This window comes from Phoenix dactylifera, unplaced genomic scaffold (genome assembly GCF_009389715.1).
Source record: "Phoenix dactylifera cultivar Barhee BC4 unplaced genomic scaffold, palm_55x_up_171113_PBpolish2nd_filt_p 000626F, whole genome shotgun sequence".
Classification (NCBI taxonomy): Eukaryota; Viridiplantae; Streptophyta; class Magnoliopsida; order Arecales; family Arecaceae; genus Phoenix; species Phoenix dactylifera.
Genome location: NW_024068019.1, coordinates 62,929 through 206,309, shown reverse-complemented (window position 1 = coordinate 206,309; position 143,381 = coordinate 62,929). Strand labels below are relative to the sequence as shown.

The 143,381-nt window shown below is 39.3% G+C and overlaps 11 protein-coding genes and 1 non-coding gene across 20 annotated transcripts in view; 4 read left to right on the top strand and 8 right to left on the bottom strand.

Annotated features, from left to right (window-relative positions):
• The window catches only part of LOC103697117 (zinc finger protein ZAT10-like), a 1,891-nt gene extending 1,214 nt beyond the window's left edge, over positions 1 to 677 (bottom strand). The window contains exon 1 of the mRNA XM_008778911.4: positions 1 to 677. This exon is cut by the window's left edge and continues 220 nt beyond it. Within this exon, the coding sequence (XP_008777133.2) occupies positions 1 to 668 (668 nt within the window). The 5' untranslated portion in view covers positions 669 to 677.
• Positions 678 to 30,133: 29,456 nt separating this feature from the next.
• On the top strand, positions 30,134 to 50,317 carry LOC103718583. 5 transcript variants are annotated; one of them, XM_008807474.4, is made up of 10 exons: positions 30,134 to 30,340; positions 30,949 to 31,029; positions 35,267 to 35,384; positions 35,500 to 35,594; positions 39,898 to 39,969; positions 41,391 to 41,705; positions 41,833 to 41,941; positions 46,083 to 46,266; positions 46,937 to 47,024; positions 49,264 to 50,317. In XM_008807474.4, exons 1-9 carry the CDS (start codon positions 30,317 to 30,319, stop codon positions 47,022 to 47,024), a joined length of 1,086 nt encoding a protein of 361 aa, XP_008805696.1. In that variant the 5' UTR covers positions 30,134 to 30,316; the 3' UTR covers positions 49,264 to 50,317. The 5 variants fall into 5 exon arrangements, with proteins under 5 accessions (XP_008805696.1, XP_008805695.1, XP_038975743.1 ...); XM_008807473.4 differs by lacking the exon at positions 49,264 to 50,317 and adding an exon at positions 48,514 to 48,791; XM_039119815.1 differs by lacking the exon at positions 49,264 to 50,317 and having other exon boundaries at positions 39,882 to 39,969; positions 46,937 to 47,356.
• A 1,454-nt stretch (positions 50,318 to 51,771) lies between these two features.
• LOC103718593 (transcription factor bHLH84) lies at positions 51,772 to 55,508 on the top strand. Its single transcript, XM_008807484.3, has 5 exons — positions 51,772 to 54,308; positions 54,409 to 54,666; positions 54,782 to 54,847; positions 54,946 to 55,011; positions 55,147 to 55,508. Exons 1-5 carry the CDS (start codon positions 53,679 to 53,681, stop codon positions 55,240 to 55,242), a joined length of 1,116 nt encoding a protein of 371 aa, XP_008805706.2. The 5' UTR covers positions 51,772 to 53,678; the 3' UTR covers positions 55,243 to 55,508.
• On the bottom strand, positions 52,825 to 52,928 carry LOC113463492. The gene has a single exon (XR_003387804.1). It is a non-coding gene; the product is annotated as a U6 spliceosomal RNA (small nuclear RNA).
• Positions 55,509 to 56,845: 1,337 nt separating the features above from the next.
• LOC103718582 (vacuolar-sorting receptor 3-like) lies at positions 56,846 to 70,682 on the bottom strand. Its single transcript, XM_008807471.4, has 12 exons — positions 70,065 to 70,682; positions 61,663 to 62,355; positions 61,292 to 61,380; positions 61,067 to 61,136; positions 60,916 to 60,999; positions 60,732 to 60,808; positions 60,576 to 60,657; positions 58,905 to 58,987; positions 58,703 to 58,769; positions 58,234 to 58,362; positions 58,040 to 58,149; positions 56,846 to 57,369 (listed from the first exon to the last, which is right to left on the bottom strand). Exons 1-12 carry the CDS (start codon positions 70,378 to 70,380, stop codon positions 57,268 to 57,270), a joined length of 1,902 nt encoding a protein of 633 aa, XP_008805693.1. The 5' UTR covers positions 70,381 to 70,682; the 3' UTR covers positions 56,846 to 57,267.
• Positions 70,683 to 72,294: 1,612 nt separating this feature from the next.
• Positions 72,295 to 77,305, bottom strand: LOC103718592 (pentatricopeptide repeat-containing protein At1g25360-like). 2 transcript variants are annotated; one of them, XM_017845576.3, is made up of 3 exons: positions 74,518 to 77,305; positions 74,135 to 74,245; positions 72,295 to 72,998 (listed from the first exon to the last, which is right to left on the bottom strand). In XM_017845576.3, the coding sequence occupies exon 1, from the start codon at positions 77,279 to 77,281 to the stop codon at positions 74,843 to 74,845; it is 2,439 nt and encodes an 812-aa protein (XP_017701065.2). In that variant the 5' UTR covers positions 77,282 to 77,305; the 3' UTR covers positions 72,295 to 72,998; positions 74,135 to 74,245; positions 74,518 to 74,842. The 2 variants fall into 2 exon arrangements, with proteins under 2 accessions (XP_017701065.2, XP_008805705.2); XM_008807483.4 differs by having other exon boundaries at positions 72,295 to 72,899.
• A 1,951-nt stretch (positions 77,306 to 79,256) lies between these two features.
• LOC103718581 (activating signal cointegrator 1 complex subunit 2) lies at positions 79,257 to 90,479 on the top strand. The gene is made up of 9 exons (XM_008807470.4): positions 79,257 to 79,675; positions 79,867 to 80,026; positions 80,219 to 80,280; positions 80,396 to 80,490; positions 84,030 to 84,143; positions 87,005 to 87,070; positions 87,167 to 87,264; positions 87,382 to 87,818; positions 89,025 to 90,479. The coding sequence occupies exons 1-9, from the start codon at positions 79,300 to 79,302 to the stop codon at positions 90,101 to 90,103; spliced, it is 2,487 nt and encodes an 828-aa protein (XP_008805692.2). The 5' UTR covers positions 79,257 to 79,299; the 3' UTR covers positions 90,104 to 90,479.
• Positions 90,480 to 94,278: 3,799 nt separating this feature from the next.
• LOC103718579 (syntaxin-61-like) lies at positions 94,279 to 105,284 on the top strand. 4 transcript variants are annotated; one of them, XM_026809074.2, is made up of 8 exons: positions 94,279 to 94,570; positions 95,559 to 95,633; positions 98,670 to 98,786; positions 99,074 to 99,187; positions 99,434 to 99,633; positions 100,286 to 100,376; positions 104,487 to 104,552; positions 104,974 to 105,060. In XM_026809074.2, the coding sequence occupies exons 2-8, from the start codon at positions 95,577 to 95,579 to the stop codon at positions 105,016 to 105,018; spliced, it is 690 nt and encodes a 229-aa protein (XP_026664875.2). In that variant the 5' UTR covers positions 94,279 to 94,570; positions 95,559 to 95,576; the 3' UTR covers positions 105,019 to 105,060. The 4 variants fall into 4 exon arrangements, 3 of the variants coding, with proteins under 3 accessions (XP_026664875.2, XP_008805690.2, XP_008805691.2); XM_008807468.4 differs by having other exon boundaries at positions 94,298 to 94,570; positions 105,047 to 105,284; XM_008807469.4 differs by having other exon boundaries at positions 94,306 to 94,570; positions 98,673 to 98,786; positions 105,047 to 105,284.
• A 3,169-nt stretch (positions 105,285 to 108,453) lies between these two features.
• On the bottom strand, positions 108,454 to 121,285 carry LOC103718578 (formin-like protein 8). The gene is made up of 4 exons (XM_008807467.4): positions 119,835 to 121,285; positions 119,524 to 119,723; positions 110,122 to 110,363; positions 108,454 to 109,684 (listed from the first exon to the last, which is right to left on the bottom strand). The coding sequence occupies exons 1-4, from the start codon at positions 121,157 to 121,159 to the stop codon at positions 108,908 to 108,910; spliced, it is 2,544 nt and encodes an 847-aa protein (XP_008805689.3). The 5' UTR covers positions 121,160 to 121,285; the 3' UTR covers positions 108,454 to 108,907.
• A 12,417-nt stretch (positions 121,286 to 133,702) lies between these two features.
• LOC103718577 lies at positions 133,703 to 134,430 on the bottom strand. The gene has a single exon (XM_008807466.4). It carries the CDS (start codon positions 134,345 to 134,347, stop codon positions 133,922 to 133,924), a length of 426 nt encoding a protein of 141 aa, XP_008805688.2. The 5' UTR covers positions 134,348 to 134,430; the 3' UTR covers positions 133,703 to 133,921.
• A 3,954-nt stretch (positions 134,431 to 138,384) lies between these two features.
• On the bottom strand, positions 138,385 to 139,068 carry LOC103718576. Its single transcript, XM_008807465.3, has one exon. The coding sequence runs from the start codon at positions 139,006 to 139,008 to the stop codon at positions 138,583 to 138,585; it is 426 nt and encodes a 141-aa protein (XP_008805687.1). The 5' UTR covers positions 139,009 to 139,068; the 3' UTR covers positions 138,385 to 138,582.
• A 4,302-nt stretch (positions 139,069 to 143,370) lies between these two features.
• Positions 143,371 to 143,381, bottom strand: part of LOC103718575 — a 650-nt gene continuing 639 nt past the window's right edge. Inside the window, exon 1 of the mRNA XM_008807464.4 lies at positions 143,371 to 143,381. This exon is cut by the window's right edge and continues 639 nt beyond it. The gene's annotated coding sequence lies outside the window, so the exon portion shown is untranslated.

Below are 143,381 nucleotides of genomic sequence, written 5' to 3'. Positions count from 1 at the left end.
GCGCCGCCGTCGTAGTGGCATCTCTTGTGGCCCCCCAGAGCCTGCCCCGTCGGGAACGTCTTGTGGCACACCGAGCACTCGTGCACCCTCCCCACGCCTCCTGACGACGAGACTGAGCCGCTGGAGACCACCTCCTCTCCTCCTCCGCTGCTGCCGCCGGCAGAGGAGGGGGTAGCGGGCTTCCGGTGGCTGGCCTTGTGGCCTCCGAGAGCCTGGTAGGACCTGAAGGCCTTGCCGCAGACCGAGCACTTGAAATCCTGCCTCGCCTCCGCCGCCGACGGCGGCGGCGGAGGAGAAGGGGACGGGAGGCGGTGACCGGGCCCACCTTCACCGCGGGCCAGCATCATGAGGCAGAGGGCCAGGTACTCCTCTTCGGTCGGGCGGTGATCGAACAAGCGGTGACGCTTCGACCGCTTCCGCTTCGCGCACGTTTCGAGCTGAGGCGGCGGTGCCACCTCCTCCGACGTCGCCTCACTCACACTTGACTTCGACACCAAAGCCGGCGCCGGCGCCGGCGTTACGGCCAGTGCTTCCAGAGCCATCGAGCTACAGATAACAGCGAGAATAAGAGCAAAAGAAGAGAAGGGATTGGAATCAGAGAGAGCTAAAGAGTGGAGAGCAAGGAGATGGTGTCGGGGTGGTCCAAATATATGGGTGGGGAGTGGCATCAAACTAGGGGGCTGGAGCAGGTTAAGCGGCGCAGGAACGCGTTAAGTGGTAGGACTACTGGTGGCCTCGTGGGTCAACACGAAATGTGGTGAGAGTGGACTCGTTCTTTGGTCAAAACAACACGAAACCGGCTCTCACGATGGATGGATCTTCTCGTGCCGTTAAATAGTCTTTGTGAATCGTTTTTCTTAAACAATGACGCATCAAAATGGACAACAGGGATCCGGAGTTAATTTAAAGAGAGGAGGCATCTCACTGGATGGAAGGTGGACGTAATATTGTACAATGGGAACACGTACTACACCTTAGTCTTCGCTGTTTCGTGGGAATCACTTCGAGTGGATGCCACGTATTTATCGTTTTCTTTTTACACGCCAATATTCCTCAAGCCGCCGAGATTTTTTTAAGCATGGGCCATGGGGCTCTACCGTGCAGCGTGTGACCACGTGCTGTAATTGTGCTGTTCGAGTTGTTGGGGGGCTGCTAATTCTCTTCCTCCGTCTTAGTTCAATGCATGTTTGGATCAATATTGTAAGTTCGCCAGAGTTCTGAAATACCTGTGAATGATGGAGGGTTTGTCGTCTATAATTTATAGCTGGAAGATTACTTGCATCTTGCATTTGGACTTCAAATAGTTTCTATAAGGAGCGTTTAAGCCACGTAATGCCATGGATTGCTGCCGACTAGGTTCATTAGTGCTGATGTCTAAATCCTATCCAACTATATTTTGATGATTTAAAGGCGCGAAGGGTGCAGGTCAAACTGTTCGGTCTGCAGTGTTGATGCTGTTCTTCTTTGAATGTTTTGCTTTCTACTGATTTGGCTGGTTGTACTCATGTTAGAGTAATTTAAATTATCGTTTTTACCAAAAAAAAAAAAAAAAGAAAAGAAAGAAAAGAAGAGGGCATATAACATGTCCGTATGGCATAAAGTATGACCACTATAGGGATACAAAAGAGCGGCATTTTAAGCCATTACTAAGACCTAAAGAGCAGCTCCTTTGTTTCTGTTTCAAAGCAAAGAACGTAAAGGTGGGAAACAAGAAACACTCGAGAAGAAAATTTTATAATTATTCTGTAATAAGAATTCTACAAATTTTAACTATGCTATTTCTCGTTGTACAAATCAACTTATGGAGGAGGTGCAGGCAATGGGTTTAGGCTTTGGCTTGAGTTTGACTACGTTTACATTCAAAAAAATGGCATCAGGCTCATGAGTGCGAGATTAGATTTGTTAATGAGCATTAATTAATTGCATCACGGCAGGGGCATCATTTTAGTAGCAAGAAATTTTATGAGGTTAACAAAATAATTTGGTTCGCTCACAGTATGTCTCCCTCTTCAAACGTGTAGCTGGATGGCACAGCCAGCAGACGTGCGTCTCTGGTGAAAGATAACGCTGCAATACTAGTTGGGTATTTTGTATACCGTGAAGAACAGAACAAGAAAGATATCGTCGACTTCAGCAGATTCTCATAGTGATGCAAAGATGAAGCATGTTACCTGCTGTAATCTCTCACTACAGAAAAAGTTGGATATCCTAACATTTACATGCCGACGCTAGGTAGAAGCATCGGTAATTTTAGCTCGAGCACCAAAATTTGCCAACACTTTAAAATAGTGTCAGCAGTGATGATAGAATGAGGAGGTTGGATAGCGTCGTGGGCCAAATGGGATGATTAGACAACGCATAAAAGAGTCATAAAAGTCCAACTGACCTCCGCCCACAACGACGCTTTCTCCAAAGCGTCGTCAGAGTCCAAATAAATCCCAGCCCCTACGACGCTTTCTCTAAAGCGTCGTCGGAGGCCATTTTGCACCCCCCCAACCAAATAAATCCCAACCCCTCTCTCCCGATCACTAACCCCTCCAGCCGCTCCGGTCCCAAATCCCTTCGAAGCGCATTGGCAGCAGCAGCCGCCTCTTCTCCTCCGACGGAACCCTCCTCCCCCTCCCAGCTGTCGTCCCCCCTCCACCCCCGCCTTTGTGGCTTCGACTCCTCGGCCACCGCCGACATCCTCCTCCTCCTCCAGCCAAACGACCCCGATTCCGTCCAGTTGCTCGACCTCCACCCCCACTCCATAGTGCTCCGCCGCTCCCGCTACTTCTCCGCCCTCCTCTCCGACCGATGGCACCACCCCGACCCCAGTGGAGACAGGATCCGACAGCTTTTCCTCAAGATCCCCCCCTCCGACGACCCCCACTCAGGGGCGGCCCAATACATTTGGGGGCCTAAGGCAAATCCAATGAATGAGGCCTCTTTTTTTTAATAATAAATTTTTTTAATAAATATAAAATATTTAAAAAAATGATATAGAAATAGATAGCTATCAAGTATACTATTTCAACAAAGATATATAAATTTAATAAAAATAGGTAAATAACTTTTTTAATTTAATATAATTTTTAAATGAAAGTAAATAAAAGTAATTGCTCGAAAAGAAGGGCCATGAAACTGATTAATTAACTAAAATAATGCTTGATAATAGTGTTTACCATGTCAAGCAAAAGCCGAATAGGAAATGGTTATCTCATGGCACTTCATTGTCAAGGTAATAAAAAAATTGAACATCTCTATAAGAGAAAGTAGGGGCATTATGGAAAATTCACTCCATCCAATAAATAAAAGTCCCATCCCACCATCTCCCCTTCAAGTGAGTACCCAAGCAGCAACTGCAACATCACAGCACAGCAGCCATTCAACTCCCTCTAGCTCCTTTTCTCTCTCTACCACCCAAGAGGGGAGAAGAAACCGAGAGGAGAAAATTAAAAGAATCTCCACCCTCCAAGAAGTCCATCTCCGATCCCCCTATCTTTCTTCCTGATGGCCCAGCTGGATCAGGAGTAATATGAGGGAAGGAAAACCAAGACCAAAACGAAAAAAAGAGAAGGGATGAAAGATAAGAGTGGAAGACGAAGGGGGGAAGACGAGAATGGAAGGAATGAGTGTTTGTATAGCTGCAGCATCTTCCGGTGGGGGCCTTCCCTGGGCCGGGGGCCTTAGGCGACCGCCTCAGTCGCCTAAGGCTCGAGCCGGCACTGCCCCCACTTCCCCCCATTCGACATCTACATCGCCATTCTCCCCCTCCTTCACACCTTCGGCTTCGCCGGCGCGATCCGCTCAGTAGCCGATGCCCTGGAGATGCTTATGGGGGCGCTGGAGCTCCTCTTCAATGACTGTGTCTGGCCCTGTGTCCGATTCCTCGAGGCCGTGCCATGGACCAAGGAGGAGAAGGGGTCCTCAGCGTGATCCCCTTCCTTCACGAAGAAGAATCCCGAGATCTCCTTGCTAGGGTTTCTTTGAGGGCAGCCGTCGGAGACTGGAATAGCACGTCAACTTCTTGCGAGGAGATGTTCTCCCATTAATTTCTTGCGAGGAAAGCTCTTCTCGACTAGATCTCGTGAGCCTTAAACTCTCCTCCCGATCTTATTTCATTTTGCCCCTTTTCGAAGATATCTTATGTTTGAGTGAAAATTTCTACGATGGCGGCGACGATGCATGCCAAGATCAATCGGAGGAAGCACAGTAAGCTAGGCATCATCAAAATCTAGAGAACTTCTCTTCCTCTTTATCGGCTACTCCTCATCAAAATCTACGATGGCCCCCTCCCCCGTCTCTTCCTCTTCTTCTTCCTCGCCTTCGGACGATCAGGGACCGCCCTAGAAAGCCATCCACGAGGCCTCTAGGGTTAGAGTTTTTAAATTATATTTTTTTGAAAAAAAATAATTATGACTGTGTCGGACTCTAAACTAGGCCGACACTTAAAAGCGTCAGCATAGCTTCAATTTTTGCCCGACACTTTCAAAAAGCGTTGGCAAAAAAACTTTCTACCTCCACCTATGCAACGCATTTGCGATGCTCTTGAAAGCGTCGGCGCCAAAATTACCGACGCTTCTGAGTGTTAATGCAGACTCTAAAAGGCATCGGAATAGACTATTTTTTTTGTAGTGTTTTCTTATTGTTACCATCCCATACATCCACATATCCATCGCAGCCTCCAGTGGGAAATGTTCACAAAAACCAAATATATATGAAGGTCAAAACTCTAAAGAAAGGAACTAAGGTTTTGCATACCCACAAAGAAGGGAATGCATGAGAGAGAGAGAGAGAGAGAGAGATTTTACATGAGATGGAATGCATGACTCGTTTGGTTTGTGGAAAGAGTTTTTCTCACCTGAATATTTTTCCTGAGAAGTTGATACTTCAGCTATATGATGCTTGAAAAATAGTTTTTACATATTTGGTTGATTACGGAAAAGTGACATATTCCAAAGTTTCTTATATTTGGTTGAGCATCTACTCTACTGAGAAAGTTATGTAAAATATCCATTATACCCTTATTAAAGAGAAATACCTTACTCCATTCAATCTAAAAGCTTAAAGACACTTTTAAAAAAAAATTACCCTAATTTCCAGCCAATGGGAATTTGATTTTCCTATATTCTACATGGATTTTTTTTTTATGAAATATGAAAATCTTATTCTCATTAAAAAAGCTACTTTGCCATCTTTCTCCTTATCATACTTTCTCCTCTTCTCTTCCTGTGAACCAAATGAGTCCACCATCGCATTGGGTGGATAAACACTAAACAGTGTCCTTCCCAGCTTTTGATATTTGGTGGCACTTGAATGCATATCTACATGACACATTATGCAGTTAAAGGTAATGAAAACTGTGAGGATCCGTGCAGGCGTGTATTTAGTCATACATCGGTTATTCGTTGGGTAGATCTTGGGTACTTATACAGGATCAAGGAACCCAAACAATACCTTCTGGCTAGCCATTTTGGGTGATGTCTAGACTTAGGCACTAGGCCGGGCCGCCCACGGCCCGGCACAAAGCGGGCCGTGCCTGGCACGGCCCGCTAGCTACAGTACCGGGCCGTGCCTGGCACGGCCCATTCAAGGGGGCCGTGCTGGGTCACGGGTTTCTGGCCCGCGGGCCGAGCCCGGCTGGCCCGCTTCGGGCCTGGGCCGGCACGGCCCGCTCTTGGCCCGCGGGCCAAGCACGGCACGGCCCGCGGGACTGGGCCGGGCCAGGCACGGCCCGTCTCCATTAAAATAAATGCTTCATAAATTTTTTTTAATAAATTAATAAATATTGAAAACTAAGGATTTATTAATATAAAGCCACCTTAATGGTGGGGGGTTTGGCATAGACCCCTACCAGTTTATTAATTTAAATCAAAATGGTACATGAAGGGAGGTTTGGACCTTGGTCTGACCTCCAGAATACAATAAGAAAGGAGAAAGAATAGAGATGACTCACTTTAACAATTAAAAAAATAAAAATGTACAATTATAAAAAATTAAGAAATCTTACTAATCATCAGTGATTCAGTGAATCAGTATTCACTCTTCAGTAGTGTTTGTATCATCATCATCAGAGGATGTTGTATTATGTCCACCTTTATCTTGAAGTCTTGCCTCAGCATCCAACCAATCTTTGAAGCAGAGAAGCATCTCAACCGTTTCGCCCGTCATCCTACTTCTCTTTTCGTCAAGAACACGCCGACCTGCACTAAAAGCGGATTCCGATGCTACCGTGGACATCGGCACAGCTAAAATATCGCGTGCAATTGCAGACATAACAGGATATTGATTTTTAACACTCTTCCACCAAGATAATACATCTAGACTCTCTATTTGATTTTCATCATATGCAGACTGAAGATCATTTCGTAAATAAAATTCTAGTTCACTACTTAAAGATGAAGAAGATGAAGATAAACTTGAAGCATGTGTGTGTTTTCTCTGTGCAATGAATGAAAAAATAGATGACGAACGAGAACTACTAGAAGAAGAAATAGAGCTTTGTACGGAGAATCTAGATCCACGAATTTTTTCATCATATATAGCATAAATATCATAAAGAAGTTGTTTTACCTCATTTTTAGCAGGTTCAGGATCTTGAATCATATTTTCACAGTATGCATCAAGTAAAATTAGCACGCCATTCAATTTAACTCTTGGATCAAATACAGCAGCTAAGTTATGCATAGGACATATCTTGTCCCAATACTCATTCCATTTAGATTCCATTTGGTCAATAATAGGCATTAAAACATCATCATATCTATGTTCTGCAAATTTTTGACTAATTATATATGCTTGTTGTAAAAATGAACATGAAGTTGGATAATAAATACCAGAAAGAACATTGGTAGCATTATAAAAACTAAGCAAAAAATCTTCCAAAATTTTTTCTTTATTCCAATCAGTTTCAGTCAATATAAAGCCTAATCCACGATCATTAATATATGCACTTAATAAGTTTTTATATGGGTATGCATCATGTATCATGCTATATGTTGAGTTCCAACGAGTAATTACATCAAGTTTAAATTTTTTAAAACATTTACTATGATTTATACATAGTTCCTTAAATTCTTGAAGTCTTGATCTTGAAGCATGAATAAAAGAAACTGTATTTCTAATTTTTGAAATCACATCTTGAATCATGCCCATGCCAGCTTGAACAGAAAGATTTAAGATATGACATGCACATCTAATATGCAATAAATTTCCATCTAACATGGGATGCAATGAGTCTTTTAATAATGTAACATCAGAATTATTATTAGATGCATTATCAAAAGTAATAGACATAATTTTATCATTAATATTATATGAACATGCAGTTTGATAAATGACATTTGAAATTTGTTGTCCAGAATGTGGAAAATCAAAAGCACGAAAAGCAAGAATACGTTTATTTAATTGCCAACCATTATCAATATAATGAGCAGTAATGGCAATAAAACAATTACTACCTACAGATACTGACCAAATATCAGAAGTTAATGAAATTTTTACATTTAAAGTAGAAAGTGTTTCAATTAAACTTTGTCTCATTGCTAAAAAGTTAGTCATAGCTACTCTTTTAAATGTACACCTACTAGTTCTTTTGTAAGCAGGTTTTAGGTTTAATTGAACATATTCTTCAAAATTAAAATATTCACATAAACTAAAAGGTAATTCATCCTTAACTATCCATTTTACAAGTGCTTTTCTTTGATTTTCTTGATTATATGCAAAATTACCTACAAGTAATCTCCCTTGTATATTAAGGATACTTTGAGTTTGAGCATGAGAATCATGCATCCTATGACTCTCTTGATGTCTTTTTAAATGCCCTGTTCCCCCACTACTACTACAACTATAAAGTTTGGCACATTTTTTACATTTAGCTTTCCAGACTCCATCAACCATAACTCTATCAAATTCATTCCATACAGCACTAGTCCTCTTACGAGAAGAGGTTTGATCTTCACTCGGTTCACTAGTTCTAGTGGAACTAGGAACATGGGGTTGGGAATTAGTTTCTTCTCCCTCAGAAACAGGAGGAATGCGAAAATGACTTTCCTCAAAAGATGACATATCTAAATTGATGAATTCAAAAAATAAAAACTAACCACAAGGAGGAATTGAGTAGAGGGTCGGAGGGCAGAGGCAGAGCTGAGATTCTGAACTTCCTCTTGTGCTCTCAACAGGAGTGACCTTCTCTTCTCAACAGGAACCTCCTCTTGTGTAGCACTTGAACACTTGCTAAATGCAAACTAAAAATTAAATTGCTAGAAGAGCACTTTAGAAGAGAGAAATAATAGTAGTAGAGAAGGAGAGAATAGTTGGTTTGGTGTGGTGAGAATGAGGGAGGAAAGGGGTATTTATAGAAGCCCAAAAAAAAAAATTTCCAAAATACCCCTCAATTTAGCCGTTTTTGGACTGTTGGGAGGGGCATTTTTGGAAAAATCCCAAAATAGCCGTTGGAAACGGCTATTTTTCTCCCCCCCTCTCCAGACGGGCCGTGCCTGGCACGGCCCGTTTGCGCCCGAGACGGGCCGTGCCAGGCACGGCCCGTCTCGTGCCGGGCCCGGCCCGCCAATAGACGGGCCTGGGGCCGGGCCGGGCTTCGGTTCTCTGCTGAGCGGGCCGTGCCCGGCATGGCCCGCTAACGAAGCGGGCCGGGCCAGGCACGGCCCGTTTAGACCTCTGGCCCGGTGGGCCTGGGCCGGGCCGGCCCGGCACGGCCCGATGCCCAAGTCTAGTGAGGTCCTGGGTTGTTGCAAATGGTATCAGAGCGGACCCGACCCATAACCTATGTGGACTAGGGGACACTGCAGCACAGATCCATTGGGGCTGACCACGGGCCAATCGTGGTGTTTGTGATTAGATTTGAATAGATTTGAATCCTTAGCCTGAAGAGGACGTCTGGGCTTGAACGGGGGGAGTATGTGAGAATCCGTGCAGGCGTGTGTTTAGTCCCATATCGGTTATTTACTGGGTAGATCTTGGGTACTTATACAGGATCAAGAAACTCAAATAATAACTTCCAGCTAGTTATTTTGGATGAGGTCCTGGGTTGTTACAAATGGTATCAGAGCGGACCCAGCCCATAACTTATATGGACTAGGAGACATTGCAGCACGGATCCATTAGGGTTGACCACAAATTGATCATGGTGTTTGTGATTAGATTTGAATGGATTTGAACCCTTAGCCTGACGAGGACATCAGGGCTTGAATGGGGGGAGTATGTGAGGATTCGTGTGGGCGTGTGTTTAGTCCCACATTGGTTATTCGTTGGGTAGATTTTGGGTACTTATACAGGATCAAGGAACCCAAACAATACCTTCCGGCTGGCCATTATGGGTGAGGTATATCTATACCCAAAAGGAGCTGAATTTGAGGCAATGGAGATGGTTAGAGCTATTAAAGGATTATGACCTAACTATTATCTATTCTTGTATTTTTTATTTATTATAATTTATTTATTATTTTTTATTTATTAATTACCATCCGGAAAAAGCAAATGTTGTGGCCAATGCTCTAAGCAGGAAATCTTCAAGTAAATTAGCGGCTCTGATCACCATGCAAAGAAACATTTTGTTGGACTTGGAGAGATATGAAATCGAAGTACGACTGCATGATCCTCAAGCACGACTTGCTAATCTTATGGTGCAGCCTATCCTGATTGAGAGGATTAAGTCATCTCAAAAAGAGGATTCAGAATTACAGAGGGTAAGGGGAACAGTAGAATCCGGTGTCCAAAGCGAATTTCATGCGCATGAGGATGGTTCCTTAAGATTTGGTAGCAGATTGTGCGTTCCTAAAGTTCCAGAATTAAGAAATGAAATTTTAGAGAAGGCTCATAGCTCGGTTTATACAATGCATCCAGGAGGCACAAAGATGTATCAGAATTTAAAGAAACATTTTTGGTGGAGTGGTATGAAAAAGGATATTGCTCAATTTGTAGCTCAGTGTCTAGTATATCAGCAGGTAAAAGCAGAACATCAGAGACCTGCGGGACCATTACAGTCTCTACTTATTTCTCAATGGAAGTGGGAGCATATCACCATGGACTTTGTGACTAGCTTGCCAAAAATCCAACGAGGTAATAACGCCGTGTGGGTAATTATTGCCCGGCTAACCAAATCAGCACACTTTTTGCCTTTCAGAGTTGGTTTCTCCTTAGAGAGATTGGCAGGTTTATATATAGAGCATATTGTGAAGTTGCATGGGGTCCCAATTACCATTGTGTTAGATAGAGACAGTAGATTTGTATCACAGTTTTGGAAGAGTCTTCATAAGGCTCTTGGAACCAAATTGAGCTTTAGCATAGCTTTCCACCCCCAAACCGATGGACAGTCAGAAAGAACCATCCAGATTTTGGAAGACATGTTGAGAGCCTGTGTCATGGATCTAGGAGGAGCGTGGGATGGCCACTTATCACTAATAGAGTTTGCCTACAATAATAGCTATCAAGCAAGTATACAAATGGCTCCTTTTGAGGCGTTGTATGGCCGAAAGTGCCGATCTCCTATTTGTTGGGATGACGTGGGCGAGAAAAAATTGTTAGGCCTAGAGTTAGTACAACAGACTGTTGATAAGGTGCAAGTGATCAGAGAACGACTTTGTACAGCTTAGAGTCGCCAGAAGAGTTATGCTGATAATAGAAGGAGAGAACTTGAATTTCAAATTGGAGATCATGTTTTCTTGAGAGTATCACCTACAAAAGATGTGATGAGATTTGGGGTTCGTGGCAAATTAAGCCCTAGGTATGTTGGTCCGTTTGAGATTTTGGACAAGGTTGGGGAGGTGGCGTATCGACTGGCTTTACCACCGATTTTATCTGGTGTGCACAATATTTTTCATATGTCAATGTTGAAGAAATATGTCCTAGATCCGAGTCATGTGGTAGCATATGAGCCATTACATCTTCAGGAGGATTTGACCTATGAGGAGTTTTCGGTACGAATTGTGGACAGAAAAGATCAGGTACTACGACACCGAACCATTCCTTTTGTAAAGGTATAATGGAATAATCATATAGAAAGGGAGGCTACTTGGGAGCTCGAAGAAGAGATGAAAGTCAAGTATCCGCAGCTTTTTAAAACCTCAGGTATGTCAATTTCGAGGACAAAATTTTCTTTTAGGGGGGAGAATGTAGAGGCCCAAGTTTGAGTTGGGCCGGCCTCTGAACAAGGGCGGCCCAGCACGTGAAAAGGGGGAGGGAGCCTTCCGGTTGACACGCCCTGCCTCCCCTGTTTCGAAAATGCCTCCCCTCCTCCCGAATCCACCAAAAAAGAGGGCTTGAGGGTGATAAAAACCCTAGCAAATCGGGTCGAGATCTCCTCCTCTCCCTAGGGCATCAACCGAGAGCCCTTCCACACACAAAAAAAAGGAAAAAAAAATAAGGGAGATTGGAGTTCTACCTTGCCGCAGGAGGGATCGGAGTGTTCGCCGTCGATCTGGTCGGGAGGATCTTGCCGGAGGCAAGGTGAGCATCCTCTCCTCCTTCTCCTTCGTCTTTGGCCGTTACTTCCTTGGGATATGACCGGAAAGTCGCCGGATTGAGAAGAACCGAACCTACCCTCGGCGGCTTGGTTCCTTCTTCCGTTCCGGCCGGCCGTCGCCGGGCGTGGCACCACCGGCACCGCCATAGGCCGACGACCAGGGGGCATCGCCGGCCGTGGGCCACCTGCTACCGAACCCCGTTCTTCCCTTTCCGTCGGGAAGAAGGAAGAAGAGTGTTGCCCAAGAAGACAACCCAAGAGGGGGGGTGAATTGGGTTTTAAGTGATTATTACAAATAAAAAGATAATGAGTAACTAATTAAACCTTATTGAAAGCGGATTAATTAGTTTGCTATATGTAGTGAATGAAGGGGATGGAGGAGACAATGAACCAATCACAAACACAAGAGATTTTATAGTGGTTCGGAGCTAACCCTTGCTCCTACGTCCACTCCCCAAGCTTCACTTGGGAGTTCACTATAATCCCTCGGATTACAGCCGGTTGTTTTACAAGCTCACAACCCAACTTGTTGTTTTACGAGATCACAACGAACTCGGTCGGTTTCCACAGGCTCACCGACTAGAACCATCCGATTGTTTTCCCGGGATCACAATCGAACCCTTACACCGTTGGTTTTACCCTCGGCTCACCAACCAACCTTAACACCCTTGATTCAATCCCCTGATTGAATCAAGTAAGAGAAACAATATGGAAAGAGTACAGGGATAGCTTCTTAAAAAGCAAATATGAAAAATATGATAAAGTAGAGTTAGAAGCCCTTAAACAGATTATGGAAGGGGAAGAAGAGGCTTCTCGAACTCTGAGACTCCTCTTTGAGTGTGATGAAGATTTGCTGTCAGAAGGAAAGCTTTGAATGCGAGGAAGGCGTTTTTAGGATGGAGTTCAATGCTCTTCTTCCTTCTTTCTCTTGTATTTACTCTTGAGAGGCTTTGGTAGGTGGAAATCACTTTTGCTTTGAATGGAATCTCTCACTTCTTGCCTATTACTGTTCACTCTGGCTATTTAAGCAATCCCCTTTGAAAACTAGCCGTTAGACACAACTTTAGAGCCGTTCTGCACAATCTGCAACTCCTGACAATGTGTCCGTTGGGATCGGAGTCGACTCGCTCGATCTGGAGTCGACTCGGCTGTTGCTGGAGTCGACTCATGCTTTACTGGAGACGACTCGCCCACTGTTCAGGATTTGAATAAAAGTGCTGTCCCGTTCTGGAGTCGACTCGGCCAAACTTGGAGTCGACTCACCAGTATCCGGAGATGACTCGGCCCTCTGGAGACGGCTCGTTCTCAGGATTTCAGAGATCTTTCTTTCATGTTTACTCCCTCGAGTCGACTCGGATTCTCTTGGAGTCGACTCGGCTCCTAGAGACCGAAAAACTGATCTTCTGTCTTTAAAGTTGAACTGCCTCGGAGTCGACCCGGATCGTCTTGGAGTCGACTCGGCTCTCAGAGCCCAAAAACTGATCTTCTGTCTTTGGAGTTGAACTGCCTCGGAGTCAACTCGAATCGTCGTGGAGTCGACTCGGCTCTCAGAGCCCGAAGTTGGTTCTCTGTCTTTTAGTCTTGCTTTCCTCTGAGATTCGACTCTTGCTTGTTTAGGAGTCGACTCCCCAACCGTTGGAGTTGACTCGAAATCTTCTGGAGTCGACTCGGTAACAGGATCCAGAAATCACTTCTCTGTCTTTCTGTCTGTTACTCCTTGGAGTCGACTCGGAACTATCAGAAGTCGACTCGGTAAGCATCGGAGTCGACTCGAATTCTTCAGGAGTCGACTCGGTGACAGGGTCTGAGATTCATCTTTCTGTCCTGCTGTCAGTTCTCAGTCGGAGTCGACTCTCAGTGTGCCGGAGTCGACTCGAGCCTGTGCCAGAACATCTAAAACACTTGGAGTCGACTCGAAATCCTCCGGAGTCGACTCGAGTTTCAGCCTTTGACTTAAGCTGATTTCCACATGCACTCAAAAGAGGATTCTTACAACTTTTGCCTGAGATACTGGATTGAATTCATTAGTATAACATAAAATATACTCAAATGCTTTGGTCTCATCAAAATCAAATTGGGGTATTATCAATCACTCCACAATCTTCCCCTTTTTGATGATGACAAAACATTGAGTATTTGATGAGAGAAATACCCATCTAAAAAGATGATTCAGAATAAAATTTTGAAATGAATTCAGATGTCTAGTTATTTTAATCTATCCAGAATTGAAAGGTATGAATCAGTAAATCCTGAAATTAAAGCTCCCCCTTTTATTTGGAATTATATAAGCCTTCATATCATGCAATCAATTGTTTGGCTTATATGTGTTAAATGAATTTGCATTCTTAAGATTTCAGATTCTCCCCCTCAACATATGCATTCAATTTTGTTTAGATTTTCTGAATTTTCTTTTAATGACTTGAATCTTTCTAGCTTAAATTCTTACTTTCAGAGGAAAAATCTGACAATTTGTTCTTGAGTATGATTCAACTAATCTCCGAATATCCTTTGAATAGATTCTGGAGATCACTCCTTGAGGAGCTCCAATCAGAGAGATAATGAGCCTCGAGGTATCGAATCCACTTAGAACAAATTACATTTTGCTTTAAGAATTTTTTTTGTGATTCCCTTTACATTTCAATTCATCATATTTTCTTCCCCTTTTTGTCATCATAGCAAAAAGGCGCAGAACACAGAAAAGTATTGCACAGTTTTGTAAGGAAATGTCTACTCATTGTTTGATGTTAATTTGAGTACAATTGTAAATACATTATAAAGTGTAAAAATAAATACATCATAAAGTAGAAAACAAAGCTACACTAGGGTTTCTTGGAGGATAAGGCTCCTGAACCTAGTCTTGTGTGTTTCAAGACCAAACTGAGCGCCTCTTGAATATTCCCTAGCTGAGCTATGATCTCCGAGGTGGCCCTAGTCTGGACTGTGGTAAACTCGATCACACTCTCCTGGAGGGTGTCCAGCTTGGAGATCAATGCACTGGCTAATCGCTCTGCACCCTGACTCTGACTGCCTAGCTCATGTCGGATGCCGTCTCGCATCTTCTTCGTGTCGTCCTTGACGTCACTCATGTTCCAATATTGAGCTTGAACTAGGCTTCGCACATTTGATATTTCCTCCTTTAGGTGTGCAGTCATCTCTGTCACGGCTGCCAAGGAGGGAACTAGCTCGGTGGAGGGAGCAGTCTGAGGACCTCGGAGCTCCCTCAGCAGGTCATCCCTCAGCTCCCTCACTATCTCCTGCCGCAACTCTCGGAGCGCTCAGAAGATATCCTAACCTCCAGGGGCTGCTGCTGACAAGGTGGGGCAGTGGAGGTGGAGGGCTCAGTATGGATAGGACCAGAGGTAGAAGGATAGGTGGGAAGATCTGTATAGTGCTCCTGGTCATGGTCAGGGCTAGGGGAGTGATGAGTGGTAGGGTCAGATGGTGTGGAAGTGGATGGTCTCCGTACCCAGACTCCCTCAACTCTATGAAAGCCCATACGATGGAGAGTCCCCTCACCAATGCGATCTGTGTGACGTAGTGAGCGAGAGGGTTCCCCCTCAGGAATAGGGACCTCTAACTCCCTAAAAATGAGAGTGAATAGCATACCGTAAGGGAGACTCAACCTAGGCTTATCTAGGGGTTCACAAATATATTTGTAGATGAGTTTAGGGAAGTTAATAGGAGTGTCCTGGAGTATGTGGAACATCAAGGCTAGGTCCCTCTCAGAGATAAAGTCGAATCGGCCAGTTTTTGGAAAGAGAGTCCTAGAAATGATACTGAGGAGGAGCCGCATTTCAGCTGAAAGCTGATTTGCAAACACTTCCTCTATAGGGGACTGAGGGGGTCTCTCTAATACTGTCGTAAGGGCCTCAGTCCTATCAAGGGGGTGACTGGGAAAGATCCCTTCTCGGGAGAGATGGAGGACTTGAGCAATGAAGTCCTCCGAGATGAATACAGGGACACCCGCTACGGTTCTCTGGATACCACCACTACCTCGGGCTACAGTCCCATAGAATTCCCTAACTAACCCCGGGTAAGTAGGGAGGTCTAAGGAACAGAATAACTCTAACCCTTGAGCCCTGAGACGATGCCCTAGGGTGAACCCTTCCCGGGAGAGGAAGTCAAAGTCGACTTTCCTCCCGGTGGAGACTGCCCTCCCGGCGCACGGACGCGAGGGAACCGGCCTAGGCGGGGAAGGAACCGGAGGTGGTGGCCTCGCGGGTTCGTTCCGAGCCTTTGACCGTCGCTCGGCGCCGCTCGCGGAGAGAGGTCTCTTCCGGTTTGGGACAACGGCTTTCTTAGGCATTTTTGACCTAAACACAGGGGAAGGACAAGAAAGATGGAAGAAAACTCGACGGAGATGACCTAAAATGGATCGGAGACGAGGTCGGAGACGGCTCTAGGACTTTTGAACAGTGACGGCTGAAAATAGAAGTGAAGAGAAAAACATTTCGCTTAGGGTTAAGAGTCGGATTTCTGACCTCGAGTCAACTTCGGTAAGTCGCGAGTCGACTCGACCTCGAGTCGACTCCCAAATATGCGCGAGTCGACTCGAACTCTGGCACATAACCAAAAATGTTTTTATTTCCGAGCCAAAAGAGAGAGTTATGAAACTATCTCAAATTTAAGAACTGGTTTGATGATCATAGATAAGAGGTCCTATGTCAAACATAAACTAATCATCAAAATCAACGAGTTAGAGGAGAGTATCACTAAAATGGATCAATCACTCCTAACCCTCTTCTAAGCACACAAAATCGATCTTCACTCAAAGGTTTTGTGAAGATATCAGCAAGTTGATCATCAGTACAAACAAATTGAAGTGTCACATCACCATTCAGAACATGATCTCTTATGAAGTGATGTCTTATCTCAATGTGTTTAGTTCTTGAATGTTGAATTGAATTTTTAGTTAGATTAATGGTACTTGTATTATCACAGTTAATGGAAATTTTATCTTGTTTAATGCCATAATCTTCAAGTTGTTGTTTAATCCACAAGATTTGAGCACAACAACTCCCGGCAGCTACATATTCGGCTTCAGCCGTAGATAGTGCCACCGAGTTTTGTTTCTTGCTAAACCAAGAGATTAAGTTTTCTCCTAAGAATTGACATGATCCGCTGGTGCTTTTTCTATCAAGTTTACAACCAGCGAAGTCTAAATCAGTATACCCTATTAAGCTTATGCTTGATTCTTTAGAGTACCATCACCCTATGTTTTTTGTTCCTATTAGGTATTTAAAGATTCTCTTAACAGCAATTAAATGTGATTCCTTAGGATTAGATTGATATCTAGCACACATGCATACACTAAACATGATATCAGGTCTACTTGCAGTAAGATATAATAAAGATCCTATCATACCTCTATACATCTTTTGATCTACTGATTTATCTGATTCATCTTTGTCTAGTTTGCATGATGAACTCATGGGTGTGCTGATTGACTTGTTTCCTTCCATATTAAACTTCTTAAGCATCTCCTTGATGTATTTTGCTTGACAGATAAAGATGCCTTCTTTAGATTGTTTGATTTGGAGCCCGAGAAAATAGTTCAGCTCTTCCATCATGCTCATTTCAAATTCACTCTGCATTAAGTCAGCAAATTCTTCGCAGAGGCGATTGTTAGTAGCACCGAAAATAATATCATCCACATAATCTAAACTACTAACATATCTTTATTTTTCTTCTTTAAAAATAGTGTTGTATCAACATTCCCTCTAGGGAATTCATGGTCTAATAGAAATTTGCTAAGTCTTTCATACCATGCTATAGGAGCTTGTTTCAGACCATAAAGTGCTTTGTTTAGTTTATAAACATGATTGGGGTATTGATGATTTTCAAAACCAGGAGGTTGTTCTACATACACCTCCTCATTAATATACCCATTCAAAAAGGCACTTTTTACATCCATTTGAAATAGTTTGAAGTCTTTAGAGCATGCAAATGCTATTAACAATCTAATTGCTTCAAGTCTAGCTACAGGAGCAAAAGTCTCATCAAAGTTTATACCTTCTTCTTGATTATAGCCCTTTGCTACTAGTCTAGCCTTGTTCCTAATCACGATTCCATTTTCATCAAGTTTATTTTTATATATCTATTTAGTTCCAATTATTGAGTATTCAGTGGGTCGATCAACTAAGTTCCATACTTTGTTTCTAGTAAATTGGTTAAGCTCTTCTTACATCGCATTTATCCAATTTACATCATTTTCAGCTTCTTCTATATTTTTAGGTTCAAAGTGTGAGACAAATGCTAGGTGATTATTTAAGTTCCTAAGCGATGCTCTAGTTCTAACAGGTTGAGATGGATCATCTAAAATTAATTCCTTAGGATGACCATGAGCATACCTCCAAACCTTAGTAAGTCCATGATCAACAATTACCTCTCGGCTTGCTGAAGTTTCTCCAATTTGCTTCGGTTCATCCTCTTGTAATGTCATCTCATCCAACTTTTTCTCAAGTATTTCTGCATCCTCATCAAGAGCTACTTTCTTGCTAGAAGAGATATCATTAGTATCATCAAAAACAACATGTATAGACTCTTCAATAATAAGGGTTCTTTTGTTAAAGACTCTATAAGCTTTACTTAATGTGGAATATCCCAAAAAGATACCTTTATCTGATTTAGAATCAAATTTACCTAAGTTATCTTTGTCATTATTATGAATGAAACACCTACATCCAAAAACATGAAAATAGTTTACTTTGGGCTTTCTATCTCTCCAAAGTTCATAAGGTGTTTTCTTTATAATTGGTCTCAATAGGACTCTATTTAATATATGACATGATGTATTAATGGCTTCTTCCCAAAAATACTTAGGGAGGTTACTTTCACACAACATGGTTCTAGCCATTTCCTCTAGGGTTCTATTCTTTCTTTTTACAACTCCATTTTGTTGTGGTGTCCTAGGTGCAAAGAAATTATGAGTTATTCCCTTTTTACTACAAAATTCATCAAATAGATGATTTTCAAATTCCATTCCATGATCACTCCTAATAGCTATAACTGAAGCATTTCTTGAATTAGTAACTTCCTTATAAAATTTCTTAAATACTGAAAATGCTTCATCTTTATGAGCTAAGAACATGACCCATGTGTATCTAGAAAAATCATCTATAATGACAAGGCCATACTTGTTTCCACCAAGACTTGGGGTTCTAGTTGGTCCAAATAGATCCATATGTAGTAGTTCAAGGGGTCTAGTAGTAGTGACACAATTTATGGATTTAAAAGAGCTCGTAGATTGTTTGCCATATTAACATACTTCACAAATTTTATTTTTCTCAAATTTTAGTTTTGGCAAACCTATTACAGAATCTCTTTTAACTAGTTTTGATATTGTATCCATACTTGCATGACCTAACCTACGATGCCATATCCAACTTGCATCATTAACCTTAGTATCACTAGCTACTAAGCAAGGATTATTTTTGGCAAGATCTTCAAGATCTACTACGTATATATTTTTACGTCTTATTCCTTTGAATACTAAGCTATTGTCAATTGAGTTGGTTATGATGCATAGGGTTGGCTTAAACAGATAATTGAGTTGGCCTTTTCCTCTTGTTCCTCATCTGATGATGATGATGATGAATCGGAGTCCGTCAAAGTGGAGACGAGGAATTTCTTTTTCTTATATTTGCTGCCCTTCTTCAGTAAGGGACAGTCAACTCTGAAATGTCCCGGCTTCTTGCATTCATAGCATCTGATTCCTTAATTTTTCCTTTCCTTACCTTTATCCTTGTTGTACGAACTTGAGGGACCTCTCCTCTGATGAAAGGACTTCTTCCGGTTGATGAATTTTCTGAATTTTCGCACGAGAAGAGCCTCATCATCGTCTTCCTCATTATCTTCTTCTTCGTTGCTGCTACTGCAAGATGGATCTTTGTTAGAAGAAGTAGATTTGAGGGCTATTACCTTTTTCTTATGAGAGGATTCTTCTTCGCTGTGTTGTTTCATCGTGAGCTCATGCGTCATGAGGGATCCAAGAAGCTCCTCAAGTGGCAGCTTGTTCAAGTCCTTGGCTTCTTGGATTGTCGTTACCTTGGCTTCCCATGACCTTGGTAAAGATCGAAGAATTTTCCTAACAAGGTCACTGTTAGCATAGCTTTTGCCAAGACTTTTTAAACCATTGACAATATCAGTAAATCTAGTAAACATGCAAGTGATAGTTTCATTAGAATCCATTTTAAATAATTCATACTTATGAACTAGCATGTTTATTTTAGATTTCTTGACTTGATTCGTGCCCTCGTGGGTCACCTCAAGTCTGTCCCATATCTCTTTAGCAGAATTTTAAGTAGAGACTCTATTGAATTCATTGCGGTCTAAGGCACAATAAAGCACATTCATTGCTTTGGCATTTAGTTGTGCCTTCCTTATATCATTGTCATCCCAATCTTTTTCAAGTTTGGGCATAGTAATACCATCTACAAAAATTGAAGGAATGAATGGTCCATTAACTATGGTGCTCCAAATCTCATAATCTTAAGCTTGGATAAATATCCTCATCCTAGCCTTCCAATAGGTGTAGTCGGTTCCATTGAAGAATGGAGGTCTATGGGTGGATTGCCCCTCAATAAGAGAAGATCCAAATGGGGTTGTCATTTTGATCTCTTACTCTTTTGATATAAGAGTTCCTGCTCTGATACCACTTGTTGCCCAAGAAGACAACCCAAGAGGGGGGGATGAATTGGGTTTTAAGTGATTATTACAAATAAAAAGATAATGAGTAACTAATTAAACCTTATTGCAAGCGGATTAATTAGTTTGCTATATGTAGTGAATGAAGGGGATGGAGGAGACAATGAACCAAACACAAACACAAGAGATTTTATAGTGGCTCGGAGCTAACCCTTGCTCCTACGTCCACTCCCCAAGCTTCACTTGGGAGTTCACTATAATTCCTCGGATTACAGCCGGTTGTTTTACAAGCTCACAACCCAACTTGTAGTTTTACGAGATCACAACGAACTCGGTCGGTTTTCACAGGCTCACCGACTAGAACCACCCGATTGTTTTTCCGGGATCACAATCGAACCCTTACACTGTTGGTTTTACCCTCGGCTCACCAACCAACCTTAACACCCTTGATTCAATCCCCTGATTGAATCAAGTAAGAAAAACAATATGGAAAGAGTACAGGGATAGCTTCTTAAAAAGCAAATATGAACAATATGAATAAAGTAGAGTTAGAAGCCCTCAAACAGATTTTGGAAGGGGAAGAAGGGGCTTCTCGAAGGGGAGCCTTGAATGCGAGGAAGGCGTTTTTAGGATGGAGTTCAATGCTCTTCTTCCTTCTTTCTCTTGTATTTACTCTTGAGAGGCTTTGGTAGGAGGAAATCACTTTTGCTTTGAATGGAATCTCTCACTTCTTGCCTATTACTGTTCACTCTGGCTATTTAAGCAATCCCCTTTGAAAACTAGCCGTTAGACACAACTTTAGAGCCGTTCTGCACAATCTGCAACTCCTGACAATGTGTCCGTTGGGATCGGAGTCGACTCGCTCGATCTGGAGTCGACTCGGCTGTTGCTGGAGTCGACTCATGCTTTACTAGAGACGACTCGCCCACTGTTCAGGATTTGAATAAAAGTGTTGTCCCGTTCTGAAGTCGACTCGGCCAAATTTGGAGTCGACTCGCCAGTATCCGGAGATGACTCGGCCCTCTGGAGACGACTCGTTCTCAGGATTCCAGAGATCTTGCTTTCAGGTTTACTCCCTCGAGTCGACTCGGATTCTCTTGGAGTCGACTCGGCTCCTAGAGACCGAAAAACTGATCTTCTGTCTTTAAAGTTGAACTGCCTCGGAGTCGACCCGGATCGTCTTGGAGTCGACTCGGCTCTCAGAGCCCAAAAACTGATCTTCTGTCTTTGGAGTTGAACTGCCTCGGAGTCAACTCGGATCGTCGTGGAGTCGACTCGGCTCTCAGAGCCCGAAGTTGGTTCTCTGTCTTTTAGTCTTGCTTTCCTCTGAGATTCGACTCTTGCTTGTTTAGGAATCGACTCCCCAACCGTTGGAGTCGACTCGAAATCTTCTGGAGTCGACTCGGTAACAGGGTCCAGAAACCACTTCTCTGTCTTTCTGTCTGTTACTCCTTGGAGTCGACTCGGAACTATCGGAAGTCGACTCGGTAAGCATCGGAGTCGACTCGGTAAGCATCAGGAGTCGACTCGGTGACAGGGTCTGAGATTCATCTTTCTGTCCTGCTGTCTGTTCTCAGTCGGAGTCGACTCTCAGTGTGCCGGAGTCGACTCGAGCCTGTGCCAGAACATCTAAAACACTTGGAGTCGACTCGAAATCCTCCGGAGTCGACTCGAGTTTCAGCCTTTGACTTAAGCTGATTTCCACATGCACTCAAAAGAGGATTCTTACAACTTTTGCCAGAGATAGTGGATTGAATTCATTAGTATAACATAAAATATACTCAAATGGTTTGGTCTCATCAAAATCAAATTGGGGTATTATCAATCACTCCACAAAGAGAGAAAGAGAAAGGGGCCTCCCATTCCCTTTCTCTTATTATATTTTTCTCTCTCTAGTTGGGTTCCGGGGAGTTCATTGCTTTGAGGACTCTACATAGTCTTGGAATGCTTGATTTTAGAGGACCCTTTAGAGGATTAAAAAGGGTTCTTGAATTATCACATATCTTGAGTAAATTTTAATGATGATTTGATTCTGTAGGGGAACAATCTATTGGACGAGAGGACGCTGAGCAAAGGCCTGCGCATTCCGGTTCATAGATCGTCGTGAGGGCGGGTGATTAGTTGTCTGAGTTTTTAATAAAGTGTAAGAATCCTTGCACGCCAATCCTACATGATAAAAATATTTTTGCATTATATATGTTTGATATGCTATGATCGAGACAAAGCAAAATAGTCTTATACTTAATTATATTTTGATCGTGTTGGCTTGTGATTGGTAGTATGATGGATGCATGTATGTGTATAACTTATACCTGCATAATTGAATTCATGAATGTGGTGGTATGGACTAACCATGTTATATTGATTGCCCTGTCACGGGCCAAAAATATGACCATGGTTAGTCTAGGCCGGATATAAGATGGAAAAAAAAATTGATGTGTATATGTGAATTGGTTAAATAAGTAGAGATTTTGGGCTTATCTCGTTAGTATTGATTGCCCCATCACAGGCTGGAAATGTGATATTATCGATTGCCCTGTTACAGGCTGAAAATGTGATACCATCGATTGCTCCATCACAGGCCGAAAATGTGATACTATTGATTGCCCCGTCACGGGCCGGAAACGTGATCGGGATGTAGCCCAAATTCGGAAAGATAATTGATCCGGATTAAGTTAACATAGGATGGAAAGAAAAAGCATTGAAAACAGTCATAATGATTTATAAGATATTATATACTATATCATTCTTGTGTGGCTGGACTTTCATTGATGTTTGATGTATAATTATGGACTTTCATTGATGTTTGATGTACATAATTATATTAATTATTTGAGTCTTTTGGAATCTGTTTATGATTTCATGAAATGTGCATCGATTTGTCGTGGTTTTCAAATTCATATTATTATTGTATTGGTATGGATGTGTAGGAATTCTTACTGGGCTGTAAAGCTCACCTCCTTTTCTTCTTTTTCTTTATCAGAGTTGCAGGATGCATAGATTTGGATGGGATGGGTGCAGAGTGCGAGTACCAGAGTCATTAGTTAGTTTGTTTGTTTATCCTTCTTTGATGTCGATGAACATTTAAAGATCTTATAATTGAACTAATTTGTTTATTTAGGCATGTCGGATTTGTCTATTTGAATTATTAAATTAATTATGGATTTATTGGAATTTTTGTTAATCATAGGCCTTGCATGATCTTTAGGGCACTGCTCTAGGGCTCATGCGGCCGGTCGCGTACTGGATCCGGGTGCTGGGTCGGGGCGTGACAGAAACAACATGAACTGCATCGAAGCGCTGAAATTCTTACAGCAAGCAAGCAAAGGCATGTCCAATGCCGCAAGCAATGAATTTGGCAACTTAGCATTGCTTGTGGGAATTCAAGAAGTTAGTTCCATTCTGTCGATGGCCTATTGAAGCCATGGACTACTTCTGCATGTTGACTAATGAAGAGGAAGTCATTACAAATTACAACCTACAACCTAATCTTTACTGATAACAAAGGACTAAACAAACAGGATTCATCACAAAAAAAAAAATGGAGAGAGAGGAAACTAGGAATTCTCAACACACAAGAAGTGCTCTCTAACCAAATGCGAGCTTTTTCTCTCAGACAGCTGATCTCATAACTCCAGCCTGAAGAATTACAATTGAGAGTGAATACAGTTTACATTGGATGCTTTATATCCGTATCATATGTTTTCACACGTGTGAGCATTTGGTCCAGATAGAGAGGGTTCTTGGTGTGCAGCTTTAAGTGAAGCCAGACAATCACATGAACAAATCAGTTTCGACCAAAAAATAGCACCTTCTTTAGAATTGAAATATGTTGGGAATATGATCTAAAATTTGTTGATGTAAAGGCAGCTCATATCTTCTGATGCAGATAAGTTCCTGTTTGTAGTATTCATGCAATAAAATTTAAGAAAAAGAATGTACTTCTTAGATTGACCAGCCTCAGATAAATCAAAGAACTCCATAGCTACCTGACCATCAACAGAGATAAAAGCAAAGCCTGAATCAAAGAGCAATCCTGGTTACAAAACATTAAGTAGAGCAATCAGATGAATGCATTATTTACAATATGTAGAATGTAATAGGATGACAGCAGGTGATGCTTGAAATGCCATATAAGAAAGTAACTAGTTGAAAAGTATTTGCCATGGCTGCCGGTTTTAGAGATGTGAATGTCAAATCTCATATGAAGTTCAAAAGACTGCCCGCACAATCTCTTCTATCATGCTTTCTGAACTAGTTCAAAGCCTCGGGTCAGATGGTTCCCTAATATGCTTCTTTCTGCCCTTCTGGAATTTGGTTCATGGTAACCTCCTCTTCCTCTTCCAACAGTTTTATGATAGCAATATTGATCTTGCTAGAATTAACTATGCAATTCTTTCCTCAATCCTTCAGAAAGAATCTACTAGAATATTAGATTTTTGGCCTATCAGTCTCATTCACAGCTGTGTCAAGGTAATCATTAACATTTTGGCTAATCAGTCACAACTTTTTATGAATGATTTTTGTTGTGGTATTTGGCCTGAGGGTGACCACGCCAGAGGAAGTCGAAAAGACACCGGCCGGGGACGGAGAAAGAGGGCCACCTTTGGTGCTCTGGGGTATCTCCGAGAAGACGCCGGCCGGGACGGAGAAAGAGGGCCACTACCTCTTGCACTCTGGGGTACCTGCACAAAGCCTTGACCGGAAATTCCGGCGAAGACCCTCCGATGGCTAAGTTAGTTGGACCTTCTTTTAGAGGTTTTCGAGAGCCTTTGATGGTCTCTTGTAGCTTAAAATAGCTTGTAATAGTTTGTAATAGCTTAAGAATGCTTGCAAAAGCTTACCGAGGGCATTTTCCTACCCTCTTTTTATAGGGTGAGGATGACGACCATTACCTGAAATCTCAGGCTGAGCTGTGATCAGCTGGCCAATAGCTGAAGATGGCGTGTGTTGGCAGGTGTGGCAGGGTATGGCCTTTGACAGGTGTGGCAAGGTATGGCCCTTGGCAGGTATGGTAGGGTATGGCCCTTGACAGCAAGCATGGCTGGGGCAGCAAGGTATAGTCCTTGGTTCGTATATCATCGCGTGACCAACAAGCAATGGTTCGTAGAAAGGAGCTGGCCAGGCTGGGATGTCCGGCCACATGTGCGGACGTGGGCGCACGCGCAGTTGCGGCTGCGGGCGAGATCGGGTAGGCTCGGAGGCCGCGGCATGTGCTTGGCGAGGTCGGCTCGGCCTTCAGCAGACTGAGATCGGCCTAGCCTCTGAATAAGGTCGGCTCGGCCTTCGAGGGGTCCGAGATCGGCCTGGCTCTTGGCAGGACCGAGGTCTGATCTGCTCTGCCGGAATTGGGTGGCTCCATGTTGAACGATCCATTTTGCCTCCCATCAATTTTATTGATCATGCTTGGATAGTTTATATTAAAAGAAGGCCAATAATGGATCATATTCTTTAGGTTTATGCTAATAAAATTTTGTATCACTCACGAAGGGCAGATAGAATTATCTGTAGGTTTGATTTCTCGAAAGCTTTTGCCAAAATTATTTCCAAGTATTTGCTTAAATTGCTTCTATTCAGGAATTTTACCTCAAGATGGATTAGTTGGCCAGAAAACAACCTTCTCTCATGCAAAATTATAATAAATGTTAATGTTAAGATTTTTTAATTGGATATTATTTAGATGAGATCTTAGGCAAGGTGATCGACTCTCTCCTTCTTTTGTTTATCGTTGCAGTTGATCTCCTTTGTAAAATACTTAAGAAAGCTGCAGCGGCCAATTACCATGGAAAACCATGGATCTTTGATGAAACCAGAATCTTGCAATATGCAGATGATACACTTTGTGTTTGGCCGAGCAAAGAAGGATCACATTGCTGCCTTGAAGATAATTCTTTGTAGCTGTAACTTGATCTCTTTGCTCTTTGTCAATTACCAGGAGAGTTCAATCTCCTCCATTGGACGAAAACATATAGACAGAGTGGATTGCACGAATTGGCTTAATTGCTCTTGTTCTCCTCTTCCACTCTGTTTGGCATAAGGCTTTTCTCGCCACCAGAGGATGGGCATGCCAGAAAACTTGTTTTGACAAGTTAATAGCAAAATGGATAGATAGGTATGTGGGCATGCCATCGGCATTAATATAATCGGAAAGAGGGTGATCAAAGGAAGCATACGAGGGCAACATGAGTCTATGTGCTTTGCCCTTCAAACACTTTCACCATTATCATGCCACCATTTGAGGAAGATAGATTGGGATGGATTGAAGTTTAAGCTATAGCAGGAAAATTCTAAGTTAACACTACTCCTAAGGTATTATAAAATAAATAATAAAATAAACACTAAGATAAAATAACATTCATTGATATCGATGATGAAGGGTTTGCTATTCTGAACATTACAATATAATATTTATAGGTGGCTCCTCATAACTAGTAAAATTGGTGTGGGCACTTGAGAGTATCATGTGTTCATTTTGATAGAGATGTTGAGCAGGGGCATAGAGGTGCTTACTTAGTTATGTGGCTGGCCTACTATGTATTTATTTGTATGTTCGAGGGAAGGATTTAGAAGGGCTAACTTTTGTGTGTGGTATGACGAGGAGTGTTGCACAATTGTTTGGGTCAAAAAAAAAACATTCACCCCATGACGGCTCAAAGAAGGCTTCGGCCCTGTTTGGGGGAGCTGTTAGTAGTAGAGCTTTTGGAAGTAGAGCTGTTTGAAGCAAAACGTTTATAAAGAGTTGTTTGCTGTTTGGTAACTACATTTCTAAAGTGCTGTGGCACTTTAACATATGTTTGGTAAACAAAATGAGAAAGTATTTTTATGTGACAAAATGACCATAAAGGACATTACCAGTATTATATAATAGATCATAATAAAATATAATATGTATGAATACATAAATATATGATATAGTATAATATTATGTAATGTAATATAATATTATTATAATATAGTACTATAACATTATGTATTATAGAATAATAATTTAATATAATATTAAATTATTTAACATAACATATCAATGTATTATGATATAATGTAATATAATTTTATATTTATAGTATAATACAATAATAAATATATAAAATATTATAATTATTAGTGTAAATTAATTTTTCATCATTCTAATGACCATTTATCTCTCTAACAAATAGAAAGAAAGGAAGAAGAATATTGGAGGGAAAGGGAGAAAGGAAGAGGCAGGATAAGAATTTTGGGGGAAAAAAGTGTGATTTAGATGGAGATATTTTGGTCCAAAAAACAGCTTTCCGACAAAGCTGAAAACAGTATTTTCGGAAAGCTCCAAATTGGAGCTTCTCTCCAAAAGCTGTTTTCAGCTTCCCGCAAAAGCTGAAACAGCTTTCCGAAAATTTTACCAAACACCATTTTTTATGTAAAAGTACTTTTGGAGGGCCAGAAAGTGCTTTTTGGCCCTCCAAAAGCTCCCCCAAATAGGGCCTTCCATTGGGTGAGCCATCTTTTCCTTTGGAACCTTCGTAGTTTCCCAACTCGTCTCATGAGAGCCTTGTGCTGCTTGGATCTAGGACTTAGGTTTCTCCATGTTGTCTCTCTGCATGCGCTACTAAGGCTGCAAATGGGTCAGGTTGACCCGTGACTCGATTCTACCTAACCCGCTTAGACCCGACCCGACCTGCTTTGGAGGACCCATGGGGCCGGGTCGAATTCTAAAATTAAACTCATTTCATTTTTCAGGTCTGGTTTGAGTTTACTAAATTCAGACCCGACCTAATCCAACTCGATCCATTTGAATTATAGGCAATTTTGAATTTCCAACCCTGGAGTTAGCACTAAGTTGATTGGCCGTATACATTCAAATTCGAACTAACCAAGTTAAAGTGTGAATTAGTTAAATGGATTGGTTAAGACCACTGGATGCTATATTTATTTTTTTGTGGTGAGCTTTCAGGTCTACTTTAGCAGCAGAAAACTGGTACTCGAAATGTCTTGGTAGTACCAACACACTACCAGTATTGGTATCACTGGTACTGTACCATCACTCGAAACCTTTGACATGAGGCATCTATTTGTCAGATAAATAAAGATTTAGAATGAAAATTAACAGAGAATAAGACACAAGAAAGGTCAACAAGAATAGGAATCTATAACTCTATTATATTAGAAAACTTTTGGATCTGACCGCAAAACCAAACATATAAATTTGTGAAATCATAATTTGTTGTTTCAAAATTTAAAAACACATCACAACTCACCTATCTTTATTCGCCTATAAAAGATGCTAACTAGCATAAGTTTTATTAATTAACCTGCTAGCTTTGAACATCATCAGTCAATCAGCAACCGATGTATAAAAGTTTCTTGAAAGCTTCTCTTAATATCTCCAAGATAGAAAAAGAGCTTTCTAATGCTAACAAGCATGAAATTTCATATATACTTGGATTTCTATATAGTAGTTGTTGTTGTCTCTCCCAGAAATTAATATGAGTCAAAATATTTTGTTATATTCCTACCGTCACTTTTTCAGTATTTTGCAACACTATAAAGGAGGTGAATAGGAGCTTGGTATGTTAACATAAATCCCAGCATTGAAGTTTTGGGACATGATATTCTAACCATTAGTACCTTCTAGTCCTAGGAAGAGGCTGAAGGCACCTTTTGAGAGGAAAAGTAGCTTGAGAAAAAAGAGAGGTGAAACAAAGAATGAAGAAAGGAAGACCCGAACTGAACCCAATCCGGATCTAAATTTTTTGGGTTAGGATCGAATTATATATGCATCCGACTAAACATGAATGACCCGTTGAGTCAGAAATTTTAGAATGAATTTGATTTGACTCGATCCGATTTTCTATTAGATTGGCTCTGGGTCCAACATTAGGATCCAAATAAGAAACCGAATTGGATCGGAGTTACTCACGATCCGATCCGATCCGATCCAACCTATTTGCACCCCAATATGCGCGGGGGCTTAGGTTGGGATGTAAATCCAACGGTCCGCAACGCACCATTCGGTTTTGGTACTCAAACCGGCAACTAAGCACTCACATCGCTGATGTTTGGCCGTTAGAGCGGCATGTACAGCTTACCAGGTTTGGTTGGCCAGAAATGGTCGTATTTTTGGTGATATCAGTCTGTCCCCGTGGTTTGTGATGGAGCGGGCTCGGGCGCAGGCAGCGGAGTTCCTCCATGTAGACTCAGACTTTGGACCTATGATAGCTCGGGACATCTGGGGCCCCCACTCTGCTTCGGCAGCTCCTCATGTGGTGTTTTTCACCTGGGAGCCCCCACCCCCGAGCTTCCTCAAGGTCAATTTTGATGCCTCAGTCCAGGATGGTGGCAGGAGGGGAGGTGCTGGGTTTGTCATCAGGGGCCCGGATTCCTGCTTGGTGGCAGCAGGAGGCTGTCAGATCTTCGACATCTCAGTTCCAGGGGCAAAGCTGCGGGCAGCTTGGATGGGGTTGCGATATGCGCGATCCGTTTTGCGGGCGAGCTCCATCATCCTGGAGGGAGACTCGGCCACTGTGATCAGTTGGGTCCGGAAGGGCCCGTATAGCGATAGGGCAGTTCACCCACTGCTCCGGGATATATGGTTGATGGTGAGGGAGGGGGTACTCTTTCGAGTTGGGCATGTATATCGGGAGGCCAATGGTGCGGCAGACTGGGTGGCGGCGTTTGCTGCGTGCCACTCAGGCGGCTCACTATGGGTCGGTGAGGGTGATTTACCTGGTCCTATCCGGGAGATTTTGTATGCTGACTCTTCTAGGTGCATTCGTACCCGAATAGTATGAATCATCGGTTTTAGCAAAAAAAAAAAAAAAAAAGCACTCACATCGCTCGAGAAACCACGGCCGTCCAATGAAAAACGAACGACCGTAGTTCCAAGCCCTCGACCCCCAACAAAACCATTTCGGCTGACACCAAACATGGGGACCACAGGTCTTACCCTCACGATCTCCAATCAACGGCTCCGGTTTCACCCTTTCGTTGCTTGAAAATCGACGCACCGATTGCCTTCGTTAATAAATAAACTTATTTTTAATGCTCTGTTTTTATCGCGAAATGCCACTCTCCTCTCTGAGTCCCTAACCTCTACTCTCCTCCTCAGATCTCTCTTCCTCTCTCTCTCTCCCAACCCTTCCTTCTCGAGTTAATATATATCTCCGGTCCCTGGTCGATTCCCTCAGCCCCAATTTTGGATTGCTCGTCTCGAGATCTTTGGTAGAAGCGATGGTTGTTTGCAAATGCCGCAAGGTATTCCCGATCCAATTCCTTTAGCTATCTTCTTCCCTACCTCTAGTATTAGATTCGATTTTAATTAAGCATTTTCTCATTCTGAAATTATTAATGGGTTGCGGAGAATTGGGAAAGAGATTTCGTTCATTCAAAGAAATCTATTACTATGCAGGGGTTGGATGAATTATGGCTGTTCTGTATTGAAATCGATGGTTTTGTTTTGTTGTAATCGTGATCAATTGGTTCGTTGTTGATTGGAAGCTGTTTTACTGGATTTGGTTCCAATTCTGTTTTCCAATGGTTGAAATCAGCCAGTTTTGTAAGAATTGATTTAGTTAGGGTGTCCATTCAGGTAATCTACAATGTGGTAGTCGTGTTTGAGAAAAGGATTAGTGGAGAAGTTTGGGTTTTTAGGGGATTTAGATTGGCTGGTTATTTATTTTTTCTCTGATAAAAGAGAAACCCATGGATCTGTGTAGTAACGTCTGGTATTACATACATGGTCCTTAATTTGAAGCATGGGATGATTAGTTGTGCTTAACGTTTTTCATAGTTTCATTTGATATCTGATCCTTTTTTTTTCTTATTGTTTTTTGGATCACTACAAGTGGAGTTTTTGGTTTCAGGCGACCAGGCTGTATTGCTTTGTTCATAAGGTGCCTGTTTGCGGGGAATGCATCTGTTTTCCAGAACACCAAATCTGTGTGGTAACCATCTGGACTTCTGTCATAATATGCTCATAGACACATTTTTTTTTATTCTAGTATATGATGATTGCAAGGGAAAAATGGTACATCTGGACTTATGGTTCATGAACAAAATCATCACACCCTGGATAATATTCAGCTACAAATGAAAAGTTGCCATTCCATATAAGATAATTATATTTATGAAAGTAATCAAGCATGTAAATTGGTCAGTTTACTCAACTCACTTGATTTACCATGATTTTATGGATGAAACATCATGAACAGGATGTTTGATGTCTGAATGTTGAAGCATGCAAATGTATTTTGCATGTCCCTGTTATTCTCTATATTGGTCAATACCGAATTTTCACAATGCATGTATCGTATGAGTTCTTTGTTCAAGTATAGCTGATGTCATTGTTTTATTTTTTATAAATCAGAATCAGACTAGTGCATTTGATATTTGTTTCTTCTCTTCTAATACTGTTATGTCAATACATTTATGATGGCTTTAAGAATGTTTGAGAAGGGAAAGCAAGTACAATATACAAAGAAAATGAAAAGATGATAACATAACAGATATAACTATAAGAGATTCCTATGCATTGCAGTTTCTAATTGTTAAACACCACTACTGCTAGGTAATGTTTCAACATTTTTTTTTTGTTGATTTTATCCATTCTACTGTATAACCAAAACTTTGATGGGAAGTGAATTTATGATGCTCTGTTCCTTTGTGTTTCCATGTTTCTGTGGTAGCATGCATTGCATGTGCCATACTCTAGTCTGCACTAACATAAATATTCTGGATGGTTGCTTCAAATTCAGAATAAGATCTAGTCATTAGTCTTCACATCTACAAGGTATCATGGAGCCATTATGAAGCGTCCTTTTAGTCATACTTACCTCCCACTACTGCCACCTGAGGTTATTGAGGTTGCATTCTTTATTCTTGATCAACGCACACTTGAAGCAGAGACTTTATTCTGGTCTTGTTCAAATAGTTATTCACAGCTAGTGCTGGAGCAAGTATTTTTTTTCTCATTTTCTTTTCTTTTGGTGGTAGGGGGGGCAATTACTACTGATAATCGAGAAACAAAGTTTCTATTTGAATTAGTTATCTCAAACCAACTAGAAGAACCCTGTTAGAAAAGTGTCCATACAGTATGACATGGAGTTGATTGACATAATGCTTGTTTTTTTTGTTTACATTTATAGAAAAATTGTACAAAATGCACATTTTACAAATATTATGATTATGTATTGAAGTGTATCCTCTTCAAAATTCATGATTATGGGTTTTAAACAGCTTCAGACTAATGCATGTAGCAGCCCGTCGTGGTATTAGAAGAAAAAAAAATTCGGTTTTTTGGATAAAATAAAGGCATCTTAGAAGCCTGAAAGGCACGAAAGCATTAAGGAGCATATTTCTAACCCATTATGGGGTTTGGAAGTGGGCATAGCAATACTTCAAAGTCCTTCAAAATCATTAAGCTCTGTACAGCACATAACATGCATAGGCAACTAGCCAACTGCCCACACTTTGTCATGCTCGAAACTTCTCTGTTCTAGTAACGAACGGAATACTTTTCTTCAAATTGTGAGTTATCTCTTGACCCATGTTTTCTGTTCTCTCTTTGATAGATTTCTCCCAGATATGGAATCATTTTTGCATAAGTGAAATCATTTTCTCATAAACCTACCCTACATATGCTTTAATGGAGGGTTCACAAGAGAAGCTATAATATCAAAAGGAAATTCGTGTTTTAATCCAATAGTTTGTTGCATCAATAGTGAACAGAAGACTCACTACAACAGCCCGGTTTCATCTCCCTTGTGCTTTTTAACTATTTTCTAGATGGGCATATTCTTTATGATTTTGATAGATGAAAAAACTTATATTCTTGTTTTGAAATTTTCACATTGGAGTAGTGCTAAAAGAAAGAAAAAGGATAGATGATAAATAAAATGAAACAAGAAAAAGGAAAAAGCCTTACCCAAGTTGTTGGAGAAACTATTTAGTATTATTTCTCCTCCTCCTCTTCTTCCTTAATCTCCTCTTTCTCCTTTTCTTCTCTTCCACTTGGATTTTCATAGGATCTAAGGTTGGCAACAAAAACCTTCTTGAGAATATAGTTTCGTACTCAAGAAGTTGGGATCCATGGAGTTAGATAATAGGAAAATAAGTGTACAAGTTCAATGTTTCTCACTAAACCCCAATAGAAGTGTTCAATTCAAAGTCGGTGGTACTTTTTCGAACTGTCTAGATTGAGGTGTACCAAGCCATACTGGAGGCCGGTCTGGACGGTTCTAGCCTTCAGATTAAGAAACCAGCAAGGGAGGGGGTGTGGGAGAAGGAAAGAGAAGAAAAGAGAGAGAGGGAGGAAGGAGGAAGGGGGGAGAGGCCGACGGAGTGCAAAAGAGGCGGAGGGAGTGGGGAGGAACGGCTTTCAAAGCCCTCTCTCCTCCGTGTTGCCGGAACACAGTTCGAAACAGGGACTTCGACCCCTTTTATATTTTTATGAATTTTTTAAAGAAAAGTCGGCAGCCACTTCCTCTCTCTCCCTCTCCCTCCCTCCCTTCCTCTCTCTTTTCCTCTCTTTCCTTCTCCCTCTCCCTCTCCCGCTGCCTCTCTCTCTTTGTTGCCCTCTCCCGCTGCCTCCCTCCCTCCCTTCCACTCTCCCTCCTTCCCTCTCTCTCTCTTTTCCTCTCTCTCCTTCTCCCTCTCCCCCTCCCTTGCCGGTTTCCAGTCGATTCATGCGGGAATGGCCCGACACGGTATCATACCATACTATATTACCAGCCTTTTGGCACAGGTGCCGGTTCCAGTACTGCGAATCTTGGCTCAATTGATCATAATCATGCCTCTAGGTATGGATGATGATTATTTACTCTTTTTTTTATTTTTCTTTGATCTAGTAAAAAGCAACTAACCTACAGGTAATGATGAATCCCATAATTATAAAGAGCAGTTTTATCATCTAACCTCATGAGGTGGAGGAAAGAAAAAACTGGGAGAGCACAAAAGGATTTGCCAAACCATAGTTGATATATGTTGAAGCATTTTGGGCTTGGGGGAATTCTAGAAGAGCTTGTGAATATAAGATATTTGGCATCCAACTAAAAAAGTTTAGAGTCAGATGTGTATCAAAATTAGATACATGTGAGACACTTGGGTTCTTATTAAGTTCTTTGGTTGCAGCTTCTAAAGATTGGTGGAGAGTTAGACTCTTCCAACAATGATTTTGACCCTCTGTTTTCATTGTTAGAAGTGAGTATTTGTTCTTTTAGAGGGGTGTAGATATTGAAATAGCTTTGCTAAATGTTTTTTCCTTATATCCTTAAGTTAATTGAGAAATTTGGGTGAGAAACTTGTATGTGAAAGCACCTTACCTTAATATACATTTTCTTTTATGAATAACAATTTTTTGAATATCTAAACAAACAATGTCTAAACATATAACTGTTTATATTTTGTTTATGTATAATTTAGTTAAATTACATATTATCCTATGATCCCGGTATCTCCTTTTTTTCCCCTCTTGCCAGTTTAAACACTTGGATATGCATCCGAATTATATTCTCATGTCGATATCCATGCCACACTGACCGATATGGCCATTTCAAAAAAAATTGTAGTAGTTCCCATTAACATTTTATACCAGTCCCATATTCAAGTGGGAACATTAGTCGTGCTACAAAAATGTTGATCCTAAGTTCCTTGTTCTTAACTACCATTGCCATTGAAAATCATTTCTTGCTCGAACTTACAAGTGCCTAAAATGCACCAATCAGCTTTATCCTTTGGAGGTAAATTATCTCATAAGCACCTTCTATTGATTATCATGATTATGTGAATATCTTGATACCAGCATCCAAGCATGACAACTTGATATTCCCCTTTCCCTTTTTGTAACTTTAAATTTTTCACCTTGCATCTTTTCACAGGATTTTGTTCATTCTCCTTATAATTAGTCAACTTTAAATTCCCCTTTCCCTTGCTTTTGTAATGATTAATTTTTTGCTTGCATCTTTTCCCAGGATGCTGTTCATTCTCTTTATTATTTGTATTGGCACATCATTATGCACGTGTAACATGTATAGATGCAACTTGGATATGTGTATAAACATATCTACAGTTACATATACATAAAACCGATGTGATAGTTTTGTTGCAGTGCAATAGCATAAAACAATTTCTTATTAGTGTTCTATGACTGGACAGGATCACACTTAGTTTTCTCGATCATTTTAGGTAAAAAAATACTCTGATTGGGTAATTGATGGAGAGTATGATTGGCCTCCTACATGCTCTTTCTGTAATGCTGCGCTTGAAGCTGGAAGTGATCAGACGACTCGATTGGGTTGTTTGCGTATGTCATACTTTACCTGTACATTTATATTTTTAGTTTTCTGGAAAGTTGTGTTACTACAAAATATTGACAAAATATTGTAAACCTAAAAAGCTTTCTCTTTTGCTCATCTCAGATCTTATGCACACAAAATGTTTGGTGTCTCATATCCAAAGCTATCCACCACAAACTATGCCAGCAGGATATGTCTGTCCTGCATGTTCTTCATCTGTAAGATGCACTGGGAGAATCTTTGCATAACTTTGTCTTGTTTGTACTACATTTTACTTTTCTCTTGGCTATTAGTAGTTCAATAGTATTTTTTTACAACTTGAATGGACAAAGTAAAAAAAGAAAGAAAATGCATTTTGTTCCACAATCCACACAATTTGAGCTTTTTTTGGTTGTTTTGGAGGCAGGGGGGGGGGGAGTGTGGGAGCAGGTAATAAGTTGGCTTATGTGGAAAATTCGGGTCAGCTGGTATAATGCTATATCATTACATCATTTGGGAATATCTTTTCTGAATTGGTATCCAAATGCCTGAAAACCTTAAACCATTGTTGAGATGTCTATTTTTAAGGTCAGCTATGTCTTACCTATACAGATCAAAACCTAAGATATACACTAGGTAAAATATAAGAAAAAGGACAGAAAATGCTCTGTCATAAAATATTAAAAATTAGAAAAAGAGCTATAGAAACTTTATAGGTTTACAAGCATTTCCTCATAAGGTTCAATGTACTACTAAAATTCTTATTTGTTTTAGTTGATTCAAAAATTAAATAAGGAGGACAATTTTTTAATCCAAATTTATTATGAGGTAGAAAACTTGGTAGCAAAACTGTAAACATGCCACAGGTAATGAATACAGTATTCATCATATATATATTATCTTTTAATAATAGTATTATGCACAGGTATCAGTGTGGTATAATTTGTTGACACGTTTCATTTTTGTTTGCCAACATTTGTTGAAATGTGAGTATAAGATTAGCTACTGCCAAAGGCTTTTGCATCACCATATTTGCTTCCCTTAGGGCTTGAAGTCATCAGATTTGCTTGCTGTATCCCCACTATTAATTGAGAAATTATATACACCATCTAATAGAGCCATTATCATGATGACCAAGAGCATCATCGTCGTCGTCATTATTGTCTTCTCCTTGTTTCTAAATTTGTTTATGGCGAGGTTTTATGTTTCAGGTGAAATCTATCCGTTCAGCTGAAACTGATCTGAGACCGAACCAAAATTGACCCCCAGTTCCAGGTTTTGGTTAGTTTTGGCCAAACTGACCATTTTTGGTCCCAAAAGTATATGCTTTTCTTTAAGTTTTCTTTTGGCGTTCATATCATATTGGAGCCATTTACTTGTTACTTGAATATAAATGTTTTTTATTTAGAACTTTCAATGTCTTTTTCTTGAATAAAATTAAGGTATAGATAATAAACATGACAGTTTTGCGCTGAGATCTTTGTAAAAGAAAAGCCCTTATTATCATCACTTTAAAGACTAATGTAAACAACTAATACAATTCACCTCATAGGAGTAACATCCTTTTTTATACAAAAATAAATAAAAAATTTTATAACCGTAGCCTTTTTATTTTATAGCCACTTAACCATGAAATAATGAGTAAGGCTGCCTAAATTTAATATATATGTTAGTTATACTGAAAAACGAAAAGTAGTAGGCACTAAAATGCTTAACAATGCCAATAGAATGAATTTTTGACCAATTCATGTTCAAGAAGGGAATTATATACATTCTATATACATAGTAGAAAATACTAGTACCTAAACGAATTTCACTTATATGCAATATTAACTTAAGCCTCAAATTGTTAAAAGTACACATTTAAAGAATATATGGAGCAAAACATATTCTAAAATGTTATCCAATAGCTTTTCCTGTCATCTTTATTTTCTTCTCCTTTTCATTTTTGTGTTTTTTTTTGGGGGGGGGGGGGGGGGGGGGCTAAATCTCTAAAACTTGGAGTGAAACTTCCGACACCACCAAAATTGCCGAAACTAAAACTCCACAAGCCTAATTGAAATCGAAAATGAAACTGAGTTTTCAAACCTTGGTCTATGGTTGTTACCAAGACTCTGCCTACTTGCAGTCCATCTCCAATATTGGGATCAAGTGCCACTATTCTACCATTAGCACAGCATTGCTATCACACCATTATCAATATTTTCCTTACGTTGTGATTCTTTGACATTTTACTTATGTAATCCAAGTTGACTATTCCTTGACCTGATACTTCAACACTCATCTTCATGTTCTTAGCTTCACTAGACCTACACCAAGTGTCTTATTTGTTAATAATCGATATTGTTCGAGTATTCATTATCTTGTCCATTTAAAAGTAGGTGCTTCTTCATTGCTAGTCCGGTCATCTACAGGGATATGTTTCCCAAGATGAAAATTGGGCCAATGGGCTTCTTGATAATACACAGCAGTTTACAACAGGTTCACAACTAATGTCATGTGGACAATGTGATGCATTGATTTTAAAAAATTTAAACACAGATAGCCAGCTAAAAATACTACCCTTATTTGTTCTGGTCCTGATGTTAGGGTCTCTACACTATGATAGTTACAGGGTAGGCTGCTCGGCCTTGAGTTTCTCCAGGAATCCTTCTCCTCCAAGTTTCATTATTGACAAGCATAGGCATCACAATACTAGATACTATTATTCTAACTAGTGTCAGCCTAGGCTTAGGCAGCACAGGGAGGGACCTGTTTAGATTTCTATTCTGGACTGGGTTGGGGTATTTGGTGTGTTAGGCCGATGGATTCTGACCCCTTTTTTCTTTTGGTGCTCAAATGCCTTAGTTACAGCTTACAAGTTTCACTAAAATTTGATTCTATGTTTCTATTTTTTCATTAAGCATTTATCATTTCACTTTTGGTAGAGTTGCTTGTTGTTCTTGGTAACTAGGATTATTGTTCATTTCTCTTATCAATTAATGCTATTGGAATTTTTGAATACTTAGAGGTCAACATGTCACAATACACTTAACTAGATCCTTAAATAAATGTAAAAAATGTTTCCCTTTTACCTAGTTTTGGTCAAATTTATTTTGATAGTTCCTAAAGTTTGTAGTTATATTCCCCTTTTAATATGATCCTCCTAGGCATCCACTTATGAGCCACGTTTTCTCTAGGCACTATGCAGGTTCCATGGCTGCCCAGATACTACAACCACCTTTTAAAACATTATTAAATTGAACTCATCCTCATTGTTGCTATCATTTTGTTGAAGCTGCTGTTCCTATCACAGAACAGTTTTTGCTTGTTATCCATCAACTTTTCATTTATGGCATCCCATTTTTCATTCCGCTTCATCTGCTTTTATCTGCGAACATGATACTTGATCTTTTATCTGATTTTAGGATGAATACTGGGACTTGAATTCAGTTATCTGTTGCTTTCATCTAAGTGATTTTTAGGCTAGTGGCCAGCATACATCCTTGTCACAATTATTTGTACTAACGGTCATAGGTTGGATTGTCCTTAATACATGTGCAATTTGCCTTCCATGTCATACCTTATCGTGATGATGGACCATATGACGTACAAGTTATTTTTTGGAAAAATAGAAAAGACTTATGTAATCAGTAGAAAGCAAAACTTATGTATTCTTGTATTCAAGTTATGCCATATCGTACCGAATCGAGCGGTACAGAACGTATCATACCAGTTTGGTATCCTATGTGGTACGGGGGGGGTACCAACATTTGATACGCTAAACCGGCCCCCGTACTGAGCGTATCGACACAGTAACCGGGTGGCACCTATATGAGGCTGGGTACCAAGATGGGGCGTACGTTGCTTGTATTTGAGAGAGCAAATATGAACAGGTATTATTTGAAAGAGATGCACATGAGCCAAAATACTAGTTTTACATATGCATATCATGACTAGCTTCATTAGATTATATTCTTATCTATAAAAATAAAAAAAAAAATTAAGGACATGGTTTATGGATTAGCTGAAGATGAAGTTGATTAATGAGAATGCTTGATGTACGTCCTTTTATTCTGTATGTTAATGGGAACATTTATAGTATTGATACCATACGTTTATCATTATCATGCCTCTACTCTTGAGTATACCCTTCAAAGTTTAAACCCTTGTCTTTTTCCACTAAGTTTTGTATATCATGTAATTTTGAACCCTTCTAGTAATTCCTTGTCTGCACTATACTTAAAATTGTCACATTTGAAATAAACATTAGAAGATTTTGTTTTAGAAACTTAGAATTATTATCATATGACTGGAAAATGATGTACTCAAAAGCACTAGGTGTCTTATGATATTTTTTCCTTAGTATATACATCTTGAGTTGAGGATGGAAACCTTTGCCAACTCCTTTGACCATTTGGAGGGAAGAATGCTTTTTACAGCAGAGTATAATATTGATCCCTTTCAACTGTCAACTATGAAATTATTCTACTTTTATATAAGTCTGTCCTGAAAATCAATGCATGAATTTGTCTGATATCAAGTAGCACTTTGTTGTTGCAGATATGGCCTCCTACAAGCATTAAAGATACAGGATCTCGCCTCTACTCAAAACTCAAGGAAGCAATAATCCAGGTAAGACCATTATAATCGTCTTTCTTTAGTTATCAGTATATTACTGTTTTCTTTCTCTACCGTTACTTTATCTTACAAAATCTCATGACTGTATTTCTAACTTTACAAACTTTTCCCCATCTATATGTGTTGGCTTCATAATCTGTTGATTCCACTCATCAACATAGGCGATCATTGATTAAATAATATATGCTAGTTGACATCAGTAAATGAGTATACTCTTTAATGACATGATACATTCAGCTTACTAGTGGCTATCTATGCATAATGGCATATAATTGTCCTAGTTTTTCTTTTCTTTTAATAATTCTCGCCAGTTGACGGCTGGCTAGTAGTGGCAGTGAAATTATATTGTTTATTTCCAGACATGCCTAACCACATAAACTAGTGCCAATTTGCTCTTTATAAACATTAACATGTGGGATCATGCTGAATATTTGATTTGTTGGATATTCTTAAAGTTTGTTCCTTGAAGTAAATTTTGAATATCATATTCAAGAATTCTAGATTTGAGGTTTTATTTCCAGTAAACATTTTGGTGCCCTATTTATCTCCCTTGCAAGTTCAATCTTATTCCAAGCCTTCCAGGTATCTAGCCGTTTGGATATCATATCAAGCTTCCAGAAGCTACATATAGCATAAGTCTGGCTGTCCGACTCCATGTACCAGAACTAGTCCTTTTAGATTTCAATTTTGGGCTTCAAGACTTCGGATCTAGTTCCCTATGTGATATAGCTTCTTTGGGTATTCCTTTTAGCATGCAGAAGTTCTCAAGGACATGAGATCTGTTTCCTGCCCTTTTCATTAAGAAGCAGTGATTGTCTACTTCGTGATCCCTTTTCTTTTTTGTTTTCTAGAGCATTGATATTAAGTAGTAATTCACCAGCTTACACATGAAAGATTGTTTTGGAATTTTATTTATTATAAATTAGATTAATGGAATTGTTAATCAGCTTTCTGAACTAAATGCAAATTTTTCAACTGCACCATTTCTATCCCATGTATAGTGCATGGAATTTATACTAGTAACTGCTACAGCAACCGAAGATCAACCTACTGTTTTTTGTATTTTACGAGGTAGGGAAATTTTAGGTTCAATATTCTGAAAGAAAATGAAGCTAGACAAAGCTTTAATATGATTATATATCAGGCACTATTTTTTCTTGCTGTTTAAGATAATATATTAGAAAAATGATCAAAGCAGTACTTGAGCTACATTTATCTAAATCTTATTGTCCTTTCCATTGAATATTGATTGAGCATGTGTTTGTTTCCTCGTGGAGTTTTAGTTATGCTAATAATCTTGGACTTCAAGCCAATGCTTAGCGTATTTTAGTTGCTGTGACTCTAAGCTGTACTAGGGTCAAGACATTTTGCAGTCAACTCAGTAACAGTTGTTTGGACTCTTGAATGTATTGCAGAGTGGCTTGGAGAAAAATATATTTGGAAGTCACCTTGTTTCATTGCCTGCAGCGGAGAGTCGTGTTCCTCCTCCTGCTTTTGCTTCAGATCCGCTTATGCATGTATCTGGTGTTGAAGATAGAGATAAACGTAGTGCAGATTCATTTACCAAAGAAGGAAAACACTCAGATGAAGTATACTCATCTGCTGATGGAAAGGGTTCTACCAAACTTTCAGAACCGGAGATTATTGAAATAGATGGTCCTAGTTCTTTAGGAAACCAATATAAGCCAGACCAAGAGCCTAACTTCATGAAAAGTGCAAGCCCCAAGGGTGTAAGTGATATCTGAGCCAATAATCAGCCCGCTTTAGTACTATTAGTGTGAAATTTAATTCATAGACCGTGCATTCACGCAACCGTTAATGGTGCTTGATATGATCTTGTCTTTTAACATCATGCAGCCTGGTGCTACCACAAGAAAGGGGACTTACCATGTTGAGAGACAAAATTCAGAAATATCATATTATGCTGATGATGAAGATGGAACACATAAAAAGTACACAAGAAGGGGTAAGTTATATGTCAAAAAGCTGTTTCCCTAATCATATTTTCTCTCTAGTAAAGTATTTGATGTGCCCTTGACTTGACTCAATAAGGTTCAGTTGTCTTAATGTTATTAACATGGACATTAAGCCTTATTTCGTCTATATTGGATTGGAGCTATTAATTTTATTTCCTCATTATTTCCTAATAATAACTAAAATACAAGGATTTAAAGATCAGTGGGTCAGTACGGTATAGTTGGTACTATAGTGTTCCAATGCCAAAAAATTGGTATCTAAAGGTGCTAGGATGCGGAAACCATCCATATCGGTATGTCATACTAGTCAGTTTATACTAGTGTATACCAATGGTATTGTACCAACATTACAAGTTATTGTTAGCCATCCCATCCCGAACTGAACCAATGAGGAACCGAGACGGTTCGCCCTGTTGGCTTGGAACGGTTGGATTAAATCCTCTCATGAGTCCAACTATTCAATTAAGGCCCAATTTGGTTAATAAAGGCACCCTCCATCTCAGTAAAAAGTCTTACTCCCCCCCCCCCCCCCCCCCCCCCCCCCCTCTATCTGTTCAAGAGAAGCCCCTGCTCCCCCTACCCAAGGCATCATGAGCAAGTGTTCTTCTCTATTACTCTTTAGGATTTTCCTCAGCCCTCCCCTTTCCTCCCTCCCTCCCTCCCTCCCTCCCTCCATCCCCCTGTTCTTCTCTCTCTCCCTCTCTCTCTATCGCTTTGCTAGGGTCAGGGTTAGGGTTTAACCCCACCCCTTCCTCCCTCTGCCTCCCCCCACTCTCTGTATTCCTCTCTCCTTTTTTCCCTCTGCTCCTCTCTCTTCCTATTTTCCGTACACCTTGGAATGACATGTTACGGACCTGTATTGTGCTGAGCTGGTCCCTGGCTAGTACACCATTCAGTTCCAATTCGGCGAACCATGTCACTGGTCAATATTGATGGTTTGCATTCTTTTTCTTTAAATCCTACGGTGGTGTCTTGTGCCAAGGCTGTTTTTGTGCAATTGATATTGAAGTCTCTTATCATGTCCATGTGCAGAAAATGCAATATTATGAATCTCTGCATATAGGGTTTGGTCCATTCATACCCAACTTGTTTGTATGTATACATTTGGTCATAAATTGGTCTTGAACCTTTGTCATGCCATATGCTATGGCCTTGAATTTGAGGAGGCCTTCCTGGCCTAGGCAAGACCTGATCTGCCTCTTTGTGGACCCATGACCAGTGCAGTTAGGACTTGAGTCCTGCCTAAGCTACACAAGGGATGCTCCCACAGTACCATCCTTTGTGTGGCCAAGGGCTAGATTCTCTGCTTGGGGTGGTATAGAGCTGCCAAGGAGGTCTTTCCTGTTCTTGGCAGGACCCCAGTCCAGCTATGTGCAGACCTTTGTCCGACAATGGGTGGAGACTCTCAAGTCCTGCGCTTGCCAGGTCCATATGATTTCAGTATTTTTGAACCCTCAGGGTGGCCAAGTGCTGGAAGCCCTTCTAGGGTGGTAGGAAACTGCCAAGGAGTTCTTCATCCACTATTATTTTGAGCTGATGTGAACTCATTATGCATATGATATAACAAGATTTAAGGTTGTCCAACATGGGATCCTTTTATATGTTACTAAGGCTTGGTACGATGAAATGAAAAATTCTAGTTCTAAGTGTTTTATCATTATTTCACATTAATTTAGAGACTATTTACTTGTATCTCTCATTTGTAAATAGATGTATGTGTGATTTTATGTGTTTGATCATGTAGGACCCTGATGGTTCTTGTGCATACTAGCTATGGCTTAATAAATGTAATTTTTTTTCCCTAGAGCCTTATTGGATCTAAGGAGTATGGAAGGATTAAATTACAACTATATGCACACAAAGGGCTTCCATGAATATAAAATCCTTCAGAAATTTATATATATTGTATAATGACTTAATGAGAGAGGGAGAGTTTCCTCCCTGCCACTGCTGTCAAATGCTCCCTTTAGCTATCAGTGCTAGCGAGAGATAGAAGAGACAAGAAAATACTTGCAAGACTCAAGATCCATGGCATGATCCTGGAGCTAGAGAATTATTGGAGCCCCAGCAATGGTCCCTCTAAACAACTTAATTATTTGTTAGTCTTAATCAAGGTTTGCCGTACCAGTACCGGACCCCGTACGGTACCACACTAGCATAGTATCGGTACGGTACGGTACGAATTTTTTTGGCATACCGAGGATCGATACGTCACCGGTACCTGTACCAATTCCAGACTGGTATGGTATGGTACGTCCGGTACTGTTCGGTTTGGTACGGTATGGCATACCATGGTCCCAATACGGAGATATATTTTCACTAAGTATGCAGTTGTATGATTTCATACTCATGTGTGGGATGTTATTGTTGTTTTACATTGGTAGTACATATGATTCGGCAATCCGTTGATTAATCCACTGCATGTACACTACTTCCATCTTTAGTTGATGCACTTATTAGTTACTGCATTCATGAAAAGCAAAGACTGTTGTGATGTTTGTGAAACTTGTCATCAACAAAGATTTGATGCTTAATTGGTAGATAATTGGAAACTTTATATCCATGAAGTAGAAAACTTAATGTGGTGCAAATGTGGTTGATTATGTCTATAATATGTTAAAAACACTTTTATCTTGTAAGTTATACTGCCTTTGTTTGTGTTTGTGTGCACACGCATTTGTGTGAGAGAGAGGAGTGGATTTATTAACCATGTACATATCGAAAAAGAAAACTTTGCAAATTGCTATATAAATACTTGACTATTACATAAACAAGGTTTTACATGCAATTGGATGTGTCACAGTGAACTCTGTCCAAGCCCCTTCCACTTTTTTTTTACAAAATAATTCTCTGTTGTAGTGGTTACACCTGGACACTTGAGATCCATGAAAAGCATGCTGGTGAGATCTAGTGAGATGACCAATATGGTAGTGACACCATGCTCCTCATTCACATGAGAGGGTCAAAGCCGAGGAGCACGAGAAGACCAACAAGATGCACAATTTGGCATCCCCAATGATGCTGAGTTCCAGATCATGTTGGGGATCATCGGTGACAACCTCAAGATGAATCCAAAAAAGTGCACCAATATGAAGGAGAGGCTTGTTGCCGTCTCTAAGAAAACGAACACTAGCATCAAGAAAAGGAGGTCGCGCGGGGCGAGCGGGCGCGGTGGGGGTTGGGAGTGGGGTGTGGTGTGGTGGGGGTGGGTGAGGCGGGCGCAAGAGTTGGCGATGGATGAGACCATGGTGTTGATGTTGGAGTGGGAGTCCTGCCAAAGGGAAGGGGTGGCGGGTAAGGAAGAGCTTGAGCTCTGGCAGAGGTTGGGCTTGGCAAGGTTTGATGGTGTTGTTGCTGGCGAGCTCAGAGGCCTTAATCTTGTGGAGGATGAGGAAGACATGCTGAGAGATCACGAAGAGGTTCTTGTGGTTGCTGGTGGTAAAGAGGAAGGAGGCTAAGGCATGGAGGGTGAAGCGGTTAGAGTAATGGAGACAAGCATGAGGAGATGGAGGCAAAGGAATAGGGCAAGGCATGGCAGGAGCGGGCAGTGCCATCGCCATTCTTGATGGAGGTGGAGCCCATGGGGGCAGAGGAGACGAGGGGTAAGCTTGGGTGATGATAAGACTCATTGGGATCTTGTTTACTTTTTTTTCTTTTTTTGATTGCTGTCCTATTGAGGATGGCGTAGATTGTGTCCAAAGTTGAAAGATGAGATGCGCTCTTCACAACTCGAAGATGGGGGCTAGACGATTGGCTGGATGATCATTCAGGATCAACGGAGGGAGTATTTTCATCATCTGGGACGATGCACTAATGGCATTGTGTGGTGGACCGGCCGCAAGATCATATTTGATTAATCAGCTAACTTAAAGGACCTAACTAAAAATTTTTAAACTTTAGGGCATTGGTGTGCAACTTGGGGGATGCCGGGGGGGGGGGTCAAGGTGTAATTTTTCCTTTTTTGGGTGATCTGAAACAGAATCTTGATGATCTTGCATAGATGGAATAATTTACTGAATCAGCATATATTAGCATGCAAGTAGAATATATGGTTAATTTACTGTAAGCTATATCATGTTACATCTGGAATATGTGGAACCCGATGAAAAGTGCTGGTATTTTGAATTGCAGGTCCTTTCCGTCATAAGTTTTTGAGGATGTTGCTACCTTTCTGGTCTAATGCATTACCAACTCTACCAGTGACTGCACCACCACGCAAAGATCTAACTAATACAAATGATGTTCTAGAAGGACGTGTGCGACAAAGATCATCAAGGATGGACCCAAGGAAAATCTTACTTGTGATGGCGATCATGTAATGTTCTAGATTCTTTTAATATTCAAATCTATTCTTCATTTATTGGCTGTTATTGAGCACAAAACCTTGATCTGGCATTGTAGTTGAAAATTTTGCTGCTATGATCATGCAATAGCCTTCATACTAGATGAACATTTGAGCTTGTCCAGATTATATTGCTGCTCTCTATTCATTTTCACATGTTATGTTAGTCAACATAAAACCAGCATTCCATTCTTGAATTCATATATTGCAATCACAACTTGCAGGATATCGTTTGCTTCGTAGTTTAATATGTCTATTTTCCAGTATTTCTGGTTTGGTCTGTTTTCATGTTCCAGTAGGAGCTCTCTCTTCATATATAACCACATTCATATGCTTGCTGGTTCATGCAGATTTATCAAAGTGCATAACATGGTCCAGGCTGCTTTCTTGTCGATGCAATCATTTATTATTTTATGACTTGTTTGCTTAAATGCATATTGGTGCTTGTTCGCATAAATGCATAGTGGCATCTTGTGCTAACAAGTAGCCCAAACATGGCTTGACGGTTATAGTTAAGGTTCTTTAGTTTCATGCTGGAGTATCAATTTTTCATCCAGCACAAGTTTCTTCCTCCCTGACAGTGATTATTGTAGGCAGAAACCAATGCAAAGAAGCTTAATATGAAATCTGTGCGGATCTGCAGGGCATGTTTGGCAACAATGGGCATCCTGTACTATCGATTGGCACAGCGCAGTCTTGGTGAAGAAGTGCCAGAAGATGAACCTCAGTAGGTACTGTTTAGCCTTTTCCCATGCTAGTTCATAAAGTTTCTGGTTTCTGGGCCTTTGTTCCAGCCCATTTCCCTTCTGTGAATTTCTTGAGGCATAGCAAACATAAAGCCGCCAAACTGCTCCTTAGAGAGTGGTTAAATGTTGATTACCAGTGATGTTCAAAGAACCTTTGCTTTCTAAATTATTCTCTCTTCATTTTAACCATCTCCCTCCCTTGGAAACCATGTACAACTTTTGGATACATGTTGTTATCTTTTTGTTGATAGCCCAATCTCTTGTGCTCCTAGGATGGTTTGTGTTATGTCTTCCTTTGTTGCGATTCCCATCACAAATATGCAGACAATGCTAGCTATGCTTTCCTTGCTGTTTGAGATGCCATCAACTCAATCTAAAACATATTTTTGCCAAAATCTGTTTTTTTCCTTAAGGTTTTTGAGAAGGTCTATAGCAGATGTGATGTAAGTTCTCGTTGGATTAGTCCATTCTCTCTTGGATATTTGCACTTTATTCTCAAGTGGGGTTCAGAGCCAGGTTCTTTGTTTGAAACAAAGTGACCATGGTGACTTGAGTAATGTGGAGATGGTTATGGATTTGCCATTAACAGGCGGTACTCAATGTTTGTGGTTGCTGATTATCTATGTAAAGTTAAAAAAGAATGTCTTTCATACTTGTGCATATTGATGTTCCTAAAAGTGCTCTCTTCCACATTGAGTGTTGAAGCTGATGATGTTTGGAGTGCAGTTGACTTAGTGGGTATGGGGAAATAAGTAGTCAACTAGTAATATTTTTTGTATTTAACTTAGCCCTCTGTTGAAATGGTTTTTCCATCTATTTAAATATTCTTCAATTGGGGATTGTGTTTGTGAGTTAAGGGAGAAACCATGAATCCAACTGACAAATGTTTCTATTCTTCATCAAGGCAGCTGACTTCGGTAGGTGTGGGGAAAAGAATCCAAATAGTCAGCTTTTTTTTTCTTTTTTTTTTTTGTGGTTTGACTTGCACATATTCTTCCCTGTCCATGGTTTCTCCATCAATTTAACTTCTATGTAATGTGGGGATTATTGGTTCGATTAAGCACCTTCTTATTCATTTGAATCTTAGTGTTAAGGCATAAATTCAACTGCTGAGTGCTCCTATTATTCAACTATTGAAGCATTGCCAAGTTATGTGTTTGTGATGTAGTTGACTTGTTGGGTATTAGAAAATAAAGCCTCATAGTCAACTAGTGATATTATGTTTTGTTTGACTTGCACTTTTTCTTCCATGGCATGGTACCTCTATTTGTTTAACTGTTCTTCGATGTGGAATTTATTGGTCAAGTTCAAACATCCATTTGTTTATAATATGAATTAAGGGAGAGCCATAGACCCAGGTTGCAATAGTGGCCAGCATCTCAGATAGTATTTCATGTCAGATTAAGCTTGTGTCCCCCCATTTTCTGTTGGTTGCTTCCGGTAAACCCTACACAGCTTTCGTCCTTGTTTGCAGGACACAAACTAGCATCTGAATCAGGTAATGCAGACACTCTTAAATGGGCATCAGGATCTACACTTATTTGTAAGAGATTCTTCTACATCTTGTGCAGGCATTTCTGAATCCTAATGAGGTGACAGTGGTATATATAAGGATCATAGTTTTTTGAGTGTACATGGTTCACTAAATTGTTTGTAATAGTTAAGCTTGATTATTTCTAATATTTAATGTTTGATGACATGAGTCCTTTTCATTTGAGATCATTTAGTACAGATGATACACCATTCTAGTTTCCTTCAGGGCTCCTTGGGGCTCTTTCATATCTACAGTCGGAAAGATAGATCACCTTCAGCACATTACTAATATCTAGCACATGTTGCTTACATAGATCAGACAGATATTTGGAGTATATAGGGACCCCAGGCTACAGGTGGGAAATCTATGAGTGTAGATTTTGACCTATTTACTGTAGCTTTTACGTAAATTTGAGATCCTTTGACTTTGAGGCACGCATTCCATATTTGCTGTTGATGCATCAGAGTGCCTTTTTTTTTTTCTAGCATGGTATTAGATGTGGATGAATTTATTGAGGATGTCTAAAAGGTTAGACAAATAGAGTGTAGTATTACTTTAGTCTGCATGCCAAGTAAATACGAAAAATTATTAGGTGGATCAGGTTCACTGTGAATTTAAGATGAAATTATTTTGATGAAATTATTTTATTTAGGTCTACGGTAGATCTGATCCATCTAATAATTTTTTCAGTTAACATCCGTCGCCACACCATCTCACACGTGTGCAGCTTATCCCACAAGGTCGAGGTCCCAACGTGTGGTGGAATAGAGGTATCAAAGTTTTTTCTTCCATCAGGTTTGGCTAATTAAGTGATGTCCAAAGCCTAAAAAAAGCCCAAGTTTAAACAGTTTTAAGACAATCCTTTCATCTAAAAGCTTAAAATATTGTCCCTCGTCCCTCGTCCCTCGTCCCTCGTCCCAAATTCAGAGGAAACCCCATATAACCCCATGTAGATACGGACATGAATATCTATGTACTTTCTGACCATATCATCCCACGATAAGATGCATATTTTTTAAATTATCTTTTACTATATATAATAATCTAATAATATGTCCCATGAGCAGGCATCAAGTGATTGGCCCATCTGTTTGAAAAGCTTTCTCGCATGCATGAAATTAATAAAATAAGCGAATCATTTTGGCCTTAGAAAAAGACAGGAGGCAGCTCTGATATTTTTTATTGACTCGTGTGATCTCTAGGTTACATGGGAATACTCTTGCTGCCCTAACAAGACGTGCAGGGGGGGAAGACCTAGGTGACATTTTGGCCCATGAGACTTTGTTGGGGGAGGCTTCGCTTGTACCAAACAGCTAATAGCCATCTGTTGAGACGTGTCAAAGTCTCTTGGGAGGCAAGATTGGATGGATGGAATTAAGACATACTGGATTAGAATTTAGAACAGGTCGAGACAGACAAATCTGCAAGAATTAATTTTTTTTAGCATACAAATTATGTAAATAAAAAAAAATGAAAAATTAAATGTCACCATCTTGCATGACATTAAACAAGTTAAAAGTTTAAAATATAGAATGCAATAAACCAAATTTTTAATAATAATAAGAATGACAAATAAAATTATTGTTTTTTAGAAAATCAAATATTTCTTAAACTAAAAAAAATGAATGAAAAATGAATATCTAAGCATGTATGTGTAGCGTTTCACTTGATTAATGATCATAATACTTTCTTCTCCACTCAAGATCAACCTTGTTTTATAGCAAAAATATAAAAGAATGGAACATTCGCATGGCCCTAAAAATTCAACAGGTTGCGATGCTTACAAATCAAAAATCAAGATCGCAGATCCAACACTTCCGAAACTCAAAAATCAATATACGTCACTTAACATCAGGATCAGCAGATTAAATTGAAGAAAGAAAAGAATTGAAGCAACCGATACCAGAGGGAGAGGCCTATTAGTTTCAGCATCAAGGGCGGTGACAGTGGCAACACTCTTAAAGACAATAGTGTCTTTCTCCTAAATAAACATGAGAGCACACAAAGGCTAGATCAGAGCTTGGCAATGGGTGTGAGAGATTGCGAGAACGATACCGAGTTGGTATGCATACAATTAGGGTTTGAGAAGGGAGTGAATGAGCAGCAGACTAAGGAATTGAATCATTCATATATGATGCAAACTAGGAAGGGTTGATTGGCCAATGGCTTATATGTAATCAGGTCAGGTTCTTGTACCTACCTTGGATCCATTACAGGTTTCGATTTCAACCAAATTGTGAGCAATGCAATAATCTTGTTGAATTTATTAAAAAAAAAAAATCTTTTTCAATCATTGATGAGTCTATCAAATTACCACGCGGTGTTAACTATTTATAAAATTTTTTTGACTTATTCTTGATTGTGGTGTTTTTGCCACTCATTTAGGAAGATGCTTCCTGGCAAATCATCATTTGGTCTTAGAGACCCAATGAATCAATCGAGTATATGTAGCACTAAGTGATATATGATCTTATAGTTTCTTGGTCCAAAGTTGGTAGAAAGCCCCAATATTAAGAAGTGGCGTCCCACCAGGTGACAGCTCTCAAATCTTACTCCAAACCTCCACCAAGAGTCGTGCTAGCCGGCCAGAATCGGCAGAGTAGACCCTCTCTAACGTAAAATTATAAACGAGGGACAACCTCTAATCCATATATCTAATCTATCTGAACAATACTAGTTGGTGCCTAATATTGTGGAGCAAAAACCTCTCTTCCGCACAGGTGGATTGGTAAGCTCATAGAAATTGGTGTGATGCAAGGGGCTGATTGAATAAAATTGCCAAGCCAATATTGAATATGTCCAAGAAACATTTTGGTGTGCCTTGAAGCATCTCCAATCTAATATATCAGATTGTCAAATGTTGGTGTTTCTAATCCTATGCAATCAAACTCATTTGGCTCTTAAACCCAAGGATTTTGGTTTTTGTTTATTAAAGACAAGATCTTCATATCTAATCCCAGCACTTAATCTTCATTAAATATATGAAGCATCTGAGATGCATGAATTAGAGTACTAACAAATTGTAAACAATCTTCACTGGCATCTCTTATCTTAATGTATTATTATGCTATCCAAATAAGGCCTTCTAACACTTATAGGATCAAAATTTGTTTTTTAATATATATATATATATATATATATATATATATATATATATATATATATATATATATATATATATATTGTAAAAAATATATTGTATCCAAATAACATCTTCTTGGGTGTCTTTTTTTTTGTGTAAAGTTCTAGGTTGTTACATCATGGGTAGAAGGATTTGTTAGAGGAAGAAAATGGTGGTAAAATACTTATTAGAATCGAAAACCAAGTTGTAAACTTAGCATGAATCGTGGTGTTATCTCAGGATCATCAAAATTTAGTTTGTAATCTTATTTGTATCTCGAGTGACTTAATTAGATATTAATAACTAGTTGCATGTCTCACAACTTGCTTTGAGAGGTGATATGTGCAATGAAAGATGACTCCGTAACAATTTTTTTTTTATAGTTAACGGAACGCCCTAATAAGATTAAGTGACAACCATGATGAGTCAACGGATTTGCAGGTGAAAGTAATCATGTTGCAAACCTGGTCATTATGTCCATAGAGCTTATAGCCATAATTAAGTTCTTCATTGATGCAAGCTGCCCCCACAATTTTCATTTTTTAAAAATAATAATATCAGCCACAGGCCATAACAAAATGACTTAAATCAGTGCTTGTATCCACTGGGTTATAGATGGGGCTCCATTATTACTGATGAACATCCCTTTGATTAAGTTAGAAATAGATCTGTCATCCCAAACAATGTTATGTTACCCTTCTTCTTTAAACTTTGAATCCACCAACTAGCCTTGTCTCATGGTAGTTGTATCATAGACATAGTATAGGAACGAATTCTCCTTCATCAGAGACTTTCTATGAACCCTATCTATTAAATGAAGTGAGAAAAATGTCCTTCCAATTCAATTTTGCTTGCTTGGTGAAAAACATTGGTAGCTTTTTTTTTTTCTTCTTGAGACAAATTGCTATTATCTCTACAAATAGAAGCAATGGATATGAAGACTACTACTTCGAGCTGAAGATGGTGAGAAATTCTTCTTTTACTATTAGAAAAACAACCTCTTCCCTAAACAACTAGACTTGGCACAAACAAAACATATTATATAGCCTTTCACATGGGACTAGTCACTCATGGCACTTTCCTACATTCATTTTAGCAGAAGATTGACCCTGCAAAATAGTGAATTAACTCAAAACTCGGAACAATTCTTCGATCTGTACGTGTCATCCTTGCGCAGGGGCCATGCCAATCTTCTCTGTATTGTTCCAATTTTATCAAATGTCTTTGAAGAGACACGGGATAGAGTTAAACACAAAACTTCCATAGAGTGATCTCCCAAGTTACTAAATCTTCTTCCAAGCTAACAAAAAGGACTCACATGTAATTCACTAAGTGCTGACAAATTGTTTGCAACTGGCCCAAACCATGACATCCCAATAATTTTGTGAGCCCGAGAAAGAAATAGTGGTTAGGTATTAAAACAATTTCCAGAACCCCACCCCACGTTCCTGCATGCCTCTTCTCTCTCCTCTTCTCCTCCTTTCTTTATTCCCACAAAATTTCTTCCCTGGTTTCATTCAATTCCTTAGCAACGCTCCCCACGTTCTCCCAATTGCCAGATCACACACTTCTCACACTCCCTCTCGCCTCCCCTTCCTTCCTAAACTTAAGCCTCTCTTAATCATAAGCTTATGGCCTTTCAATCATTAGCTTTAGACCCTTGGACCCATTATAGAAGCCCATTGAATGCCTACTTCACAGAATCTTAGATAAGCCATTGTGTTATTCTCCTGAGAAGACTCCCAGTTTTTAAATCCTTCCACTGCCTGCCTGAACTTAGCCTTCTCTGAGCTGTATTGCCCCCTTGGTGACAATTAAAATATGCTTATGATCGATGATCAAACAATTTAGCTGGTGCTGGCGAGACAATGAAACCAGCATATAAATACAGTTTCAACTTGCTAAGCCTCACCAATCCATTCTCACAGTGATCATACAACCAAAGTCCTTCCTTTCTATCACCACCCAAGTTTGTAACTCCACAATGGAGCCTGAAGTAGTGGCCTTCGAAGCAAGTTGGAACTCATTTGATGCAGCAATATCGGCTGAAGAGTCTGAGATAATTGCCCACCTGCTAGGTGTTCAGGAATCTCCTTATGAGCTTGATCAAGACATGAGCATCGCAATGCCACCGATATTTTGGCCTGACCATGGTGCTGATCTATATAATTGTTCAGACTTCGAAACTAATAACAATCCATACTATTTGTCTCAAGGGACAAGTAGTAGTACTACTAGTACTAGTAGTTTCTCTCTTCCCCTTGATAACAATGGAGGCTGCTGCTTCGTCAGTGATTCTAATGCTGTTCCACAGATCAGCAATAGCTCCACCTCGATGGATTTTAGCATCGAGGAAGAGAAAATTATTGGGCGATCCCTTCCAGCTGTTTCATATCATCAATTCAGTGAGCCAGTTTGTGCGACCGAGGAGACGAGCAGTGATGAATTCAGAAGCACAAGAGAGCAATCATCAGTGCCTGCTGTTCCTCTCCATCAGACCTCACAAACCATGAAGAAAAAGTTTCATGCAGGTGATGCTGAGCAGCCCATGACGAATGAGAAAGGTGGCACCTCTATTGAAAGTCTTAAGAAGAAGGCCCGGGCCTGGGCACCGGTGAGTATGCAACTCCTCTTTAGCTACGTGCCAACATATTGCCTAGTTTCTATTGGTGCAAGTTCTAGACATCATGATCAAGAGATTGAACATGTATTAGGTACCTAAGAAGGTGAAGAAGGCTCAGTCTAAGAAGGCCAAGATTGTTAGTAGTGGCAATGAGGAAGAGAATAGTACTGCTGACTTAGATATGCAGAACTCCAGCTGCTGCAGCTCAGAGGAGGATTCAAATGCCTCCCAGGAGCTGAATGGAGGAGGCGGCGCAAGCTCTAACTCCAAAGGAGGAACTCTGAGTCCAGGTGGGAAAAGAAAAACCAGTCGGGGGTCGACAACCGATCCCCAAAGCCTCTATGCAAGGGTAAGTACTTGATCTGAATTGGCCAAAGGCCTTCATTTTGAATCCTAAGAGTGCAGTGTTGCTGCTGCCACCTTTTCGGGGTTCTGATCTTATTGCCATTTCAATAATTTCACAGAGGAGGAGAGAGAGAATCAATGAGAGATTAAGGATTCTGCAGAACTTGGTTCCCAATGGGACCAAAGTAAGTTTTGGTTACTGCATCAATCCTGCTTTGCTCCAAAAACTTTCAGAGTGAAAATGTTCGATATCTAATGAGTCTAAATTGGCATAATCTTGTAGGTAGACATTAGCACAATGCTTGAAGAAACAGTTCAATATGTAAAGTTTCTACAGCTCCAAATTAAGGTGAGGATTCTCTGAGTCGTGTTATTGGAAAAACACAATATAATAGTCAAAAAAAAAGGTCCAAACTACTAAGACAATATAGGTTGATATAATAAGATATCTGAATGTAATTATGTTGGCGATTTCTCTGTGCAGCTTCTGAGCTCGGATGAGCTGTGGATGTACGCTCCAATCGCTTACAATGGGATTAACATTGGACTTGACCTAAAGATTTCTCCATCTCAACAGTAAGATCTAAATGGACTCGGACATGGAGACTGCACCAACACTAACACCCAAACAGAATGATGCTGGATCTGTGATGTTCACAAGTCTTTATTTATATCTTAGTTTTTTCATAAATTCATTGCATGGTAAACGGTTTATCTGAATAAGCTATTCTGCCATTCGAGGACTGAAACTTAATGATCACCTTGATCAGATCTCATGTTCTTCTCAACTCTTCTTGTGTATGTTCACTGTGAAGCAGATGACGAGATTGTTAGATTCTTCGTTCAGTTGTAACTTGGTTTGTCAGTGGGATTGGGCCGATTTGGGTTTCATCGTCATTTCTTTATCCAGTACAAAGCCGCCTGTAAGAAATCGGCTATACAATGGGGGTTATCCCTCTCTTAAATACTCATAGATAGCATTTGATTGAATGTGCGAGGACTCGTGTGGGTGTGTATTTAGTCCCACATCAATTATTCACTGAGAAGATCTTGGATACTTATACAGGAACAAAAAAATACGTTTCATCTAGTCATTTTGGGCGAGGTTTAAGTTGTTACAAATAGTATCAGAGCGAACTCGATCCATAGCCTATGTGGACTAGGGTACAATGCAACACGAGTTTATAAAGGCTGAACACAGACTGATCATGGTGCTTGTAATTAAATTTGAATAAATTTGAACTACTAGCTTGACGAAAACGTTAGAGCTCGAACGGAAAGAGTATGTGAAGAACCGTGTGGACATGCCTATAAAATCTTGGATACTTATACGGAACTAAAAAACCCAAAAAATACCTTCTGGCTAGCAATTCTGGATGAGATGTTACGTTGTTATAGTATGGAAGTAATTCAAATAGGTCGAGAAATCCCCAATTCAATCTGAATCCATTTTGTTATACAACTGAGGCCAAGCCTGTGTTCTTACAACTCTATGGTCTTATTTATTTTAGCCATAGGGCTTAGCCTAATCCATGCAAAAAGGTTCAGCCAAACCACATTCAGCTTGAGTTTGATAAATGGATACGGAAACCAAATATGGAGAACAAGAGGGAAGCAGATATGGGATGGCCAGCATGATGGAGGTATTAACAAGCGAGAGCTGGCAGCTGCGAAGAGAGATTTCATGAAATAAGATTCTCATATTTAGTATATAACAAAAAAGCACTGGATGTGAGAGAGAGAGAGAGAGAGAGCAACCCTTATCATCATCCAAGCCTTTTCCATTGAACAGGGGTCAGCTATAGAACAAAACTTATGATCGACTACCAACCAGATATAAGTCCCATGAACTTGATGCCGAATTCCAGGATATTCTGGTGAGTGGTGTGGATGGATATATTCGCTCAAGAACTTTGTAAAGCAGCCGATCAACAAACAAAAAACTACACGACTAGCTGGCATGCAGGAAAATCTTCTTCATTCATTACAATTTAAACTTGTGAATCCAAGGAGAGAGACTCCAATACTTTCCTAGCTGCACAGATATTAGAGCACAATGCAAAACAAAGTTTGAGTGTGAATAGGGCAGCGTGGATGACATAAGAAACCAACATATTGAGTGCCATCTCTACAGTTTTCATACCTTGGAGATGCTGTCAAACCGCAAATCTATAAATGCATTGTACCAAAAAGACTGATAATCTATCTTATTAGATGTAATTTGAGCTCATGCAACCAATGAGAAGTCCTTCATTACTCCCCTGCACTTGCAGAAAGTCAGCCAAATGTTTAACAAAATATTAAACAAATTGTCAATATGGTAGTCCATGTGAACTAAAAAGGCCATCATACTGAGCACCATCTCTGTTAACTGTTCATGCCTTGGGCTATGTCATCAAACCACAAGTAAGATCTTTACAATTCTCACTCCATCTTGGCACACAAACAATTTTCCTCGGCCCTTAAAAATCTATTTTAATGTTAAATGTTCCTTCTGTGGGCATTCCCCCCATCCATCTTTTATTTGTCCACCAAGCCCTGTATGTCTTTCTCGTTGGGGTAGAGTGATCAAGCAGAGAATCCTTCGTGAAAACCAACCTCCATTTCAGGCATGATTTTGTTCATGGGCATGATTTGGGACCTCTCCTTGACTGTCCAGTGGCATGTACTGTGCCATAATAGCTCTGATCTCTGAGTCCATGTATGACTGCAACAAAAAGAAAAAGGTATGCAGATTCAAGAATTATCAAAATAGATGGCCTAAATACAACAATTTTCAGACTAGCAAAAACTAAATGCCGCATGGCAGGGGAGGGGAGGAGGGATGCTAGATATAACAATCTTCAGGGACCAGTCAATTTTTTTTCAGCAGGTATCAAGAAAATGGAGGCAGGAAAATGTTTCAGTAATTGGAATCAAGATCATGCTAATAATTCGTCAAAACAATAAAACATAGACATGCAAAGTTGCAGTTACTTGATTCTACAGTGTCTAACTTCAGAAGCCAATGATATTTTTGATTTTATCTACCATCAAAAATGTGATATTGGCAGAACTTCCAAGGTTTCACACAAAATCCTAAAGCAACTTTGCACAAACATGGCTCTTGTATTTACTCCAAGCTAGTTGGCAGGTAGGAAAACTTTTCTTACCAGCTTTTTGGTTTAAGCTAATGCAAGCAAGTAATTACCAAATTGAGGTTTACGAGATGAAATAGTTCCCATAAAGTATAAAGAAGGAAGCATTTGATATAGGGAACTGCATTTAATTTTAAGGCCCAGAAACTGGAAGCCAAAGAGACTGTGAACAAAATCCTCATCACAGGGACCACAAAACTAATGAATTTAAATATAGTCGGCCAGAAATTATCAACTTACCCTCAACCTATATTTGTACAAAATATATGCTCCAAAAGCAGCAAAAGCCAAGACTCCTAAGATCACCCACACAGCAGCCTGTGTTGCCTTGGCTTCACCTGCACTCTTACCTGCAAATAAAACATCAAAACAATATCAAGCAACAGAGTTTTACGAAGATGTGACTATTACTCATGATAAATTACAAATCTCACTTATGCAAGTGTCATGTTCTCTGATGTACAGAAGATCTCCACTACATGTGCACTCGTAACTTCCCCAAGTATTTTTGCAGCTGCATTCAGGGCACTGGCATGCTGTCTTCTCCTTGCATTCATCAATATCTGTGGATGAAAAAGGAAATTGATTACCTAGAATGACAAATTTGCCAGAGTTTGATCATCTGACATGTATAGGAAGATTTTTTTTTTTTTCTTTTTGCAATATGAAATGCTGAGATGATTTCTTGAGGTGTAAAGCAAATAAATTTACATGATTTGAGCATCAATTTTAACAAGATCCAATATATGTATTATCAGATACAACATTATTGTAATGAATAAAGGGGGGGGTACCCCCACAAAAAAACCCTCAGACGGATGCCAAGAGACCGATTGAAAGAAAAAACGGCTAGAAGTCACTTTCCTGCTGGAAGAAGAAAGAATAGTTAACTGAGCATCTTACCTTCGCAAGTTTTGATACCATCACCTTTGAATCCAGGGGGGCACGTGCACTTGCTGTCTCCAGTATCCTGTACACACCAAAGACAAGAATTTGCTAAAATCACTTCAAAACAAAAAAGCACATCACGAAGATTGAGCAGTCAACACCCTAAACCATGTATTTGATTAACAGTATTTTGCAACCTAGAGCTACCTGAACCAACCTGACAGGCAGAAAAGGTCTTGCCATCACGAGTTACTTGCCAACAACCTCCATTACTTATCTTGCACCTTCCAGGACCAATTGCTGCAGAGAACATGAAGAGTTAATTGAAAGGTGTCATAGTGTAGAATGTTTTTATGGAGAAAGCATGCATCAAAAAAAAGAAAACCTGGATAGCTGTTATTCTCTATGATACGGCTGTATACTGTAGGCGGTTTCCTCTTAATCATCCAACTTCAAGGTTTCTAGCCTCTATCACTAGTGTCATCATGATATTTTAATTGCCATTCAAACAGTTTCTGGGTACAACAGTTGTGTTCTAATATATACAACAACAAAGAATAAATGACTGTAAGATACACGCCACAACCAATATTACAATGTTATGTAGTGGTCATAATAGCCATTATGAGGCAGAAAAATCTGGAGTGAATAAATCAGAAATTAGGTCTGGATCCAATTTGTCATGTTAAATCTGAAATATTATTGGATTTGCTGGAGAAATTTTGCATGGGAAAGAATCCGTTTCCCGGGTCAAAGGTATCCTTGTTTTTGACGTGATCCTCAAGTGATGCTGTGAGGACGGAGAACAAAAGACATGGACAAAGAGAAATCCAAAACCATAATTTTTATTTCACCAAGATTCTAAATCTTGGGAATATCCTTACCTCTACTATAGGCCAGAATGACTTAAAACCTAAAAAGTCAAGTATTAACCATTATTTCAAGTAAATTAATCCTATCCCTTAAACTAAACTTATGAGAAAATGAAGCAAAAAATGCCAACACCTTATCTTAACATAGTTAAAATATATCCACTAACTCATCTAGTCAAGGTTTGGAAAGTTAGTTTTGGAGTTGGTTTCGGCCAGATTTGTGCAGTTTCAGTTTAAGCCATTTCGACAATTTCAGAAGTGCTCCAAGTTCCAGAGCTTAGGTCAAAAAATTCAAGAGAAAATTTGAAAGAAGTTTAAAAAAGAAAAATGAAAGAAGCCAAGAAAAGTTATCACGGAACATTTTAGAGTATTATGTGTAATATAGGTTCTTTGTTTGACTCTTTGTTACTCCTTGCTTTTATTTTCACTCTTTGTTGAAAGCAGTAACTCTTTGTTCATGAGATAAGTGTAGTTTTGATTTTCTTCTTGCATTTTTGAAGACTAAAACATAAAACAAAAGCAATGTCAAACAGGAATTTTACTTTTTATGAGTTCATAGGCAAATCATGTATGGCTTATCTGACCAGTTTACAAGCAATAAAAGAAATACATGAATTCAACAAAGTACCACCAATCAGCTCTTGCAACATGAAAACAACCTTATTTGTGAGATAATCAGCGTTACTTAGCACGCACAGCAGCTGAGGGATACATTCACAGGTACAGACAAAGAACTGAAGTGATCAAAAGATGCAACAATAACAATAATTTAATAGCTTTGTCAAATCAAAAATTGCCCATCAGTTAAATCCATAGGATTTAATACAAGTATAACTTGAATTTTTTACATATACACTTGGCTTTGCTTTGATAAGCATTCATTTGTGAAAATAAAATGATGATGATGGTGGTGATGATGATGGTGATGTCCAAATGATATAGTATTGCTCTAAAGCAAACTACTAAGATTTAAACTGCCAGATTTCAATTGAGATGGGGACAAAAAAAAAGATCACCTTTGCAATGGCTATAACCATCACCCTTGAAATGCACACCATCAACCACCGGACACTCGCAAATTCTGCCACGAAATGTGTCCTGAAAGACAATCCACCCATTAGGACAGAGAAACAACCAGAAGCATGTGAATTATATACTTTTTCACTTCAAACCTTGCAGGCAGTGATGTTGGAGGCTTTATCTTGCCAGCACCCCCCATTATTGTCCAGGCATTCATTTGTTTCAATATCTGTATTGAAAGCATGCATGAATCAGAAACCTATGCTTCAAGTATAAAATTCTATTATGAGAATGGAAAAATGTTTTCAGAATAACTTCGCAGCCACTGAATCCTACCATCACTTAAACAAGCAGCTGGCTCAGTAGTTTCCTCAAAGCCAGCACATATAGCTTTCAAGACAGCTTTTTTCTCTAATTTTCCTGCAATTTTATATGTTAGCACCAGTAATGGCCTTAAAATTAGAAATATAACATATCCAAGACTAACCTCGATATTGTCGATTATTAACAATAAGAGTAGGCAATATGGTAACATCTCCCCTTGAACCCTTTCCAACCTGTACAAAGAATTTTCATCATCTAGCATTTAGGTGTGGAACTAAGTTAGAAATACAAACTCAGAAGGAATGTATAAAGGCATCATCTCAGAGTATGAAATTCATCATAACAGATTTGACAGATCAATCTACCAAACATATAAGGAGATACCGACCTGGGCATCTTGCTCCATTTTCAAAATTGGATTGTCAGAATCTGCATCTGTATCTCCCATGCACCTTTCTATCTTCTTGACATCTAGCCCTGCTTAAATGTAAGAATATTATAACTGTCCTACTAAATGATAAACTGATGCTTTTACATATAGCAATGAAAATTGCTGGCCAACTTAGATACAGTGTATTATCATCATTTGTACAAACCTAGTACATTAACATTTGAACCATCTTTTATATATCTTCACACGTGAAGTATGAATAAAGATTTATTATGCATAATAATAAAACTAGAACAATAGCAGCTCCCAATCATGTTAACTCAGCAACCAATTAAAGTATATTTGTCAACTTTGAAAATAAACCTTACCTAATGACTTGATAACGGTGTCAGCGCACTCTTTGTTATATTTCTTCTTTTTCATAGGGCACCTGATGTGAAAATCGGTCACATAATCCCACCAGATCCAGGACCTTTTACTCTCATTTGCAACTTTAAACACACAGAGTTGCCTCAGATTCTCAACAACCACATCTTTTCCTTCATAACCAGTGCTGAAATCCTGCTCAGGGTCAGGTGCACAATACCTCCCGTGATTGATGCATTGGGATTTGCATTGTTTGCTAACAATGAATGCTTGAGGACAGTACCATGTTATATAATGGGGTGTAAACTGACTGTACCCACCTTTCTCAAGCAGTTGAGCTGCACCCTTAAATTCCTTTAGAAAATCCATTAGCATGTTGCATTTAGGCCCACACTCATCATTGCTATTAGTCCATAACTCATACTCCACACGATCATCTGGGTGTGGAACAGCTTCTCTCCAGTCAAGGTTCACATTGACCATTTCACCACTAAGAACGACCTTCTTTAACTTTTTGCCAAAATTTTTATCAATGAGTGCGGAGGGAATCATTATGTTTTGAATATACTTTGCAGCTTCATCGTCCTCTCGGGGCAGATCCATGGTAATCAGTGGTTCATCCTTGTCATCAACAACAAGCACTGCAGAGGCACCAGCATTCTGTGCATTCCAAACCTTCTTAGCAAACAGGCATTCTGTCAAAATACACAGTAGTCAACACAAGTATAATACGTACGAAACACATTCCAAAAAAAAAAAAAAATCTGACTTAAAATATGTAAAGGTGATATGCAGCACAGGATGATGCCTAATATTTGGGGTTACCAAATATCAACAATATAAGAGCCATAGCTTAATTATATTGCAAAGTATCGGTGTGAATATCTAATAATATAGAATGCATAGTTTAGTACAGTCAGTGCTAAATTGCTTATGCAAGAAAAAGCTAATTTGTCTTATTCCCTTTTTAGATAAACCTCTTTTTTTTCACAATGACTGAATCAATTGGAAATTTATACTGAATCTAGAATCCAAGGTTTATTTTAAAAAATATTTCTTTTAAATATGCTTATACATTAGCATTGCATTAGAAAATTATAGAAATTTAAATAAAAAAATGAGTTCTTTTATAAAAAAAAGTATATAAATTTTCAAACAAACTGATGAATTCTTTTTCAAATATACTCATGATTACATACACACACATACTATTTTATGAATGATTTTCCAAGTTTGTCAACTTAACTTCATCTTTCTTAAACTGAATTGTGAGTACGATGCATTTTATAAATTCCCTAAAAGATTCCCTTTAACAAAAAATTGGGGCCTGAATAATTTGCAACGTGCAGTTATGTGCTCACACATGTTATGGACTGACCCAACCTTTTTAATTTAAAGAATTAAATAGGTATTACTAGATATCAAACTAAGGGTTTCACCTCCTTCATGGTATGATGAAAAATAACAGCAAAGGCAAAAGAACATTAGGAACTCTAAACCAATAAGCTAACAAAAGGAGTTTAACTTTACAAGCAGATTAGTTGTGCCGAAATATGTAGAACAAAGAGATAATAGACATGCAATTCTCTACAAATATGGATGGTAGACATCATTACATGATCCACCAAGCCTTTGTCATCAACCATGAGGTTAATTATGAAACATGCGTCCTTGTTAAGAATGATCCATGTAAAGCAGATGTTTACAACTTGCAGTCACAAAGTTCGACCTTTCCATGAAACTTAAAAGGCCAGTCAACAACTAGGGAACCTTCCTTGATGGTCAAAAAAAAAAAGCTCATAAAACCAAGCAACCCTACGGTACCTAAAACCAGTACACTTGGTTTCAATATCCTGTCTCCAAATACAAGAATTGTTCTTCCCTCACCAGCCTTGATCAAAGAAAACATGGAAATTGTTTTCCCACATCATTTACCTGATAAAGGCATCTCTTGAGAATATCTACACACTACACTATAATCCACATTGACCAACGGTCGCACCACCACAGTCCAACAGCCGGCATAGCAGATAAAAGCTTAGGGGAAAATGACATTAAGGAGAACAATAAACATCATTAGTCAAGCCAAACTTACGCTGCCACGCCCCACATCTTGTGGTCATTAATTCCACCTAAAAGATCACTTTTTTCTCACAGCATATTTTATAAAACCACTTAAGGCCAATCCATTAGTATTTTCCCATATACTAATATCATGCAAGCCTTTCTTCCCGATATCATATCTCATCTACCATTTGCATAATATATGGCATTTATCCATTCCTACCCAATATCCAAAGTTATGAAAGATAAACCTCATGAAGATGAGGGCACCATTTGCATTTACAGCTAAGATATTTGCATATATCTGCAATCATAAGGCTCTCATTGAGAGCCTTTCTTTAATACTTTCCTCATTACGCACTGTGAGATTAACATTTTAGCGACCACTCTAAAGAAAATGAGGAGGAAATGAGAACCCTTTTGTTCGAGAAACCTGCAGATGGGCCAACAACAACCTCATGGAACGAGGATGTCACAACAATTGTTCTTCGTCCACCTTGGTTTTCTTCCTCGAAACTCATTTTTTATGCATGAATCATTGAATCTGTGAAGGTCAATTCCGCCACAGAAGCCAACCTTGCCTTTCATGACTTTACACTAATGCAATCCTAAGTGATAGAAATTTGTTAAGCAGGCATCTAACTTCAACAAAAGGCATTTTGTTTCCAGACCTAAACTCCTTCTCAACACTTTACTGAATTAACATACCGGTCATCATCCTTCCAACCAGTGTCTGCTGAACCGACCCGCACCGGTCGGTTCAGCCCGTACCGGACCGGTACCAACTGGCACCGGTTCGGTACAGAGGTAGAAATCGGTTCCAACCCAATCGGTACGTGCTTCATACCGGTGCGAACCGCTTCGGACCGGTATCAACTGGCACCGGTTCGGTACAGAGGTAGAAATTGGTTCCGACCCAATCGGTACATGCTTCGTATCGGTGCGCACCGGTACGGATCTATGGTGATAAGTGCCAGTGCTGTGCCACAGCGCTAGCCAGAGGTACTTTGAAAGTGCCATAGTGTGGCACTTTGAAAGTGCCACAAGTGAAGTGCCAACGCCAGAGGCACTTTGAAAGTGACACACTGTGGCACTTTGTGGCACTTTCAAAGTGCCTCTGGCGGTCTGGCCAAAATGTGGCACTCTTGAAAGTGCCACGCGCTATGGCACTCTTGAAAGTGCCACGCGCTGTGGCACTCTCAAAAGTGCCACAATGCCTCAGCAGGTGGCACCTTCACCCGTAGCGTGGTTACCGAAAAACTATAAAAGCCGAACAAATGCTAAAGCCAAATCCAGAAATAAGGTGAAGGAAAAGCAGAGAGAAAGGAGGAGGAAAAGAAGAGAAAGGCAAAGACAAAGGCGTCAAAAAAATTTAGAAGGGTCGGAGAGCGTCGTTTTTCTTCAAAAAAAATTCAGAAACTAAATAAGATAAAATTTCTTCCCCCTACATTTTTTTTTTAATATTTCATTCAAATTGCTTAAAAAAATTAAGTCAAAAATTGCCATAAAATAGGAAATGATTCAATGATTCAATTTCGTCTTGAATTTTTTAATATGTTGTTGATATATGGACGATGTTAATGGTAACATTAACTTTTGTTTTTACAGAATTTATATAATTTATAATTTAATTAAAAATTTTAAAAATTATTTTTTAATTACAAAAAATTAGAAATTGAAAAAAAATTAATGTGGTCGTAGGAATGGAGCCATCAAGAAGAGGGCAACCCCAAGAGCGTAATATTGGCTGGGAGCATGGGAAGATGCTCAGTGAACAGCACCAGTTTTAGTGCAATTATTGCCACAAGTGTTTCAAGGGTTGAGTGGTAACCAGATCAACATACTACAACAAGCTTATTTTTCCAGACCAAATTATTTAGAGAGGGAAGCCGCAGCTTTGGACAGCGACTAGCTGTCGTGAGCAAGACAACTATGAATTCCGGTACAATACAAATCTGCAAAATATTTTTGCAATTGAATTATCTTCACCTTTGAGGCCATCATATATGTAAAATGTAATTATCTTCAATATTTTTGCAGCTGAATGATGGATTCATTTTGGCGGATCCGCAAAAAATCTTAAGCAGATAGCTATCCAGATCCTCTCCTAAACGGTCTCCTCGAGTGGCTGTGAGCACAACTGGTCCACCTTCGCCCTCATCCACAGCAAACAGAGAAACCGTTTGACACAAAAGCGCCTCAAGGACCTAGTTTATATGCATTACAATCTGCAGTTGAGGCTAATATGCATTCAGGAGGAAGTGTAACTCAAGTATGCAGATTCCATCTATAGGACTTTTACAGATGATGATGATAATCCTATGCTCGACTGGCTTGCGGCCCAGTAGCAGGAGCCCGAGCTTGATGAGCCAGGATCGCCTCGACGACCAGCTAGCATCACAGCCACTGAGGCTATGGTCGATCCACAGCAATGGGCTAAGCGCAACATTCCACGCACTCCTACAGCTGATAGGACGTGGCTAAAGGAAAGCCAGTCACCGCATGACTGGTACGACGCTCCCGTTCAGAGAGATGATCCTCTCATGCGAGGACGAGAACGCTCTAGTACCCAGTCGACGCGATCAGGAGGGCGTCAATCCCAGCAAACGAAAAAAGAAAAGGAAAGGGTCCCAATGGAGAGTGTCGAGGTGGAGACTTGGACTAGCAGCGATGAAGGTTCTGGTGGTGATGGATCTACTAGCCATGGAGGGAGTGGAGAACAATATGGTACTACTTATGAGACACATCCGGAGGAAGGTTTTCGATACACCGGTGAGTCTCAGTTTACGCATGCTACACAAGATACGGACCACGGTAGGCCGTCTAATATAGGCCGGTCGGATACCATTGCATATCGAAGAAGGGCTCCTCGAGGTCCGTATCTTTCAGCAAGCCAGGATGCAGCTGCAAATGACCTCCCATGTGGAGTCGAATCCATTGATGTATCAAGTTCCGAGTCTTCCTATTATCCGCGGCCTCAGCCAACCTATGGATATAGTGCATCGGAGTCATCTTCCGGTGGCTACTACCCTGCGCAGCCTGGAAGGTCTTACGGGTCGGATTTTGGTACCGGCATATTCGGATGGGCCCCTTCACAGCTATATTATCAAGACACCTCTCTGAGCCAGAGCTTCAGCAAGAAATCCGAGAGTTCTTATGACCCGACATGCATTCCTCGAGGATTGAGCATACAAGACTACAACGCCGCTTGGTTAGAGAGATGGGTTGATCTGCCTTCATATTATGCTGATGATCCAGATATCGACGAGAAGCATCGCCACTCGATCCGATTTTAGATATCCGAGAGTGCTTTAAATGTATGTAATTGATTGTATCTTAATTTGAAGATATTTTATGTTCTTCACCTCATTATTTGAATCATTTGGAAGTAATAAGTTGTATCATCTAGTTTTAACCTTAAACCTAAACATAGAAACATCAAAAAAACATCCAAAAGTGAGAGAACTCCAAAAAAAAAAAAAACGACAATGGGGTCGAAACCAGGCCGAATGTGCCCCATCGGTACGGTATCGGTTCCGCTTGGTTCGGCACCGGTACTGTACCATTACCGGAGCCGACCGGTACGTCAGTATGCTCGGACCACGAACCTTGCTTCCAACCCACATCTTCTTCCTTTCAAGAGAGATTATTAAGTGGCACAAAGGTTCCCTCAAGGGAGATTCTATTGTTAAAAGGTTAAGAAGACTCCTCACTTTTATCTTTCATATTATGCAGAGTTTTGGATTAGACAAGGGTATAGCCATTTGGGGACTTTTTTCTCCTAAAATATGAAACATGTATCTTTCATCTATTCTGACTTAAAATCCTCTCTCTCATTGTTGCCCCTTCAACTCAAGATTTGTAGCTTAACGCCCCTTCCTCTATATTTAAGCAAAGATTTAGGTAGAATTTCATGATCTTCTATTCACCACTTTGCCATACAAATTCGAACTCTCTCTCTCATTATACACTAAATTAGCTTTGATATATGCCTCAAAAAAAACTTCTTCCTGTTTAGGCCACTTTTATTCTCCTTTCAAATCAATAGTTCCACCCTTTTAGGTCTCTCCAAATCTAATATGTTCTGCATGTCCACTTAAAGTCAAATTTGTGAATGTTCTGAAAATTATACATCAAATTCCTTTGACATCTTAAATGCATCCAACTCCAACTTGCTCTTTGCATATCTCAGCTTTCTAAGCAAAATACAGATTGAGTTTCCAATTTCTTGATGCACGCCCACTTACCATCATATCGAACAATTGATAATGGATTCTCAAACCACCTTAATTTTCTTCCTTTTTTTTGGAAAGAATGAAGGCTTAGGCTCCAACACTTCCCAGCGGAGTCAAGTGTTGGTTAAGATAGCCGTCAAGGAAAACCACTTTAGCGGGTCAAAAACGAAAAAAAATCACCAAATAAATTGACAAGAAAACCTAGTAAACTTACTCAAACAGGTTTTATATTACTGATCCATAAATATTTACTAGGAATCATGGAAAAATCCACTTCAGCATTCCAGTTGAAAGTCTCAAAGAAATTAATTAAGCCCTAAACCTTCTGCTTATAAAAATACTAGCAAAAATTACAATCCCATCACCTTGTCCCCACAATTTTGCTAGCGATAATCTTTCTCCACCAAAAGCAAATTCCAACTATTAGGCATTTAGGCACTTTAATTAAGACAAATTTACTTATTAAAGACTACAGATATAAAGAGTCAATGGTTTTAGTAAAAAATGAAGACTCAAATTTATTAGGATTTCAACAAAAAAAAAAAAAAAATTGTACCACCATATGAAAGCAAAGTGACGTGATTATATGTAATTAAAGCTTCTTTAGTAATTCAAACCACCAGAAAGCAACCACATATGTGCCTTAAAATTTTCCATTTATTGTCCAATCTGCAACATTTATGAATTCTCCTTCTTAAACAATCTTCTGGCCATCCCACTTCCTAATAGATCCTCCTAAAACCCAGTATTCCAAGAAATTAATATGAACTAACCCTCCAAGTTTAGCCCCCTCCCCTCTCTAGAATCTCATACTGATTAAATGAAATGTTCACCCCTTCAATAATCTTCGAAATTACATGCTCTCACTTTCTCATCCTTTTCTTCTTGATATTTACTTTTAGCAATATTCCTGAAACTATCAAGATACCAGAAAAGTTTCTTTTTCATTTTTTAAATGTGGGTACCTATCCACAATCACGCATGATCTGTCTTGCAAACCAATAGCTAAGCATGATGCTAGTAAATGCACTTTACAGTGTCTCTAGATATCCCATTGATTGAAGTTGACCTGACATAAGGCAAATCCCCTCCATAGATGCAATTGCATGAAAAAGTGCAATCCCTCATTCAGCTTAATAACTTATAGAAAAAGGAGGGAATCGAACTTCTTTTTCTGAAATATTATGAAGATATGATAGTTTCCTTAGCTTCACTTTTGAAAACTAAATCTCCATGAAAGTTTTAGTGATTTGTGCTGAGCCATGACCTTGCAAGATAAGATTAGTTAACTTATTTTGATGAATAAAGTCTGAGGCTAAGATACATAAATATGTCTATTTTTAATTTCTCACAATGGACAATTTCTCAATCATCTAGTTAGCATAGTTACTTGCATGGTTGTGCCTTTCAGTTCAAATATAACTATTGAGAACAGTATGATAGGTAGTTTCTGAACTCAGGAATGCTGGCATGACATGTGATTTAATGCCACTACCGCCAACTACTACAGAACTTTTTCTTGTTAAATGGAAGAAGACAAGCGTGACATCTCTCCAGTATTGTTACCTTTATATATTATTTGTTCACAATGATAAGCAACAAAAGACTCCTATGTTCAGGTGCCAGCCCCCAACCTCTTGCATTAAAAAAAGTAAAATAAAATAAAAGCATAAGAATCCTATGTTGGTTGACAAGGACTGTAGTCCATAACCAATCAATGCAACACAAAATGCCACTCCATGCAACTTCCATGCGTTGCAGATCGCTCTGCCAGCTAAAAGGTGATTGGGATACAAACTTCCAAATGAACAAACTGAAAGGAAATTCCAGTATAATCGAACATTTTAACATTTTCAGCGCCGAGTTTTTGACTTTAATTAAAAAGTGGGGGAGCAAAACTAGCATAACAAAATTAACTGTACTTATCATCCAACATCTTACTAAACGTCACCCATCACGTTACAGTTCATGGACATCTTTCCGATCCAAACTTTATGCCTTTAATTCGCTCAAAAAAGTTTGTGCTCTCAAAACCAATAAATTAAATACCAATAGAAATATGAACAAAACACAAACTTCAATTATTCTTTCTGGAGAATACTTACCCCCACGATCGATAAGAAGAAAGTTGGGGAGCGCCCCCGGCTTGGGCCTGAACAAATCCGAAGCCGAGAATTTCTCGCAGGCGTATCTGTTGGTCTTGGGGTACACCACCATGCCCGCCATGCTCCCGCCGTACTGCGGGATCCCGAAGTTGCCGATGGCGCTGTCGTGCTTCCCCCGGAGCTCGGACGGCGAGGTCACCATCAGGCTGTTCTTCTCCACCACGAACCTCCCCGCCGCCGGCAAGGCCCAAAACCCCAATCCGATCCCCCAAACCGCGAGGAGGAACCCTAGGAGAAGCCCATCCGATCGCCCCATCTCCCCCAACACGAGCCGACGCCAAAGAAAAGGAACGAAATGGAAAGAAGAGACGAGAAGAGGTGGCGCGGATCGAAGAGAGAGGGTTTGGGGAGTGTAGCTAACGAGCGAGAGAGAGAGAGACAGAGGGAGAACCTGGTTGGTGGTCAAGAGTGGCGACAGTGGGGCACGGGGGTTTTGAAGCAGCGTTGGAAGCTTCAGGGGAAGATGAGTGGCGGGGTGGTGGGAGAGTTAAGAAAGGGTGCCGCAGAGAGTAGTGATTGGATCCGCATGGAAGAAAAGTGGGGTCGTTATTGATGCTTGCAAGGGAAAAGGTTACCGCCTCCATCTTTAATGGCTCAAGTTTTGGGCATGTTAATGGTTAAAGGTCTGAAATTTTTTTTTTATTAGGGACATCTTTTAATATTTGTTCTTTAAATTATTTTGCATGTAAACCCCTAGCATCTTGCTATTTAAATAAATATTTTTTTAGTTATAAAGTACGACTTCAAGCTCCTTAAAAATTGGAGTGAATGATTTTGAAGTCACTGTCTCCCATCTCCATCAGCTTCATGATTTTATTTTTGAAATAAATATTATGATGCAATTTTTTAAGTGAATGATCTATTTTAACTAACCCCCCACGTAAAAGTATCTATTTTCCACCAGCTTTTGTATATTTTAGTTTTTATTATGGTACTTCAGTTTTTTTATATTTTGATAAAAAATACATATATACATACATACATACATACATATATATATATATATATATATATATGTGTGTGTGTGTGTATACAATACAAAAAATTTCCAATGTATACAAACCACAATTGTTTATATTCCTCTCAAATGCATTACATATTTTCAGTACTAGTTTTGGGTATAGTATAATTAACTACTTTGCCCCAAAAAAGATGGCAATGGTAATAGCTGCCTAACTTTTTTTAAGCTCATCGTTTGTATCTCAAGCATATAAGTTAATATTTCTAATTTTTTTTTTTTTGGTCAAAGCAGCATTTTATTTCATTTCATATAACTCTAACTTGATTATAATTTACCAGATCAAGTGAAAGTAAACAGTACATTAGGCATGGAATGCATGCTAAGTTTGTCCAAATAACCTTCTCGAAGTGCTGGACAACATAAGAGGTAATCTAGTCTGCTGCACTGTTCGCCTTCCAATACACATGAGCTATTTAGCAGGAGGTCAACTTTCGTACCAATCTGCGAATGTTCCGTATCAACGGATGCCGGGTGGCCATTTCTAATCTTCAGTTTGCCGTGGCCCCTTCGTGTCATGAAAGTAAAAAAATTAGCACAATAGTTTGCTTTACCGTACCTACTTCTTGAAAGGGTAAAGTTAAGGCTTCAAAGGTTCCAATCAATTGTATCTCCCCGATGAAAAGACAAAATTGGAATTTGGATTCTTCTTAATTTTTCTATTTTTAAATAGAATAAAGTAAGGGTTTTCATTTACCTCAAATAAATCAAAATTTTTATTTGCTGATAAAACGAGTGTGAAACCATTTGCAATCAACAAGTTGCGAATTGTTGATTCCGACCACCCACATATTAAAGCTCATCATGTGTCAAAGATATATACTCTTAATTATTAAAAATTTATAGTTCTGTATGCAATTTAACAAGGTTCAGTATTTTTCCGCTCACAATATCATGCAAAATAATCTTATTAATACATTGTGCATGCAACACCCTGTAAGAACCTTAATCTTATAGATAAATACTTTGATTTCTAATAATCATGGAAACACCTTTATGTAATGGTTTGCAAACTAGAGAAAAGTGCTGCCCTAGGGACCACACAACTATATTTTAATGGAAACATGTTTGGTTGGCTTTGACTTTAACCCAAGCCAGCCAGATGGTTACAACCCAAATGTTCAAAGTTTATAGCTACCAAGACAAATTGAATTGTTGCCAAAGTAGGTCCAAATTTTCACAAGCAATAAAATCCAAACATCAATTTGAATGTTTCATATGCAATTAGATAAGGTTGTGAACCATAGGTCAGCAACCATCTTCCAATAGTTTTAGTCTTTAGCATTTTTGGTCATATCCCCAAGAATTCCATTTTCACAAGCAATAACATAGGAAAGCAGTTCAAACCCACTGGAACCATTTCCGGTTCCAATGAAACAAAGAATAAAACCTAGCACCAGCAAGTTGGTACGTTCGCATGGACTGCATGCCAATAATTGTAATTAACCAGCCCTGTCCCATAAGTAGCAGACCCATCTGAATGCAGAGCAAGGCAGATTATATAGAAAAGAAGGCAGTTATCAACTTTCTGGCTGCTGTCAGGAATTCTCCTGCAAGGAGTGATTGCACATGAGAAATCTGCGTGCAGTTCATTCTGGAGCATATATCACCGTTCTCACTGTCACGGTATCACAGCTTTCATGTGTATATGTAGTTGTATTTGCCAGTGAATCCACTGACAGTCATTGCTTCCAGTCAAGTCTTAAAGAACGATCATCCAGCTTCCGCAACCCAGTTTCCCTTGGAACAGCTATGGCCTTTGAAAAAAACAATTCTCACAATTATTTAAAATGATCGTCACATGTCAATCGATTCGGCCCACCTTAACTTTTGCTCCATATAAATTAGTCATTTACCTTGACATTTTATCAGGAAAAAAATAGTAACTATAAAATGAAATAAAGGTCTTATAAGAGCACAGCTATGGGAAACTGATAGATTCAAATCTAGAAATATAATATTCCTGAAATTATCCAGATGACATGCGTGCATGATGGGTGGTTGAGACTATAATTCATAACATAGCATCTCTTTTTTAAGCAAAAATGGCACATTAAAATAAGCATCAAAGGAAAAATGAAATCAAATACAGAGAATAAGATACACCGTTTATGTCTTTGATACAAGAGTCCATGCCATATTCTATTTCATCTTTATAAGAGAGTTTGTTCACGTGAAGCTCCTAACTCCAACATCAAGTGTTCAGAGAATAAGATACATAGTTTGTCTTTGATACAAGAGTCAATGAGCCATATTCTATTTCATCTTTATAATAGAGTTTGTTCACGTGAAGCTCCTAACTCCAACATCAAGTGTTTATAGAACAAGATCTTACAGGATAAATGCCTCCACCGAAACGAGTGAGACTATCAATATTTTTTCTTAGTTATGTATATCTTCCTATGAGTTAATATCCTGTTAAGATATAATGTATCGTACCAACTATCTGTACAGTCCAATCAGCACATAAGGGTACACGCATAAAAGAGTACCATGAGTGTTCACTAACACAGCAAACCTTTTATTCCGATCTAAACTATTTTGAGTAGTTTTATGATGATGACTAGCCTTTAATCATTGATATACATGTTTAGAAAGTTGTACACTCTTCGGATATGCATTATATATTCAGCCAAAATTGTCAAAACAAAAACTACACCATATTTATTATTTTAAATAACAAAATAACATAGGAGGGCGAAGTATAAAAGGTATATGTATACATGCACTGAGATCTTAACATATTTCTTGACATACTACCAAGCTTCAAACTCTTTTCAAACTATATAATTTATATAACTCTTTTCAAACTTTAGGCTTCAAACTGAAATCAGTAAAGCGAAAATTAAACCAATAGACTGTATTAAGCAACTTACACAGAACTAGTGGCTAATGGCAATGCCAATTTTATTAATATTAACAAAGAATGATAAACATATGAATCAATAAAGCTAGAGTGAACACTGAATATAAATAAGTTGACATGACTCACAGGAGATATCACTGTCTTTGTACTATCTCTAAACTGCCTCCAAACATTTGGTAAAGTTTGGTAAAAGTAAGCTATTCTGTGGTGGTCTAGGTCTCAGCAATGTTGATGAACCTGCATTAAACTTCCAGTGTCAATAAAACAATAGGCAGGTCGGAAAGTTTCATGTGTCTGATAAAATTATTATTTATCAATTGTCATATCCTAAAAATCTTTCATACTGATGCAACAACATAAAGATTGTCAGATCTGTAGAAGGCAAAACTGTAAGCTAAAAATCTAAGCTAAGCCTTATCTGTGAGCTTCTTCACAGTTGGAATGCACTCAAAAATTATCCAACAGCTTGAGAACCGGCACCAATTTTGAGTGTTAGAAATTAAACTTACCATCCAGAGCACATGTGACTCAGATAAATTAAACTGGTTTTCACCAATAATTCCCACAAGGAAAGAATGCTCTCCACTCTTAAAATGGTGAAACAGCTTAACATCTCTGACAATTATCTCACTATCAGCTGCCTTTAACATGAACATGAATGCAGCATGGCAATCTCCACAAATTCTCAAGCTCTTAAGAACTCTAACTGTGGCCCCAGCAGGTAATTTCGTAAGCCCATATCCAACAGCTAACTTCTCACTGCGAGTAGATAATGCATATTCCTTTTTCTCAGGATCGACATCATGCAGAACAAACTTGGTATTAAACCAGTTTTCACCAATAATTCCCACAAGAACACTCTCCATTATTAAAATGGTGAAACCGTTTAACATCTCTGACAATTATCTCTCTATCAGCTGCCTTTGACATGAACATGATCGCAGCATGGCAATCCCCACAAATTCTCAAGTTCTTAAGAACTCTAACTGTGGCCCCAGAAGGCAATTTCATAAGCCCATATCCAACAGCTAATTTCTCGCTGTGAGTAGATAATGCATATTCCTTTTTCCCAGGATCAACATCATGCAGAACAAACTTGGTATCAGGGACATATCCCAGCTTCCTCATCTTGACTCCAAGTATCTCGAGGAATTTGTATACTTCCTGCACCTCAGGGTGTCTTGCATCATTGACAAGGAACACATGAACCTTATTTGCAACTTCAATCCAGCTGCATCCAGGTTCCTTCTTCACCCCACGATCTTTCATCAATTTCCTAACCCTTGCAACATCTTCCCACCACCCAACGGCAGCATAGATGTTGGATAAAAGGACATACGTTCCATCATGCTGCGGTATCATCTTAAAGAGTTGCTCCGCTGCATAAATTCCAAGATCCATGTCCCCATGCATTCTGCAGCCTGATAGAACAGCCTCCCAAATAGATGGGCCTGGCTCAAAGGGCATTGATTTAATTACATCCCTACCTTCTCCAATACGCCCAGCCCTGCCTAGTAAATCAATCAACCGGGCATAATGATCTTCCCCTGGGATAATACCATAATCATGTTTCATGGATTCAAAGTACCGAAAGCCTTCATCTACCAAGCCTGCATGATTGCAGGCTGACAGGACTGTTAGGAAAGAGATGCGGTCTGGAAATATACCCTCCCCAATCATGCAGTCGAAAAGCTCAATTGCCTCTCTACCATGTCCATGATGCCCAAGGGCAGCAATCATTGCATTCCAAGATACAGAGTCCACATTGGGCATCACAAGGAACATGAGGCGTGCTTCCTCCAGTGCTCCACACTTGGCATACATCGTCAAAAGAGCATTTCCCGCCGAGTTGCTTGATTCATAGCCAAACTGGATGAGCTGTGCATGGAGCTGCCGCCCATGCTCCAATGTTCCAAGCTCACCACATGCAGCAATTGTGCTTGCATACGTATAGTCATAAGGCTTGGTACCCTCAGCCCTCATTCGACTGAACAACTTCAAGCCTTCCTCGGCAAGCCCATTGTGTACAAACCCCGAGATCATCACCATCCATGCCAACTCATTCTTATGAGGCATAATCTGAAAAATTGCAAGTGCATCATCAATGCGACCACAATTCACATATCCTGTCAAGATGGCATTCCATGAAACGGGATCTTTTCTTTTAATATCATCAAAAATTCTTTTTGCGACATTGGTCTTTCCGCACTTCGAGTATAGGGTGACCAACACATTCTCGATGGGCAATGCCGATTCAGGATTGAAGTCAGGCCCTGAACGAATGATGTGGGCATGAACAGCTTTTCCATGAATGAAAAGCCCGGCATTCGCACAAGCACTGAGCACACTTGTGTAAGTGAACTCATCAAGCGAGATACCAATTGAATTCATCCTTCTAAACATCTCCAATGCTTCTGAAAAAAGCCCACAATGCACATATCCCGAAATCATTGCATTCCAAACGACATCAAACCTTCCCTCCATCTTGTCAAAAACTTGACGAGCTTCATTTATATCTCTTTTCCTGACATACCCGACAACCATTGTGGTCCAAGTGAGCTCATCTCTCTTGACCATTCTATCAAACACCTCCCGAGCAATTACTGCTATCTCAGGGGAATCACACTTGAAGTACAAAGCAATTAAGGCATTTGAAACAGAGATGACCTGCTCCGTGCCGGACTTCACCACGGCGCAATGGAGCTGCCCGCAATGGTCGAGTTCGAGAACAATGATGGTGGCTGCAGCGCTGAGAACTCCGGTGAAGGTGTAGTCGTCCGGCCGGAAGTCATCCCGGAGCATGTCGCGGAAAATGGCGAGGGCCAGCGGGCCGTCGCCGGCGCGGGCATAGCCGGAGATCATGGAGTTGTAGAAGACAGTATCCCGGGAAGGGAGAGGGATGCAGTCGAAGAGGCGGCGAGCGAGGGGGAGGCGGCCGGTGGCGGCGTAGGCGTTGACAAGGGAGGTGGCCGCAGCGGCATCGGCAGGGGCGGCGGCGTCGAAGAGAAGGCGGGCGGAGGGGAGGTCGCCGGCCTTGGCGTATAGGTCGACGAGGCGGTTGAGGATGTGGGCGCGGGGCTTGAAACCGGAGGCGAGGATGTGAGCGTGGAGGGCGCGGAGGCGGAGGAGGATGGGGGAGGGGAGGGAGGCGGCGGCGGAGGCTTTGGGGAGAGCCGCGGCGAGGAGTTGGAGGTGGGCGGCGAACCGGTTGGCGAGTTTGTGGACGTCGAGGGGTTGGAGGGAGAGGAGAGTGGAGAGAGACGAAGGGGGCATTCCCTCCCCTCCGCGCGCGCGAATGGGCTCAATGGATTGAAGGGCAAATATAATTGACAGTTGCTAATGTTAGGCTATAAAGTCGGGAATACTTGCCGGGTTCCTTTCTCTAGAATTTGTTAGAGAGATTAATTTATAGTCACTAATTGAAGGTATGGATGGTTGGCACTTGCAATACATCTGATTGAAAGTATTGATGGTTGTGATACCCTCGAGTGTACGTACTTACTGCAGCTCCATCATCAAAGCTATTCCAATTTGCATGATACTATAACTTTCTCTTATTAAGAATCAACATTGTCTCTCCCACTTTGGCATCGATGAAGTTCATATCACGTTTTTAATTTTATTTTTTTAATTTATAGATGTTTTATAGCTCATTTTTTTTTTATTTTTTACTTCCTGCAACCGAGCACGATGGATATAGGTCTACCATGGGCTTCAACTTTAGCATGTCTCATTTCAATACCTGAACATATCCATTTGATCTAGGAGGATCACTGAGCTCGATGTGGATCACTTTGATCGCTACAAGTATTCAGAAGGATCAAGTTGGTATCAGAGCTATACTCTTACCTAATGGAATTCCAACTTGATCTGATTAGATCAAGTTGACATCAGAGCTCCGGTCTTCTATATCTGTGAGAGCCTCTGTTCATGGTCCAGACATGTGAGCAATACAAGCAATTAGGAGAAAGACTATCCGTGCTTCAAATATATCAAAGGACAAAAGCGAGTATGGCTACTAGATCTTTCTCAATGGGTGATGATGAGACGAAAAAACATATCATATAATTAGAAGAGAAGATTGCCCAACTTACCGAGATCGTCTCGAGATTCGCGATACCTTTAACACAGACACCAGCAATTTCTGTTACGAAGCTGTCTCCTATGACTCGAGATGAAGATTTACTATCTAGCGAGAAGGATGAGGATGAGCGATCTATAGGTACGAGAAATCTCTCTTTTCAACCATTTAAAGTTGAGGCTCGAATCGAGATTCTTGTATATGATAGAGTTGTTGAATTGGAAAAGCTAGATAACTGGCTAGACCAGTTAGAAATATATTTACTATCCAGAGATACTCTAGTGTCTAGAAGGTAGTTTTTGCTTGTCTCAAGCTTTCTGGCTATACTTTTATATGGTAAAATTTGTACACAAGAAACAATGATGTTTTGAATCCAACATGGAATAAATTCAAGAGCCTAATCAAAAATCAATTCTACCCAATTTAGTGGCAGTACTTATGGCAGAAATATGATCAGTCTATCTAGGACTATTCCAGCGAGTGTCATAAGCAAGCAATCTTCTTCGAAATCTCCATCAGCAATCATGCAGTCTTCATGAAGTACATCGGAGGTCTCCACGATAACATCCGAAAGGAGCCGAAACTCTTCCAAGTTGAAGGCATCAGCAAAGCCAGCGTGAAAGCCATGGGGATTGAAGAGAAAAATTGGCCTAAAGAAGATAAGAAGGGCAACAAGTTCAAAAAAAACGCCAGAAATCTATGTCAAAAGAAAGAGCAAAGAAAGCACTACGCCAACACGACTTAAAAAATTTATTATGATTATTGTAGCTAATATCTAATTTTTAGAAACCATTAAATCATTATTAACAATACATTATTCTTCTTTTATATCAAATATTTTTAAAATTTTAATTTTTCTGTTACATCCCTACTGCGCGAAATTCTGACTCGAACCCAACCTAACAAGCTGCCAGGTTGGGGGTCAGCTGACCTCTATTGGATCCATGAGCCAGAGTGTCAGATTTGGCAAGTTGGGTTTGAGTTTGGTTGGGGAGAAGGATTCGAGTCAAGATGACCCCTATCTACCCGGTGGTGAGATTATCCAGCATCTAACAAACCTTCGCTTCACTAGCCCGTTAATTATCAGACGTTTGATCAACGTTCTCTTTATTGGAACCCTCCGATCTATTCGGATGGTAAGAAGACGTTTATATACTTAGGTTCCCGTTCTTCTTCCCTTCCTCCCAAGCTCGCGACGGTGGAAGAGGTCATGGCGTCCGCTCCCTCTCAGCGATCTCACGGCCCCAAGGGCTCATACCGCAACCAAAAGCGCTTCGTCCCCAAGGGAGAGAACTCCTCCTCCTCCTCGAGAGATCACCCGATCCCCGGCAACGCCAAGCCTCCGCCGCCGCTAACCACTGCGCTGCGGGGGTCCTCCGCCGCCCCGGCGCGGCCGGGAGGGAAGGGGAGGCGCGGCGGAGGCGGGAATTTCGTCAGATACTTGCCGCAGGATGAGGCGGTCGCTTGCGGTCTCGGGGCCGACGCTGGGGGCTTGGACGCCGTCGAGTCGCAGGGCATCGTTGATCTCCTCAATGACGAGCTCTCCAAGCTGCTTAAGATGAGCCCTAGGGATTTCTGGAGAGAAGGTGAGACCCCGATCTTTAAGTCCTAATATCTTTAGCTCGTTTTTTTATTAAATTGCGAATTTACTCAGAATTTAGCTGGTTTTATAAAAATCTAAGTTAGGTTGTTGATGAGTTGAAGAGGAATCTTTTTGTTGTTAATTCTTGGTTTTCATGCTTTGATGGATTTGTTTCCCCCCTTGTCTCTTTTCCAGTGGCAACGAATGATTCGCTGCATGATTTCTTGGATAGTTATTTGCAGTTCAGGCACAGATGGTATGATTTCCCACACCGGGGGGCGAGGGGAATTGTGGCAGGTGTTATTGTGGGAGAGCTTGAGCTATGCCGTCGTGTCTTTATGGTCCTTTATCGAATGTAAGCTACAGCTCATTATTTCTTAGCCTCTTTGGAATCATCTGCTTCAAGAATTAGAATAACTCGTGTATTCTGTATAAATATACCTATCAACATCCAATTTCCGAATTTCACTACTTAGAGAAGCAAAAGAAGGCATCATGTGTTTCTAATATAGTGGATCTAATAGTCTGCAACTCCAATTGCTTTCAGATCTTCTAATAAAGACCCTGGAGCATGTGCAAATGAATGCCTTAGCATGAAAGAGCACACAGGTGTCATTTATGTTTTCTTGCTTCAGCTTGTGCTTTTATGAACAATTGGATATTGGCATTGATTATTAGATGAAAATAATCCGAGATCAGGCTTTTTTACTTCTTCTCTGTATAGCCCTCCTGCAGGAAAAGAAACTGCTGGATTTGCCAAAATTACTGGATATATGTGCTATCTACGGGCATGACAACGAAGAACTGACTAGGTTATTGGTAAGGCTCCTATCTTATGTTTGTTTTTTTTTAACTATCTTGCTTTTTCCTTATACGATCAAACTATTTTAGTATAGTAAGGGAAAACTTTTGCTGATTAGGGGAAACATATTAACTAGAGATATACTTTGCCATGATTTTTTTTTTTTCACATAGAGTTTGCTAGCATTGCTTATACATTATGATATTATACAATAAAGCCACTTCATTCTTTGAAAAGATGGCTGCTAGTGGCAAATTTTCTTTGATGCATTTGTCGATATCATAATGATATAAAATATCTTTTATGCAAAACTACTTTTAGACATTTTCTGATTATTAAATAGAAGCTTCCATCATGAAGAATGTAAAAGATGGAGACGAACAAGGAGAGTCTAAAATTCTAGCATAGTTACTTCTCTTTCCAGTTTTTTGGCTCTCTATTTTTTAATGGAATTAAATCTGGCAATGGAACTTTGATTTCAATCCAATCAAGCATTCATGAATGAAAATGCTGTTTTAAGCCAAAAAAATCATTCTTTTCTAGAATATTTTAATGCAATCATGGATTTGCTGTTTTTTTTACATAATAATGCTTTTTCGGTCCATGTAGTTATGTATACTTAATGTTATTAGTGTGGTTTCTGAAATAAGATTCTTTGCTTGCATGCATAAATGAAGGAACAGAGGTTTTCATGTTAAGAAATGTGAGCAATATTCAATCTATCCATTAAAGGGGAGTATCGTGATATGTATGTATTAATCCAACTTCAATAGGAGAGCCATTACTTAAACATGACAAACTCTTCCTCATCTCATGCAGTCACCTTTGTGGACCCTGCTTTACCTTCTTATTGAAAGTTAGATCCTTAAGTATGAAGTTTGCTTTTCAATCTCATCAACAATACCTATTGGTTATTATGCTAAATGCATTTGATACCTAATTCTCATTTTACTTCTCTAGGCTAAATTGCCTATGTATGAACTAGGGTGTAAACAAGCCAAACATGAGCGAGCTCTTCCCAACTCGAGCTCGTCCAATATTATAAATGGTCAATTTGATCGAGTTAAGTTGGGAAATGCAACTCATATTCAGCTCATTTCACATCGAGCTAGCTCAAGCTCGACTTGATAATAGGCCAGGGTTTGATTGGGCAATGGGGTTGGCGTGCCTTGGTCATCTATGTAGGGTTTAACATATGAGAGAAAAAGGGAAAGGAAGGAATAGGAATAGATAAATGGGAGCTTGAGAGAGAGAGAGAGCAAAGAAGGAGGAGCCATAGTTGCTCAACACTCCAGATCTATCCTCGATGAAGAAGTATCAAGGCCCTCGAGAGACTAGACTTAGAGAGCAAGGTAGGGGTGGAGGGAGAGGGAGACGAAAAAGAGGGAGGGAGAACAGAGCAAAAAAGAGAGGGTTGGGGTGGTGTTGTAGAGTAGGGGAGAGTTAGAGAGGGGTTAAGCTTCACTTTTGACTTCTCATACATGGCATTGACCTAATGATCAAAGCCATTAGATCTGTGATCTAACAGCTACAACAATTATCATTAATAAAAATTATGACCATTAAATATAATATCCAAGGGATGAACTATATCTTGATTCTAAATAAATACTTTAATATGTGCTTATAAACATAAAATAATACAATTTGTTGGAATTAGAGGGAAAGAAAGTTTTCTCAAAGAGTAAACCCTATTTTTTTGGGTTCCATTCTACATAGTAATAAAAGAGGGAAGATTATTAAATGCCTCTCTTTTGCTTTTCCAATCCTCTTATCTTATTATTCTTTAGAAGGGTAATTTTTTTTTATTTTCATATATCTTCAATTATAGTAATACAGTGATGCTAATATTTGATATCATTTCTATATTTTGCTTTAGAAAGAGAAAAGTTCTGTACCCATAACCAAATTGCGATAACCTTGGAAATGTTATTAATTTTGAAGTAGTATTCATGAATTAATTTTAGCGATCCTAGAGCCATTTTTTATGGACAACTTATTGAAAACCATGCAAGCTTTGGTCAGTAATGAGAATATATGAAGGCACAAATTATTTTAAGATTTTTTTGTAAAGTTTGTCATCTGGTAGTTGCCTAATTGCCTAGCCGATCACCTAGGCTCTGGGAGGATGCATCACTAGGGTCACATAGGTTATTTGACAACTACGCCTACAAGTTGCTCATATAGCTTCTTAAGTTTTCTCCTAAGTGTCCAGATTTTGACTACTTAATGACATCATAGAGGCACATCTTTTTAATTGCTCCATTCAAAGCCAACCTTTTGTTTAAATGTCATGTATGCAGCTATCTAATGGTAGCCTTTTATAGTTAAACTAGCATATAACCTATGTGATGCATTGGGTGCAGTTTTTTCTCCTTTTTCTAACTATTCTTAAAATGCAATGTAGAATAGATATAATAGAATAAATAACAGAAGTAGAATATAATAGATATAAGAACCCAATTATTTTCTAAAACAAAGAACCATATTAATGATATCATTAATATGGATGTCCATGTGGCAAATGAGAGCTCAACACAATCTGAGCTTCCATTTTAGTTATTTATAATACATAAATTATTTAAAACTTCTAAAGTAAAGAGCTTTAGTTGGTAGTTTACTTAGACATCTAACATGGCTACCCTGTGCTAAGTGTTTTGAAGTGTTGGACACAAAAGCCTCCAAAAATCCAGGCACAAAATAGAGATATTTATGTGTTATTTAACAAACAAAATAGTAGAGCAGCCATAATGTAGCAAGTTGTATAGGTTATTCATTAGGTTATTTAAGGTTACTTGTGGGTGTCTAGTGCTTAAATTGATATTAGTCATGAAAATTTATATTAAAAACATAATGACGCTTTGCTATGACTGCATAACCATGGTAATTTTATATCAAAAACATAATGACACTTCCTTTAAAGTGTTTGATGCTTGAAACTATAAGTCCTGCATGTGCTACTCTAAAATAAAGTGCCAAGTGTCAAACTTTTTGGCGACATTAGCAAGAAATATCAAAGTGGAGTGTCCATTTGTTTCTCGTTGTGTTGTGTCTTGCCATGTCCAAGTGTCGAAAAGTGCTAACATGTGTAGAAACCTTAAAATGAAGTGTTTAGGTAACATAGTCCAGTCAATCAAATTTAGGCATATCACAAACTTGCAAGTTTTGGCAATGTTGTGCTTAAGCCATTTGCTGTAAACAGTGATTTCGGCTTTTTAGAAACCTATGAGCTTTTCAATTTTAAACTATAAGAAACCAATTTGACTCCACGAGACCTTCTAAAAGATAGCAATAAAAATGTTTCTTACATAATAAATAAACAAAGGGCTGTTTCTGGTCTCAACTAATAATCTTGTTAATCACAAATACTCAAGTTGCTAACAGTCTTATACTCAAATGATCAGCTTTACCTGATGATTGATGGTATGTGTCAATTGAATCCATGAGCTACCTTCTTCCTCTACTTGCTCACTATGGTGTTTCTTGCTGCTGGGAATTGATTTTATATATTTGTAAATGAAAACTCTCTTTTCTTATCAGTCCTTTTTCTTTCCAGGTTACAAATGCTTTCAAAGCCCAGCCAAAGCTCCTTGACAACGTCAGCTCAGTGGTAACACATTTTCTAAACATAGTTCACACGATGCATCAAAGATGCAGCTCATCATTAGAGGTTCTCTTCTTAATCTTGGAAAATTTTGATTTAGCCATTGTTTAAGATAATGCTGCATTATGCATGATTTCTGTATATCTAATTTCCTTGTATACTCCATGTCATGATGTGTTCTTTTGGAGCATTATATATGAGGGATTATGGCCCATCATGATTGTGTATATTGGGTGCAACATTCCAATCATTGCCTATCTCTGATACTGAATCGGACATCCTTGCTGTCTGGTTGCATTATGGTTATTGCTGTTTGCTGGACCATCTCTAGATTTAGTGATCTAAGCATCACTTGTGCCAGAAAAATGAGGTGCAAGGGCCGCACAATTTGTTCTCTTTTCTCTCTAATGGTTTGAATCATTACTGAACATGGTTTTCCTATGACTTCTTTGATTTGTCTCATAGGCTAGAGTTTAGATTTCTGTTTCCCCTTACTGTGTTCCTTTATATCCTCTTTATCACCTTGCACTAACTAGAAACTTATGTTTTGCTGAAATTGAGCGAAGTTTTTACTGGTCAGCTGAAAACAAAAAATCCCTGAATACACCTGATTGTTCCTCTGATCCGCTAAAAAGATCCATTTTAAGTTTTTCAATTTGTTTATCAGCACTGGTGGATTTTATTCTTATTTTATTTTTTTAGCATGTCTTTGCTAGTTTTAGGTGTCATCAGTTCATTTATTGAACTTTGAATATCTTGGCTCAGGTTTGTATTCATTCCTGTCTTCCATCGTATCTTTATGTAGCATTTAAATCTCTTTTAAAAACTCGGTCATAGGAGCTTAAACCACCTATGCGCTGGAAAACCACTTGACTGGATCTACCGAACGAATCAGGCCGCCTCCTCCTTCTTCTTCTTTCCCTTCTTCTTCTCTATTTTCTGGCTTAATTATAATTTGCAGTCTTTTTACACTGGTGACTGTTTACTGATCTTTTACTGATCTCATTCTTGTGTTCCTTTTCTTGTATGCCTTGACTACGCGGTGACTCATCTTTATATTGGTGGACATTGACTCATTTTATCTTGGACATTTAATTTGCTGTGAGCAATTAGCTCTTGTGTCTGTCATATCTAAGTTCGGATGAGGAATGTCGCTTGTGTCCACCTTGTTGGCTTATATACAACACTTGCCTCGCTTGAAGCATCTGATACTACTTTATTGGATCTTTAGGTCCTCCATCTTCTGCTAAGTCTGTGCAGGATGACTTTGATAGATCGGTAGCTCACTTTTTTGTCATGAAGTTAGTGGATCGGTGGATTGGTGGCTCAGTTCTATGTCGTGAAGATAGTGGAACCACTAGTTCATCCTAGAAACTCTTGTTGCCCAGCTTGTGAGATTTGGTCCGATTTTTTGATCATTGTTTTCAAATGCTCTCAGTTTTCAGCCCATCAGCACTATGGGCATGCATTTACTGAATTCTTTACCATGTTTTTGAATCTATGGCAATTGGCAGGATCTTTAGGCTCAGGAGCCAATGAGAAACTTTGATTGTGAAATATCTCGGCTATCCATGCGATGCCCTGACATGAAGCACATGCCTAAGGCTGTCATAGTTATCGACTTGTGTAATTATTAAGTTATATAAATAACTAAAAGGATTATTACTTTTAAGGGATCACAACTGCCATATTTCTTACTTGTGCTCCACACATACCTAAGGCTGTTGTAGCCATCCATGCACCCAAAATTTTCTAGTTATATAACGGATCTGAGTCATTCGTACTTCCTATCATGAGCTTTGCATGTGGTTGAAACTATTGTCAATAATTTGAAGCGTCTTATGATTGGCATCAACTACTTAAAGCAAGTAAGATCCAATAAGCTTCAATGAATTTAAGAGGTTTGCCTATACATGCTGTACTGATAACTTCTTGGTTTGGTTTGTCCTAAATATTAATTTTTTTTTAATTGTCTATAAATGAATATAAGTAGAAACCATGCAGGATATGTTTCATTTTTGCTCTTGGTCATAATTGCCTATATTGATCCATTCCTTTCTTATCATTTTCTAGGATACTTTTAAGGCTAGGGGAACCTTGAAGGGTAGTTAAGTCCCTGTACTTGGTTAAACTAACCTTTTCGATTTCATTGTAGGCATCTCTTTTGCCCAAGTTACATTGCTCAGAAATTCGACGATAAGTTTTAGAGGACTGATATCGAGTGCTTGCCATAAATGTGTTCAAGTTTAGGTGCAAGCATATAAAAAGAAATATTTTTCATATCTGCCTGTGGTTTACACACACACACACACACGATGTTTTAATATGCATTTTCTACCATTAGTAGGTCGATCATTTGTGTTACGGGTGCCTTTATTTTGGTTCATGTCTGAGTGACTTTAAATGTATATAGTAATTGCGTGGTAGGTTCTTACTTTGAAATTCTGTGCAGCACCTATTGATTTACAATATTTTGAAAATCTTCCTTCTTATGATTCCTTGGTTATTTTTCTTTTTGATTTTGATGTTCATGAATATTTTCTTAAGCATATTTCAGTCTCTTTTCCTTTTTCATTTAAAGGCAGGGAAATTATCTTTTTGGGCTGTTGATATGAAGTTTCTTCCATTTATGTGGTTAAACGATATGAAAGCATGAATGGAAAAGATACTAATTACTAAATAATGTATACTTCAGCATGCTATCTCTGTGACACCTTTGTTTGTCGGATAATTATAACTGGACCCACAGTGGACTGATTGTTATTGAAATGAAGCTTTCCCCACTAAACCTGAAAATTCATAGTATTGAGGCTGGGAAACAGCCTCTGTATTTCATGCCTCTATCTTTAAACATAGAATTTTCTTTTTTTTTTTTATAATGGTTATGTTTAACAAACATATTTAATTTAGTTATGCATGTCATAAAGGTACTAATTGCTTCGAGAGGACGTGAAGTTTGTGGATATGGTCATCTCTATGAAGATTTTTTAGAGGCAAGTTGTTCTTGCTGAGAATAATTGAGCAGGTTTAAATCATTTCCTTCTCTTGCACTTCCAAATAATTGAACAAGAATTTAATTTTGTGTTCAGGTCGTGGACTTCATAAATGATGCCATTGTGACTCTAGATGCTTTTGCTCATGCATACAAACCTGCATCTTTGTACTTCTCTATTCCATTTGAAATGAGGTAAATTGACTTCCGTATATTGTGCAGTGATTTAGGCATGTAGTTTTATAGTTTTTAATGGCAATTTCCAATTGATTCTGATACTCTATAGGATTTTGAAATTCATTTGGCATGCAGTTATGGAAATGAGGAGCTACTGAGTACCCTGGCAAGATTACATGATTCCTTGCTGCCCTCTTTACAACAAGGATTTAAACTTGTTTCTAGTTATGTGCCTGATAGGAAACAAAACCTATCTGCTGGCTTGGTTCAAGATATTGTTCTCAGTTTGAAAATGTTGTCAGTGAGAGTAGTCAAGTTTGGTTGGAAATTGCTGGACTTCTGCTATTTAAATGATCAACTTACTGATGATAGTCTCCTTCAAACTGCTATGAAGATGTTTCCAGCCAAAGTCGAGGATCCTGTCATAAGAGGAGACATTTTAGTTCAAACCTTTAAAGAGATCAATGGGGAAGTTTCAATTCCATATGAGAAATATCATAGTGGAACATTTCTACGGAATCTTGAAAAGGACTTCAAGATACTGGGGCAAATTCAAGGCCTTCGCAACACTGGTAAATTCTGTATACACACTAGTATATATATTTTGTTCTTTAGAGTTTAGTAATTTTAGAACCATTAGCATAGGTTGATCTTGGGATGTATTGGTTCTCAGTATTCTTACAAGAAGGGGAAAAGGCTAATTGCTTGTTAAGCTCTATATTTTTGATTCTGAAGATGACATCTGAGGTTCTCTACTTTTCTCAGAAAATGGACGCTTATCTAATGATACAATCACTTTACTGGCATTAGTCTTAGTACATATATGTGAACACAGTCATTTGAATGTACGGTTGGAGATGCTCATGGTGACTATTTGGGATGTTAAAGAAAAGCCTTGCAACCATCACCTGATTTTAAGTGTGGTTCAGCACGTATAATTTCAACTATCATATACTTTAGCAATATTGAAATGCAGAGGATCCCCATTGTGAAATATATGCAATTTTGGAGTCCATATGTTTTGTAGTGCTTAATGTATACGTGAAGCTAGGATTGTGACTTCTGATGTAGTGGAAACAAGAGTTTTAGGGACTTATTTTTCGGAGGAACTTGTGAAATTTATGTAAGATCTTGTTTTTGGATGATCATTACTTTGATCTAGTAGGTGGGTGAATAAAAAGGGCATAACTTAGAGGTTAGCTGACACGATTGGAATAGAAAGTTTAGCTTATGGTTGGGGTGCCACCTTAATAGCCCCACTTTGTTTTTTCCTTCTTCTCATGTTCTGCAGTTTTTAAAACAATGAGGGAAATGAACCTATGAAGTAGGAAGAAACAAATTTAAGTGTATTTTAGGCCAGCAGGAAATCCCATTCATGGACCTATTTATAATTCAATGAATCGTCGTAGTATTTCTGTATGTTGAAAGCTTTTTCTACAAGCCTGAGTTTGTCGTTGTGGAATTACATCCTTCTATTCTATCTTGGGATAAATAAAACATGTGCGATTCATCCTGCAATGTAATTCATAATGCATGTTGAGCAGACATCATACTATGCTTAGAAGTTGGGCAAAATATTTTAATCTGACAACTTATATTTCTACGAACACAGATTTCTAGTAAATCTGACAGTCTGACAGTCAGATTATGGTATGTTAAAAGTCTACCTTTATTTCTGCTATTATCTCTAAAATGCTTATATTTACATTGGGTCTGACAGTCTGCCTATGGTATGTTAAAAGTCTACCTTTATTTTCTTTGCTCCTCTCTGTTTACAGGATGGATTTTTATGGATGACGAGCAGTTTCAATACCTATCTCAAATTGCAGCACCAGCTACCACGGTGTCCTGGAATAAAGAACCTGAGATCCCCATCTCTTTGCTGAATGATACTGCACAGACGGATGAAGAGGCTGTAATCCATGACTCTAAAATTAGTCAAATTAAGGACCTATTCCCTGATTATGGGAAAGGTTTTCTTTCAGCTTGCCTTGAAGTTTATAACCACGACCCTGAAGAAGTTATTCAAAGGATATTAGAAGGAACTCTTCATGAAGATCTTTCATCTCTGGATACTTCATTAGAGAAAATTCTACCACTGAAGTCAGCAACCCAGAAGAAGAGTGATAAAGGGAAAGAGGTGCTACTAGAATCTGCATCTCGTACTTCTGTGTCACCTGCTAAAGTGGATAGCAAAATGCCACGGAAAGATGAAGATGGCCCTTCCTCTTCTGTTTCATCATATGGGCGATACACAAGGAAGTCTAATAATGACTTGCCTGACACTGCAGTTTTAGACTCAAGAACAGATAAAGATGCAGTAAGGTCTTCTGTCCTTGCGGCAGAGTACGAATATGAGGATGAGTATGATGATTCGTTTGATGATCTAGTTTTGAGTGTTGTGGAAGCAGGATATGAAGAGGCAGATAACTTGAGTAATAGGAACAGCTCATTATCAGAAAGGTCTTCAGGATCGGAAGTTGAGACTTCATCGCGCAATTCTACTTCAAAATGGAGTTCACAGAAGAAGCCACAATTTTATGTTAAGGATGGGAAAAACTACAGCTACAAAGTTTCTGGTTCAGTTGGCGTGTCTAATGCTCAGGAAGCAGCTGTTTTAAACTACGCCCAGAAGGAAATAATTCATGGTCTTGGTCGTGGTGGAAATTTACCTGTTGGGGCTGTCAAGAAGTTGATGGATGCTGAAGAGCAGGATCACCCAATCTCTGATGCTGCAGAAAGTTTAGGCAGAGGGAACCCGAATCCTCGGGGTAGAGGAGGAAGGAGAGGTGGCGGGAATCATCATAGAAAAGATAGAGCAATGAAGAAGCACTTTACAGGATTGGTGGGCTCTTAGATGCTTCCATATTTGATAAATAATTTGCTGGACACAGAAGCTGTAAATGCATATGCACGAGTTGTGTGGACTGTTGGTACTGTTGGATTGCTAAAAAGTTGCTTCATTTTGTGTGTACATGAATCAAATTTGGTCCATCATCAGACTCACATGTTTGGAAATAAAATGTAAGAGATGAGCTCTGGGTCATTTTAGGTTACCCAAGTATCAGGTTAGTTTGACTGTGTATTGGCTGTATACAACTTTTATGGTTAATACCTTGCAGATTAGAAAAAGGAATTGGTTTTTCACCCATGCATCATCATCTTCAGGCAGCTTATGATGTGAAGTATGTTATGTGATCTTATATAATAACCAATACTAGTTTTTTGAGGAATGTTTTTGTGGAATGTTTTTGGATGGCATGAGGTCTTTTGATCCCATAGAGTCCAATGCTATGAAAATTTATACATATAGTCACTGATGTTTACTTCAGAATTATTAGAAATTATCAACTGTGACATCATTAATTTTATAAATTCTATTTAAAATCTTTTCAATGGTCTTTTATTTTTTTTTAGAGCATCATTTTGCTTGATGACTCTTACCTACAAGTTGATATAAAAACAAAAAACTCTTAACAATTTACTATTGTCTTAGCTATTCAATTAGATCAAGCACTGCCCTGTTGATTGTGTATATTTGGTGAGGATGGTTCTATTCTCCTTGATCTGATAGTGTTATTTTACCATCCCCCGTAATTGATGGATGTATTGCAGCATGACATTTTGCTTCCTTCTGCCTAAATGCAGTGGGATTCAATACTACTTTCTCATAAAATCTAAAGTCCATGTTCTACTGATTCTCAAGTTGGAGAATGAAGAAGGCTGGACAGGCTCTTACAGAAAGTGTTAGATGATTGCATCAGGATGCATTTTCTAGAGATAAATCTTAGGCTTTTATAGAAAGTGTTGCATCAGGAGGCATTGTCTAAAGATAAATCTTAGGCATATCCATGAAGAACTAAAATATGTGCCAACCTGTGAAAAAAAATTACAAAATCTTGAGTTTCTTAAATGAAGTATAGATGAGGAAAAATTGTTTATTTTGCTTCCATATTTGCAAGCATTTCAGGCAAATCTTGTTTTTGGATGCTTACTATATTGTTAGTTGAAAAGATGCATGTATTCTATTTGCTGTAAAGGCTTGGTTTTAGTATTAGAGACTTTCTTGTGGTACCCCAAAGGGGTTGGTTTGGTTGCTTTGATTATTTCATTTTTTTCGCTCAAAGATTGAGCTCTTATTTTGTTTTACATCTATCCATGAACGGCTAAGACCATGCCCGAATGAGTTAAAAGAAGAATCACAAAATTGTTTCCTCATACTCTGGACCATTGGCAAGTTTCCACTTTCTGTTGCGACAAAACATTAACTGAACGGTGAAATGCTTTTCTGCCTTATTGCCCTTGAATCAACCGGGTGAGGTGCCCATTCTTTTTTCAAGTGTCAAGGTGAGATACTTCTGGTAATCATTACATTTCTTTTCCTTTTTCTTTTTTTTAACATTTGGTAACGTTGGTTTCAGTAGCCCTCTTTAAAATTTTTAGTTCTATTCTTTCGAAAGGTTCCTATTTTGGGAATTCCTATTTAGCATTTTGTTGTGTTTCATTTCTCTTTATTTCTCCTACACCTCATGGCTAGGCTAAAATATAGGATGTGAGTATTTAAACTTGGATATAATATCTCCTTGTCTAAGTTTCTCAACCTATAACAGACTACAATGAAGAACCTATAACAGACTACAATGAAGGGCTCTTATTAAGTAAAAAATAACTTAATTATCAAACATGCTAGTTAAAAAAGTAGTAGTGGCATCATGCTTTTTTTTTCAGTGATTAGTTCTTAATCCTTATAATTCATACATGTCATGGATGGAGCTGATCTGGCAATGCATCCCCGTCTAAAGTAAAGCTTCTCAATCTTAGCATGGTAGAGTCCTGCTCTAGAGGGAGCTGACTTAATATAGAATAGATTTATTTCTGTTTGAAATTATCTCTTGCTTGTGTTGACACCATTCCAATATCCTCTCAAGGTCATGGAATGCAATGGACCACTAGAAGTACTTGACAGGGCCTATGTGAGGAAGGGGAGGTGCAATTGAAAGTCCTGTGCTTTTGAGTGTGGCAGACAACAGGAAATCGGTTATGGAACAACTTTTTACTTTACCTTGAATGCTGTTGTTTTATGTAGCTGGTTTCTTAGCTGTTGTTTTATGCAGCTGGTTTCTTAGTTAACTTCTGGGGCAGTACTAATTCCTCTCTGAAGTTTTTGATGCACAATTTTTTTAAGGATTTGACTTTTGCAAATTAACTGGATCATTGAGGTTCCAACAGCCACTGGAACTCAACAGGCCACTTATTGGGTGGGCAACACATACTTGACATTTGTCTCATTATGAACTGTTCTCCAAGCCCTTCCACTGGAAGACTATTGCAAAATATTTGATGCTACAATGTGATGCTTACTGGCTTTCTCTGCCCCCAAAGAAGCAGCAGGTTTTTATGGTTTGCTGAGATGCGGATAGCAGGCATGAATGCTTTGGTAATTAATATTGGAAGCTTGGTATTGCTAATACTGGCTAGGACCATGCTTTCTCCAGCGTCAATTATAGCTCTTCATGTCATGCGATTCGGTATACGATGTGCCTGCTATACTTGCCTCTGTGTTATGTAGCCTTCCTGGCTAGGAGCCTAGGATCAAGCTTTTCAGGAGAGTCTGGATTACGTGCTTCAGTTCTCCATTGGATCCCAAAATTTAAGGAATTCAGCAGGCAAGCATATGAAGCATATGCTCTGGCTATCCACCAATGCCATTGCTCTAATGTTTCCTCTATGCATACGAGGTTTAATGGATGTAAAAAAGTATGGATGACAGTGATCCTATCCTGTTAAAAGATCATAGTTATAGACGAAATGGTGTCTAATTAATGTTGATTCTTTCACGCAAGTGATGGATGGATTAAGGTGGAATGAGTTCCTGATGTAAGGGTTTCCATTGTAATATAGAGAAATAAGATGGTCATAATTATTCAGCAAAGTATTGATTATACATGACCTCAGCTTGCTTTTGGCTCATTTTGAGTGCAAACATGCAAGTTCCATACAACATTTTGCTTGGAAACCGTTGTTTTCACGACGAGAATGTCGCCAGGGAGTGCTCCAAATGAAGCAACGAAGGGCGCTACTTGTATTTGGTGTAGTAATGTTTAAGTAGATGACTGTTGAGGTGACTATTAAATGGTCATAATGTTTATTATATAATGAGTCATTATTTTTAACATTTTCAATGTTCTTTTAATTATCTGAACAGTGAATAGAATAAAAAAAACCAACATTGTTCCGTCATTGTTTACCATATTTTCAACTAATAATGGTCATTAAAACAAAATTGTTTTATTTTTAATTTTTAATTTTAATTTTATTTTTATTTTTTGCTTAAGCAAAAAGGGAAGAGAAAAGGAAGGGACAAGCTCACTCCCGCATAGTAGCCCCCATTGGGCTCCCATCCTGCCAGAAAAATGTTCGATGCAGACAGACCTGACCGTGTATTGGGCACGTCGGCCGTTTTTACTCATACCCTTCCCACCCGTAGGTCCGGCTCGGTTATTCCTCTGGGCATCGGTACGAATCTTCTATGTGAGTACGTCATATCTGGCACCACCAATGCTATTAGCGGACCAATAAGCCCTCCCACCTCACGTATCCGAGCAGAAAGCATCCGGTTTCCACAATTTAATCGACGCCCGTGCGTTTCGAATTCGGACCAAACGGGTGGAAGCAATGATCCAGTTCCACTTAGCTACCATCTCCGTGGCAAACAAAATTATTTTATTCCAAAGAAAAATTGACTCATAAAAGCAGCTATCTCTGTCACAACAGCTAACGATGTTTTTCATGGGGATCCTTGTGTTTGAATATCTTTAGCTAAATTTCATGTCTATACATTACGCATGAAGCACACTTTTACTGTTTTTGGCGACCTACAAAATGGTGAGGTAAATGAGGAGGCCAATACAGTTTAAGACTTCACTGCATGAGAATCCAAATCTTACATCCTGTTTGGAACAAAAAGTTATTTCATTAGATTGAAGGTTGGAAACGCAAGTCGGTTGACCGAAGCCCACAGGACAGCCAGCTCCAGCGGTGGCATCCTGGCCGAAGGAATGAAGCCGAAAAGGCAACGCAAGAGTTTGTCGGGAAGACGTCACATTTTTCGTACTTCTCCAGGTGGTCATAACGATGGGAGTGGGAGGGAAGAAAGAGAGGGTTAAGAAAGAGAGAATTAAGAGAGGGGTTCATCAAGCTGGACGATTGAGGGAGAAGTCGGCAAGGAAGCGAGCCGATCGTGATAATAAGAGATTAAGAGTTAAGAAAAGGATGTAACCGTCCTCCCGCGTCCGCTTCCTTTTGCCTTGCGCGCTGCTCTCAGGTGCCGACCCCTTCTCTCTCTCTTCTCCCTTCATTTCTTTCGTTTCTTTTTGTTTTGTTCTTGTGGTCTGAATCAAAATTCTCGATGCACTTTGTTGAATTCTTGATGGATAGGAAGCGATCAATATCAGGGATGTTCATCTTGATGCTTGCTTTAGAAAATTTGTGTCACTATGAATGGGCATGCTTCCAAAAGAGAAGTGGCAGGAAAAGAAATTAGAGATTTGTGGTGACTCCTAAGAGTTAACAAAGTTTCATATGGGAGCACAAATCATTAGGTTTGATAGTTTTAACATCTTCATGCATCATTTTTTCGAAGAGCCATCATGTTGATGCGTCTGAGAGAGAGAGAGAGAGAGAGAGAGAGAGAGAGAGAGAGAGAGAGAGAGCCTTAAATTGTAACTGCACCTGAACCTCCAACTTGATGCAAGAGAATAAAATAATCGATACCATATACATCTCCGTCAAGCATTATGCATGATATCACCAAAGAGACTAGAGATATTTGCTGTTTCTGTTGGTATTGAAGGCTTTTATTGGATTTCAGAAGCATGTCATAATCTGTTCACATGCATAACTGAACCCAGTATTATATTCTTTGCTTCTCTTAATGAACCCTGACTTAATTACTAAAAAACATTGACGCATATAGTAAGTAAGCGTTACTAGAGTTATGATTTATGCAAATGACTATGTATGACTTTTGGGTGCTTTGGTGACCCCAAATATTAGTTGGAAGCATTCTGGTGCAGTTGTCATGTGTTGGTTTATACTTTCTCATATAGTGCATGTTTCATGAACCTTTTCTTTCTTTCTTCCCTCTTTGGGTTATCTGCTTCCTGAGAGTTGTCTATCATCCCTGTTTGTAGGGCCTGTTATTTTTGTGGGTGGGATGCCATGTTTCATTTGCTAACTACTGAAATGTGTTTTCTCATGTCTTAGTTAGTTTCTGTATTTCAACTGGTACTGATATTTCTTGATCCATGTAGGAGAACATCAGTGAAAGCATGATGACTTCTGCTCAAGATCCATTTTATATTGTTAAAGATGAAATTCAGGAATCTGTAAGTCATGTTTTTCTATCTACTTTAGTGTGTTTGAAGTAAGATTGGTTTGTTAGCATTAGTTGCATGTATGAATAGAGTTAACCAAGGGGAGTAAGGAGAAATATCATAAAAGCCAAAAAGGAAAAACAGTGAGTGAAAGGCATGAAAGCATAAAATGCATGTAAAGCAAGGTTATCGAGGTGGAATTCTGTTTAAACTGTGAAGAATGGACTTAGATATATGTTAATGGAAGCATGGGAGTGACATCAAAACAGAATAAAGTTGAAGAAAATGTCTAAGCTTGTTAACCATGTAAAGCATACGCCAAAGGTGGCCCTAGTGAGGAGGTCACTTATATATAGGCTGAAAGGTCGGTAGAAAGGAAGAAAGTAATGATGTGGATGAGAAGTCTAAAGCCACTTTCAGTTTCATATTACTTGAACCTAGACAAGAACTAATGGTGATGTAGGAGCTAAAGACAACTATTTGGATATGGGTTGTTCTATATATTATCATTATCCACTTCCACCATGTAATTGTATTCTACTTGACTGTCCTTAACACTGAGAAGTTTTCTGTTTCCTTGTTTACCTCTTGATCCTTTTGCAAATCCTAACAGGAATGATTTATGTTGAAATGTTTATAATGCCTGTGATAACAGCTTTGGCTATGGGCTCAAGAAGCGATAGGCTGGACATTTCCTATAAGCCACACTTGCACTGCATGTTTGGCTTTAAATTTGACTGGTGGTCTTGGGCATTGCAAGCTTTGCTCAATCATAGTTTGAAGACCGAATCTCTGCATCCATCTTGATTTTATTAATATTCTGAACCTCCTCTATTCACAAGCAGCTTGTTAAGGGCTCCATCACTCTTCATGCTCCTTTATCCCACATCCCTCTTCATAGCAACATCTCAGCTGTTCTACCAAAAAATACAGACACTTAGGTGCCAAGATGGTCTGCTACATTTTCTCATGGAGGAGTAACCCTAGCTATTAGATCTCAAGCTAGTGCATGAAATGCATCTTAAACTATGAAACATAGACATTTGGTTTAATAGATAAGATAAATTCTATTCAACAAGTTCTTGAGCACATAAGATTGACATTGTCTCAATTTAAAATTAGATATCCTTGTTATATGAAAAAATCTAATATAAAAAAAAATAATTGTTGATTTGTAATAGTTATTTGTGCTGTCCAAGGTTTGCTCAAATGAGCAGTTCGGTGCGTATTGAACATAACCGGTGTAGAACTGGGATGGATCAAGATCACGATTTGATCCCAAGGACGAAATGTGATGAACCGGGTTGTGGCATGAGCTGCTTCGGTTTTGAGTGGTTTCGGGTGGTTCCAAGGTTGAATCGGGCTAAAGTAGTTCTTTTCCTATTTAACCTCTTCCTGATGGCCCAATCCCAACCCTAACAACTCAATCTTTCCTTACCTCGCTATCCTAATTTCTCCTTGCCTCTCTCTTGCAAGCATCCCACCCTTGCCGATCTCTCTCCCCCTTCCCCTCTCCTTCCATCTCTGTTGCTTCTTCAACCAACTCCATCGAGCTTGCCTAATGCCTCCAACATCGTCGCCTACATTTGCACCCAGGAGCGGCTCAATGCATTTGGAGGCCTAAGGCGAACTCACTAAGAGGGGCCTTTTTTCTTTCCGTTTTGTCTTTGAGGTCTTCCTTGCAGTGGGCCGGCCTAAGGCGAACTCACTAAAGGGGCCTTTTTTTCTTTCTGTTTTGTCTTTGAGGCCGTGGGCCTTTTTTGGGCCGGGGCCTTAGGCTAAGGGTTGGGCTGACCCTGTCTGCACCAACTTAGTAGATGCTGCCTTTGATGGCTTTCAGGTTCTTATCACACCCTTGGCATTGCATTCTTTGGGGAACCTCCCCTTTCTCTACCATAGGAAAGACTGCCAAATAGGATATTTGGGAGGCTTTTGTGAAGGAGGTAAAGTCGGTGGTCGGCTTATACTTGACTGATCCAGCATCGCGTACCGTGTTTCAATATGGCACCATATGAACCCCATACTTGACTAGCATAGATCACGGTACCGGCACTGCAATAATTGGTGTGTACATATGTACCTAGCCTCATTCATGTATGTGTATGTATTCTTATATGTCTGTAATCAATATGATATATCGTGCTTAATTTAGCCAAGTTGAAGCAAGCCACTGTTTGGCTTTATCTTGGGCTTAAAAACCATTTAGAGTTTAGATCCCTTGTGTTAGCCTGCCTTTTACTAATTGAACAGACTCTGCTGAGCCAAATGGAGCTGCTGACAGTTCATTCAACTGATAGCGTGGAAAGGGGTTATCAGCAAAAAAATCTGCATCAGAGATCAGCTATACATCCCCACTCTATTTAATTTTTTAAACATTTTATGAATGCTTTAATTGGTAAATTTTTTAGTATGGCCCTTCGTGCAGCATTGATTGCTGATACTGTTAGATTCAACTTGTGGTGAAACAGTAGAAAATACAGTCTAAAATTATTTTGAAAAGATGCAGCTGGAATTAATAAGGGTAGGATTTCAAATTTTTTTACTATCTTCGTTGCATTAATGCAAGTGGCTGGAGATAGAAATAAGGATATGTGAAATGATATTTAAGTAGAGTGATTAGGTGGAGATGCATCTTTGGAGGTTTTAAAGGAGAAATTTGTTTTAGTTTAAAGATCAGCTACATTTTCCTCTTCTCAGCCGTGGAGTAGGATGTGCAAAACTGAAACCAAACAGATGTAACAAGGATAGTTGTTTATAATTATCTTTTATTTCTCGATACTTAAATTTGTTCCTTTGCTGGACAACCTTATTTTACCATAAATGTCTTTTGTGTAATTAAACTTGTTTACTTTTTAGACATTTATTTTTATTTGTGACTTCATTTTCTAATCTTAAACTTCTCATGGGTGGTGTGCAAGAAAATGCTTTATTTTAGCTATCAATGACATATTGAATTTCTTCCCGTAAGGATATTTAGCAGCCCAGCTTACTACATTGTTGTCCATGATATGAGATGTGAAGACCTAAGTTAATGTTCACTTTTTTTGGCAGATTGATAAGCTGCACGATAGTTTCCGCCAATGGGAAGAGACCCCTTATAACAGTGGAGAGCATCTTCATCTAACTAAACAGCTACTTGCCAACTGCGAAAGCATTAAATGGCAGGTATCATGACCAACACTACCAAAGTTATTCCGTAATGCTTGTCAAAGGTTTCAGATGGTCTTTACTAAATCATTTAAATTTAGAGTATTCATCAATTTACCATAGAAACATTGATTATGAAGAAATAAAGAAGCAAGTGCAGCCACAAATTGCAGGAGACATCATTTATTCCAATTTAAGCGTACATCTATCTGCATTAATCCCTTATTAGTTAAGACAAAACCTTCATATCAGTTCCATCTTACTGCTTGCTTCAGTTACTAAACTAGTACTTTTCCTATAGAAAGGTAGATGAACTGGATAAGGCAATTGCAGTTGCTGCAAGTGATCCAGCTTGGTATGGCCTCGATGAAGTTGAGCTTGACAAAAGGAGGAGATGGACAAATATTGCTCGTATTCAGGTGCTATATTTTTCATACTGAGGTCTAGTTTAATAAACCTTCAAATATATTTCTGCAATACTGCCTTTTTGTTTCTTATATCTTTTACCTTGGTTATTTCTTTGCATTTGCATAAATCTAATATAAAGCTCGTAAGTTGAGCGAGGAGAATTCATTTTGGACTGTGATTTTGGAATGCTGATTAATCTTTTGTGATTTATTGTTTAGAGGTTTCTTGGATATTTTGACGAATGTAGTAATTATTAGGTGGGTACTGTGAGAAAAGCTCTAGAAGATGGAAGGAAGAAAAGCAACTCAATCAACTTGGGTTCCGGTGGGATGCATAGGGAGCTTATGAGGCTTCCAAATGTTGGTTTTTCTCAAGCAGGAAGATCAAACAACTATGCTGCTGAAGACAATGATGATTTTATATCTGCAGAATCAGATCGACAGATGCTCCTTATTAAGTATTATTGTTTTCCAACTCTTCTATTCATTTTTCCATGACAAAAAAGCTCGATTTATCCACTTGTATGTTGCTTCACATCAAAAGTACATTGTGTCACCCCTCCATCCAAATTCTCCCATTAATCTGTGAGAAGGGTTCCTTTTCTGGGGCTAGTAGTTGTCCTTAGTGTTCCTCTACCACCACAGTATATGTGGGTTGGATGCCGATAAAGTAGTAACCTTTGGTATATAGATTTGAATAATAATAGCCAATAAACTCTTCAAATTGATGAACGACCATCAAGATACTTCTGGGAAATATGAAAGTAACAAATAAGCTATCAAGGTTCCTTCAACCAGATGAGATATGGTTCTTCCCATCTTAGGCTAGTTCAATGCTAAAACGGTGTGGAGGGGTAGACATACAGATATTCCCCACAAAGAATTGAAAATGTTTTTAAAATCTTGTAGTTCATTTGCTTGTAGATTTTGTTTCCTTTGTGACATGGAAATTAGCTGCAAACCATGGACCCATGATCATGGTGAAATTATGGAGAGGAATAAAGAGTATTTTTTTTGAATGATTAAGGCACTTGGTTCTTCAAATTAGGTGCTTTTAATCTGTAAATGTATTTGTACTAGATTTCTGATGCCAGCCAAGTGATGCTGCAGGCAACAAGATGAGGAGCTAGATGATCTAAGTGTAAGTGTTCAGAGAATTGGAGATGTAGGGCTTACTATAAATGAAGAGCTTATTGGACAGGTGATGTTTCACAAAACGTGCTAGATTTTGTTACAATTTATGGGTATGGACTCAACCTTCCCGCTATCAGAAAGGAGCAAAGAAGAGGACTGGTAACCAAAGACTGCTTAACCGACTGATTATGATAATGTAGCCTTATTAACCTTCTTTGCTTAGAGGTTATGATTGATTAGCTGTTACTATAGTAATTTGAGATGAGGAGTAAATTCATGTTGACTGCAAAACTTATTCAAAACTGTCCTGATCATTTGGTGCAATGGAATGATATATTCCTTATAAACTATCTAACAAACATGAGATTTTTTCCCATTTTCTAAATAAAATAAGATAAAATTGGCATATTTGGTTTTATACATATCTCAATTGCTAGCATTCGAGTTCCTTTTTTCATCCACACCTAAAGCAGATTTGGAACTACCATTAATCCATCCACTAGCAGGTTTTTGGAATCCATTTTGAGCCAATGACTAGTTCCATCTTGTGAATTCTTACTTTCAGAACAAATCTGTCACTTCGTAAATCTTCATCCATCTTGTGAGGAAAGGTCCATAGCTAACATGCTGAGCCAATTTACCTATGTCAGATAGACTTCTATGATACTTCTTACCATCCAATCTTATTAATGCAGTAAAGAACATTGTATTCTGAAGTCAGAAGTTTCTTTTCGGATCTGAAGATATGATTGGATATTATTGGAAGTCAGGAAAGTTGCTCCATTTTATGAACAGGGCCACCTAACTGTAAATAATTGTGGAACATCCTTTACAAGTCTATAATTGAGGGCCTTGCCTATTTAGTGGCTAAACGTGAGATCATTCGTGGTCTATTTTTTTGATAAATCATCATGCCAACCTAGGAAATGTTCATAACACTAGAATCCCAAGGTAAGTATACGTAAAAATTATGAATTGAAGAAAGACAACTGGGAAAGTAACCATGGAAGACAAAGATGACCAATAGAATGAGTTACTAGGTTCGTATTTGGAACGATATTCTTTCAAAAACAAGCCTTTTTTAACATACGATAATATTCATAAACAATAAAAAGCATGCTGACTTAAGCAACGATAGGTTAAGTTTTCATGGATAGACTTTATTATTTGCCCTAGGAGGAGGAGGGAGAATAGGCTTGAATATGTATATAAATAGCAAGATAGGAGTATGTAATGATAGTACTAGATAGTGTTGAAGATGATGAAAGAAAAGAAGATAAGAAAAGAGAGGGAGGAAAAAGGTTCCCAATCATGCTGTTAAGGGAGAAAAACCTTTTTCAATGGATGGAGCTATCGAAATCGGTCACTTACCCAAAATGATTGGGTGCTGTATCAAATATGCCTATTTAGGGATTCTTTCAAGCCTTGTGGCTAGTGTTTTCCTGCAACTTAATAAACTACAGCTCAGTTGGATAAGTGCATTTATTTGAGTTTCATATGACTCAATCCCCTCTGTTTGGAGGGCAATGGGTGGATGTTAGGTGGCGTAGGGAAGGTGAGATGGGTGAGGGAGATGGTGTGGGCACCAACAGGGGAAGGGAGACCGGGCAAAGGCTGGTCAGGGAGAGGGAAGCTGAGATTTGTGATGGAGATGGGTGGAGGTCTGATGGGCTGAGGGAGATGAGGCAGAGGCAGGGTAGGGGGGAAGGTGAGGGAGATGGGTGGAGGACCAGAGGTCGGTGGGGCGAGGGAGGTGAGGAAGGGGTGAGTGGGTAGATTGAGAGGGAGGAGGGCATGGCTTAGTAGGTGGATGGGGGAACCAGGGGGTTACAGGGAGAGGAGAACTGGGGGGTTACAGGAGAGAAGATACCAATGGTTAGGGCTTGGGGAGAGCCCGCCTTGAGTCTACAGCTTTATTCATAGCCATTTTGGTTACAAATTGAGATGCGGCTTTTAAGGCCGAGTTGCAAGGGCCTATAGCTTGACTTGTAGCCTGTGGTCTAGCTCTAGGCCTCCAAATAAGCAGGTGCAGGTCTCCATTCAACCCTTATTAGGCAATACATTTTAGATTATACAATACCCTCAAAAGAAGCAGACAATTATATAACTTGTTTATTAGATTGTGACCTATAATTTCACTACTTTTACATATTAAATATTGCACACCTAAGAATTCAAAATCATATGACATGATTATCTGTATTCTAAAGAGTCACATGAATCATATGGCTGCATAAGTATTTAAATGGATATTGTCGAACTAATACTTTATTACTGATTGAAAAGTTAGCCGCCTGTTATTTATTTATCATGTTTAACATTCTTGCTATAGGTAATAGGTAAGTCGATGGTGTTTGCTGTCACTATTAATAGGTCTTGGATTGGGCTTTTTGTTTTGCAAATTTGAGTAGGCTAAGCTTAGGGATTGTCTCCAAATATTGCTTGATGTGCAAGCGGTTCTAGACGTTAAGGCTTATACAATTGTATACATGAGTATAGATTGGACTAAGATGGGTTTAGGTTGGGTCATGGTTCCATAGCAAGGAACAATGAGTTGGCTCAAGCCTGACTCAGCTTCAAAATATTGGGCCTGTGCTAGACTGCTAACTTAGCTTGATCCAATAATGATCCATGCTTTAGCTTGTAAGTCAGGACTGTGGTTAATCCAACATGCACCACTATTTTTAGTCATGAAAAGAGGGGAGAGGGAGGGAGGGGGAATGGAGGAGGGAGGAAGGAAAAAGAGGAAAGAGGAAATGTTAAACTGGTGGTGGTGGTAAAGTCAGGCAATGGTGGTGGTGGGGAGAAGGGGCATGGGATAGATGAAGATGGTAGTTGTGAGGGGGGTTGGGCATGGATGGAGATGGTGGTGGTGAGGGTGGTTGAAGGTGGAGGGAGAGAGAAAGCTGGGTACTAACGGCCACCAACATCAATCTGGCCTTGATGTGCTCAAGGGAGAGATGTAACTTGTATTCTAGTCAATATATTGGCAGAGTTGATGATGGTCTAGTGTCAGTGCCAGGGAGAATGGAGGAAAAGGTGGGTTATTGGCTAGAGAAGGAGAATGAAAAGGGCTCAAAAAGTTTAGTGCTAACATCATCTTTTACTCACTTGTTTTTACTTTTATTTTAGGTTTTAGATTTTAAGTTTAAATATGTTTTGGTTTCTAAAAACTAATGATATAACTGTTGTATTTATAATGTGTTCCATCCAAATTGATTTATAATGTTATGGATTTTATATTTTATTATATAATTAGATGTATGTTTGATATATAAGACATCCAACGAGTTGGTCAAGCATGGCTAAGCAAAACTTAGCAAACCATGGCTTGATTTGAATCATGGTTGGGCCTGAAATCCTTAGCCCACTCATGAAAAAATCTGGCGGGGCGGCTAGGACAGATTTACCCAAGTTTTATTGGTTGGTACCCTTTGTATCTTTTAGGTCAATAAATACAAGTATTTGTTGGTGCATGAGGTTGCTGCTTTTCATTTGGGGATATCATTGATGAAGATTTTATTTAAATAAAACATTACTGTTATTTCCCTTCTCTTGGGCTTCTCCTTCATTGTGATGGGACAGATTTGAAGAAAATTGATTAAAGAGGCTAAAGAGAAAAACTTATAGTAAATATTGTTTAAGGATTTTATTTAGTAGATAAACTGAATTGTATGTGTAACAACCTATCTCCTATATTTATTTAATCCGGGTGTAACTATAATTTTTTTCAGTATTGAGTTAAAACTTTGGGGACTATTTCCATATTACCTTAATCCTGCACCTTCTCCTTTCCAAACATTCTTCCTGTCTTGTTCCCCTTATTCTTCCTCTAATTCTTATCTCTGTTTCTTTCTACCCTCCCGGTATAAATTTCTCAACTTCTTTAACCTTATGTGGTTTCTGGACGAAATTTGATTATCTGGACTGAATTTCCCTTCAAAAAAAAAGATTATGTTATTTTTCTAATTATCTGTATCTTGTTTCTTTTTGATTTTTATTCAGTTCTTCTAAGCTTCTTCAAAGAAACAATAAAGAATAGATAGATTACCAAATATAATACCCCTGGTTATTATTGAACTCATGATATCAGAGGCAAATTGCATCTGTGCCTGTCTCCTTTGTATTGCTTTATTATATTTTTATTGAAAAGTTTGATGCTTGTTTGGTAATGCAGGAGAGGATTTTGGATGATATGAGTGTGGACATGGAAACTACTTCAAATCGGCTTGGCTTTGTTCAGGTTGGCGCATCAATTTTGTTTATCTATTAGATACTTGTATATTCTTTTTTTTTTGTGTCTTAGATTCTGCTAGAGAAAAGCATTTAGTGGTATGAACTGCATGCAGTTGGAGGTGCTGCCTTCATTATTAATCTTTTTGACTCTTTTTTTTGGAACCAGGAAGTGACGACAACCATCTCTTCTTTTCTTGTTCTTCTTAATTTATGCATTTGTACTAATATCTACCAGTATTCTGTTTGTCATCCCGTCAATTACTTCAATTTGGCTGTGTTAAATCTTGTATATCTCTTTTATTCGCTTTTCTTTGATGTTATGGTGATTAAAATTATTTTTAATACTAAACCTGGATATCCTTATTCCTTGTAGTTTTACTGGACAATTAAAATCAGAAACCTTTTACTATCTTTTAGTGTTCTTGCAGTACCGATTATCTTTCCTTCATCTTCTTATGTGGAAGTTTGTATAATGATGGAGATAATGGCATCCTTGTGCAGAAAAAAGTGGCCATGGTTATGAAGAAGGCTGGTGCAAAGGGACAAATTATGATGATACTGTTCTTGATAGTTCTTTTTATTGTTCTTTTTGTTCTGGTTTTCTTTACCTAGGAAGCAAGCGATAGTTGTGTGATTATATACTTTGTAAATAACTCTGGGAAAACTTTGTCAAGCTCCTGAACAAACTATACCTCCATAAATATATGTCTGGGATAAATAACCGAGTTCTGAAGGATCATCCATGTCTCCTTTTCTTTTTATGTAAGAACAGGTAAATTCGGTTTTTGAGCAGCTAGATAGGGTTACCGACAAGGAAAATGACACTACCAGCATCCTCAGCATTGACAAACATCCATTTGGCATGGGTTACTGAACAAGATTTGAGTCTTGGATCGGTTGGTGAAAAAATTATGTGTAGTTTTTGGAGCCTATTATATATATATATATATATATATGAACATTTCATGTATATTTCTTAATGTGTATTCATGCTTTGAATATCCGTTACATCTCAATCTAGACAGATTAAAGTTTGTTATAACAAGAAATCATTATAAATTTGGCTTCTGAAAGATGTCAAACATTTATCGAGCATATATTGTTACAAATTCCAACTTGGGGAGAGAATTTTCCTCTCAAACTCCTTTGGGTCCACAGTTAGAATCATTTCCTTTAAGCTTCCAAGGGAGAAATCTTAACAACGATATTACAAGAGCTGAAAAGTTGGAAAAAATGGCTACTTTTATATGGTGTTAGGATATATATACAAGCAGGGGTATGAACTGAGCTCGAGTGCGCTGGGTCTCAGTTAAACTCGGTTAATCTTGTACCAAGTTGAGCTCAAGTTAGATTATTTAATTTTTTGAGTCAAACTCAAGCCGCTTAGAGTAGGTTGTTTTAAGAGTTCGGTGGTTGAAGACCTTCAGAGATATGCTCACACATTCAACATAATAGTTGAAGTTTTTTTTTTTTTTTTACAAGTAATGACTAGAACACTTTGTGATATAACTCTTATTTCTAATTTAATCAAGCTGAACTTGACTCAGCCAAGCCTAGCTCTTGCTTGGCTTGTGGAATAATCAATCAAGCCGAATTTTGAAATTAGGGTCAAACAAGCTACTTACTAATAATTTGGTTGCCGTTTACAATAACAATAACGTAATACTATTGATCGATTATATGTATACATATGTGCGTGTATATAATGGTAAAATTGGAGAGTTGCACCCATTTGTTTTAAAGATTCATGACTATAATGAGTATATTAGTACATTCTACAATGTCTGGTAAAACTAGAATGGTTATTCATGAAACTTCAATGTGGAGACTTCCGGAGTTGGCCTATGCCTGTATTTCACACTGAAGTTATTAAATTGTTGAAAGTTAGGTGATTAGGTCGTAATTTTTTTTAAAAAAAAATTATCACCAGCATGCAAACAGTCTCTTGACCTCGAACCATGGCTGGTCACTAGAAAAGAGTTCTAATAGTTAAGATGCAACCTGTGAGTGATGGCAGATTTAAAAAGCAACTGAGTTATTAATCCAATTGAGGCTCTCCATATAAGGCTCATATAAGTGTTTGATCCAAAGTGATTTAGGTTGAAGCCCTTGTTTTGATGGTAAGAAACATTGACCCAGCCTTCTTTTTAGACTTGTAGTCAACCAATATGATTTTTAATGAGCTAAATCTAAAATCTAATCCATCACCATGTGGATTTGACTCCATGAAAAAATTATGCCATAAAAGTCATTATTCGACAAAATATCTACTATTTTTTTTTATAAAAAGAATGTCCATCAAAAGTGGCTTTTTTTGTCATCATATGAAATCGGTTTCTCACTGCTGCTTACTACCGAGTACCAACTAATTCAGTTAAAAGAACTCCTGCCCTTCGCATTATTAAACGCCCATATCAAACTCTACTCTTCCATCTATAAATACTCCCATGTCTCCCCAACCCCGCAGTCATTAGCCCTTTGCTTTCTTACTGTCTACAGCTACCGTCGTCCTCTTTCAAGCCCTTGCTTGGCTCTGTCTTCCACAGGATAACATCGCATCCCTGAGAACTAACGGGAGGGCGCCGAGGTGGTAATAACCTCTGCAGAAAGAAGTCCATCCAACTGCTCGAAGAGCTCGGCCTCCCCAAGGGTCTGTTCCCCCTTGGAGGCATGGAGGACAGCCTTTGTGGAGAGCGTAAGATGAAGAAGATGACGGGCTGTTGCTGTAGCTCTCTCTGTTGTTGAGATGTACATCGATGACTCCATGCCGGAGAAGCTCGCCTTCAAGGCCGGTACCGGGCTGTCTGACAGCGTCCCAGTCTCATCTTTGGAGCTAGAAGTGTAAGAGAAGAAGCATGCATGGAAGGTCAAGAGACTAATGGAGGAAACAAGTGGTAGTTTGTGCATCTAGGAGTGCTGCCATCTGACTTTGGCATGGAACTCCAATTCTGCGTGTAATGTTTTCTAAGGTTTTTCTCTGAAATGATCCTGAAATAAAAATGGAATAACATTGTTCTTTATTAAAGTTCTTCACGAGAACTGCAGCAGCTCTTTTCTCTCTACTACACCCTCTGTTAGAATAGAATAGGCAAGGATGATGAATGAAAGCTTCTATTAGTATATGGATTTGTTTTTCATGATGGATTTGCAGCATCATGAAAAAATAAGTTTGTAGAACCTCATATAAAATTCTTGGCAAATAAAAGTAATCAATATATAAACCTATAATGTTTTTTCTTTTTCTTGTTCAAGTATTGGCATATTTTAGCAAAAAAAAAAAGTATTGGCACATGAGAGCGATCTAGAAAAGCTACCTGTTCATATGAGTTAAAATGTGGCTTGAAAAATTGCACCGAAGACAGCTCCAAGCTTAAAATCCAACTGGATTCTTCCAAGGATCTTCATCAAATAAATGTTGTCACCCATAAGCCATAAGTCCTACTTACTGCTTTATGTTTTTCTAACAATTCTCTGCAACTCTGAATGCGTAAACTTTTTTGGATCCGGTTTGGTAGAAGCTATGACTTCATCTTTCCTAATTCCCTTGACCTTGCAACTCCGCTCTTCTCCTTCTGTTATTCTTTAATAAAATTTGGGATGGGGCTTGCCAATCCCACTCCAAACCTCACAAGAAGTAGGTTAACCGAAGCCACATGATCCACTCCTATCTGTGGTCTGGTCTTTGTTCTTTAAGTTCCTTAGCAAGTGAGAACATGAAGGTTTAAGCACCAACAGTATATTATAAGCACCTATTCTTCCTCAACCCAGGCACTGATACCATGTTAACATCCGGTCTAAAAATCTAGGCTTTTAGGTGGAAGGGCCCAAGAGTATATAAGCACCACAAGAATCATATGATACTATATATTCTTCCTCAACATCAAGATTAAAGAATTAAAGCAAAGGAATATAGAAAACTATCTGCACAACACCTGTCAGCTCTCAAATTGAGAAAGCTCAGGCAATTCATTCTCAGTTTCCTTTCAGTACACAATAAAGTAGAGAATAATTACACGAGATGAACAACATATTTGCAACTATCAGTAAATAACTTTATTACATGGCAGATGGCTCATGCCTCCTATTCTCCGTCAGGTGAAATTTATATTTCCTCGATGCTCTTCCTTTGTGCTATACCTCTATCTGAGATGAACAAATGTACATATCGCCTTCCACAACTGTGGAATTGCTTATTTTTTCCTTTATACAGATATGAACCTGCTAATGTCAATAACTTGATTTGTTTTTCCTCTCATCTAGTTAAAACATGTTCTCAAAAGGCATGCCACCACTTTGCAGCTGATTAGATCCACCTAGCATAAATTTTGTGGCAGTTCAATTATGTTCCTCATTGCTATATTATCACGGACTAGCATCGTCCGCATTTCCATCTTGCTGTGCTTCATGCCTATGGAGAACCAGCAGAGAAGCACTTGCAGAGATGCGGAATGATCTAGCAGACCCCATAATTGTCCTCTCTTGCGTTCTACCCACGTCCTTGCACACATTATCTAGTATTGAGAGGAAGTCCCTCACAACCGTGAAGATCCTAAGAGGGTGGGCTTCCTCCTTTGCTGCATCCCCATGGAAGTAGTCTGTAATCTCTTTTACTAGGCCCAATGCCTGCTTCTCCTCAGCCTTAACCCGCTCAATCTCTCCTTCTGCCTCCTTAAGAAACACTTTCATTGCCTCAAAGAACTTACCTTGGGTGCACCACCTCTCAAGCTGTAAGACTGACCTTATCTTCGCAAGCCCCATTTCTAGCTTTGAGACGTAACTACTCAGGACGTCTGAGTCCATCCCAGCTGCTTTCTTAACGTTTCCAAGCTCATTGCTCAGCCCAGCAACCACTTTTAAGCCTTGTTTCTTAAATTGCTCTTCCCTGGCATTTTTAGGAAGATCTTCTGCTGTTGGTTCAGAACCTGATCCTTCTGATCGGATGATCTCTTGGACAACAAAATGGAGCAGTGTTTTCTTCCCATCTGTCCCTTTCACATCTGCGAGCTTTAGAAGAGTATCAAGCTTGAAAGTTTTTGCCTCACCTCGTTTGGTGCCCACATTCATCCAGTTTCCGGTCCTCAGGACAGCTTCCAGGAGTTTTAAGAATAGTCTACTGCTTCTTAGATCTTCACAAGCTGCCTAAAGCATATTGAGAAAATATTAGCTGACTGATGCATGGAAGAATAAAATTTCTTCTTTTTCTTTAGTTCAGAAAGCTAAAAGGATCACAATCATAAATGCACGAATTTGTAATCAGAAAAGCTTTCGTATTTCAGAACAGTGCTTATATTAGATTTTTATTTTTCTAATTTTGAAAAAACCATGGCTCATGCTGTCCTATATGATGTAGATCATATAGTTATCTCATACTAAAAAAATTTCTATGTATATGGTGCACTGTTAGCTGTAGTTTTAATAAGAGGTGATAAATGTCGATAACAAGAATATACATGTGGACAATTTAATTGAAAGAGGTTTTATGTTATATTCCTTCTGTTTTTTAGATTCATATGCTTACTTATAAACAAGCTCCCATGAAGAAGAATGATGCAGCATTAAGGAAATAGCATTTTTACCTCTAGAGTTTCAAAATATTTCCTTAGGTAATTGATTTCTATCTCAAAATTGGCCCTGTATAGCATTGCATCAACTCTTTGGAAGGCAAAAGGTATATCCAGCACTGCTTTTAGAAAGCGCTCTGCTGACCCAAGCTTTGATATATCACCGTTGTAGTGTCGGAGTTTTAATTCTTCCTCCTTTGTTGGAGTCATCTTGACCAAAGTCTCCAAAAGCTCAGCACCTAAACATTCAGGATTACCTGTAAGAGGTGTCAATTAGAACCGCTCTACCACTAACACGTAGATTCTTGTGTGATTTATAAATGAAAGTTGCAGAACACCACTTAGACAAACAGTTCGCAAAACAGAGATGTCACAGATTTTGTTTATAAGGTAGTAGCCTATTGCTTGTAAAAATTTAAAAAATGATATTAATAGATAATTGTCACAAGAAGATGATAATCATTAGATAATCAAAATCATCTTCATGAACAAATCAGTCATCTGATGACTAGAATAAGGTCCTAGAAAAGCAGGTGAATAAAATGGCACAACAAGATACAATAAAGTACAGGGAATAAAGCACTCTTCTTGTCCTAAACAAGAGCCTATGTGTCAGAGTACTACTAGGCAAACATTTCTATGATTCTTCTGCTTGAAGTCAGAAGCCAGTATTCCTGGTAAGTACCAGTTGCATCCTGGGAAGAATTAAGGATTGCATATTTTGGAGTGAAGCACTCCTGATATCTCAGTTTCTTGGAGTTGTATGCACTTCTTTTTTTCAAAAGCATCATAAACAAGCAGAGGATCAAATTAATTCAAAATTAAGGCCCAAGGTTCGCCGTACCGGTACCGAACCCCGTACCGGTGCCGCACTAGTATAGGCGTACCGAGTGTCGGTATGGTACGGTATGCGGTACGCCAGACGTACCGACATTGGCGTACCGATACCGGTACCCATCGGTACGGTTACGGTACGTCTGATACCGACCTATACCGACCGGTACAGCATACCATGTTAAGGCCTAAAAGAACATAATCAGACCATGAAACCCAAGTAAGTAGCTCCAAAATATGATGTCTGGATTTGCAATTATTGACTCTAGCATGACCACACTAATTGGTGTCCAGCACACAGCTTCTGCCATGATTTTTGAGTTTCAAATTTCAAATTTTTGAATTTAAAATTTGCGGTGGTTCTAGGTGGGTTGAATGGATACGGTCCAGTCTTAGGTTTTGTCCTGGGGTAGAATGCTTTTGGGCTGGTTTTTATTTTTACTTTTGCTTTCTTTTGTTTCTTCCCTTGTCCTTAGTAATTTGGTTTGCAGACATCCTCCCAGATCCTCTAAAATAATCTTGTGCATGTTCTCAGCTCTAAATTACTTTGGATTCTTCCACACTTTCTATCACTGCTCTAGAGGTCATTAGTACGGTAGGAAAGTTTTTAAGCCTAGGAGTTGAACAATTCTTGGCTAGTGAAGATCTTATTTGGAAATACAGAAATCTATAAGTCCAGAAAGCTATCTAGATTGGACAAAATAGGTATGTGCTGATTTTGCAAGATCCAAAGGCTGTCCAAAATTTTCCTTCATATCTTTGATCCATCTTAATATATGTTACATTTTTGACTATCTATACAATTATCCTATCCAAGTTCTCTATGTGAAATACTTTGGTGCCGTGTGGCTCTTCTTTGGTGGCCTCTTATCAAACCTGAGATTTTTAAATTAGTTGTAATGAAATTCATGTAAATAGTTTCATATGCCTTTCATCATTGAGTTTGCTCTGACAATTACATGAGACAGTTTTGCAGGAGCACATTTAAATGCACATAAGACTCACATTTTTATATCCTATCTGCATGTTTGATTCCTCCTTGTAAGCCTTTTCATAAGTTAAGATAATTGTATCGAAATTTTCTGTTATAGAGAAAAAATGGTATAGAAATATTCTGTTATAGAGAAAAAAATGTTATCTATATGAAAAAGATATCAAAAGAAGAAAAAAAATGTTTTGTCTGCAAAATAGAGAAATTTTCTGTTATCTATATACGCATGCAATCATGCTCACCAGGTGTAAATTTTTATAATGGTAAATATTTTGCTTGCTTTTCCTCCAAAACTTGTTCCTCAAAATTTCATAGTATTACAGCATGGGATAGCCATGATGGGACCTTAATGAAGTTAAAAAGAAACATCATTGAAATCTACAAATCCTTGAAAGAAATCTACTGCTCTATTTAATTGCTGCAACATCACTTTATGGATGGATGAATGCCAATCCAGCCTTGATAAAGAATTGCTTTGTAGTACATCTGATTGGTAGCTGGAAGATTCTTTCAAAACTAACACAACTACCATGATTAGTTTTTCAAAGGAATTTATGGGTTCAGCCATCCATTGGATATGGAATCTCCAAGGCATCCTTCACTAAGACAGTACAATGAATCCCACAATGGCTTTTTTGAGGAACTAAAAACTATATATGAATGTGAATTTGATAATTCATTACCATTATATCAAACACTTACATATAACTTATAATTAAGTATAAAATATATTACAAGTAGACAAATCTCATCTACATGCCTATAAGTTTTAAGCAAAGATCGAGCAAAAGCATGAATCTTGTGAATCCAGTACTCGAGGAGTTTCATCTACTGCATAAACCCCTTTTATGCTTAAAAGATCTCTCAAAGACCCAAACAAGTCTCATATCTAAGAAAAGCTACCTTTCTCTTGAATATATGAGAACCAAACTCCCAATTATTTCCAATTTTCTACATAATTTCAGCCATTATGCCTAGTTTTAACAAAGGTTTTAATCAATGTATGCCAAACCGGCCCGTACCGGCCGGTACAAACCGGTCCGGCCAGCTACCGGTACGCCGGAGCCGTCGAAACCGGTACAGGCCGGTTCCGTGCCGGAGACGAAGAAGACGAAGAGAAAAAGAGAGAGCGTGGGGAAGAGAGGGAGGGAGACCACCTTCGGCCGCCATCGGAGAGCCGCGGAGGGGGGAGGCGGAGCCCGACGGGGGACAGGGGAACCCACGGGGGCGCTGCGGAGGCCGAGGCCGCATCCACTGTTTCGAAAGAAAGAAACAGGGGACGCGGCCGCGGTTTTTAATTTAGGAATTTTAAGTGAAGTCGGCCGCAACCGATTTGCCGACTTCACTTAAAATCCCCAAATTTAAAACCGCGGCCGCGTCCCCTGTTTCTTTCGAAACAGTGGATGCGGCCGCGGCCTCGGCCTCCACCACGCCCTCGTGGGTTCCTCCGCCCCCCGCCGGGCTTCGCCGCCCCCCGCCGGCCTCCGACGCCCCTCCGCGGCTCTCCGATGGCGGCCGAAGGTGGTCTCCCTCCCTCTCTTCCCCGCGCTCTCTCTGGTTCTCTTCTTCTTCCCCGGCTCCGGTGGAGAAGAGCTTCCCGATCCGTACCGCCCGGAGCATGGTACGAACCGGAACCATACCGGTCCGGTAGGCAACCGGTATGCCTACCGGATCCGGTATGGCGGACCTTGGTTTTAATCTTGGTTGTTATAGTTATCTCAGTCATGATTGGTACTGAGATGAAATGATATAACATTTAATATGGGTGGCGATTAGTTTTGGCAAAAAAGTAAAAACAAGTGTGATAAACCTAGGATCTCAGCCAAAACTAGAACCTGAGACATTAGTAATATCTAATGTTTCAAAATACACCTATTGTATGTGGATGGTCACGGGATTGCATAGTATATATGCAATATGCAAGCCACCTATGTGGGTATATTTGTCCTTTTTTTTAATAAATTAGGAGGGGCTAATCCCCACCTTTGTGTACACCATACCTACCCAACCCTCGAACTCCAATTAGAATTGAAACCCTCCCCCTTGCCCAAGAGGTAAGAGGTAATGCCATCAAGCAAGTAGTTAGTGGTATATGGGGGTGAATATGTTATTACTATTTTTAATATTTAAAAAAATAAATAAAATATGTTAAGTATAATAAAAGAAATAATAAAGACAATAGTTTTTTGGATAAATGATGACAATAACAGCTAACAATTAATAATTGCCATGTAGTACTTGACATCTAATAAGGATAGTTATAGAATAATTAATATATAATATAATTAGTATCCAAATTAGGCCCATTTGAAATCCACACCAGACCTAAATATCAACTTGAACCTACTTCATCCGCATGGGCCCATATGATGGTGTGTTACATGTGGCCCCAAAAATGCTAAGCAAACTACATATGCATAATACTATGTAAACCGCCTTTTTCAGCTCATATGCGATATGGTCGTATATAGTAACTGTATATAGGCAATGTGGTGTGGTTATGGGAGCGTATCTGCATACATAGCCACATATGCCGCATTTTAGAGTACTTAGTATATCACATGATTTGATAAAAACATAATTAAGGATTGCTTTACAAATAACAATGCCTTTATTATGTCTACTTTTCTTTCCTCAAAGATTTCTTCCTAACTTTGCCTCTATCTATCTATCTATGTAAGAAACCATTGTTTTCATCTTGGATGGAGTTTGATGAGATCAAGGATTAAAATACTGTATGAGTGTGTCATGGTCATGTATCAGTATAAAACATAATACAATACACCCATGTATCTATTCAAGGTTTCTTGAGATAGAATAGTACAACATAGCACATACCACAGTGCATATTGTGATAAATAGGTTTTTCAAATTTTAGACAAGACTAAAGAACCCATCTGGAACATATAGAAATGAAAGTGGGGTAGAATTAACTCTGATGAGGGGCACCATGGAGAAGGACCATCATGGATGGAAGCAATGGAGGAGATATGTTCCTCAAAAGCGCCCTTCTAGAAGCTGATCCGGAAGATGGCACAAAACTTCAAAAGCAAATTTTGCTTCCAGAACTCCACCTTTGCCACCCTTAATGAGGTAGCAAAGTCCTATGTCTTGGGCCTCTTGGAGGGAACCTCTTTGCCTTATGCTAACTGTGCCACCATCAAGTCCAATGAGATCCACATAGCCCATTATGTTCACAATAAGGCATGGTGAGTGTCAAAGATTGTTGACTCTACGCTTCTTACTAGATCCATGCCTCTTCGAGGAAAAGAAAAATGGAGAAAGAAAGAAACTCTAAAAAAATTTAATGGTGATTAGAGAATACTGGCTGATGATATTGTATTAGCCAATGTTTCGGGATCTATCAGCCTATAGTGGCCGAGATAATATACTTAAATATACTATAGATCATGGTTCGCCATACTGGCCTAAATCGGGTGGTATGGGACGTATCATATCATATTGGTTCGGTACCGGTACCTAGTATGTGAGGCGTACTGACCCTTGGTATACCGAAAAGACTTTGTACCGTACCAATACAGTGCTAGTGTCGCACCGATACGGGGTCTGGTACCGAAATGACGAACTATGCTATAGATTTATATTAGTAATTGCTCAATACCTATACAAGCCAATAATTTGGCTGAGATATCATTTGAGATAGAAATGTTGACTTCTAAGGAAATACTTCTCAGAGGATAAATTTGTTATCCAAGTATGCTAACAAAAATGAAGAGATTATAATGTTAGTATGTACCAATATAATTAAAAAAAATAGCTCCATAGAACAATTTGGCTAGTTCACAGAACTAGATAAAACTTCTAAAACTTGATTTAAATTAGTTCGTTTCAACCTAAACTTACCAAAACTAAGTCTCATAGTTTAGTTTTAAGCAAGGTTCGTCATCTCGGTACCGAATCTTGTACTAGAATCATGATGATATGGTGTCAATACGCTCAGTACGTGGGTTAGTTTAGTCTACCGAGACTCGATATGCTCTCTGTATCAACTTTTAGTTTGGTACCATATGGTACAGTATGCCTAATATAGGATGGTATGCATTGGTACTGCGAATCATGGTACTTTCAAGTTTCATATAGATTGTAGTCAGAACTTCAAACCTTGAGAATTAGGTTTTATTTGATAGATCACATTCTATTGAAGGTGTATATCATTAAAACATCCATGGCTAAACAATGGATACAACAATATCCCTATGACCCCCTATCCTCTTTCACCTTATGGCAGATCGAAGATTCTGTGAATGCCAACACAATATAGAAATATACCATCATGTTGCTCTTCATGATAAAATCATCTCAGTGATATATAGTCTAGACATAAGGATCAAAATGTCAAAGTGGATTAAAAGAAAAAAGAATTTTTATGACTCCTAAAAGGTAAGAACCTTGGGGCAAAAAAATGCATTAGGCAAGAACAAATATGATCATGTTTGAAATAGAAATAACCAGACTTTAATGTACAATATGCATTGGGGCAATGTCACCATTCACATCTTAGGCGTACATACCAAATATGTTGGTTAGTTCAGAGTTCAGACCATGGATTCAGGTGTTGTAATTTACTGGACCAGATTGTATGGTATGTTGTTGTCAGGAACAAGCACCGTAGAAGAATGTATGTACCTTGCATGCTAGTCTGTATCAGTCTGTGCCAGTGAATGGAAGTTATTGTATTGGTTTATAGTCCATATAATATAACTGCAAACATTGCCAGAGTTATGGGCACAAGACAGAGGTATGTACCTTTGTATTGTGCACAACGTTCTATACCAGTCTGTGCCAATTTAGCATGCACCCAGTTGGGTTGATATGGAGCCCTACTATATGATCAGGAAGATGACTGGCACAGAATCACATTGTACAGCAAATGCCATGCTAGCTCAATCAGTGTGAGTACGAAACATGGTCAAAAAGTACCTTTATGCATTAAAGTTTGACTGATTCATGTGTATCACACTTATTTAATTGCATTCAGGAATCTTAAGGACCAAAACCATGTTTCGGACCATTTTGATCTCTTTTCTTGAAAAAAAGCATTGTTTAAACTATTCGCATATACTTTGAACTAGAGGCCATACTCTTCTCATTCTTTTCTTCATTACTCTGGGATCAGGCTTTAATGACCAAATCTAGATCCCTAGCCCTGCTTTAAAGGCATCTAATTGACCCTTGAAGAATATCCCTTACATGTTGGATGACCTGTTAACAAACACCGCTTCACCCAACTTACTCCCAGGCATCTCTTGAAGGAAAAAAAGAGATGATTTGCTCTCTTTCTGGAAATTTCTCCCTCAAAATAGTAATATAGCAGAGAAACTGAGACTTCGAAGCCACAAGACAGCCCTCAGAACTTAATGCAAATTTCAGGTAGTGTGTTTCGATTTAGTAGAAGCTTAATGTCTTCATAAGTTAATTGGAGATGGTTGTGGAATTAAACCGAAGGCAAGGACGTTCTTTTACTACCAGGTTAGTCAAGCAATTGCCAACAAAAAGAACAAACATCATGAAAAATGCTTTAAAAACAAAATTTTGAAAAACATGACATAACAACAACTTATAGTTACGGTATGTTCAATATATATGAACTTTTGAGCATTAAGAACCACTAAGCTTATGATATTTCTATTTCTTTTTCGTTTTCATCCACTTTACATTTCCATATGCACTGTCAACACAACATGCTCACTGTTTATGTTTCTGTTCCTTTTTGACATTCTGTTTTCTACCCTAGCAAATTACAGCACGTTATAATCACCTAAGCATACTAAGAAGATCAAAGAACAAAACAAATGAACTTATTCCCTTTTTGATAAGGTTTTCTTAATTATTGGATTTATTCAGCTCCTTTATTAAATGACTAAATTATTCAAGGTTATTTCCATTCCTATTGACCTAGACTATGTTGTGAGTCTATTACAAAACTACAGGATGTTGTACCCCAGACTTGCTAAAAGGAGACCTGATGTTATATGAGAGCATAGATGGTGTTTCTGGCTGATGATTAAAAGTTTCTTCAATGGGACTTCTGAGATTTACAAGGTCTCAATGACGTTCTAAAAATTCATTCTGCCACTTATATTGATAAGCACTTTCTTAAAAATAGCTTAAATAAATAGATAATCTATATTGGTAAAATTCAGAAAAAGTCTACTGGTTCTCCATCTGCATTTCGATATCTTTCGAAGATCAGAATAACTGATGGATGAATCTGGAGAATCTTCGAGGATGACTGATAAAAAAAAAAATCTTGCAAAATAATCATATTGTTGGCACCTACTTTTCGAAATAATTAACAATGGCACCAAACTACTGATTGTAAAGTCAATTTTAGAGATGAAGATATATATGTAACAATCTAATGGCTAGCCGGAAAGTATTATTTGAGTTTCTTGATCCTGTATAAGTACCTAAGATCTACCCAGCGAATAACCAATATGGGACTAAATACACGCCCGCACGGGTCCTCACATGCTCCCCCCATTTATGCCCCGATGTCCTCGTCAGGATAAGGATTCAAATTCATTCAAATCTAATCATAAGCACAAGGATCGGCTCGTGGTCAGCTCCAATGAATTCGTGTTGCAGTGTCCTCTAGTCTACATAGGTTATGAACTAAGTCTGCTTTGATACATTAGTAACAACCCGAGACCTCACCCAAAATAGCTAGCTGGAAAGTATTATTTGGGTTCTTTGATCCTGTATAAGTACCCAAGATCTACCTAGTGAATAACCGATATGGAACTAAACACACGCCCGCATGGGCCCTCACAATATGTAATGTTCAATCTTTTTGAGCAATACTCAGGATTTAAACCCCGGACCTCTTCCAGGGGCAAGCCTTAGGGGAGATGTGGCAATTGACTAAGCTAACAGTTTTTGGAATATGCAAAGATGTCAATCATAGACTTAAACCTCTATAAAAGTTGCTGACTTGTTTAGCTGCCTAGAGACTGTTAAACTGCATATGCTGAACTACAAGGCCCTTCACTAGGTTGTATAAATGTTGATATCATTCATGGAATTAAACATATCATTTATAAAGGCTCCTGGATATCAATAAGGGATGTAGTAAAGTTGACATAGAAAGGTGGGTTGAGGGAACTAGGAACTGATGATATCACACAAATGGAAATCATGTGATATGAAAAGGTCTAAGTGGTTTGAATTTCAACAACTCCAGTATCAAGAAATTTAGATTGAAATTAAAACTGGCCTTCAACTTTCAATGCATCAACCGTAGACTCAGGGATTTTTTTTTTTTTTTGCATTCTCCTTCAAAGGAACGATTGAATTAATAGAAACAAGTGAACTATATCACAAACAAACACATTTCCAGTCACTTTGAAAATAACTTCTTTCCAAAATACAGTGACATGGGAAGAATTCCCCCAGCTTTGGCATGAAGACATCGGACAACCTATCACCATCCATCAATAGATAAGAGAAAATAATTGCTAACCGACACAAGATTAGATATAAAATGATGCTACCTATTTTATTTTTATGAACAGCATGACACGAGCGAAGAATAGCACTCGATGAATAGGACAGAGGATAAGAACCCTCACCATCTAAAAGCGCCTCAGATACCTCCTCTTGCATCACATTCAATGCCCTCAGGAGTATTGCTATGTTCTGTGACTTCTTTGGGTCTAACACTCTGTTCTCCTGCTTGAATGGCGGAAGAACCAATCTTCTGTTGCTGTCTTTAGGAACTAGATTTGTGGCATTGTTGACAAACAGAGCCTCAATCATATCTTCATTCAATCTGCCAAAGAGAAAACACAAGCAGAACAAAGAGCAATGAGCTTGCTTACATAAAAAAAAAGAACAAAAAAATGAGATTTTTAGGACAAGCTACAGCCTATATAGTCTTTACCGGAATGAGCTCGATTTCAATTGGTCCCAGATCACTGGCTGATCCGAACTCGCCGTCACTCGGTCCCAGTGCAGGGGCTTCAACTTCGGTTTCGCATCACCCTCCAAATCATCTCCTGTTCGATCAACTGGCTGTGACGAAGAGCAGACATCTCCCTTGCTAAATTTGGAGATAGGAATTGGGATGTTAATTGGAGCACGTTTGGGTGGAAAAAGCTTCAATAACCGACGCCTTTGAGATAGTTCAGCTGGCATTGGCGCCGCAGGAGCGTCTGAAGGCGGTTTGTTTCTCCCTGCAACATCTAGAGCTGGCGGCGGCGGAGGCTGAGATGGCCGCATTCCGACCATATTTTCATTTTTCGGAGGAGATGGCGGTGGTGGTGGAGGACGTTGAGGCGGCGGTGACGGTGGCGGACGTTGAGGCGGCGGCGGCGGGGGCGGACGTTGAGGCGGCGGCGGCGGTGGCGGAGGCTGCTGGCTAATCGGTGGTATCATTTGTTTGGCATCGGATACCGAACCATTAGAAAGCTGCCTTCTTGGAGAACTTCTCCGGGACCGGGGAGGAGAGCTGTCCTCCGTAAGCACCAGCAGCACGTCCTTCCCGGCGCTTACTACGCGTGGGACGCTCTGGCGCGACACCGGAGTGCTCGGGCTCCCAGTAGTCATCGACGCCAACGACCGCTGCGGTTTGTAGAATGTCGCATCATCGGACGACGCCACTGGCGGAGGAACGAGCCCCCGCTGCAGCAGAGGCGGCGGCCGCGGCGCCCCGGCCAGCGGCCGCAGCTCGGGGCTCGGGTGGTGCACCTCCACTACCCGCTCCGAGCTGAACTTCCGATACGGCGATCCATTCCGCTCGCCGCTCACCCGCCGGCTCGCCGGCTCCATCGTCCCGAGGTATAAAACCTCCAACGCGGCGGTGGCCGCGGGGCGGCCAGGTGTTCGCAACCGCCCTCCGCTGGCGACTAGTTTGGCGGAATCCGGCGGCCTTCTGATTCGGTGGCGGTAGAGGAGGAAGCCGGAGATGAAGAGAATGGCCAATGCGGCGACGGAGACGGAGACGCCGATGGCGATGTTTTTAGTGGTGGTGGAACGGGAATTGGAGGGGGAGGATGGGGCGGAAACATCGGTGGCAGTCGGGGTTTGACCGGCGGGGGCAGGGGGAGGGTCGGAGAAATCGAGAGGGGGAGGAGGAGGGGTCCATTGGATGGGGAAGAGGGGCTGGTGGAGGACTCTGCGGCTTCCATGGCCGTCGGACGAGGAACGGACGGTAGAGAAGAGGAGGGAGAGTGAGGCCAAGAATGGGATCAGCGGATTGAGCCTCATGGCTTCGGGATTTGGCTTAGTTTTGGAGAGGGAGAGAGAAGAGAGAGAATGTCGGAAGAGAGAAGGGAGAGAGGAAGCCCCTTTGGACGGCAAGAGCTGGGGTTTGTCCGGCGTAAGGGAGTGACGTCAGATAGAGGGTGCCGCCATATGGTTCGTAAGTTCGCTATCGTTGGTTGGAGTGCTTTGTCCTACGAATGGACACGTGGCATGAAAATCTATTTTGTCTATTTTTAGATTTTTGGTTCAACTTTTATCGCATCCTCTGTTGTCTACATACTCATTATTGGGAGATGATCAGATGTATAACCCAGAAGACAGAACATGAACCGGGCCACCCCAGGGCAGGGGTATTTTAAAATTTAGATCTTGATCTCCCCGGAGATAAGTAAAGGTTCTTAACCTTTCAGGACAATTGGGTTAAAGAGCAAGGAACGATGTTTGGTCATTACCTAGTAGCAAGATGGAATCATCGTAATGACAATGTCGTCACTTTTATTTGATTTTTTTATGGTGCATAGCATAAAAGGTAACTCAATCAGCAGTTTCACCTTTTGATAGATATGAGTGGCCCAAAAAAAACAAATTCTCCTAGATATTCTGAAGCAGCAAGTGTCGGTCAACAGTCACCTTCAATGTAGATACTTTTTTATGCAGCTCTCAGCTCTGTATCGATAATAGACTCGTCGAAGATATGCCAACTAATCATAAAGTGCACTCGTTCTCTGACTCTAAAATACTGCTATCAAACTTTATATTAAAAAAGGGGCTCCTAGGAGATAAAAATAGCCCTGTACAAGCTAGTTGGGAACCCCACTTTTATTTGTTTGAGAGTGAAAAATTTATTATTTTTAACATGGGTTCTCTTAGCCAAAGTTTGCCGATTATAATGACAACGGCTCCCTCTTTTCCATGGACCGAAGATTTCTTGCGACGTAGCCACTTAGGGCCACTGCCCTCTTTTAAAGGGAAACAGATTCACATGATATTGTTATATAATAATATTGGCACTAAGTCATGTCGTGTGATGTTACTAAAGAATACTAGCCTCCAAAGTGTGGGGAAAACGAGCGGAGGTCTCGGTTGCGCGGACCCTTCTTGTCTAGATAACGCGCAGGCATGGCGTTTGTCGTGCTAGAAGGTACAATTTGGTCGTTGTCCTCATTGGATGGGCTATACACTTGTTAATTCTTTCAGACCCCAAGTCAGGATTCTATTTGATATGATATCTATGAGATGAGACTCTTGTCTTTGGTTTATTTGGACAAACAGTGAACATGTAAGATGCTTTAAAAAAAGTTCCTTCCTATTTGTTACATCATCATTATAATTAAGCATTAGTTTATCACTATGGCAAATTGATGCTTTCTATCTTGCCATACTCTTGTATTTAAATCATGATTAATGCACCCAGAATGGAACAAGCGTTTCACCCAAAGGGTGGTCTTCTAACTAAAGAAAGCATTACTCCCAGATTGGTTAGTGAAGACTGCTTGTACTTGACTTCCATGGTAGATATGGGCCAGTAGATCTCTCACCCATCTGCATAATTACCTTTTAATGAAGGCATGATTGATACAAATGTTGGGCAGGTTTAGTTTGGATGTAATATGTGACCCTGTTAAATATTCCGAGAAAAAAAGAGAATAAAAGAAAAAAAAAATATGTAAGGAATATATTTAGCCCTGCTCAAGTTCAAATATTCTTCTTTGATGGTCTAGACCCTGTTTTTTATGGATATTTGTGAGTGTTGTTTGTTAATTTAGCACTGCTTAAGTTTAAATAAGTCTTCTTTGTTACTTTAGGAAAATGGTGCTTCTCATAATGAGGGAGCACTTGATACTCACTCAAAGCTGGATGATAGTCATCTATTAGTTAAGAGTTAGTTACTAGTTTAGTATTGGCCTTGGATTTTCTGCGGTGTGACTTTTGCATGGTAGAATTTTTGTACTATTACATATAGCCGCCATATCATCCATCTAGAAGGTGGAGTTTTAAATATGACGGGGCACCATGAGTATGATACACGGTATATGTGGTGATAAAGGAGAGCTGTCTATTTTCAAAGTTGATGAGGTGATGGCTATCTACGATAGTATAAGACTTAGTGTAAAAGTTGCACAGCAGAGAATCCGAACTCTTTACTGTTTAGGCCGAGAGGCTCCCACCTACAGGTGAGCGGCAATAAATCCAATGTGTAAAGTAAATGCCACCTGACCACGTAACCATTTTTGCAGCATTTTTGGCTATACTTCATCCCCCACCAATACCAACATAATTGCACCCTTAAAAGCACCTCCAAGGTAAGGGGCTTTGATGATCCCTTGTTATGGCTATTGGCTCTTCAGCTACTCCAAGAACCTATGGACTCAATGGATAATGCTACAAGGCATCAGATTTCTACACATCTATTTACATTGCTAGGATTTCATTTTAAGGTCCCTGCAGTCCCACTTCTCTCTAAAGGTTGCTTTGCTTTAGTCAGCTGACAAGGTTACCTAGAAACTAAAAGCCAGACAGCTGAGTTCACAGATTGTCAAAACCTCATCATTAAATGAATATATTGATCAAATGGATGACATTGGCAGAATTCTTTAAAGGGCCTGTTTGGAAGTCCGGATAAACTATTCCAGGAATATATCCATTCATGGCAACGCAGAGGAAAAAGAGAGCAGTGGAGGAGTACCCCTGAAGCCAGGGAAAGGGGTTCGCCCTCTTTCTCCCTCTTGGTGCCCAAACTAGCCCCAGAGTACCCAAGGGAATTGCCAACCCTTTCTTGGATTCAGGGATAAATGGTGCATCAGGCCTAGTTTGGGCTAAGACGTTGCACCTAGATTTTGGCCACTGGTCGACGGATTTGGGGTCATGATCCCTAATTTGTAAGATTTCTGAATTGTAGAACTTTGGATGGGCCTCACAAACTTGGGGATCCTCCGTGTGCTCCCATTTTAAAGTAAAAGTTTCAGTTGCTTTAGACTGCCAGGGAGTCTAATCATCAATGTGTACTTGTCTATTTTGTGCATAGCATTTTGGCGGAATTTCTGTGCCTTATGACTCGATTATAAATATCTCCACACTCTAGGATTTTAAGGATGAATGCAAATTGTATTAATGAAAAATTATTTTGATATCTGATACTTAGATTAGTATGTGTATAAATATATTTGATCCTATAACTTGATCAATACCTTTGTAATTCTACATTTGTATTTTAAAATTTAGTTATTCATAAATTTATATAAAAATATATCAAAGTTTAATTATGCATGAAAATAATATAAATTTCAAAATATTAATCTAGCATAGAAGACAAATATATATATGTTGGTGGGGCATAATATGATTTCAAATTATGATGAAAATATTTTTTTTTCCAAAAATTGATTGATTGGCCTATTATATTTGTGATCACTCGATGGGCGTGATTATTTAAATTACACATTAAAAGTGTTTAAAAGAGACGCCAAAACCTTATTCTCAATATATTGAGAACATTTGGTTTAGAACAAATATGATGATTGCTCTCTAGTTTGACTATAATCACATAAGTTTAGAATCTAGCATCCATCTGGGCTTCTAGTGGAGCCGTCACTAATATATGCTAATTGATAGCATGATGTATGATGATTGCTCTCTAGTTTGACTAAAATCATATAGGTTTAGGATTTAGTTTCCATCTGGGCTTTTAATGGAGTGGTCACTAATATATGCTAATTGATGGCATGATGTAGTTAGAAGCTTTTCTTTCGGATCTAGCTAGTTAGAGTGACTGCTAGCACATGTTATTCATAGTATATTTTTTCGTGTGATTTAAAAGCTAGTTATCTTTTAGGCCCAGTCAGTCGGAGCGAAATGTCGGCAAGTGCATATTAATGGCTTGCCATGGTGTTTAGGGTTAGTCTCTTTCGAACCTTGCCATGAGATGATCGTGAATGTCGTCACGAGGACTAAGAGAGGACAAAAACTTGTTATTATTTTTACTTAAAACTTTGTAAAAGAGTTTTCTCCATGAAAGTTACTTGTAAACTAGTTTTATTCTATACCATTGAAAAGTAATTACTGAAATGTTCAGATCTTTTAACAGGTTGTATATTTTACTGGATTACTTTCCATAGTAATTTATTTTGATACTGACATTATATATATATAATTCAACTAGAGATGTAGAAGTATTTACTGTGCTTTTAGCTCACCATTATTTCTTTTACACTTTTCAAATACCGAGTAAGACCGGGAGACTATGAGCAAGAGACCTTCTGTTTTAAATAAAATACTATATAGCCATCATTTATCGAGCCTAAAAATATATTGGATCTTGTATTGTAAATATTTATCATTTTAAAATTTTTTGAATATCTTAATTTCCTCAGACTGATACTACCTGAATTTTTTTCTTAACCTTGCATATGCTATATACGGGTCAAACTTTGTGCATGGCATGCTTGCTTGTGCAAGTGAGGGGGATGACATTACCTTAAGACCATTAATCAGAATAACAAAAAATAAAACCTTAATTATTAGCAATTAACTTTTAGAACAGGAAGTGAGAACTAATTCCCATTCTCCAACCCAAGGGGAAAGAGAACCAGCTCTACTTCCTCCACCCGCTTCTCTCCTACTAGAGCTCAAGGGTAGAGGAAGCTATCAGACAGCCCCGTGCCGGCCTTGAAAGTGATCTTCTCCGACGAGGGGTCATCGATGTATACATCTTGACGACAGAGACCCACAGCAGCAGCTCCTTTGTATCAACCTGTTTTCTCTTCATCTTGCGCTGCTCTATGAAGGTTGTTAACTCAAGAGCATAGAACTTTGTCTACTTAGATCTTCAAACATATGCTCCTTCTAAGAAAATATAAAATATATAAATAAATCTACCTTATCATATAAACTTAAGTTTTTTGGATAAGTGGTGATTTCAACATGGTATCAGAGTAGAGATCCTGAGTTCGAATTCTGTTTCCGCACTCTTTAACCCTATTATTAAAAATTTCATATGCTTGGCTCACCCATTACAGAAAAGTCCGGCCCACATATGCAAAAGAATGTAAGAAAATATAAAATATAAAAATAAATCTACCTCATCCTATAAGCTTAAGCTTTTGGGATAAGTAGTAATTTCAACACTTCTACTTTTTCAGGACAAACTATATGAACCCAGTTATTTGGGAGGCCGAGACCTTCGAGCAGCCGAATGGGACTTCTTTCTTGCTGAGGGCAACACCTTGGTAGAGCTCAGAGGAGAGGACTTGGAAGAGGAGAGGAGAGTAGATTGGAATGATGAAAAAGCCAAGGGCAGATGACTTGGAGGTTGCTGAGAGTAGGGAGAATTTATGGATGAAGAAACAGCGTTTGCTTCAAGGCGTGTTTAACATGATGGCCCTTGTTACCGAACTATACGTTAGAGTCCAAGGTTCAACAATGATTTGGAGCTCGACCTGGTCATGCGGAGATGAAGTCAAACACGGTTGGAAGGGCCTTTCACGCTTTAAAGAGGAGATAGTTATATGGGTTTTTTAATGGGAAGGGCAACGGGAGAAAACGGTCAGCATGGATGGGCTGGTTATAATATAGTTCTACAGCCACTTGAAAGCAGACTTGGCCACAATAAGAATCAAAGGAAGCTAGCGTACAACAATATCTTCCAATTTTAGAAGTGTTAGCCTATACGAAAACACAAATAAAGTATACAGAAAAAAAAAATAGCAATAAAAACAGAAAAATTCTAGTTTCATCCGAGATTGAGCAAATAAGTTAGGGCAAGAGTTTTGGAGAGACAAAGGAGAGTCCTAATATTAGAAGAACTTGATACGTATGTCGAAACCTTATTCGATCTAAAATTTTAAAGTCGTTAGAATTTCATCTGTATGTATCTTTCTCTCTCCCACTGATTTTTTATGGTACTAAACCTTATGTATAATCCTCAACAATCTCTTTCCTCAGATTTATGCTGGCTCAACGACCTCTCTAGTTTGATCTACAACTCTCCCGTGCCCAATTACTACTATTAGTGCACTACAAAAGAAAGGATCTATCCCGGTGCTTTTTTGAGTCTTTACCGACGCTTTTAAGCGTCAGTACATTACCAGCCAACGCTCCCCAAAGCGTGGCTAACACGTCGGGCAGATGGGGGTAGGCACAGTTTACACCGACACCTCCATAAAGCGTCGGCCAAACCACGATGTATGCCGACGCTTTTAAGCGTCGTTCTTTTGTAACCTAAACGACGCTTACAATCGTGAGTTTGTGTCGCACAGGGGCCAACGCTTAAAAGCGTCGACTTGTCTTCGTTCTTGCCCGACGCTATAAAGCGTCGGTAAATGCGTAACAGATTACGTACCACTTTCCACTGCCGACGCTTAAAAGCATCGGTGATAGGGATTTTTAAAATTTTTTTCGTAAAAGCAATATTTAATATTGTATACATTAGGTTCCAACAAAACAAATATACTAAATCACATAGATAACAAAATGCACGCCACAAACAAGAACTTTTCATTCAAAATGTTCATATTATCATTTGATTACATTGTACTTCAAAAACATACTAAACACATGCATCTCAAATTCGTAACTAAACAATCTACGATGCATCAAGGGTCGACGGCATTATCATCTCTACGAGTAGATGAAATATCAACAACCTACAAGAAAAACAAATACTTTAGAAACTAAGAATACGAAAGTCATCATGCTCATACAGGAATACATTATAATTACGTAAAAACATTCATATAGATTTAGTTATTTACCGGAGGAGCAAATCTCTGCAAAAAAGATGAAATATGGTCAAGCTGATCCTGCAAAGATTGTATCTTCAACTCTTAGCTCTGCTTCAACTCCTCCATATAGGTCCTATGACTCTGCCTCATCTTCTCTATCCTTGTCTCATATGACTGCTTTATATGTGCCATCTCTGTCTTCAGACTACAAACCTCTGCAGTGCTACTATCTTGTCTGGCATCTTGGATATATCGGCTCACTGCAGACAACTGAGTGGAAGTAACTCCGACACCATAACCCTTCACTCGACCATAACGTTCTAGGCCCATCAATTCGGCATAGACTTGAGCCTCGACGCGACTGGCCGCGTCGGATGATGATGACTCCCCGACGTGCTTTGAAATAAGGGTTGTAGCTCTTTCCTATATCTCTCTAAAAAAAAACAAAACAGTCACATTAATATTTTAAAAGTAAAAAAAAAAAATTGAACAGAGAAGTGAAACATGAATACATACAACTATATCTCTCGATTCGTTCCGGACAAAGCTGCCATCTCGGTGGGTGTGAGTCATCTTATAAAACTCTACCTCACCAGGTTCCCTTCCATACTCTACTATCTACACATACGGAAAGTATATTGACAAACTATATATCATGATACGTGCTATATGTTAATAGAGTTTCAAATAGTTTCAAAAGAACTTACGAATTCATTTCTACGTCTCGCATAACTCTTCGAGCCTGAAGTGTGAGGAACTGCTTGAGATGCTCGTGCAGCTCTACCAATATTAGAATATGTCTGTCAAAATAGAAGTACACAGTATAATATGATTCAATGTATATATTTGCAAACCATATTAATAATAAAGATAATATAAGATATTGAAACAATATACGTGACCTGTCCTCTTTCAGAAAACCAGTAGTGAACAAGCTCCCTCCACTGCTAAGGGTATACATCAGGAGGAGAAACACGAGCAACCTCCTCCTCTGTCATACCCTCGCGTTTGAAGCCCGTCTTCAATTTTGCTTTATATTCTTTCCATTTGCGGTTGAGGAACTTTAGCACCCAATCATGACTCTCTGGAGGGAGTACAAACTTACCCTACAACAAGATACATAATGTTATAATAATATTAAACCTCAAAAGTAAAATTATGGTAGTAAGCAAATTAACATACGGAAGGTGTCAAATTAAAAAGAACAAATTCAATTCATTACCTCTATAAGTTTAAAAAGCTCAACCTTATACGAAGGAAGCATTTCATTCCACTTTGTATAGTTGAGCGGAAACAGCTGACCTTTGCGTGCAACCGATCCTAAAAAGCTTGATAGAAGACTTCCAGCTCTATTGATGGGCTGCCCCAATTAGACCTGACCACGGTTCTAGAACCGCCGGTTCTAGTTATGGAACTGCCGGTTCCGGTTCCACAAAAATCTAGAACCTTAACTGTAATCGAAAATAATCGGTTTGGTTTCGGTTCTAGAACCGCCGGTTCCAGTTCCGGTTCCGGTTCTAGACGGTTCTGGTTCCGGTTCTAAACAGTTTCGATTCCGATTTTTCAACACAAATTATAAAATTTTGAAAAAAATAGATTGTGTAATTAATTTGGAAAAAATTATAAATACAAATAGATTGCGTAATTAATACAAAATAATAATTTGTACCTCATTTATTATTTACTATCAAAGTAAATTTTAATAATACAACTAGATAACATTATAAAAAAATAATAAGTTACATTAAATAAATTTGGAACTAACTTATTTTATTATAAATAAAAAAAGGAAAAATTGGGTTTGAACTTAATTAAAATTAAGCTGCCTACGTATCCTCTTGGGGTTTAGAGGAATCAAAGTCCTCGTAGTTCACTTACCTTCATGGTTGAGCAATTAACCCCCTTACTTAAAAAAAAATTTAGGGGCCATATGGAAATTTTCCATATGGTCGTTGGCCATTTGGAAATTCAAACGGTCATTTCCATATGGTCGTTGGCCATTTAGAAATTCAAATGGTCATCATGACTAGGTCATGTAACCGTTTGAATTCAAAAGGTCTTTTCATTTCATTTTTTTTCCGGTTCGAACCGGAACCGAACTGCCGATTCCGGTTCCGGTTCTAGTTCGGTTCCATCAAACCTAGAACCTTAACCGAACCGTATTCCTTAAGGTTCTGGTTCGATTAAGAACCGTGAGACACGGTTCCAGTTCCGATCCGGTTCTTTTCGATTCGGTTCCGGTCCGGTTCCCCGGTTAGAACCGGACCGTGGTCAGGTCTAGCCCCAATTCGTTACATCGGATGATGATTTTCTCACCCTCAGAAAGCTTCCACACATCCTTTGCTTGAGTGGGTCCCCATCTCGTCCTCACCGTCCCTTGTCCATCTATTAAAATTAAATAAAATATGCTTTAAAAAGTTGAAGACAAACATGAACATAAAATATGAACTTTAAATCGAATTACCCTAGATCTGGAGCTGCATCTTTACTGGTCCACGCCTCACTTGGCACTTCTATCATCATATGTCCCAGAGCATGACATCAAGTACAAAACATAAAATGCTACCACATCATAAACACCCTTTATGATGTTAGAGATTTGCTGCAAACGAAGCTTAAGCTCTTAGCTATTACTTATCATTTTGATCTGGTACAATAAACTTTTCAGAATTTTTCATAAGCCTCCCTGGCATATCTACACTCACAAAGTATCTTGATTCTCATCAACCAGCGGAGTTTAATTAATTAGAAGTATTCTCATTGTTTTCCCCTTACTCTAATAAAATTGAGATATGGGGATACAATTGCTTATGTTAATTGAAACATCTTTTTCTGGAACCCACTAATATTTTTCTTGTTTGTTGTTATCAGTGATACTCTCAAAGACCAATTAGTGTCCAGAGAAAACCTGTCTTTTGTTGTGCACAGTTTGCAATATGTCAGCGCCAGCAGTAGTGTTCAGTAAACATATTAGTCCCTTGGTACCAAATTTTATGCTGTATACTGCTTCCCCATGCCTTGTGTATAAATCCTTAACTGTAGGGATCAAATCATTTGAAGACAACCCAGATTATGGGAATGAGATGTAACATACCCTGATTATGGGAATGAAATCGGGCTTGTTAGTTATGGTCATGCAACAGTATTTGCAATATTTGTAGTTTTCAACTTTTCTTGTCGGCTTACAATGCTTCTGCCACTGAACATTACAGAAGTTAGACAAGTTGCATGTCTATGTATCATAGTTTCTAATACAACATTTGCCTCCTCTCTCTATCTCTCTGTGGTACGCCTATGTATCATATATAGTTTCTAATACAACATTTGTCTATGTGATTCCATTTTGTTGTCTTGTAACAATGAGTTTTATGTTTTTCCTAATCTGTGTTAACTTTTTTTTTTCTGAGAAAGGCATTGATGATCTTCTCATCAAACCCGAACTCGATCATCTTCCAATTGTTGACCGTGAAGTAGTGTTCAAGCTCAAAGATGAGCCATCACCTTAGATGAATTCTCTTTCATCTGTGTGTTCAATACTTTAGAGCAGAGATCAGCTGTGTTCAATACTTTACGGAAATGGATTTGATTTGATATCAAATATATATATAGGAAAAATGAAATCTTGCACTCTATATAGAAAAGTCTCCCTATTTTGCAGGCTTATCCTTGACATATCTTGGCTTATACCTAATGAATGGACATGGAGAGCCTGCCCTGCTCTACTTGGTTCCCTGCACCTTAGGTAATGAACGGAATCTACTTGTTCTGGTTGTATCATATTTAAATCCTCCATTGATCTGTTATCATGTCGTTCATGAATGATATCCATTTCTGGGGTTAAATTATCAGGTGTTGTTGTTATTTTCTACAATAGATAAATAAAATTCATTGAAAACAAATGAAAAATCAGATAAAAAGAACAGTACAAGAGCATAATGCATTACCTCGTTGATTCAGGCCGGTCGGTCGACGCCGGTGTCCAGACAGGAGGGATATCACTCGATCGAGGCTTGAGGGCTGCTCGAACCGCCCTGGAGAGGAGGAAGGAGGAGGAGATCCTTGGGCGGAGGCGAAGCTAGCAAATCAGTAAAAAAAGGAAAAAACACCCACGAACACACGAACAAGAGGAGGCGGAGAAGGAGGAGAACAAGTGAGGAGGGAGAGGAGGGAGGAGGAGAAAAATACCTCGGGCGGAGGAGGTTGGGGTCGGTTGGTCGGCGCCGGAAGGAGGGAGGAGGAGAGGAGGTTGGAGTCGGAGAGCCGGCACCGGAGAGGAGGAAGACGGGGGGCTAGGGCAGCGCCGGAGAGGAGCAAGACAGAAGCTAGGGCAGCGCCGGAGAGGAGCAAGACGGAAGCTAGGGCAGCGCCGGAGAGGAGAAATAAGGGAGGAATGAGGGCTCGATCGGGGTCGGGCGCTGCGTTAGGAGGTGTCCTTGCCTTCGACGACGCGTATAAGTGTCGTCTAAGATCGACGCTTATACGCGTCGTGTTAACCCGACGCTTATAACCGTCGTTGTAGGTCGAGGAGAACAATAACGCGTAAAAGCGTCGTCCTAGGTCCAGTTCCCACGCTTCCCAGCATCGTTTTCAATTGAGCACTATGAAGACGCTTTTAAGCATCGTTAATTTTTTTTAAATTGCCAACGCTCATTAGAAGCGTCGGCAAAATTTGGCGTGGGAGACAATTTTGCCGGCGCTTTTCCCTAGCGTCGGCATTCAAGAGTTGGCTTTGGTTCTTTTTTTTTGTGGTGGTGCATCATGTATCACCACTCAAGCCCAATAGCCTATTCTTAAAGCGCCACAACTACCATTATATCCAGAGGTGCACAAGAGAGTGTACATCTTTCTTAGCTAGGCATATCTATGGAGAGACAAATGAAGTGACAGTTTGGATCGCCTCTTATATAATAGAGCTCTTTGGAGAGTTTTTGTGGACCATAATGTCAGCTATCCCGGCTACACTCCATGATATTTTATTTTCTGATTTTTTTGGATATATTCATGCCAGTAATGTATATTCCATTTGCCTTATCAAAAAAAAAGAGAAGAGCCACAACTACTTCTTATAAGCTCCATGTGAGATTTAAATTATTGTTCAAATTCAAAATATATTATAGCTCTAGTTCAAGAGTCACCCGCTCTCCAAGAGCCGCCTTTCATCGCATTCTTACGGGAGTCCATTATTCAAGAAATCATGTTCAAGCCTATGCTTCGAACCAACACGTCTTGCTCAATCGAGTCCACCTGCTATATCTTACTTAAAAATATTTTCTCCTCAGATTTTTTGCACAAGTAATTATACAAATGGTGCTCCCAACATTATTTTAGAAGACAATAAATTATTGTCCTGTGACCAGATACAATGGTTAACCCCGTGGTCTTAACAGAATGAAGGCTAAATCATTTTAAAGGTATTGAAGTCAATGGTGCTCCCAGTGTTACTTTCCCTAAAAGTCAGAGCATTGGATTGTGGCCAAACACAACTGTTGACTAAATCATTTTAAACGGTCTATAGTCTCATCCAATTACTAGCTAGGAGTCGTCGGTTTTAGAAAGAGAATTTTGGCCAAGCGTGCTTGATCTATTTAAGATCTGCCATGTACCAAAGATATAGAATACTCCTGGAAATTGGATTGTAAAGGATTTATTTGCCTTTCAGCCAAAGGAAATATCTGTTACCATTCATACTGCTTTATGGCATTTCGTGGTAAAAATTGAAGTGCAACATAGATCAACAAGAATGTACATCTAAAGTGCTAATTATTGTACTCCAAACATAATGATGGATATAACTGATCCAAATGATCTTCACCTAGAAAAAAAAAAAAATTCAAATGATTTATTGAGAACACATATTATACCAGACCAATAATTGCAACCTTTATTTAAGACAAATATAACACTGTTTGAGACAAAAATAAAATAGAAAAGAACAGAAAATTAGCAACATTTAAAGAGATAGAGAGAACTCCTTATTTTCTATTTCCAGCTCAAAGATCACAGGGAATCAAAGCTCTAAGCCCTCAGCTAACTTCCCTTTCTCAAACTACTCGAGCTCGAAGGCAGACACCGGGAAGCTATCAGACAGTCCGGTGCCGGTCTTGAAAGTGATCTTCTCCGACGAGGGGCCATCGATGTACACTTCCACAACAGAGAGCCACAGCAACAGCTCCTTCGTCTTCACCCCAGTTATCTTCTTCATCTTGCGCTGCTCCACGAAAGCCGTCACCTCGGTGGCATACGACACCGTCTGCTTGATCTTCTTGAAAGTATGCTCCTTCTTCTTCTTCTGGACGAGCCACATGAACCCGGCCGCACGGTTGTAGCCAAACTCCTCGATGTCGACGAGGGGTAACAGACCCTTGGGGAGGCCGAGCTCTTCGAGCAATTCGATGGACTTCTTCTTGCAGATGTCGTCGCCGCGGTAGACCTCGGCGCCTTCACGGTGGCTCTCGACGGTCGGGGATGCCATCTTATTACTAGAAGGGATTGGAAGGGAAGTTTATGGAAGTGTTAGGAGGCCAAGGGTGGTGGTGACGGGGAGAAGAGTGAAGGAGGGAGTATTTATAGACGTGAAGGTGGTGAAGAGGTGGCGGAGTTTGGACGGGTGGGAAGGGAGGCTTTGACACTGGAGGGTGGTTTGGGCTGGGCCGCCCAAAGCGTGGATTGCTGCCATCGCGTGTGGGCCCACAGGATGTGAGACTATTTAATGGATCGGTTAAGCGGCGAAAAAGAAGGGGTCAACACAGGGAGACAAGTCAACAAAGTCGGTATTGCAGCTTCCAGTCGTAGCCCAACAAGGATGAAAGTGGCTCAAATAGAATCGAATAGGATGTGTTTAGTTTCATATAATAACTATGCACTTGCTAGATTTTAGGCAATCATGCACGGTCATGATGATTTTTATTTAATTATCCATAAGCTTTGGAGGTCAAATTACTAGAACACAGAATATGCAATGAAACTGAATATGGATGGAAACAGGTGAAAAGTATGAAGGCAGACATCTAGAAGATGAAATCGTATTGAGACAAAAGTGAACTCAAAGGAAAAAAAGGGTCTTACAACATGTGCAAAACCTTTTTTTCATTTAGGGTGGATTTAGTTCGCGACCGGAATGAAAATTAAAATTAAAATAGTTTGGAATGAAAATCAGAATAGCCATCTCTCTCGATGTATTTGGTTCGTAACCGAAATTATAATTTAAATTGGAATGAAATTTGAAATATTACGGAAGAATAGAGATTGGATTTTGAGAGATCGGAATATTTTCATTCTCTTTATAATCGAAATAGAAATGAGATTTTTTTTAAACCAGATGGCTGAAATGAGAGTCACTTATTTTAATTTTTATTTCAGAGTTCAACTTTTTTCAATCAAATATATTTTATTTTAATAAAATAAAAGGGGATAACTGAGATGAAGGCATCCATGGTAGGATCGGGGTTAAAGAGCCGAGTGTGAGGGACACCTCGTGGAAGCCAACAATTTGGATGGAAGGGTAAGGTGGGGAGGATTCTTTCTGATCTATTCCTTGCAACTTGGGAAATGTCTTGGTATTAACAATGGAGTATTCTCAAAAGAATTTAATTAGACTAACATCCTCTATGGTGACAATTGCAGGGGAGGCAGATGGAGAATTGTACATTAGCATTACCATTTTTTTTTAATAATAGAAAAAGGATATGAGGTCTCATTCTATTATCAAAAAATTTTCATTCATTACTGGTATGCCATGTGGCAGGAGAGTGATTGATACCTTATACTACAAAGCCTTGTGAAGCCGGTCAATTCTCTTGTACCACATTGCATTGCCTTGCTTCAGCAAGACGTTTTGATATAAAGGGTTGGGCCTTACAACATTACACTTCTTAACATGGTTACAACTTTGGTGAACGTGAACAATTTGGCTTCATGTAATATACCAAAAATCAAATAAAATAAAGAATATTTATCAAAAATTTGAAAAGGGTTTTAATATTGATATTGAAGAATAATATAGATTTTTTGAAATATTATCTTTTTTAATCTAAAAACAAGTATTGGAGAGACAAAAATAACAAATGATAGCAAAAAAAAAAAAAAAAAAAAAATCACCTTTAGCAATGATATCTAGTACCGCTAATTTCTTACACATAAAAAATTCTTAAATTAACTCAACAAAATTAATAGTTATAGATCAATTCATTTTCGAAAATAATTCGGAAAATCATTTCTAAACCAAGAGAAAAATTATGAATAATTAACAAAAATCAATAGTTAAGAGAGATTTGTAATTATGCTTTTGCAGTCTTTGTTTTTTAGGTTGCTAGAAAAGCCTCACTTATACATCCAAGGCTAGTGCCCACAGTTAGCTATGCGATTGACCTTTCCATGGATATTAGATACCTTCAAACTTCCCATAGCGGACAGCATAATATGAATATCGTGCAACTAAGCATTGCATCATTCGGATTTTCCTTTATTGATCCGACTAGTAGCAATAATTAAGTCAACTGCCACCCAAACTCTTCTATGCATCTTCTTGAACAAAAGTTCAAGATTTTAAGAACATATGAGTTACCTATAATTTTAGAGCACATAATCTATGCGACAACAAATAATTCATTATCATTGTCGGACATGGCCTAAGCATTGGCAAAATTTGAGTTAATTATGACTTTGTTTCTATTTCTATTTTTTTAATTATGACAAATAGTATCCAGTCATAGCCCCCCTGCTAAAGGATAGGTTGACCATAATGGTCATGGAACATTACATTAACCTTATCAAATTTCCAAAGCAAGCTGAACAAAGTCTTTTCCATGCATTCTAACTCCCTATAGGGGAGAAACAATATTTAACAAGCAATGTGGCAAAAATGATCATCAAACACTTGTAACAAAGTCAAAAAAAAACTTCTAGATTCTCCTAAAGAGGTAAAGGTCATATAGGACTGACTCCCAATTGTCTCAAATGTCAAAATGTTAATGCTAGGATAATTATGAAAAGGAACTCAAAGCAGAAGCACTGCTCATGTTTGATGGTGTGCTTGAAGTAAACTGCAGAGTATGATTTCAGGTCGTACCTATTTACCAAGCACGCCGGTCTCCATAAAATGCAAAGCATCCAAAGCGTTCTCTGCGTGGGACGACTTGTTCAAAAACTACATTCTTTTCTTCGCTTGCTAAAGACCCTTCACGGATGCTACCTGACATCACCCTTAGTAGTTGGCTTAGGCTCCGTTTGACAACTTGGAATTGAGGAGAAAGGAATGGAAGGGAAGGAAAAGTTAAAAATTTTGATATTTGGAAGTTTTTTAGTGGAGGGAAAGGGAAAGAAAAGGAGGGAATAGAAGGGAAAATTTTGGTCTCCAATTCTCTCCTTTCTTTTCTCCCATAAGTAGGAGAATTTGGAGAGAAAGGAATTGAAACTTAATAAATTTTTGATAATACCTATTTTACCCTCTACTCATAAGCATACCCCTTTTATAATAAGGGTATTTTAGTAAAAGTGTTAAAAAGGTATGCTTTCTTTTCTTTTCTCTCCAAACTCCCAAACAAGTTGAACGAAAGTACTTTCTCTTTCCTCCTAAAACTCCCAAACAAAAGGAGAGGAAAGTCTATTCTATTCCATTATTTTCTTTTCCCTCCTCATTAAAGTTTTCCTTTCTTTTCTTTTCTCCCCATAACTCCCAGACGGAGGCTTAGAGTATACAACTAGATTCTATGACAACTTAAATTCCACAAACCTTATAAAATTATCTGGAATAATGGCCTAAGTTAGATGCCCCATTTCACTATGCCGAAGGAAGGAAATTGGATTTCGATTAATTTCATTGGCTACAATTCTCTCGCTTGTGTGAATCATAAGATTTGGATATTTTGATTAAGAAGATAACATGTGATAATTCTGTATTTATCTATATATATTGCCAACTATCAAATGCTGAGAAGGAAAACATTTTTAATGCTTAAATATTTATTAAAAAAAAATATCGAACTCTCTATGCAGGCACCTTCTCTACTTTTTTTGGGTGGGAAGCACCTTCTAATCTTCAAAAATCCACCCGCATCCTGGATATTTATTCAGGCTCGAATGATGGTATTGGTTGTTTACTGATTTGAACTTGTAACTGTGAATTATGAATTAATGAAGTAAAACCTACATAATACATTGCATGTCATATTGATGCAGTAGATCTTATTTACTTACGATAAGAAATATAGAAAAATTATATAAATGCAACTTTAAAAATGCTGAAGCGATTTTCCATAAACCAGTTCAAATGATTGTGGAGATGGCGCCTGAGGTAACACCTCTATTTGTTACCCTACAAGTCATTTTTTTGGCTCATTAAAATCTACGTACCATCCATCCAAGTAATAGAAACTTGCTAATTAAAAACTCGTGTTGCAAACGGTTGGTTGCTTATTAGGTAAATAAATTATCCGTTACAATGCAAACAACACTGAAGTTCGGCACAAGCAACCAAATATGCAGATCCGAAGTACTCAAATAGCATTTGAATGAACCATAATATCATAACGAGACCATTAATTGAACTTTAATTTGATACAACAGCAAATATTAAGTGAAAAATAAGTCAGAAACTAAAATCTTGGCAATGTTCTCAATAGATCGAGAGAAAACTCCCGAATCCCATTCTCCATCTCAAAGAGCTAGGAATTAAAATCCTAGTCCCTCCACCCTCTTTCCTCTCTCAAACTACTCGAGCTCGAAGGCAGACGCCGGGAAGCTATCAGACAGCCCGGTGCCGGTCTTGAAAGTGACCTTCTCCGACGAGGGGGCATCGATGTACACCTCCACAACAGAGAGCCACAGCAACAACTCCTTCGTCTTCACCCCAGTTATCTTCTTCATCTTGCGCTGCTCCATGAAAGCCGTCACCTCGGTGGCATACGACACCGTCTGCTTGATCTTCTTGAAAGTGTGCTCCTTCTTCTTCTTCTGGATGAGCCACATGAACCCGGCCGCACGGTTGTAGCCAAACTCCTCGATGTCGACGAGGGGCAACAGACCCTTGGGGAGGCCGAGCTCTTCGAGCAATTCGATGGACTTCTTCTTGCAGATGTCGTCGCCGCGGTAGACCTCGGCGCCTTCACGGTAGCTCTCGATGGTCTGGGATGCCATCTTAATTATTTTAAGAAGGGATTGGAAGGGAAGTTTATGGAAGTGTTAGGAGGCCAAGAGTTGAGGTGATGGGGAGATGATTGAATGAGGGAGTATTTATAGATGCGAAGGTGGTGAAGAAGTGGAGGAGTGTTTTAACGGGTGGAAAGAGAGGCTTTGACACGGGAGGGGTTTCGGCAGGATAGGAGCGGCCTAAGCACGGTTGGTGGGCCTGCGGGATACGAGACAATTTAATGGCTCCGTTAAGGGGGGCGGAAAAGAAGGGGTCAGCAGAAGACGAGTCCACAAGGGCAGGAGGGAAGCTTCACCAGGTCTTGTTGTAGCTGGCCTCGGAGTCTTCACCAGGCGTAGAAGTCTACTCTTGTTCGAAGCAACTTATGCCTTTGGCTATAAGTTGGGTTTTGAATAACGGAGCAAATTAAGGAATCAGCTGCCGTCCCTCTGACTGAATCTTTCACAAAACCATCTGATACACGGTCTATTTCTGTGTACGATACATGACAAATCTTGTGGTCAATCATTGACGTTGTGAATATAGTAATAACAAGAAGAATAAATAGAAGGCATGCACATTTCGTGGAATAAACTCCCTCGTTTCTTCCCTCTTGTATTATATAGTTAACAGTATACATAAAAAAAAAAAAAATAGATGAAAGGATCATTATGCACACTGCGATTACGTTGGTTCCAAATATAGCGTTCTGCTGGCAGATTTGGAACGAATGTGATCTAGAGAAACAATCTTCTAGTAAAACAGTGCTATGTAAAACTCTCCTAGCATTCAAGCACTAGTGAGACTTTCTCCAGAAAAGCAAATTGAAGGTCATGCTCATCATGTCTAGTTTATTCTCTATTCTTTTGTATAACGTTGCTCATATAAACACCTTGTTATTTTTGCTTTCGATGTACTCTTCGTTCTGTAACTTCTACTTCTCATTTCTGTTAATAAATTCAGGAAAAGCCATAGTTTCTCCTTACCCCTCAAAAAAAAAAAAAGGATTATTCATTTGCATTTTCCCTGTGCTAGAACTTCTTGATATTAAATTGGCTTCTTGGCATATATGCCTCTCAAAACTTCAACGGGCATACCCTTGTAAATATGTGATTTGCATGATTGCTATTATATATATATATATAGAATAAATGCTTGTGCATTTAACTAATTGTTTGAATAATATTATAATTAGCTCCTTAATTTCTACTGAAATGACAGCAGTACCCCTTGGTTGGATGGCTAGATGAATTTTTAAAGGGCATACATGTCATTTTGTAAATAAGTAAGTTTAAACCATAGCTAAAAAAATGTAACCCTTGATTAGGTCAATGGTTACTACTGGTAGTTAATGCCCTTATGCACAAAAAAAGTCATATTTGAAAGTAACATTCAAGCAAAATAAACCATACATACACACACAGACAAAATGTACATAATTACATTTTCACATAGGGTGCCTGAACATGGCCTTGATTTTGAACTAATGCAGTAGCATTCATTTAGAATATAATTGCTATTATTATAATAGAAACCCTATCTATGACCATAGCTTTACATACCACCATCCCTCTACATGCATTAGTCTATTTTGATATGCCAATTGCAAGAAGTAAACACTTTAAGTTAGCTCCTTCTAACATACCTTAATTTGATTTATATTCCTTTCATAAATTCCAAACCTTCAAAAAGCTAGTGATCATTATGACTTGTTGTGGTTCAAATTTGGCCCGAGGGTGACCACGCTGGAGGAGTCGAGGGAGCTACCGGTCGAGACGGAGAAAGGACGCCACCTTCCATGCGTCGGCGTATCTACATAAAGCCTCACTGGTGTTTCCGGTGAGGATCCTCCGATGCTTAAATTAGCGTGAAGTATTTGTTGGCCAAAAAGTTTTTTAGGCGTTATCTGATGGGGCTATTTATAGTCCCTACGGAAGTACCCAGGTGGCGGAGATATGCCCCATCCTCATCATGGAAGGAGATGGCGCTGGCCAGGTGGCACGCGGCCACGGCTTGCTTGAGGCACACGCTTTGAGCTATCCCTGCGCGTGGTATGGTGCTGGCACGTGCGCGTGGTATAGCCCTTGTTAGCAGGTATGGTTGGGGCAGTAAGGCGTAGTCCTTTATTGACGTATCTTGGCATGGCCATCAAGCGAAGCATGATGCGGTGAGGTTGTCGCAGGGCGTGGCCGCAACGCGTACTGGGCGAGATTAGCTCGAACCTTAGCGGGGACCGAGATCGGCCTTGCCCGCTTGTTAACAAATATTCGGTGAGGTCGGCTCAGTAAGCATTGAGATCGGCTTAGTAGGCATTGAAGTCGGGCCGACTTGGAGGCCACAATATGTTTGATGAGGTCGGTTTGGCGAGCCCTGAGATCAGCCTAGCCTCCTTGACTTTAAGATATGCTCAGCAGAGCGCCCCGAGCTCGGGCCGGGGCGTGTCGTCGTATGGGGTGCCCCGAGCTCAAGCCGAGGCGTGTCATTGTATGGGGCACCCCGAACTTGGTTGGGGCAAGTCATCGTTGTAGACTCCAGAGAAAATTGTTGCAGGTCGTAGCAGCGGGGAGATCTAACTGAGGTCAGCTTGGCCTTCGGCGCAGTCCAAGATCGGGCTGGCTCTTAGCGGGATCGAGATCCCGCCTGGTCGGCGTCGAGATCTACTTGGCCGTAATGGGGTGGTCCCATATTGTGATCAGGACGATCCATTTTGCTCCCCATCAGGACGTATGTTCTCTTTTCAGTTCACTAACAACGTAGTTTTAATGTACATATCTAATGTTAGTTTTTTTTTTCTTCTAAATAGTATGTTCCATTATAGACTAATTGTATAAAGAGATCCCTATTTTGCATATTTGTAAATCAGTACCTCTTTATCCAAGAAAGTTTTCATTATTCGTAATAAAATACCTATCATGTTTTTCTCATTCCTCATTTCCCTTGACTGAAGGTTACAGCTAGTAAACTATATCACTCATCAACACCATTATCTCCAAATTCAGGATGGAATTAAGATTTAAATTTTGACTTGCTTCCTATTTGGGAAGTTCTCGAAAAGACAGATCTTCATCTACGTAAATATAAAAGAAGAGTCTCTATCTATATGGAATAAATCAACAAAGAGGGTTTATATGAAAATAATGAGGGATATAACAATAAAATACTCTACCTTGTGTACCAAGTAAACTACCTAGTCTTTCCATTAAAAAATAAATAAATAAAGTATCCAGATCAAATTGGGTTGGTCTAGTCGATTTTGTAAGAATCAAAATCACACCCTAAAATTGCACATGATCAAGTTGGATATCTAGCTAGGATTCAGGTCGATTATAAAACTTTAGTAAATATCAAATCTGCACAAGGCTTGTTACATGGGTGTAATTTTGACCCAACACTAGGCCTGTTAACGAGCCAAGCTGCTCGGGCTCGGCTCGGGCTCGGCCCGTTAAAAGCTCGGCTCGAGCTCGGCTCGTTAGTCAAACGAGTTCGAGCCCGAGCCTAAAATGAGGCTCGTTTAAATTCGAGCTCGAGCCCGAGCAGCTCACGAGCCCAAACGAGCTCGAGCCACAACAGTGAGACCAAGAAAATGGGCCTCATTTTAATGATGTAAGAGCCTCATTTGTGGTATTTAATGTAGATTTTTGTTATGGGGCTCGAGCCCGAGTTCGAAACGAGCTTTACGAGCCCAAGCCCGAGCTTTTCTTTTATCAAACAAGCCCGAGCTCGAGCTCAATATAGAGCCCGAGCCCGAGCCCGAGCCCGAGTTCTGTGAAACGAGCCGAGCCCGAGCCTCCCCAAGCTCGGGCTCGGCTCGGCTCATTAACAGGCCTACCCAACACTACCAACAAGTCCAATCCAGATCAAGTATAGATATGTCAGTTTTAGGACAGCCCCGCGTGCAAGCATCATTTTATATGCATATTAGCATGACTAAAATTATGTATAGCCGTAGTTAGAAATTTCCTTCACTAGAGAAGCATGAGCTTCTTATTCCAGCTTATTATGCATGATGGACGTTCAAGGACTAATTTCACCATATATTTTTAGAGAAATTATTAGTTAGATCAGGTTCACCGTAGACCGCCAACAGTTTATTAGTTGGAAGGAGGGAGGAGGGATTAACATGTAAAATGAAGGCAAAGGAAGAAAAATAGATTAAATTATTAGTGGTCTATGAATTTGGTCCAACCAATAATATCTTATTTTTTTCGCCCATTGAAATCTGCCATCTATCCAGGTAATACAAACTTGCTAATTAAGAGCTCATGTTGCAAACGTTGGTTGCTAATTAGGTAAATAAATTATCCGTTACAATGCAAACAACACTGAAGTTCGGCACAGGTAACCAAATATGCAGATCCGAAGTACTCAAATAGCATTTGAA

Coding starts and splice junctions, on each gene's coding strand:
- LOC103718582 (XM_008807471.4), bottom strand. CDS start 70,380: ATGGGGCGATCGGATGGGCTTCTCCTAGGGTTCCTCCTCGCGGTTTGG. Junction 62,356..70,064: donor TCTTCTTATCGATCGTGGGG/GTAAGTATTCTC, acceptor GTATTTTGACAG/AATGCCTGTTTGCTAAGAAG. Junction 61,137..61,291: donor AAATGGAGCAAGATGCCCAG/GTCGGTATCTCC, acceptor TTCTTTGTACAG/GTTGGAAAGGGTTCAAGGGG.
- LOC103718593 (XM_008807484.3), top strand. CDS start 53,679: ATGGAGCCTGAAGTAGTGGCCTTCGAAGCAAGTTGGAACTCATTTGAT. Junction 54,309..54,408: donor AGGCCCGGGCCTGGGCACCG/GTGAGTATGCAA, acceptor AACATGTATTAG/GTACCTAAGAAGGTGAAGAA. Junction 54,848..54,945: donor TGGTTCCCAATGGGACCAAA/GTAAGTTTTGGT, acceptor ATAATCTTGTAG/GTAGACATTAGCACAATGCT.
- LOC103718578 (XM_008807467.4), bottom strand. CDS start 121,159: ATGAGGCTCAATCCGCTGATCCCATTCTTGGCCTCACTCTCCCTCCTC. Junction 119,724..119,834: donor TTGAAATCGAGCTCATTCCG/GTAAAGACTATA, acceptor TCTCTTTGGCAG/ATTGAATGAAGATATGATTG. Junction 110,364..119,523: donor ATCTGAGGCGCTTTTAGATG/GTGAGGGTTCTT, acceptor CACCTCTTACAG/GTAATCCTGAATGTTTAGGT.
- LOC103718592 (XM_017845576.3), bottom strand. CDS start 77,281: ATGCCCCCTTCGTCTCTCTCCACTCTCCTCTCCCTCCAACCCCTCGAC.
- LOC103718577 (XM_008807466.4), bottom strand. CDS start 134,347: ATGGCATCCCCGACCGTCGAGAGCCACCGTGAAGGCGCCGAGGTCTAC.
- LOC103718583 (XM_008807474.4), top strand. CDS start 30,317: ATGGTTGTTTGCAAATGCCGCAAG. Junction 30,341..30,948: donor TTGTTTGCAAATGCCGCAAG/GTATTCCCGATC, acceptor TTTTGGTTTCAG/GCGACCAGGCTGTATTGCTT. Junction 35,385..35,499: donor GACTCGATTGGGTTGTTTGC/GTATGTCATACT, acceptor TGCTCATCTCAG/ATCTTATGCACACAAAATGT.
- LOC103718579 (XM_008807468.4), top strand. CDS start 95,577: ATGATGACTTCTGCTCAAGATCCATTTTATATTGTTAAAGATGAAATT. Junction 99,188..99,433: donor CAAATATTGCTCGTATTCAG/GTGCTATATTTT, acceptor AGTAATTATTAG/GTGGGTACTGTGAGAAAAGC. Junction 99,634..100,285: donor CGACAGATGCTCCTTATTAA/GTATTATTGTTT, acceptor GTGATGCTGCAG/GCAACAAGATGAGGAGCTAG.
- LOC103718581 (XM_008807470.4), top strand. CDS start 79,300: ATGGCGTCCGCTCCCTCTCAGCGATCTCACGGCCCCAAGGGCTCATAC. Junction 79,676..79,866: donor TAGGGATTTCTGGAGAGAAG/GTGAGACCCCGA, acceptor TCTCTTTTCCAG/TGGCAACGAATGATTCGCTG. Junction 80,027..80,218: donor TTTATGGTCCTTTATCGAAT/GTAAGCTACAGC, acceptor AATTGCTTTCAG/ATCTTCTAATAAAGACCCTG.
- LOC103718576 (XM_008807465.3), bottom strand. CDS start 139,008: ATGGCATCCCAGACCATCGAGAGCTACCGTGAAGGCGCCGAGGTCTAC.